The sequence below is a fragment of the Callospermophilus lateralis genome, unplaced genomic scaffold (genome assembly GCF_048772815.1).
Source record: "Callospermophilus lateralis isolate mCalLat2 unplaced genomic scaffold, mCalLat2.hap1 Scaffold_91, whole genome shotgun sequence".
Lineage (NCBI taxonomy): Eukaryota > Metazoa > Chordata > Mammalia > Rodentia > Sciuridae > Callospermophilus > Callospermophilus lateralis.
This window is the reverse complement of record NW_027517238.1, coordinates 1,337,592-1,481,770: the sequence shown is the minus strand read 5'-3', so window position 1 is coordinate 1,481,770 and position 144,179 is coordinate 1,337,592. Positions and strand designations below refer to the sequence as shown.

General features: G+C 34.9%; 1 protein-coding gene across 1 annotated transcript; it reads left to right on the top strand.

Moving 5' to 3' along the window:
* Positions 1–71,902: 71,902 nt before the first annotated feature.
* On the top strand, positions 71,903–128,343 carry LOC143386823 (uncharacterized). Its single transcript, XM_077108547.1, has 3 exons — positions 71,903–71,937; positions 126,860–128,046; positions 128,213–128,343. Exons 1-3 carry the CDS (start codon positions 71,903–71,905, stop codon positions 128,341–128,343), a joined length of 1,353 nt encoding a protein of 450 aa, XP_076964662.1.
* The last annotated feature ends 15,836 nt before the right edge of the window (positions 128,344–144,179 follow it).

Here is a 144,179-nt window from a genome sequence, read left to right as displayed (position 1 = left end):
AATTACAAAAAATATAGTTGATGCTTATCCTTTCTAACATTTGGAATTGCTACTCTATTTATTTATTTATTTGATACCAGGCATTGAGCTCAAAAGCACTCAACCACTGAACCACATACCCAGCCCTATTTTGTATTTTATTTAAAGACAGGATTTTACTGAGTTGCTTAATGTCTCACTGTTGCTGAAACTGGGATAGAACTTGCCATTCTCTTGTCTCAGCCTCCTCAGCTGCTGGGATCACAGGCATGTGCTATTGCTCCCAGCATATTTAATTTTAATAAGTTATATAAAATGGTCTTCTTATGGCTCTGATTCACATTTACTTCAGGCAAATATAATTATCTGAAGCTTAGTTCTTACCCAAGCAGAAGTTCAAAGATCATGGCCATGAGGAACAAGATTCAGATTCAGCATACCCTAAAGGTTGCAAACGAGAGGGGAAGGAAAGGAACCTTGTTAGTACTCAAATCATGAAGTTAAAAGCTTCTGGATGACATCACGAGATAAAATGCATACCAAGTGTCTACAACACAGTCTTTCCCTTTCTGTGATCAGCACTGTTACACACATCCATTCATATACCTTCCACATGTTCACACAGGATACACGTTATATGGCAGGCTTTAAATCTTTCCTCACATAAATCTGCAGTGACATAATCTATAAAGAAGGATCTAAAATATGAAAACTACTAGTAGTAAAAAGTGACTAAATATAAAAATTAAAAGAAATATGCTCTACTAAATATTCTATGGCATACTCACACCTGCAAAGCGAGACCTACAGGAGCTACTAAATCTACTTCATTTATTAAGCTAACATTGTCAGAATTATATGCAGTTCCCCTTCAAAAATGTAAATCCAGAGTCAATTAATAAACAAATGAACTACAATTAAGCTTGGAAAACTGCATGTACAGAATATGTTGAAAATAGTGAAGTGATAAACTATTTTCTTTAGAAGTTCATTATGATGTCTATACCTCATGATGTGCCTTACTAAATAAATTTTAAAATTAAATTTGATTTTCAAATTGTAAAATATTTTTCTAATGAAATTTTGATTTGTCTTAAAGAAAAAGCAAACATTCTACTCATCCATTTTTAAAAGTAGAAATGGGAAAGCCAGGCTCGGTGGCACATGCCTATAATCCCAGCAGCTTGGGAGGCTAAAACAGGAGGATCATGAGTTTAAAGCCAGCCTCAGCAAAGGTTAGGTACTAGGCAACTCAGTGAGACCCTGTCTCTAAATAAAATACAACATGGGGCTGGGGATGTGGCTCGGTGTTTGAATGCCCCTGAGTTCAATCCCTAGTACCAAAAAAAAAAAAAAAAGGGGGGGGGTGAGCAATATAATGGGTAATATGTCTCATTTTCATTATAGAAAAAAAACAAGGTGAACAAGTAATAACAAAAGTGAAAAATAAATAAGAAATGGAAATAAGAATAGGTGGGTCAGAAATGGGTAAGACACCTGGGGTTGTGGCTCGGTAGTAGAGCACTTGTCTAGAAAGTGTGAGGCAGTTGGTTCAATTCTAAGATAAATATAAACCTCCATCAACATCTGAAAAAATATTTTTAAAATGGATAAGATAGGGCTGGAGGTGGTGTATGTATTCCACACAAAGTCTGGAGCTCTAAGCCCAGCACTGAAAGAAAAAAAAAAAGATAAATATGTTCTCCTGTCCAGAGTTAGCTGGAGAAAAACAATGATGAATCAGACAGACCAAAATGATGGATGTTGTCATAGGTAAATCTGAGAACAGGAACAGAGGACACAGAGATTAGAAGCCAAAGAGCAGTTAAAAGCATCTTGGGAATTCATGTTAATATAATAAAGGAATCAGGGCTATCAGAAGATTCACAGAATGCCATTGGCTTTTGAAACACCACTTATCCCCCCCAATTTTCATTGTTTCTTGTACCTATTACAGAAAATCACTGTTTGCTGTCTTTCATTTTGTGAGTTAACATATGGGAAATGCTTGTATTTCATATTTCAGAGATTTATTTTGGAAACATGGATATATAGGTTAAATTTTATATGCATAAGTCCTCTGACATCTAGAATTCTGACTACCTTACTTATGTGATCCTAAAAGATTAAGATTCAAACATTTCATAAAGCACTTTGTCATTCTGAAATTTAAATAAATTAACAGTTTTTGATTTAGTTAAGTCCCAGTAGTGAGAAGACATAATGCAAATCCCTTAAATAATGGTAGAAGAAACATTCAGAGATAAGTAAGTCAGCACTCATCACATTTTCCAACTGCTCTTTGCCAACCTATTTTAAAGAGTAAGATCCATCAGTCTGCTTTAAAAGAAGTCTTGCTCCAAGTTAAAGCACTATAATCAACACAATCACATTTTATATAGTACTTGCCAGAGGCCTCAGAAATTTGATCAACAAATAGAGCTATTATTTTACTTGCCTGAAGTCTTGCAGAATTATGTATATGACTCACCCATATATAGAAGACATATCCATTACATCATCAATCATGACACAGCAAAGTTCATAAGACCACATATACATGGGGGGACTGTCTGTTGCAATGTATATATTGGTGACAACATCAAAGAGAAAAGCTTTTCCAATACCTGAATTCTTGGAAAAACAAAATTGGGGAAGTGTTCAGTATCTTTTAAGAATCAAAGTTAGCAAAAAATCAAAGACCATAAATTATTAAATAACATATAAGGCCGTACAATATAATACCAAAACAAAAATAGTACTTGTTTCAGAAAAACTTCTATTATCAAAGAATAAAAGTTGAATTATATCTCTACTTTATTTTACTGATATAATTGCATATGTTATATGTTTTGATTATTCCTCTTTGATTAAGTGAATCATTTTCTAAGAGATCACAAAAAAATTTATCCAAACTCAAGCTATACATAATTATAATCCATCTCTGATTTGAGTGATCATGCTACCAGAAAGTTCTTATGTGAGCAATCAGTAAAACACAATAGATTTACAGTTTGATGTCAACATCTAGCATAACACAAAAGCCCAAGAAGCCACTGAACACTGAATCCTTTCAAATTAATGTTTGGAAAATATAATAGATACATATTAAATTTACTGGGATGGGAGAAGTGATCCTTTTTTCTTAAACTGAATCTTCAAAATAAGAACACAAAAATATAAAGCTAAGGTCACATTTGGTGGCTGGGTGTGGTGGCATACACCTAAAACCCCCATGGATCAGGAGGCTAACACGGGAAGAGCAAGAGTTCAAAGCCAGCTCAGCAACTTATTGAGGTTCTAAGAAGTTCAGGTAGCTCCTCTCTCCAAATTAAATATGCAAAAAAGAGGTGCAGATGAGGCTCAGTGGTTAACTTCCCCATACCAAAAAAAAAAAAAAAAAACAGCAACAACAACAACAAAAACAGATTACAGTGGGAGAAGAAAGGTGTATACTTTTTAGAGGAAGATAGATTGAGTTTATTTTTTTAGTTGTAAATGGACAAAAACCTTTATTTTATTTATTTATATGTGGCTCTCAGGATGGAACCTAGTGCCTCATATGTGTGAGGCAAGAGCTTTACCACTGCTCCACAATATCAGCACTGAATATTATTTTTTAAGCACTAATTTCCTATAAATGATTTAAACATTTAATCCAGGCAAACTAGAAGTCAATGAGACTTTTTTGCATGGTTTTCTAGGGGAGTTACTAAAAGCTCTTGGACCCTGAAGCCCAGAGAACATTATTGAGCTTATAGGGAAGTCACCATAACAGACTCAGAGTAAGGTAATTACTACATTGTCACTCCTCTGCTTCCCCTGTAATCTGTTACTATCATTAAGAGAACATTTTCTTGGTATTTTTAAATGCTCATTTGTACCAATATCGCAAAAAATAAGACGGACAAAGTTATTTCTTATATACTTACAGAAAGAAAATTCAAAATCATTAATCTTAATTAGCAGGCGATCTTTAACAGTAGTTTCTTAATTAAATGATTATAAATAAACAATCCTTTCAACTATGTCATAGAAAAAAGGTGCAAACTTATAGAATAAATCCACCTAACACAAAGGATAGAGTTTCCTAAAAGTAAAGTGTTTTAAAAGCTAAGATACATTAGAATCAGTCCAGACTTGAAAGTGTACCACATTTATAAAAGACCCTTGCTACTAATAAAGATAGTATGGAAATTCAAGCTAGACTTTAACAACAAATATAACAAGAGATTCTTTGCCTGAGGCAACTGGAGGTTGGGGTTGGGGCAAAAGCACATGAATGTCACATGAATTCAATCATCAGGAAAATGTGAAAAGAAAGAAAAATAACTTCTCAATTTCACCATGCTTACATGATAGTTTGGAATTCAACAAAGAAGAGATTGGAATATTTCAGAACTAGGAATGGGCCTATCAGTAACAGAAAGCTATGGGGTTGTAATGACAGAGATGGGAATATATCTCCAGAGCTCTTATATTGAACACACATGTTGTTTTTTCAGGGAGGGATCTCATTTCAAATATACATATTCTTACATGACATGGATTTTTTTTTCTAGCCCAGCATCTGCAAGGCCATCACTGGCCCTCTGATGAATGTCCCTCTTTGTTTTTATTTTGTGAGAATCAGACAGACCATCAACTTTGGGAATAAAACCCTCAAAATTCATGTCTGGCTTAACTTTACAGGCTTTATTTAAAAAAATCATTTATTTTAGTTGTATACAGTACCTTTTTAAAAAATTCATTTATTTTTATGCAGTGCTGAGGATTGAACCCAGGACCTCACATGTGCTAGGTGAGCACTCTATCTCTGAGCCACAACCCCAGTCCCAACTTTGTAGACTTTAGAAACAGTAATGTGAAGAATTGTTCAAGTTTCCCTGTACTTATCCTGTAAGTCAGAAAAAAATTTATTTTATAAAAATAATCTTACAAAAGGCAAGGAATGAGTTAAGAAAGTGTCAAACTAAGTCTTTCCCCAACCACAGAAAATATATTACATTAATTATTCAGAAATATCCAAACATTCAAATATGCTAATAGTTAGTTCTTCCACTTCTTAAGATAAAAAATTAAAATCCCAAATTAATGCCTCAAATTTTAATACTGCTAATATAAAGAAAAGGGGAAATGAACAATTCTTCCCAATAGTTTTTTAAAGCAATACCAGCTCTGCCATTTATTAGATGTGTGACTTTAAACAAGTTGCTTCAACTCTGTGATTTCAGTTTACTCATCTATAAAACAGGAATTACAATATTAACTTCACAATGTTGTGAAGATTAAATTAGATCATGTATGTGAAAGTTCCCGATATATCATCTATTACTCAGAATGCATTCCTAAATAATATATAAGCTATGAAAAGTAAGATTCTTAGGAATAGGGACATGTACCATTCATCTGACTGCCTGGCACATAGTAGCCCTTTAATAAATGCTTGTTGGACTAAATTCAATTTGGACACTCAAGGAAACTAATCACTCTAGTATATATTGACTCAGTTCTTTCTCATAGTTCATCTTATATTATGGGCACTGACAGGATCTTTTTGATAAGTTGTAGTACTACTATAATAGCTAATAGTAATGTGTTGCAAAATTTACTGGAAAGCCAATGCTAAGTGCTCCTTAACTAGGGCTCAGGATGTAAACTAAACCTCCTAACCAACTGATTCTTTCAAATTGCAATAACATGCCTGTTCAAAAAGCATCTTTGCAATTGCACTGAATATTGTTATGGAATCTGCTGGCAGAGAGATGAGCTGCAAACAAATGACAATAAGATGAACAATTTTCCATTGTTTCTACATATTTTTGCCATCAGGGAAAAGAAGTAAACATAATTATTTCTAACTACCTGTGCATCAATAACATATATCAATGCTCTTGTTCCCCTGAATATAATCTTGCAGTCAAAGGTTGGGTCAAAAATGTCCATTGGCCCAGGAAAATCCCAAATCTGGAAATTCACAAAGTAGCTATTGGAAATGTCATCTTTATAAATCTTGTTGGTGCTCTCCAAATAGAATGGGTGACATTTTATAAAATACTACCTGCAAGGAGAAAAAAATGTTATGTCTCTTTAACTTCAGAATTTAAATTTAAAACTCCATCCTGGATTAACATTAGAAAACTTGATCTTTTGGCATACGTAAATAAACAACAAACAAACAAACTAAGGTAAAAACTGAATGTTTATAAATGCATTGGTACTATCTTTTTACTTATAGCTAAGGAAAACATTAAATCATTTTCCATTCAATCTATTTTAAAGCTGAAACGTTTTATGCTATTTTCTCTGCAACATACTCAGTACTAGGATTAGCACTCTATTGTACTCACATTGTTGTTTTTGGTTTTGGGGGGGTGTTTTTTCTGTTTTATTTGTTTGCTTTTATTGGGGATTTAAACTTGCCAAACTCTACTTTAATCATGAAACTTTTGTAGCAAAATTTCCAGAAGTTTTGTTCATTCAAAAATTACTCCAATGACTACCCCAGGCTCTGAGGAATAATAAACATGAAATCTTCCCTCACTAAGTTTGCAGTCTTGTGGAAAAAATAAACAAGGAATGTAATTATACAGAAAATGTCCAAAACATGAGGGGGACTTGTGGGAGCTGACAGGTTAGATAGGCAACACTCTTGAGAAAAGGATTGGTAAATGCAAATATTAATAATCACAATATTCACAATCCATACAATCATAACATAAAATTAATTTGCCTCACTGTAGAAAATAAAAATGATTTCCAAGGTTTTGTAACAAATGGGGGGAGCTAAAATCAGTCTGCTAAAAACCTCTCATAAGTACACCTAAGTCTTTGTAGAGGTGAGAAGCAAAGTAAATAAAACACAGTAATAAAGCAAATTCAAGAGGGTACTTTCTTAAAACATCACAACTATGAAATATCACACAGACTTTTTTTTGCATAGACTTTTTCAACAGAGTGGAAAGGGGAAAATACTAGGTGTGCACAATTATAATGTAGAAGTTTGTTTTCTGTGTAATGAGAATGAAAGAAGTCAACTTTGCCTTTCTTTTCCCCTTTACCAAACAGTATATAGTCCTCCATTCGTTTCTGACAGACCCAAAGTGAAAACAAACGGACTAATGTATCTGCAAAACATTTTCAACGTTTTCAAAGATGTTTCTAACTACACATCTACAAGGCGAATACCACCAGTAACTACACTCACCAGGTCACTAGGATTTAAGTAGGTGAAGTGACAGTACCCAATTCCCAAAAGTGTTGGAGCCAAGACTCCTCTGGAGTAGTAAAGTATTTAAATGCCTGGTGCCTTTCTCAAAACTCTTTTGGACACTGCTCCCTGGGGCTTGGCTGGGAATGCCTGCAAACTCAGGTCAGCTGAAGCGAGCCAGGGCAGGAGAAGGAATCCAACAAGTTCTCCTAGTGAGATCTGGAGAGTGGTTTCCCCTGTCAATGCCCCAGGGCCTGTATCCCCATGGGAGGTTTCGGTGTGTCTCCAGCCAGTGTTGCCAGAGTTCGGGTCCCCGTGCATTTGGCTCCATGCTCACTTGTGGGAGTGTGAGAGAAATTGTGCTGCAACCCAGGTGTAGGCCAGCATGACCATCACCCTCCTGGGGTCTCCAGGTAGGGCCACCTGGGACCCTGGAGGGGAGCCAAGGGAGGGCGAAGAACCCAACACCACCACTCACCCTCTGAATGAAGGACTTGGGCCGTGCAGCATCCCCAGGAGCAGAATCCTCAGCTGCGAGCTGTTAGCCTTAGCGGCCCCACCCTTCTCCTCTCCACCAGAGAAGAAGTCCTTTGGGAACCAATCCACCCAGTCGGAACTACAAGTCAGGGGCGTCTCCTCCGCCCCATACTGCAGGGGCACGGTGGCAGAAACCAGAACACCAGCCCACGCGCTGACAGGCCAGGACAGACCAGGCGGTGCCACCGTGCCCCACCTGCCCACACGCCTGCCGCCACCGCCACCGCCACTGACCCGCCTGCCGCTGCCTCCACCAGAATGCCGCCGCAGTCACCTCCGACCTGCTTGCCGCCACTGGCGCTGCTTCTGACCCTCCTGTCTTGGCCGGCGCCTATCCACCTGTCGCCACCGACGAAGAGATGAAGGGATGCAACGGGAGGGTTATCTGAATTAAACTTATCAATCAGACTATCATGAATCCTATAAAGAAAGAAACTTTCAAACCAGCCACAGAACTAAGATTCCGTCTACCACCAACAGATGGAGCTAGGGGCGGGGGCTTATGTCATGTCCTTTTGGCTTGGAAACAAATATTTCATAACACCTTTTCAGAACCTAACACATAAATTGAGACTGAAATAGAAGACAGGAACTTATTATACTTGATCATAACCTGTTGGCATATTGCTTAAGATCTATTGATTCCCTTCTTCTATAATTTCATAGTCATAAAGAAAATTAGAATCATTTTGTTAAAAGCTTGAATGCTAGGTAGTGCTTGCCCTGGAGAAAATGTACCAGTAGTCTGTGCCTCAAAAGAGTGGAGTGGAGTTACAGCTACAAACCTGTTTTCTCTAATAACCATTTCTAGTAAATTGTTTTCACACTATCTTAATTAATTGGTAAACTGAATTTCTGAGCATAATTGTACTGTGGTCTGATAAGCCAGAAAATACCCTCCTATTCACCCCTCACAAATACTCTGTTTAGCATTTTTACAAGGATTCTCCCCTCTTTAAAGTTAAGAATGATTGTTGTTTTTATTTTATCAATCTACATACTTTAAACAAGTTTTTTTCTGTCTTGTTTTATACCCGAAATTGAACCCAGTGGCATTTAAGCACTGAGCTATATCCCCAGCCCTTTTTCTATTTTATTTAGAAACAGGGTCTCACTAAATTGCCGAGGCTGGCTTTGAACTTACAATCAACTTACCTCAGCCTTCAGAGCTGCTGGGATTACAGGTGTGCACCACTGCACCCAGCTAAACATAACTTTTTAATTCCTCTTCTACACATGAGTGCATAAAGTCAATGTGACGTTAACTGACGTAACCTGCAGATTAGCCATGGAATGGTAAAAACAAACAAGATTGGTGTCTATTTAAGCAAATGGTTAGACAGGTCATCACTTTTCACAGTTTGTCCTTGATTAGCATATACTGTTTCAGCAAGAATCTTGCAGTTTCTGATGTAAGTTCTTGCCATGAAATTTTTATTGGGGGGGGGACAGGGATAGGAGCTGGGATTTTCACACTAAAGCCTGCTGTCTATTTTGTGGGTAATCCCCAGTTTTTTCTTTTGCATTTGACTGTGCAGATGACATAAAAACATTTTGTGAATTGGAAAGTATGATCACATTCCCCCTCAGGTTACATTGAGGCACAGATTCCTAGTGAATCTAGTTTATGCCTGCACTTTTTTGGGGAGGTGAGGTATTTTTGCTCTGAAGGATGCTGCAGCCACTTTTCAAGTGGGAAAAAAGTCATCTCTAATACATGTGAAATTTTTCACTTCCTAAGAGGAAGGAAGTTGGAAAACAGCCTTTTTCTTTTTCTTTCTTTTCTTTTTTTTTTTTTTTTTTTGTACCTGGGATTGAACTCAGTGGCACTCAACTACTGAGCCACATCCCAGCCCCGTCTCTTTTGTATTGTATTTAGAGAAAGGTTTTCCCTGACTTTCTTAGGGCCTTGCTAAGTTGTTAAGGATGGCTTTGAACTTGCTTACTTCCTGCCTCAGGCTCCTGAGCTGCTGGGATTACAGGCATGCCCAGCTAGGGAGCAGTTTTAAGTCACAGAGGCATTTGATCCGCATATTTGTCTGACTTAGGTTCTTACTAGAGACATTTGTAAAAATATTTTTTAAGTTGTAGATGAACTCAATATCATTATCTGGTTTATGTATTTTTATGTGGTATTGAGGATTGAACCCCAGTGCCTCACTTGTGCTAGGCTAGCACTCTACCACTGAGCCACAACTCCAGGCCACAAATTAATTTATTAAAGCTCAGCTTTTCCTCCTGTCAAGTGGAGTATTACCAACATACTTCACAGGGTTGCAAAGAGGAGTTAGAAAAAGTGCTTAGAAGAATATATTCTCTATAATCCTTAGACATTGTGATAATGTATCATGCACAATTTCAAGTAGCTTACATCATAAGACACAGCTAAAAAGGGTGAAATGAATATCCCCCAGTGGTAGAAAGTGGTAGAAAAAGCACTTTGACACATTCTGGAGTCCTGATACATTCTTACTCAGTTGAAGATCGTGAATGGGGTTCTGTGTGCCCCTCCTATGGTCCATGATGGCTTTGCTAGGTTTGTATCTAGTAGGAACACAGGTGGGGCAGCAGATGACACAGCCTCAGGGCCAGGCTGTATTTATCCACATTATCTGGGCAGAGACCTGCGGTTCCTGGGAGAGGAAACAAACACTAGCTGATAAAGTTTTGTGGTACTAAGAATGATTCCAGAGAAAGCAATGCTCCCCAGCTAGCTGGTGACAGATTCCTGCTTGCTCTTCCTTTAAGCTAAGAGATGAGCAGAGGTTGATGGGCAGGGAGTGGGGTGAGTTTGATTCTTCCTCGTGGCTTTATCTTTGTAAAATAGGTTAGGGAGATTATTATTTGGACCTTCATGATATTTCTGCACCCCATAATGAGCAAGTCTGTGCTAGATAGATTGATGGCACTCCATAAATAGAGATGGCCCCCACCTTATGATGAGTTGACTTAAAATATTTCAACTTTACAGTGATGTGAGAGCAGATATTAGCAACCACTCTGTTTTTTTTTTCACTTTGAGTTTAATATTCAGTGAATTCCATGAGCTTTATCACACTGTATTATAAATTGAGCTCTGTGCTGGGCACAGGGGCACAGGCCTGCACCTGCAATCCCAGCATCTTGGGAGGCTGAAGCAGGAAGATCACAAGTTCGAGTCCAGCTTTACCAACTTGGCGAGGCCCTAAGGAACTCAACACAACCCTGTCTCTAAATAAAATACAAAATAGGGATGGGATGTGGCTCAGTGGTTGAGCGCCCCTGAGTTCAATCCCCAGTACCCCCTCACGACAAAAAGAGGTATGGTGTCAGTGATTTTGCTCTGCAGTGGACTCACACCACTGGAGTTTGTTTAAGGCAAGATAGGCTGAGCTTTGATATTTGGTGGGTTAAGTGTATTGAATGCATTTTCAATACAACGTATTTAACTTCCTGTAGGCATCCTTTTATTGTAGGTTGAAGAGCACGAGTATTGGTTGGTGGGTTGAGGATTGGAGACAACCTCTAAATGTTTATGTCACCTATAGAAAAGCAAAGATTTGAAATAAACCAGTCTGTGCTTTAGTTACATATTTAAAATTCTTTATGTGCCATATGCTGGTAAACATATAACAAATTATTACCGTAATGACTGATAACACTCAGTTTGGACTTGGGGAGACATGTTAGCATATGACTCTTAGGAGCCAGTATAAACTTATAAACTCACACAACTAATTAATACCACTTGTGTTCTGGGTACTGTGCTAAGTGGTTTAGGTATATTTGTTCATTTAAACATCACTGCAACTTTTTTTTTTGGTACCAGGGATTGAACCCTGGGGAACTTAACCACAGAGCTATATCCCCAGCTCTTTTTTTTATAACCACAGAGCCACATCCCTAGCTCCTTTTTTATATTTTATTTAAAGATGGGGCCTTGCTCAGTAAGTTGCTTAAGGCCTCACTAAGTTGCTGAGCTGGCTTTGAACTTGCAATCTTCCTTCCTCAGCCTCCAGAGCTGCTAGGATTACTGGTGTGTGCCACCATTCCTGGCATAGAACCTCTTTTGAAAGGAAAAAACTGAAGTTCATAGAGTTCAAGAAGCTAGCCCAAGGTTACATGGGTTGTAAGTGACAGAATTTCCATAGGGACCCACACAGCCTGGCTTCAGGGTTCATGCTGTGGACTCAAAACTATACTGTCACCACTCAGCAAAATTTCAACATTGCTAATTTGAAGCTTCCTTAAGTTAGAAAAAGTCACACAAGAGCACAGTCTAAATCAGAGCTAAACTTGACTAAATCCTCTTGCTCTGTCCCATTTGCAAGCAGGTGCAGCTGTAGGTGGCGGAAATAGGTTCCTTCCTCCCTTTTAGAGTCCAGAATTACCCTTTTAAAGCCACACACTCCTCCTGGCTGTGTCTTCTCTCCCACAGGCATCCCTCTTTCCCCAGACTGTGCCAAGCATACATCAGTCTCTTAACACAGGAGTCTCCAAGAGCCTCCAAAAGCATAATTAAGTTTTACCTAATGGCTTATTTTCTCCCTGGAATCAGCCACTATGGAATCCTGAGGAACCAAACACTTGACTTTATCACATTGTTCACTCTAATAAGCCATTTAATTTTATTTTATCATGGTACCAGGGATTGAGCCCAATTGTGTTTAACCACTGAGTCACATCCCCAGCCCTTTTCTTGTATTTTATTTTGACATAGGGACTCCTGCGTTGCCTAAAGCCTCATTATATTGCTGAGACTGGCCTCGATGTTGCCATCCTCCTCCGTGAGCCCCCTGAGCTTCTGGAATTATAGGTATGCACCAACACCCCTAGCACATCCCCAGCCCCTTCCATCACTCAGACACTCATACTCCACCCCGACTGTACATTTTTGAGTTATTTCTCAAGCTATCCCCTAGGGCCCTCTTCTTCATAGTGGTCCTCCACTTGTCACCAAATAATGTAGATCAGTGCCTTGAAAATCAAAATGTCTTAATTTGAAGATTATTTTTCCCTTTTGTCATTCTAGGCAAAGAAATGACATTTCTTCTCACTGTGAACCATCAGGATGCTGCAATTTTTCTTGTAGGAAACATTCTTTGTTGATATTTTGTTCTCTCAGTGAGATCATTGTAGATATTTCCACCATGTCAGTCTGGGTTGTGTCATCCATCTGGGATCCACTACAGAGGATGGTCATGATCAGGAGGAAAAGGGCAGTGGTGTCCAGGGCTTACCTCTGCCTAATGTTGGACTGTCAGAGGGGCCTGAAGCAAAGGGTAGAGCTATTGCACCTCTGAAGTGTGCACAGCTGCCTACAGATTGACCTGTGACAGTTTCTTACCCTGAAGCATACAGGGTACATCAGGCACAGTGGTACATGCCTGTCATCCCAGCATTTCAGGAGGCTGAAGCAGGAGGATTGCAAGTTCAAAGCCAACCTCAGCAACTTAGTGAGGCGCCAAGCATCCCAGTGAGACCCTGTCTCTAAACAAAATACAAAATAGGGCTGAGGATGTGGCTCAGTGGTCAAGTGCCCCTGAGTTCAATCCCGGGTTACTCCCTGTCCCACCAAAAAAAAAAAAAAAATAGAGCTGCTGGAAAGGGTATTGGATCTTTCTCTCTCTGGGTAACGTGACTGTCATGTCAGTACTTTAGCCTCATATCAGTGATGTCCAGGCAGCTTTATCTATTAATGGTCATCTTGCATGCCCCCAATTGTAGCCTATCTTCTGTCTTTTGTATAGCTCACTCCTGCACCATCAATCAATGCTGCTTGATGTTGATAGTGACCATGAAATAATAAGAAGGTCAGGCATGATCTAGGTGGGTACATGCACACTTGGTGGCTAAAAGTTTTCATGGCTCTCTGAGTGTATTCATAAAGGACCATGAAGGTGTCAAGAGCATTGATTTTCAGGTTACAAATTAAATCTGGTGGGTAGGAAAATCTGAACACATAAAAACTATTAATAATGAGGATTGAATGTCTCTCTCCCTGTGCATGCAGCTGGAAAGAGGAACCACTTTTGTGATACAGTTAAAAGCCCCTCACCTACCAATTTATAACACTTTAGCTTTGGTTAAATCTCCAATTTCTCTTATCCTCAGTGTTTCTTATGTAAAATGGAACAATACCATAGGGATTTATGAGCATTAAATAATTTGATGACCTTAGAATGGTAGGTAGTTGATACATATGTGTGTCCCCTGAATAGACTGTATTATTTTGGTGGATGTGGGTGGTGGTGATGGTGACATTAACCTTGGAGACATTAAGCATCAATCTCAGAATCCTAATAATGAAAGGAATAATGATTCTGGGTATTCTGATTTTTTTCCACTCAGTACATGCTATAATAAATATTTGGAAGACTATTGTGAGCATTCTATAAAATATCCTGCTGGATAGATTTTGGTCATCTTTGAATCCCAATACAATCAGGAGCTGTTTCACAGTCATGGAACTGTATAGATGTCACTTATCATTTTACTTCTGATTATAAGTATCATGTAGGATATGTAATTTATTTTTCAGTATTGAGGGTGGAACCCAGGGCCTTGCATGTGCTAGACAAGTGTTCTAACACTGAGATGCATCTCCAGCCTATTCTGACTCCCCTTCTTCTTCTTCTTCTTCTTATTATTATTATTTTGAGACAGGGTCTTCCCAAATTGCTGAGGCTGGCCTGAAATGTGTCATCCTATTGCCTCAGCCTCCCAAGATGCTAAGATTATAGGTTATATGCCACTGTGACCAGCAAGAAACACAAGTTATTTATTTATTTTTTTGTACCAGGAATTGAACCCAGGGGGGGCATTTATCCACTGATACACATCTCCAGTCCTTTTATATATTTAATTTAGAGACAGGGAATTACTAAATTCCTTAGGGTCTCACTAAGTTGATGAGGCTGACTTCAAACTTTCAATCCTCCTCCCTCAGCCTCCCAAACTGCTGGGAATTCAGGTGTAAACCACTGGGCCTGACAGGATATAGAATTGTCCATGGATGTTATCTTTCCATGAGAATTTTAAAGTCCCCTACTACTTGACATGTTATAGTTCTTGTTACTAGTGATTATCAATATTTTGTCTTATACCAGTCATTCATGATAGAGTTGATTTATCTGTGGGGAGACACATGGCAATGTTTTGCTTGTCACAATTATGCAGAGATGCTACTAGCATCAAGTGGGTAGATGACAGGGACACTCCTAAACCTCCTGCAATGCACACGCCATGCCTCACAGCTGGGATAGCCCAGAATGTCAATAGTGCCAGGGCTGAAGAATGCTGCACTAACTGAAACCTCCTTGGAAGCAGCACTTGTCTATGTACATGTCTTGAATGTCATAGAAAAACATTATAAAGTTTTAAAAAAATTAGAATGTTAAAAACCTTCATTGCTTTTAAGCACAGAGTATTTACATCATTGCCCCCCCCAAAAAAAACATTTTCTTTTACATGCAACTTTGTTTTCCCCAGAAGAATGTTACTGTAATGTATTATAAAAACTATAATTTTACTTTGCCTGGCATAATGCAATATAATTTAAATACAGCTGGTGTAAGAGTCAATAAGCATGTGTGCATCAGAAAAATGTTCCTTTATATTGATAACTGCTTTTGTATTTTATAGATGTACTACAAATTGTTCATTTCAACATTCAAGAACATTTCAGTTATTTTTTATTTTGGATCATTAGGATGAATGGGGCCATCAATAATTTTAAACAAATAATTATTCCATTCAGCTTATTCATTCTTAGTATTTCAATGACACTACATTTTATTTTTACTGGTTGCTAAGAAAATTATAATTTCCATCTTATCATTTCAATTTAATTAGAGCCAATATTAGATGAGTTTACTAAATACAAAATAAAATCCTTACCACAGACTGTTTATTTTTTGTACCCTTTGTACAAGTACTATAAATGTTTCTGTACACATTATACATCCCAAAATACACTGCATAATTTTTGTACAAAATAACCATAGATTATTATAAAACAAAGAGAAACAAGTGTCAATCTTAAGGTTGCTAATATATGTTAGACATGGTGGTACACACCTATAATTCCAGTGACTTGGGAGGATGAGGCAGGATGATCACAATGTCAAATAGTTCCTCTGCTACTTAGCAAGGCTCTAAGTCATTCAGCAAAACACTGTCTCTAATAAAAATATAAAAAGGGCATGGGAGCACAGGATTTGTCTCAGTGCTTAAGTGTACTTAGATTCAATCAATAGTACCCCAAAAAAGAAGATTTCTAATATATTACAAAATTTCTGCAGTGTGGTAAAACTTTGACAATAATACAGCACATACAGAATTCAATAGATAATACTGAGAAATTATAAATGTTATTAGTGACATTTTGACTTCAATATTAATAGGTATTATTAATAGTTCTTGTTAAATTTTCTTTACTATGTGCACATATTTCTAAGTATAGATTTTAATATAGTTATTTATAGGTTGAGATACCATTTAAACAACAGAATATAGTGTTATTTTATACTGATTGTTTTATGTTTTACAAGACACTTTTTCTCAACTTTTTAAAGTTTCAGGAAAGTGAATTCATAAACGGTTTCAAAGTCACTGAACACTACACAATAAGGAGTATAGAGATCCTTTAATACCCCTGGTAAAAACTCTAAGACACATTAGAGATGAAAAAGAGTTCTATGTGACCATCCTGAATTTAAGTCTTCACTTTCAAATTTTTATGTACACAATGACAGCACACTTTAGATAACATTCAGCCAGAAATTCACCACATTAGTCAGAAGCCCAAGTGCATATATTTTGTTGACTTTTCCATGTTGTCTAATTTTTTTCTATTTTTGCACACCTCCTTTATGGTGACCTTGAAAATATCGACTTTTTAAGCTCTGTTATAACTCATTTGTGGAAAAAAACATAATTAAATAGCAAGAGACAGAAGTAAGCTACTTGGTATATACCTTACTTTTACCATATTAAAAACGTTGGTTTGAATCTCAAAGATCTACAATTCAGAAACAAACAAACAAACAAAAAAAAAAAACAAGACCACCAAAGAGACACAAATACATCCACTCAGTGAAAGAAGTAAAAGAAACATGACCAGTAAATTTTCTGTTCTCAATTAAGTAGTTGACAGAAGAAATAAAGAATTCCTCCAATTTTAGAAAATAAAAACATATTTTCAGGAAGTTTGTCAGAATCAGCCCTACCCTTTTGAAAACTGCAAAAATAAAATATATTAAAAAGTATTTTAGAACAAAATATTTTATAAAGAATGAGAAGTTATATAAAAGATAGAGTCACATCTGCAGTAAGCAGCAGGTAAGATATTAAATAAATGAATGAAATACTGAAGAATTTGCCTTACCAATCTCATTCTGTTTCTGAAAATATGTTAGGCAGCTTTCAATTAAACTTGCAAATATATATAAACAACCTGGAAAATCAGTATTTATATTTGATACCTACCACTTTAGGAGAATTTGGTATGGTTACATTGTCAATTAAAGTTGCAAAAAAGTACTGAGATTCCTATTGCTACTAAAAAAATAATCACAAATATAACAGCTTAAAACAATAAAAATTCATTCTTTTATAGTAATGGATGTTTTTATTATCAAGACAGAGGATTAATAACAAATTTTATCAAATACACACTCCTTCAGAAACTCTGGAAGAAAATCATTCCAGCTTTTAATGGCTATTCTATTTTTGTTGTGGTTACAAATGTTTCCCTTCTCCTAGTAGTGATACGGCCTTCAAAAAAATAGAGACTACACACACACACACACAGAGAGAGAGAGAGAGAGAGAGAGAGAGAGAAAGAGAGAGAGAGAGAGAGAGAGAGATAGAAAGAGAATGGTGCTGTCATAACAAGTTACAACATTCAAGCCTCATAGAATCTGAAAACTATAGCAACATAGATGTTAGATTTTCCATTGAGCTTATTTTTATTTTTTAAGAGAGTATTTGACAGAATCACAAAAAATAAAATTTCATGCACAGTGGATGAAGGAAGAAAGGTGACACTGATCCAGGAGAATGTAGCAAGACAGGTTAATTATGCACAAAACTGACTATGAAAGATTAAAATGTGACATCATACACTGTCTCCAGATGCAGAGCAGAGGACAGAGCTGTGTACAGAGTGGAAGTCTTATTTATTTTTTCTTGAAACCCTGTAAACCACTCAATTACATGGAGCTTTGGATTATTCCTACTAATACCCTATTTATACTTTCTGCCTGTCCTTGGTCATCCTCTTAAAATGAATGTGCATGGAACTTATTTGAATACTGGGAAAAGAGAAACTATATCAGTGATCTATATTACTCAATCTTTAAGATGCTTTCCTGTTTATTTTCATGGATTTATGTATGTGAAGGCCAATTTTTAATATTGTAGATAAGAAACAATCAGGTATCCAAGATAAAATATAAAGTGAGAGAAAATATTTGCAAAGTACATGTGTAGCAAAAAGTTGATATGACAGAATGAAAGTGGTTTATATTTGTAAGGAAAAGAAGGCATACCAAAAGATTAAGTTACAGTCAAAATATTTCTAAATTCACTTAATTAAAGAGGAAACATTAAACCATTATGTAAATTTACAAAAATGAGTATAAATCATGACTATAGAGACAAGTTTACAAAATAACAAATTCACTATTGCCTATCAATCAGGAAGGAGAACATGAAATAGAAAGGCAAAAAAAAATGAATTTACAAGCCTTGTGGAAAATTTATTTGGTACTGCCTACATAGGTATACATCAATGAGTCATCAGTTCTACTCTTGGACAACAAAATATTCTAAATTTTCCAACAGGTTACTGCCACTGCTGTTTTCATCATGAAAATACACTGCTTCTGCCACCATCTTTCACTGTCCAGGTTTTCTAAGTCAGGGCCCTGGTTACCAAGATTCCCATGAGCTCATGCCCAGTCCCACAACAATGTTAGAGTAAAGCATAAAAAATGAGGCATCCTTGAGAATCAAGGATCTGAATATGGACACAATGAAAGAAAAAGCAAATTGGAACAAGTAGAAGAAAAAATGGTGAATGACTAAAAGAATGGATCTAAGGAGGATGAATACAATGCTAACTGTGTATTATATAAGAAAAGAGGTTGATCCCATGGGAAAGAAGACAGGAAATATTGTGGCAGCAAGATACTTACCCTAGTTGCCTTATGTTTTGACATTCCTGAAAATCAGAATGCTGTAATCAAACAAGTATGCCACACACCTGGCTTCCTGCTCTTAGAGCTTTACCAGAAATGTCACTCTCCTTTTCTTTCAAGATTTCGAATTTATCCCCCTCCAGGCACTGCTCATCCAACTTAAAACTGCTGGTCCTCTACTTCTGAACCTGTTCCATCTGACCTCCCTCAGATTGTCTCCATTAACTCATACCTAAGCTTTTTTTTCTTTTTTCTTCAAACAATCCCACATTCCTTATACTCAAGTATACTCAGGTAACCCCTCATAACTGAACTGTTCATGCTCCATCCCTGATATTTTGAGCTACCCCTTTTTTTTTATGACTCCTGGATCACCCTCCTATTTGCTCCACCAAAAAAGCTTCAGGCATAATTGGTGTAAGATTTTGTTTCCTACACAATGAGATACATATTTTACTCAATTCTTGTACAATTAATAAAATAAATAAATTGTCCCAATTGTTTTTTGTTTGTTTGTTTGTTTGCTTGTTTAAAGAATAATACTTTAAAATAACTAGTTGAAACAAAAAAGTTGAAGTTACCACTAGGGTGACTGGAGTGTGTAGTGAAAGCAAGAGGACACGAAGCTGTTCTCTGTAGCATCATTAATGTTCTATTTCTTAATAGAAATAATAGTCACATAGTATGTTCCACTTGTAATAATTCATTGATTGGTAGACTGTGATGCTGATCAAGTATTTGCATTGTTAAATATAATCAAATTAATTACATAAAAGTTGGTGAGGAAGAGCATAAGGGAGACAAAAAAATTAGGGTACTAGAAATTACATGATTAAATGATAAATTCAATATAAAAGTAAGAATTCATTCACTAAATATCAGTCTCAATATTTTGAGAAAGGCAATTTTTATAGGTAGAGTGTATAGAGAAAATACTAACAAAGGAGTAATATTTGAACATATTAACAGTGAATATAGCATAAAAAGTATCAGTAATTCCAAATGTTGCATTGAGAACACAACTAAAATTAAAAGAACTCTGGTAAATTTTACAAGTAAGATATTTATATTATTTATATATTGTATACTTGTATAATGTATGGTATGTATAATGATGCCTCATTTAATTATATAGATACATTATAGAAAATACACCATAAGGTGATTCTGTTATTTTACTAATGATGCAGGTTACTTACTTAATTCTACATGGTATATACCATTACACACCTAGGTTATAATTTAGCCATTAGAGTACATAAAGTCCGTCATTAATGAAAACATTGTGCTACATATGACTATTGGATTTAACACTATAGCAATCAATATAGATATCATAATGAGGTGAGTTATTATCCCTGTGGAACTAAAGACAGAATACTGAAGAAGACTCTCACCATTTAGACAATGATATAACGCAGAAACAGAACTACAATAAAGGAGAAAAAAAAGATAAACTTTCCAAAAAAAATCTGTTTGAACATTGGAGTATCTGCATAATAAAAAAATGCCATTGTATCATTTCCTGGTATTATTTAATAAATCATTCACTGGTAAAATATACCTTAATATAAAAGAAAAATATAAGATATTCCAAAGTTTTTACAAGAAAGAAATTATTCAGTGTACATAATCATTGGTGATTGTAATATCAGCTACTTGGAAGAAAAAGAAATATTGCAAAATTAAGATCAGCTTAAGCATCTTAGTGAGATGCTTAATCAAAATAAACTTTATAAATGGCTGTGAATGTGTCTGAGTAGTATGACACACCTTTTTTTAATCATGAAGAATAATAAAATAATAATAACATTAAGAGACAGAAATGTGGTTTTTTATTTTCAAAGTGAAATGATACCTTTATTTTTTTTTTTGAGAGAGAGAGAGAGAGAGAGAATTTTTATTATTTATTTTTCAGTTTTCTGAGGACAAAACATCTTTATTTTATTTTTTTATGTGGTGCTGAGGATCAAACCAGGCACCCCACGGATGCCAGGTGAGCGTGTTATGGCTTGAGCCACATCCACAGCAACTAAATGATACCTTTATAACAAAACAGGAAAATACTTAAATGCAAATCATATTTATAATATGATACCATTAAAGGGTACAAACTGAAGTAACGAATTGGGAAAAAACTAATTGCCTCACATGTGACAAAATGTATGCCTCACCTAAGAAAAATGTGTAACAGAAGCTAGGGCAATAGGATTCCAAGCCTTAGCAACACATCCAAGCCCATAAGCAAATTAGAGACCCTGTCTTAAACTTAAAAAATAAAATAAAAATATTAGGGTATGTAGCACAGTAGTTAAGAATCTCTGATTTTAAAACTGGGCACCAAAATAGTAAATATAAATGGAAAGAATATCAAACACAGAGACTCCAAAATAGAGAAAGTAAGAGCTATGATTGGTGGCATATTTTTATACTCCCAGCAGCTCAGGATACACAGGAAAGAGAATTGTGAGTCCAAACCCAGTCTCAGAAGTTTTGTAAGGGCCTAAGCAATCAAGTGATACCATGTATCAAAAGAAAATATTTTAGAAAATCTAGGATGTTGTTCAGGGGTTAAGTGCCTCTGAATTCAATGCTCAATGCCAATAAAAGGAAGGGATGAGACTTCAATAGCCAACTTTGAAAATAAACATATCGTTCAATAAACATAAAATAGCTCGATAGCTTTAAAAATTTGAAAATGGTAATTAAAATCATATCTGTGGCACAAAAATAAAAGAGTATAAGTAAAAACATGGAGCAAGTAAATTGTCAGGAACTAAAGAGAGAGTAAAAATTATAATTTATTTAAGAAATGGCTATTGAAAATACATGTCTATTCTCCAGCAGAAGCATATGCTCATTAAAATTACAGCATATCTGAACCATGATAACATATAAGGATATGGCCGTATTGGTAAAAAAAAGCCAAAATCAGGACATGGAGAAAAGGCAATGCACATTGAGAAAGATATAACAAGAATAGGGTTAGAAAGGCAAAGGGAATACAGTGAGAAAATGATTTTCAAAACCCATTTTCATCAAAATACATCCAGTTTGACAAATATATGAGTCATCACATAATTTTATGTAGATGTCACATATATGTGTTATTTTACATTCATGCATGTATAAAAATATGTCGAGTTTGTGAAAATAAAAATATATAAAAGAACATAAAAGACTTTATCATACACATCATTGTGTACATGATAAAACCCATCATTACCAAGATGTAAAATTTCCCCTAAATCTACAATATCACTTCATTAAAATATTAGCATATTTTACTTTTAACGAGAGAAGTGACCAGAGAAAAAATTCTAAAATTCATCCAGAATGTTATATGTTATATATGAAACCAGCAACCCGAAAATTCTGAATTTAAAGAAGAACTTATTTTACAATAATAAAAAACAAAATCCACAGACGAATGTATATGTATGTAAAACTTTATATATACTTAATAGGAATTTAAAGGTCAACATAAATCGAAACACATCAAGAACAACATCACATGTGAATGGTTAACATGGTCAACCTGAAGAAAGATCAACGTGGGGGCAGAACTCACTGGTGTAGTTTGTGTACAATCTGCAAAACACAGGATTACAATAATAGCCCAATGATAAAACGCAAACATTAAGTGAGGGCACTGTTGGCAATACAAATAAGTAGTAGCTCCTGACTCACTTTCCATTAATGAATACATTAAAAGGAAATATTATATTTCAAGTTTCTCTTAGGCAAAGTGAAAAAAATGAGTTGAAAAATTTATAAAAACTGTATAACTTGGAAAATGTCTACACTTTGATGATCTTAAAAAGCTAGTGTAGGCTTGGATCTCAGTCCAGCCTTAGGCAATGTGCTACGTAATTGGAACAGAATTACCAACAGCTAGTGAAACCCCAAGAAGAGGAAGATTGGGACTATGTATTTAACACCCTACCTCTAAACTGTTTTCTGTGCTTTAGATCTTAATTTTGCTGGAGCTGAAGAAGGATCTGCACATTAATACCACTAAGAAGCCAGAAAAAAATAATAGTTATCTATGTTCTTCCAAGGGCTTCCATGGGCTTAAGACCCTGGGATTCGGAAAGAGAAGTTAAATCACAAATAACTTGGTTTATGCATTTAAGGGTATTCAGCACACAAGGAACTCCAGTCTTCAGCTTGCCCCTCTAAAAATTTCATGACAGCAAATTTTTCCCAGCAGAAAAATTTTTTCTTTATTGAGTGATTTAATATCTCAACATCTTCCATTCAATTGAAGAAACTCATTACCTCACATATAAGAAAACACTCTAGAGAAAGAAAAGTAGGAGGCGTAGGCAGAGGACCCCAAATAAAAAGCCATTCCATATGCTCAAGTTCTAGGAATGAAGCTTACTGATTATAGGCAAATCTCCCCTAGATAACAAAATATTTGGTTACTATTGATTTGCAAGCATCTAAATGGGTTTATAAAATCCCACGCAGTAGTTCAGATAAGGGGTTATAAAGCACATATATTTGTTAATTCCCAGAGAAGGTTTCCACACACTCTCTCTGTGAATACTTGACAAACTGGGCTCCACAATCTTCCCTGACATATTTGATAAGCAAGTCAAATAGTGGACAATTGTATACTGAACACAGGTGTTAGAGTAGCTTTTGTCACCAGTCACAGTTGCGCATACCTGTAATTCTGGCAGCTTGGAAAGTTGAGAAAGAAGGGCCTTGAGTTCAATGCCCAGACTGAGAAAAAGTGAGGCTTTAAGCAACTCAGTTAGATGCTGTCTCTAAATAAAATACAAAATAGGGCTGGGGATGTGCGTCTTAGTTAAATCCCAATTGCCTACCCCCCAAAAAAGAGAATAGTTTTGTCAATAATCTAATACCAAACAAAGAGTCAAGAAACTATGGATATGGAAAAAAGAAAACCCTTGAACTCTGTTGGTGAAAATGTAAGTATAAAAAAGTCACTTGTGAAAATAATGTAAACTCCTTGAACTATTTAAAACAGAAATAACATATAACATGGTTAAATTAATTCTGGATATAAATTCAAGGAGTTAAAATGAGTAAGTAAAAGAAATGACTGCATGCCCATTATCATGTAGCAGTATTGCCAATAGTCAAAGAAAAAAAAAGAATTAAGTGAAGGGTGTCTCAAGAGATTTATTTCAGGTGCAGGGCATCCAACTACTCTCCAGATAATCTCCACACAATATTTCAGAGTGCTTCTCCCTTTCCAGTGTACACATACGGTCTCAATACCCTGCACATTAACTATTGCCTGGCTTTCAGGGTGACTTGCATTTTCCCAATAGATTTTATTATGATCTAGGAGGAAGGAGAACCTCAGTCTCCTGAGCACTGTGAAGAAAGCCTAGAAATGAATCTGAAAGAATGACAAGCTCCAGATATTAAAAGTTGATCAGATAGTGTAAGTCATAGCTTTTGTACTTATCATATGTTGGATTAAACAATTATCATCCAAGAGCACCTGATTGGAAACTGCTTCTCTCCTACTCTGAATCCACTGAGCCTACTATCTAATAACAGTAGATGGCATCAACTCCAGGAATGAATGAGGCCAGAATGAGTCAAGATAGGCATGTTCGTGTGTGCATTTACTTCATTATTTAAAGGTGATTATAATTGAGTACAGACAGCAGCTTTTTTAAAAGGCAAGTTTATTTAAAAATTTATGGAGTCTATTATGGCAATAGGATATTTAAATTAAGCCTTTTATATAGCATAATATCAATGTATGAATTAAATGCATACATATTGTTAATTACTGAAAACTATAAAATGGGCAATATTTTATTTATTAAAGTCTCTTGATCTAATTTCTAAAAATACAGTTAGAGCTCTCAACTGGGAAGCACTCCCCTAATCTCCAACTACAAATAATATGTTAGGCACAGGTGTAGATATAACTATTTTAGTATATAAAATAAAAAAAGACATAGTTGAAATTTATTTTAATCACAAAACTGAATTTATCTACAGTATTCTTATTATGAGAAAAATATAAAATTACTAATAAAGAATATATATGTATTTAGAACTTGATCCTGACAACTCTCAATTTTAATGCTCTAGCACAACTTAATTCATAATGATCACATTCCATTTTGAGAATATGGCTTCCCTGTCTTTGGGGAATCAAAGTGCCTGGACCACTGAATTCCATACAGGAGATATGAGAATACACTTTCTAATAAATACTTTTCCACAAAATCAAAGAGCAGTAGTGGCACTGCCCTCAGAAAGAGAATGAAGAACAAAAGACAAGGTATAAAAGATAATGTTTTTTTTTTCTATGTGATGCTGGACACAGATTCATTCCCATTTCAGATGTCAGAGAGCATAACAGAGAGTTCCAAGAGTTGGCTGTCTCATTTTGGTATATCTTTTCTCAGCCTTGACTCTAAAACTTAAATATATTAAACACAAACATCTTATTTTTTAACTTAGCCTTTGACCTAATTCCTACCTAGGCTGTGGTATTGTTTCTTCAGTTTGTATGAGGTATTGTGACAGTTTTTGCATCAATCTGATGTATACATGTCTGCATAAGCTAATAGCACCTCAATAATGGTCAAGACTTAACTTAGGGAAAAAGGAAAAGAGTACCAATAAGGCAACTGCTGTTTTCCACACAATTTTCTCCAAGTATGTGACAGAATCTTGGTTTCCAATTATAAATATTGAATGATTCACTCTAAAGCTTATTAGATTATAATTGGGCTGCCTTATTATTTTAAGCTGGGCTTATCTGGGTTTTTCTGGTAGAAAAAGGTAGCTGATGGCTGGTGAACTTCAGATGGTTAGCTATCATCCACACAAGCAGCACAATGATTCTCTGCTTTGATAATTCCTCCACTAATGTAGGCTTGTTATTTTGGACACAACAGGATTTGAAAAGTAAAATCAAAAGAAATCAAGATCTTCTGAGTGTAGGTACTATACTATTCACTTTCATCTTTACTGGTTCCTATGAGCCACAATAAATTTTTTTAAACAAAAGCAAATAACAGTGGTGGGTGCCTGAACATAATACAAGTGTCTCAGGAGACTCTGTCAGGAGAATACATAAAAAAATTCTTTAAACTGAACCTCAGCAATGTTGAGAGACTAAGAAACTCAGTGAGACCCTGTCTATAATAAACTACAAAATAGGGCTGTGGATGTGGCTCAGTAGCCAAGTGCCACTGACATCAATTCCTGGTACTCCACACCCACTCCAATAAAAAAAAAGAAAGAAAAAAAAGGAAAAAAAATATTAGATAGACTTAGGAATAGATTCTGCATTTTAAGAGGTGAAGATGAAAAGCACAATATGTAGTTTATAAAGTCAGAAAATAAGAAAGAATTGCTGATATCAAGCACTCTATATCATTCAACCCTACTTTATACATGAAGCTTATATAATGGTTTGAAGGAAAGAATGTGTTTGTATATCCACAGCTATTAAGCAGAAAAAGTAGAATTCAGAATCAACTATGCATACTCCAAATCCCAAAGATTTCCACTAAACCACATACTACATGCAAATTTGCTTACTCTCTGAGGTTTTGGACAGAGACATACCAAAAAAAGCAGGATCTGTATTAATATGGTGTACATCACCAGTGGGGATAAGATACTCAAGAGTGTTCTTCTCAGCCTTCTAAAAAGAACTTGGAATAATTTTGAGTAATGGCTGATGTCTCAATTTAAAAAAAATCAGTAATCAACAATATATTCTTTATTTCTTACCATGTGAGAAATATGAAAATGCTACAATGCATCCTATAGGCATGGCATTAAAATATTCTATGGAAATTTTAGAAAAAAAATACATCATCTGTGTCCCAAAAGTGCTAAAAATGAAAATTTAAAAACCCATGAAAGAGTGTAGAAGAACACAGCACTTTTAAACAAGATACCACAGAATACACTAGAATTCCATGATAAGATTATTATCTGTGCCTTTCTATATAAGAACATAAAGCTACATGGAACTTGTGCCAACACAAAAGGATTTCAAATAGACATAATTGGGAAATGAATTCCATGATTATGATATATACGCATTGATAGAGCACTATTTTAAATTTTATTGCAAGAATTATTTTAACTATCATAAGAGAAATCCATATATGAGTTAGAGTAAAAAATAAATATAAATAAATAGAAAACAAATAATAATTTAAATAAAAATCAATTCTAAAATAAACCTGAGGTAGTAAACCCCCCCTCTGTCACAAGAGTAATCCCTGGTATACAGATAAAAATTCAGTTCTAGCTATTAACTAAAGAGGCCATATTTATCCTAAAATTTTCTGATTATTAACACTTCTGTTAATAAGTGAGAATGATTTTCAATAATGCAAGTAAACAATATTTCATCTTTATAAAATACAAAAACTAACAAAACATGGTGGCACATATCTAAAATCCCAGTGTCTCAAAAGGTAGAGTATATATTTGTATATATACAAATAAGATTGAACAACACAACAATGGAAGAAAACTAGAAGTCTATAAGTAAACTCCATACCTCTGGTCAATTTAATTTTGAAAATTGTGTCAGAAAAATTAAATGAAGAATAAGTAGTCTCTTCTTTAATGTAGATTGATATAAATCCATGTTTATGTTTTAAGTTCTGTTATTGGATTTTACGTGAGATTATATACAATGTTTAACATAAAATGTGTTTTACACTAGAATATAAGAACTAAAACTATAAAATATTAAGAAGAAAACAATTACATATTTATAGATCAGATTCAGCTGTGGAGTCTTCCTTATGCTTCCAAAGTAAAAATAAGAAATAAGAAATTGGACTTGAAAAAACTGCTGTACAAAAAATAACCTCACCATGAAAGTGAAGACATAATTATCAAGTTTTCCTTTTTGTTTTCAAAAACCTATCTTTTCCATGTTTTTAGCCTTGGCTGGAGGGCAGTCCATTCCTCCTTATTGAGAGGCTGATTGAGCCAAGAGCCCAAATAATCAACTTTTTAGATTCTCATACTCCAGTGCCAAAATGCACCCTTCATAATTACCCAACAATATGGGACTAAACCATTGAAAAAAATGTTATACATCCCAGAGACCGCAAATTTTTAAAGCTGTTAAGTCAATGATAATTACTAAAATCTAGATTACTTCATAGTACATAGTATACTGTAAAGATTACATAGAACTGCTACCACAGTTCTAATATATCTTTGTTATACATTTGAATGAACAACTATTTGTTTATTTTTGACATTATTCTTTTCTTCCTTTTACCCATCCAAAGCAACTGTTTTATATTATGTAAAAAAATTATAAATATTTGCAAAAATACCCTAAAATAAAACAATACAATAAAGAAAAAAATGTAAATATGCAGAATATTGAAAATTCCATGCCTCTCTGATACAAAAGTAAAATTACAATGATGGTTTCTTGGTAAAATAAAGAATTACTAGAAGAAAAATCATTTATTTCAGAAATATACCAAAAGTAACTAAAAATGTAATGAGACTGTCATTCATATAGGAATATTAATTACTGAACTATACATAAGAACCAATATATAAAATCAATGCAAGGTAAATAGATAAATGGAAACATGTAAATCCTCACAGTAGACTGTTACTAAGGAATATTATATTTGTGTTGCTAGAAATTGAACTCTGGGCCTCAAACAGGTTAGGAAAGCACTCTAACTCTGGGTGATGATCCCAGCCATATTGAGCAAGTAGGATTCATGAGAGCACTAAATGTTACAATGAATGTGTACAAGGAAACCTTTAGCTAATTGAAAGTAAGCAGAGAAACTGTAATGTGTTTTACAATTAATATTATATTTAATTTTGCACAAGTGAATTCATGAATCCAAAGCAAATATAATTCATTGCCTAGAGCTCTGTGAAAAATAAAAAAAGGAAAGACTGCTAGTTGACACTAATTTCTTTTAATCTAAAATACTTTCTGAAACTAAATGCTGGGGATGGTAAACATGTGAATATACTAAATGATAAAGAATTACACCCTGAAAATATTTATAAAGTTAATTTTAAGTTCACATGTGCTTTCTAGAAATGAAAAGATGAATAATAAATAATTTATGGAATTCATAAAGCAGCCAAAACTAAAGCCTGTAAAATAGGAAAATAAAAATGTAACTTATTACTGTTAAAAAAAACCCAGTGAGTTTTCATTATGAGATCCACTTACATTTATGTGAATATACTGTGACTTTTTTTAATTTTTATTTTTACTTTATAATTTGTAATAAGCATATAAGAAAACTAGGTCTATACATCAACCACTATTGTAAAGTAGTCAAGTTTCAATATTCTTATATGAATTAATATTCATTTTTTGTGAGTGTGTGTGTGCATGCACCAATGGAAATCAAACCTAAGATCTTGCACAAGCATGGCAGGTGTTTGACTGTTTTGCCACAACCCATTTAAAATGTATATTTTTAATCTTGGTTCTCTCTCTCTCTCTCTCTCTCTCTCTCTCTCTCTCTCTCTCCCTTTCTTTCTGTCTCTCTTTGTCTCTCTCTTAGACCCTCACTCTCTATCTTTCTCTCATTTTTTCCCTTTTGTATTTTTGGTCACAGAGGGCACTCTGGGGTCATTTACCACTGCACTACATCCCTAGTTCTTTTGATTTTTTTGGCAGAGAGTTTTTCTAAGTGTATTAGGCTGGCCTCTAATTTATAGTCCTGGGATTACAGGCATGTCTTGCAATATCTGTCTTTTTATCTCTTTTTCAAAAGGTATCTAATGCAAATTTTCAACTGTAATATATATATATTTCTTATTGTAAAAGTGAACATTTATTATGTTCTAATTAACATTCTGCTAATACTCTATTGATTGTTGTTGCTTTTTTATGAGTGAATAAAAATTTCACATGATTAACTAGTATCTTCTAATACTTCACATATATGCTTTCTTGTATTGCCTATTTATTTTATGTAGAATATAAACTTGCTCTCCCTGATGATTAGTGTGCTCAGTCGCACACAATCCTCAGTTCTCTGGGCTCCTGAGCCTCCTCACTCCTGCTTTTTCTCTAGTCAGCAATCTCTCTTACCTATGCTCTTGCATATGTCATGGGTCTTACTCTAACATAGCAGGGAAAAAGTCTGCATTAAAAAGCCAAAAATCGTGTATAACTCATAGCCATGTTTTCAGACAGAAGAAACTGTGCATAGGGACAGTTAGATTTATGAAAAAGAAGTCACAAGGCATTAACTAAAAGACCAAATGAAACGTGAGAAAAAAGATCCTGAGCATTAAGTTTCCTGACATGTTATTTACACAAAAGTTACATGAGTAATTCACAAAGACGCAAATTACACAATTTATCATACATTGGTAAAACTGGCAATTTTGGATTCTGAGGTCAGAGGATTACAAATACAAAGCAAACTAAGCAAGGTCATTCTATTTCCAATAATGCTCTCTTAAAATCTAATAACTTTAGGGGGCAGTGGAACACTACTGTAATCACCGAAATGTTGAAGGTTGAGTCAGGAGGATTACAAGTAGGAGTCCAACTTCAACAACTTAGTGAGGTCCTATGCAACATAGAGAGACATTGTCTTAAAATTGAAAATTCTCAGGCTGTGACTCACTGGTAAAGTGTCAATGGGGTCAATCACCACAGCCCTTAAAATGACTAACATCTGAAATTTACTAAAAATGAATCAATTATCTAATACTTATTTAAATTACAAAATTAGCACTTAGGTGAAACAAATATGGCCTACAAGTTTTTTACCCTCTATTTTAATTTCTATTTGAAGGAGATAACTAACAGTTGCAAATCAAAGGAAAAAGATATACATTGTAAATAACTGATGAACTGTAATCTCCTGAGACCAAAACATATACATTACTTCTAGTTCATTATCCAGTTTTATAAAGCCTAATTATAATAGTATGGATTTAATAACCAATTTTATTAACAAATATTAATTTAGTAATAAAATAAAAAAACAAATGTGAAGTATGTGTCTTGCTGTGGATGGACTTTTAATTTTTATTTATTTATGTATATGTGATCCTTAGAATTGAACCCAGTACCTCAAACTTGCTCAGCTAGCACCAGGCATGAAGGTGTACATCTATAATTTTTATTTATTTATGTATATGTTATGCTTAGAATTTAACCCAGTACCTCACACTTGCTCCGCAAGCACCAGGCATGATGGTGTACATTTATAATTTTAGTAAGTTGTGATGGTGAGGCCAACCAAATAAGTACAAGATTCATTGTTATGATGGTGAACTTCTGTAATACCATAGCTCAGAAGAAAAAAGCAGGTAATTCTCAATGTGAAAGGAACCTCAGAAATTTAACCAAGAAAAAAAAAGTTTTTCAAGTAACTCAGTGGTTAAGTTCCTCTGGGTTTAATTCCTGATACTAATGAAAGTACAAGACTAATTGGGAAACATAGGCAGAGATGATTTTGCTCAATTATAAAGCACTGCTAGATTTTATCCCCAGTACAAAGAAGAACAGAAATAAGAAGAATAAAATAAAGAGCCTCATATTTACTAAAGTCAATACCACAGTAAAATTAAAAATTAATTAATTAATTAATCAGGGCCTTTTGAGTACTGATTTCCATTGGTGAATAGCTAATTTGACACTAAGTACATGCTAGACTAGAAGATACACATCCTGAGACTTTTGGTTGCACTCTGAAAAAAAGTGCAAATTAGTAGAATTAAACAAGGATTTTTGTACCAAGCCAACTGTATGTGTGTGTGGGTGATGATAAAAAAATATTAAACACTTCAGTCTGAAGACACTGTCTATTTTTTTCATGTTTTTTTTTTATAAACCTCAAAACATGTGTGAAACAATATAAAGAAGAATGCTAAGAATGCTTACCACATAGTGAGAGGGGTTTTTTTGTTTGTTTTTGTTTTTGTTTTTATTTTTCAGGTTAAGCTTTTTGAGGAACTAGGGACATATATTCTAAATATGCAGTTTTATATGTTGCTTTCAATATCCATTAAGAAAGTAGAAAATGTGTATTTCTATTGCCTTTTATACTTTTGTTTATACCTTTACTTGTCTATTTTCTTGAGGTACTTTTCTGGACCAGCAATGGTAAATAGTTGGAATTTTTTTTCTGTTCACTAGTTCTGCTGGGCTAACCTTTCATGAATATTTTCATGCTGTCATGCTAAAGGCCTCTAAAAATATCACATTTTAATGAATGTACACTGAGTAAATTATGAACTGTTTCTAATGGACACATTGTGGTAAAATATTAATTACTAAAACAGCTCACAATTACCTATGAAGTAGTCACACTACTATTTTATTTAAAGGCTTATGAGATGTTATGATAACCTGAATAAATACAATTAAATATTTATATTTTGAAGAAAACTAAATTTTGTCATTGGCCTACTAATCATAAAACGACAAATTTGAGTACAAACAGTAAAAAGTGTGTCTGAAATTAGCTATATTGGGGGTCATATAAGATTCAAGAAATATGAGCTTATTCAGTTTTAAATACTACATAGCTACAAAAATAATAAATGTTGTAAAACACTGTCAATAACATGACATTAACAAGATATATTTTTAATTTAATAAGTACAACAGAAAAAATTATAGAGACACATTAGCCCCCCCAAAATTTCTACCACAATAATTGTTGCAAAATGAATCAAAATATATTTCTGTAAGTGCAACATACTTGTATTTGCAATTTAAAAAAAAACATCAAATTACAACATGCAAGATCTAGATGGGTAAGTTGGCTTAAGCCTAGAATCCTAGTAGCTCTGGAGACTGAGGATGGAGTATTTCAACTTCAAAGCTATCCTCAGCAACAAGGTACTAAGCAAACCTGTGAGGCCCTGCCACTGAATGAAATACAAAAAAGGTCTGGGTGTGAGGCTCAGTACTCCAGTAGCTCTGAGTTTAGTCCCTAGTTATTCCCACCACCAATCAGAAACATTGATGGGAAACTTTGAAGAAACCAATATCAATGAGTTAGAAAAGTAGAGAATGGAACCATAAAATTGATCAAACTACATTCACTTGATGAAACAAATGATAGGAAACTAGCCAACAAATTGACCAAGTTTAAATTGAGTAGGTTAAAAACCTGAAAATAAAACAGCCAATATCCAAAATATAAAACTAGAATTATAAGAATATATATATATATATATATATATATATATATATATATATATATATATATATATATATATATATAACAGTAGAAAACCTCCTTTTGTGAAAAGCAGATTTTTTTAGTTCCAAATAATAAAATGAATCCCTATTAGGTTCATAAGAAAATAATAGTTAAGGCAGAAGTTATCAAAAGTAACTAAAAGCAAAAAGAACATGTGAGTATCTAACATGAAGAGAATGGTTTAGCAAAGACCACCAATAAGTTACATCACAAAGGAACAGGTCTCTCTCTCTCTCTCTCTCTCTCTCTCTCTCTCTCTCTCTCTCTCTCTCTTTGAGTGTTTATGTGCTAGGGATTGAACTCAGGGCCTTATGCATGCAAGGAAAGCACTCTACCAACTGAGCTATATCCTCAGCCCTGGAAACTAGTACTGAAAAAATGAATCACAAATAAACTTACATATTATTCAGAAATTTGACATTGCTTTATTAACCTGATTCTTACACTCAGAAAAGGCAGGGAAGTTTCAATTATGTTTTAAAGCAACTTTGTTCAATGTTCTTTTAATTCCTACTTAATTCTGATTACATTATCATGATGGAAATTTGAATACATAGATTTAATTTTCAGTAATTTCTGATTTTTAATATAGCTAAAAAATTAACTCACTTATAGGAATGAAATAACCAGAAATTATTTCTTACAATTATGGATTATTTAAATACAAGACTTTCATAGTGTGAATGACTGTGAGTATATCAATTTTTATCAAGTTGATGAAATAGCCATACTGCCTATAAAAGTCTAAGAGAAAATTATTTCTTGCATTTTATCAAATCTTATAGCTTCTAGTGTTCTTTAGCTTGTGACCACAAATACTTCCCTTCTGAGTTGGTGGGATACAAAAGATAGATGAGCCTTCTCACAGGGAAGATGATAGTAAAACAGCAGGGAACTACCCTCAATTCCCACAGGATCTGAGAACCATATTATATGATATGGAAGACCCTCTTATAGACTGACTATTCCAAACATTTTTTGCAAAGATGTAAAAAAGTCAGTTTGTTGAACAAAATGAGTGAAGTGGGTTTGTGCCACTGCAGATGAGAATAAGTTTTTAAAAAGCAACAAAAGTGAGTTCAGGACTGGGCATTCCAAGACTTAGCTGACAAAATACCCACCTAAGCTTATTTGAGAGAATCAAATTCCGATGAACAGCAGAGGAAAGAGGCATACCCAAAGGGATATAACAGTATCTATTTTTATTAAATTTTTATTATTATTCCCCACAATTATAGAGTTCTGAATCACCTCAATTACTATTTTCTTGATTTTTTAAGTTCCATCATTACCCTGTACATACAACTCATGCTATTATCATTACCTTGTACATACAACTCATGTACACTGAATTTACCCTTGCATTTATGAGCTTATCATTTATCTTTTTCTCTGTATAACTGTATATATATATATATATATATATATATATATATATATATATGTGTGTGTGTGTGTGTGTGTGTGTGTGTGTGTGCGTGTGTGTGTGTATTTTTATCTAACAATTCCAGGGTTCTGCCATTAAAATTTCTTTGATACCACCTCCATGAAATGCATTTTTGTCACTTCAGTTTAGTACATCTAAATGTTCTATTCCATGTCATTGGAAAAGATGGGGCTATTGCAAGGTCTTTCTTAGTTTTCTAATTATCCACTAGAATTAAAGATCAACCTTGGTGCCTCCAGAGGATTTAATTCTCATTCACCTTTTTTATACACATAGTGTTTTATTTTTTATGGAAGCAGCAATAAGTGTATTTAAAAGGTGATTAAAAGATTCTGATATGGACATGGTGCTTTAGAGGTCCCCAAATCCCTAGGGTGGTGTTCTGACACCACCTTACCACTGAAGCATCTTGATTGCATTACACCTTGGACACTGGTATTATGCTTCCACTGAAACTGATTCATTAATTATGAATATTGTTCTTTTTCTGCTCTCAATACTCTTGGAAATGTTGGGATTCATGATAGGTTTAGAATCATAATTTTCAACACACTTATCATAGACCCATTTGATAACAAGAGACCACACATATCTGAGAAGAAAAAAGAAGATAAAGAAGATCATTTATCAATCCTAAAGAGGTAACAGAATAAACTCTGGGAATAAAATAATAGCCATCTAAAACATTTGTTCAAAAAAATATTTTAGATGGTCATATATTACTGCATTAGAAAAGAGTGATGTAAATGCAATTTCAATTATTAGAGTTGTGACTGATTATTTTAAAGAGAGTATCAAAAGCTGTGTGCAGTTGTGCATTCCTGTAATTCTAGAGTCTTCTGAGGTTGTGGGTGAAAGATCGCTAGTTCAAAGCCAGCCATCCTCAGCAACTTAGTGAGGCTCTAAGAAACCCCACAAAACCCTTTTTCTATATAAAACATTTTATAAAGGGCTGAGGATGTTTCTTAGCAGAAAAGCATTCTTGGGTTCAATCTGTAATATGAGACAGAAAAAGAGAGAGAGAGACAGAGAGAGAGAGACAGAGAGAGAGAGAAAGAGAGAGAGAGAGAGAGGTGAGGGGGTAATCAGTGAAACTTTCAGGGTCAAGGATATGAACAATTAAAAAACAATAGTGGGTTTGTTGATGAAAACTCATCTATATTTATTAAATGCTGCATTCAGAAATTAGTATGTTCTCAAACATATACAAGTGAGAGAGGAGTCCTACTGTAAGGTGTAAATAGGAAAAAAGAAAAGATTTCACACAGCTTTAAACTGACCCAGATGCTCACTTTACTTTGTGATTGGAATTATGTTCAGGAGATAGATCCTTCAGCTGTTTAAAAGAATGTGTTTTTTATCAAGTATTTATAAAACAAGATTAAGATATAATATAAATCAGACTTGGCAAGGGGAAAATTGTTCAAATAATAAGTAAATACACAAACACATAAACCAACATTGTAGAAGTTAATATTCAGGATATTTATACCATTATATAATCACTTGTAATGTAAACACAGTGACAAGAAAAAGTGGTAAATAAAAAAAAAAACAAATAAATAAGTGAATGAATGAATAAATAACTAAAAAGTACAAAGTTTTAATGTGACTGCAATTGTAAAAGAGAGCTTGTAGTCTTGAAAAAGTGTAAAGGTACTTCAATATGGTGTTCTACTACATACTGAGGCATACCTCATGAACTGTCAATTCCACTTATAGATGTGAAGAGTTAAAAACAGAACCCACTCAACTGACTCTCTCACTTTGGAATAGTGCAACAGTTACCTTTTTCTTTCTTCCCAAATATTATTTCTGCTTCCAAGAACACTACCCCTCAAACCTCATGATGCCATTGTAGACTCGTTGCATCTGAACCCTTCTGCTGCTCAAGTTGTTTTTTTTTTCATTTATCTTTTTCTCCCTACCCCCATATATTCCACAATTTTTAATGTGTTTATTTTCAGTTGTAGTTTAACACAATATCTTTATTTTATTTATTTATTTTTATGTGGTGGTGATGATCAAACACAGGGCCTCTTATGTGCTTATGTCCAGAAATCTGGAGCTGAGCCCAGCCCCTCCACCAATACTTTTAAAAAAATAATGTCACCTACATACTTAGCATCCACCAGTCTTACATTCTGATCCATCCATTTCCTGCTTTTTGCATGAATAATTTTGAGATTTTTTTTTCATTCAGACATCAATAGTCCAGAGTGCTCAGAATTGGAGGTAAATTTACAGAATATTAGAGGTCAATTACAGAACATTAAAAATTTATATAGTAAGATGCACCTAAAGCTCAGAATAAAAAGAAAATCTACAGACTTAACTAGTTAAAATAAAAGGTCAAAAATTCAGGAAAATGAATAATTTTGAAATGACAATTTCATAAAAAGGAGAGTAAAGGGCAGAATATACAAGCAAAAACAAAATTATCACACCACAAAAAGTGTACATCTGCATAGAGTGTCATGGATGGGTGCTTCCATAAGACAAATTAAATTGAAAGAGATATGATTAATTTGAGATGTAGCAATAAAATGTTAATTGTATATAATAGTAATATATATGTATCTGTACCAAATATGCCGCATTTAATAATAGGCATACATTGCAATAAATAAAATATAAACTTTTTAAACTTTTTTAAAAATTTATCGTACTTATTTTTTATATGTCATAGTGAACACTGACATCTAGAATTTTTTATTGCAAAATGTTCAGGCTACATATTATATTTACTTGAAGTACATCACTGAACAACAGATGGATTTTACCATCTGATTTTACCATCTATTTATTGTTGCACAATATGAACTTATAGAAATAATTACATACCTTATAATAACATGAATAAATAGATGTGTTTAGTAACACATAACCTTTATTAATAAAAAGAAAATGAAACAAAACAAAACAAAGAACAAGAAATTTGAAATTTAGAGAAAGTGTGAAGTGTTTTGCAGAAATAGAAATATGACATTCATTCCAATAAAATCATTGGGACAAGAAATTATTTTGGGGGAAAACTATATTATATGCTTTCTTAGTACCAGAAGAAACTCATTTTCAGAAGTATCATACATTTCAATATAAAAATAAAATACAGCTGTGGATGGTATTACACAAATAATCTCAATGACTTGGGAGGTAGAGGCTGAAGAACCAAAAGTTCAAAGAAAGCCTCGTCAACACAGGAAGGCCATGGCCACCATGAGGAAGTTTCTGCTTCAAAATAAAATATTGAATGGCCTGGGTATATGGCTGTGGCTTAAGGGTATACCACCCTTAGATTCAAAAACCCACATGTATCTGTCAAAAGTTACTATAACAAGGAATTTATGCTAGGTGTGTTGGCACATGCCTGCAATTCCAAAACGCTGAAGACTGAGGCAGGAGGATTGTGAATTCAATGCCAGCCACAATAAAAAAGAGTCACTTAAAAGCTCAGTGAGACCCTGTCACTACATAATATATAAAATAATCCTGGGAATGTGATTCATTTATCAGTTGCCCCTGCATTCAATGCCCAGCATGAATAAAAGGGATTTATATAGCAAATGTCATAGTACTTGCCTCTAATGCCATCTATTTGGAAGACTAAGGCATAAAGATTAAAATTTCAAGGATAGCTTGGCCACTTGCCAACAACCTGTCTCTATATAAGATTTTTTAAAAATGCCTGGCGATGTTCATGAGTGTAATGTCAACTTTGATTAAAATCTCAAGAACCACAAAACAGAGCAGTTGTTTATTTTCAGAAGGTCACATAAATATGTTAAAAAAACAATAAATTGGGCAACATTAAGGAAGGAAAAATTTTCATTAAGTGGTACAAAGATGGGCTAGAGTTCTGGGTCATTAGCAGATCACTCACCTGGCACATGTGAGGCCCTTGGCTCCATCATCAACACCAAATAATAATAAATAAACAACATAAGAGTATTATGTCAGCCACAACTTAATAATAACATAATTTTAAGTAAAGGTATTAAGAGAAATGGGAGAACTCATGAGCTCACATAAAAGTTAAGAATATTTAATAAAAAAGAAAATGACACTTATGGTAGGAGAAATGTTCGAAAATTAAAACCTCTTAATATCTTAACAAATTATAAAAATGCAAGCTAACATCTGATGCCAAAAAAAATCACACAGTATTGATGAGGACAAGAAACAATTTCTCTTAAATTAGAAAAACAATATAAATTGCTATTATTTTTTGTGTAAAGTATTTATTTAATATGTATGATACTCCTCAAACAGTAGCAAAGCCTATATAAAATACTGTGTTTCTGATCCTGGTAATAGGTAGTTATATGATAGCATAAGGCTACAGATATGTTTGTCCATGCTGTTGAAACCAGAAAAATAGGTGAAGAGAGGAGGTACATTCAAAATGAAATAAATGCTGTAGTTTGAAAAATTGCTTTGTTGGGATCAGACACATTTTTAGTTTCATTGAAGTGGCTCCTGTTTTCTCCACATTGTTTCAAAATAAAACATAAAAAAGACTGGGGATGTGGCTCTGTGGTTAACACTCCTGGGTTTATCTCCCAGGGCCAAACCAACTAAGGTGAACAGTTTCTGAAAGATTACAATTATGCCAGTGTACATATACATGTAAAAATATTAGTGAAAATTTAAAAATTAATAAATATATTTTTTGAAAAAGGTGTTAAGGTTTTTCGAAACCTCAAGATAAAAATGACATATAATCCACTAATAATAATTTTGGGTAGCAAAGCAAGGCTGCACATGCCTATGCTCAAGTGGCTCAGGAGTATAAGAAGAGAGAATCTCAAGTTCAAGACCAATCTCAGCAATTTGGTAAGGTTGTAACCAAATGAGTGAGTTGCTGTCTCAAAAAAGGGGTACAGGTTAGTGCATAGTACAGTGAAAAAGTGCCCATGGGTTAATCTATAGTGACTCAATAAATTAAAATAATAATAATAAATCTGGCTAAAAAGTGCCATACAATCCAGTAATAATATTTCTGGGCATACATCTAAATGAATTGGAAAACATTTCTCAAAAAAATAACTGCAATTCCATTTTTATTACAGCTTTGTTCACAGTATCTAATTTAAAAATTAGATGCCAGTCAGGCATGGTGGGAAATGCCTCTAATCCCAGGGGCTTGGGAGTTTTAGGCAGAGGATGGCGAGTTCAAAGCAGCCTCAGCAATGGTAAGGCACTAAGCAACTCTTTCCAAAAAAAAAAAAAGAAAAAAATAAGATAAAATAGAGCTGGGGATTAGCATAAGTCGTGGATTCCCTCTGACTTTAATTCCTGGTTTCCACCTCCCAAAAACATCCTTTTAGATGAAAAGAATATCAAAAGATTTCTTCCAGCTTCACAGCATCCAACTACTCCTCTTAGATGCTACACACTTATAGTTCAAACTGATCTCTAGAAGACATAACTCAGATAATGATATTTTCTAAATAGGCTAAGAGACATTGATAACTGTAGACACCTTATGTAAGACTGTTCTAAAACTAAGGACTGGGCAAATATGGGAGGTTGGAATGAGAACACAACACACAGTTAAGTTCTTCAAAGGGGAAATCTTAACTCAGACACTGTGATATCTGAAACCACAGTTATTAGATTCTTTCCTTCACTGATTTCTGGGTTATTAATTGAATCGAAACAGATATTGAAAAAGTGTTAAGGCTACTGGTTAAAGTATATATAAAACAGATTATTAAAAATGTATCAGATTAGGGCTGGAATAACAGAATGCTTGCCTACTAGCATGGGTGAGGCACTGGGTTGGATCCTCAGATCCACATATCAATAAGTAAAATAAAAGTCTATTGATTACTATTTTTTTAAAATGTACCAGATTTCTCACATGGCCTTTGATGTTCAGATTCACTATGTACTCTAGCCTTTGTGATTAAACTTCCTTATAGTTTAAATCAAGTTCAGTCCCATCTTTATTTTCCTCCACACTAGGACAAAGATGTTTCCTGGAAATGTTTGGAATGCTTCTACAGGTCATTTTAATAAAATGGTCTTACATATATGGAGGGAAAAACCTCAATTAAGGTCCCATTACATTTTTAAAAAGTCTTTAATTGGGACTGTGAGGATGGCCTTAGTCCTGAGCTTAAACAACTCCATTTTAAAAACTCCAGTTTGAAACATGAAGTGGCACCAGGCACACACACAGAGTCCTCCAGTATGGCCTAAAAAGAGTTACTTCCCCTTAACTTGATAAACAGAGGGAAATATCTGGCAGGCTATACTTGCCTGATAAGAGAGAGAGACAAGAAAATCAGAGTGGAGACTACTAGACCAGGTTTCTGACCCCAGGGTAAATGATGTCATGAAGAAATCCCATGAGAGCTAATAAGAATTGAAAGAGAGGTTAAAGGCTCCAAATTTAGCATAAATAATAGAGCTAATGAGCAGGGATTTAGCCAGCAGAAACTAGCATGCACTCAAGCTGAAGAGCCTGATGAGGACCTGACATCCCATCACTTGTCTTTGTTCTTCTGATCCTCTGCATGATTTTCTCATGTCTCAAACTCTACCACTTCATCTGAACTTTGGTGAAGCCACAACTTCTCCATAAGTTCTCTCCTCAACCTGTTGTCCACTCCAAACCAGGAGAAGCCTGCCTTGGTTCTGGACCTGGTCACCATGGTCTGAGTGAGTGTGCATCTGCTAGAGTAAAAGGCTAAGGCTTAAGAATTTTGTTCTGACATTTAAACTTAGTACACAGAGGGAATTTCTGTCACTAGCCTGTCATGATTAAGTTACTTTTGCAGTGTCTAAAATTAATCTAGACTTCTTAGCAGTAAATCAATCAACCTTTATTTTTTTTGCTATGAATGGATTATCTCTATTACAGTGCCTAGCATTCAGGATAGTTATTTTCTTGAGTAATAACCTATAGAGTAAAATTGCATTGAGCAATTTGAGTGAATAAAGCATTAAAAGGTGCAGAAGCATTTGGACATTTTTTATTTCTCTCTTTGACTGCATATGTTGCAATTTTGTCCCTGGCGACTGGGACACATTGATTATATTTTTTTATTAAGAAAAAAGTCATTATTCTTAATGTTATCTAATTTTTTCCTGCTTTTATCTTATGTGAAAGTCTCACAAGAATAAAGCAAAAGCTTTTAAAACTGCCATCCAGTTCTTGCAGAAAAAAATAGAAATAAAGCATGCCTTTAAAACAAAACATGAGAAAACATAATTATGTTGAAATTGAAGCTTTGAGATGAAACTAAATTTCTCATTTAACCACTTTTCTTTGTGACCTTGTCTCGCAATATTTGAAGAATAAAATCTATTGACACTCAGGGAGGGTAATAGTAAAAAGAATAGGATTTATTTTAACAAGAAAAAATACAACTTCCAAAATGTGGGAGAGGTCATGTTAGCAGAAGAACCCATTTTTTTGTGTGTCAGTTTCGAAGTTTAAATATGGTTTTTGGCAGAGCTTTGGTAAATATCTATTTAAAATGAGTATTGAAAAAGGCATTTTTATTACCAAATAGGCTCAAGTTTGTCCTTAATGTATTCTATCCTCCTTCCAGTGACTTCCAACTGGGTTCACCCCAGGGAAAATGAATTTGGTTGAAGGTATTCCCATAAGTGAGTCTCAAGTGTGTTTTTAATTTGAATAGGCCTTAATGGTGCTCATTAACATATCTATCCATTAAATTTCAGGTGTGTTTAAATAAGCTGTCCATGACACAGCTGACTGGTAATTTTACTATCTATTTTATTTTACTTTTTTTTCAATCAAGTTGAGCAAGATCCCTGCCTTTGAGAATGTGAAGGGAGCTGGAAATTTGGGATTTAATCTCAGACCTACAAATATCTAAACTATCAGATAACCATTCAGGATTTGAGATACTTCTTATTCTACATTTAGAAAGCTAAGGAGGGATGAGGATGTTGAGTTCAAAACCAGTTTGAGCAACTTATCGTGGTTCTAAGAAACTCAGTGAGAGTTTCTATAAATATATAAAAAAAGGTTGAGAATGTGGGTCAGTAGATAAACACCCATGGGAATAATTCATGGTCTAAAATAAACAAACATATAAACAACAAAAATAAAAACTTAGGAGGAACAAGAACATGGGTCCCTAAAAAAGCCACAGCTTCTCCTACACAGGAACACAACTAATGAGGTTGGGGTCGCTTTCTGATGATTATCCCAGTCTTCACCACACATTCTAGGGACATGCTGAGCTAATGGCACACAGATGCCCACATAGGAATTCAGGAAGGCCCTGAAAACCCCATACAATTATGGAACAAAAGTCTTGAGGTCTAAAATACTGATCTAAGCTCCACTATACTAGTCAGAGAAAACTAAAGCCTAAGCTGCCAAGGAGAGAACCTCCATCCACCAGACTCTGGAGACAATTATGAGGAGTTTCCAGCCAACATTGCCAATCCCAGAGGTTTCAAACAGCCTCCCTACCCAGTCTTAAAAAAGAACACACACTTACCATTTCTGGATTTCAGGATGCTTAGTGATCCCCTTATATTTTTTTCAGCTCCAGTGTAGCACAGAAAACTGGAAGCAGAGAAATGGATTCAATGAATGGCTGGCTCCAAAAACAAAAGGAATAGAAGACTATGGAAGTCTGTCCCCTCATCACTGGCTGTGTCTTGATTGGACAGTTCTCACCCAAAAGACAGATTGGAAAGGGCTTCAGGAACTTCCTGCAAAATTGAGCCTGGTAGTGACACCATTGGTTACTGGTGACAAGTCTTACTTTTCCACATGTTGAAGTTTGAACATTAGAGAAGCATGTTGAGGCAAGCATACAAAGCAGGGATTAATTAGAAAGGGGTAACATGGACTTCTCCCATAAGGGAGAAGGGGGGCATTTCTGGTTATAGGATATCCCAAGAAGCAAGGTGTTCTGCCCATTTTGTATGTCCTAGGTTTCCTTTGTTCTCCTGCCTTTCCCCCCATATCTTTCTCCTTCCTGAGGACAGGTCTAGGCCCAAAAATGCTTGGTGGAATGGCCTAAGGTTGCAAAATAGGTGAGTTTTAGGGGGAAGGGCAGGATGGAGTACAAGGTCACATTAACAATCTTAGCGCTCTCTGTAGAGAGGGGAAATTCCTGGGACAGCAACAGGTTGGAGCAGGGGCAGGTTCTTGATAATATCCCTCAGAGGACAGTCTCCAACTTCCCAGATTCACTCAAAATTGGCTTCCTAGATTTAACCTGACTCGATTTACCTATCTACACTGACTGCCTGTCTAATACAGGAGGCCTACTGTTTGAGTAATAGTAAATTTCATCCAAATCAGAATTTAATAAGGACACAAAGACAGGTTTTCATCTGCTCTGTTTTTGTTGCTCAAACACTGGGGATCTACCACAAGCAGGGGTGCATGCCTATAATCCAAGCAACTGGTGGGGCTGAGGCAGGAGGACAGTGAGTTCAAAGCCAGCCTCAGCAATGGCAAGGCACTAAGAACCTCACTGAGATGATGTGTTTAAATAAAATAGAAATAGGGCTGTGAATGTGGTCTCAGTGGTCATGTGCCCCTGAGTTCAATTGCCAGTAGAAAAAGAAATACTGGAGATCACAACCATGGGTATTATTCTTTACACAGTCCCAGGACCACAGATGAATGGATTGATGGATGGATAGAAACATAGACAGTGTCCTGGGGAAGGGTCTCAAATTCTCCTGTGATGGCTTTTCAAGTAACTGATGTTACAATATTACAGGAATTTTCTACAGCCTAGGAATATTTATTATGATTATGATTATGATTTTTATAATTGCTGTGAATTGCATTAAGTGCCTCAGGATAAAATTATTTCATGGTTTACTCCCAATATTTAGATCTAGCCAAGACAGAACTGCAATTATATAAAAATTAAATATCACAATTACTTTAAAATTATATTTAATATTTCTGTTCTCTAGCCTTATGAGAAAAGAGCTTGAGATTTCAGCTCATAAATTATTCCCTGGGGCAGGATTGTCCTTACTCCCTTACAAAAAAATGTGGCAAGAATAAAGTTTTAATGTTTCTAGTTTAATAAAATAAACAAGAGGTGAATGGTGCCAGGTCTCTAGATCTCTCAGTATTCCAGAACCTAGAGAACAAGGAATTAAAAAATAAATTACTTGCAATTTTTCCTTGAGCATAATAATAGAATTATGATGTCTGTTTTTTCTTTGGTATGGGGTTCTATGAGAATATTAGCACATATCACAGGCATTATGTCTATATATATTTTTTTCTATAATTCATCAACTGAGTCAACTTCAAATTTAAATGAAGAAAAATTTAATTATAATTTCCAGGGTCCAGCCCTAGCAGGAATCCAGGTGTCCTGAAGTATGAATGGCATTGGGTACTGAAGGATACATGGCCTCAGCAAAAGAAGAGGAGACAGAATGACAGGTTGCAAATTACAAGCAGCTTTCAGAAGAATCTGATGCCCATAGAGGGGCCTTTATTTTTATACCTTGTTTTAAAGGTATTTATTCATGAAGTTAAAATTACAGCAAAGCCAAAAACTTCTTTCATTTATATGATTTTCAAGAGTTGCAATCTTTTCTGACACATATTAAATTCATAAGATATTGAACACATTGTTTAAAATATGTTCCTGTAACCTTTGCCAATCATGATTAAGCTTTTACATTTTTCACTTCAATCACTAAGTACTAGACTATGCAACTTGACTATGTGTATCATGACCTATTAACTTTAAACTTTAAAGCACATGTATAATTACTGGTAGGCTTTTTTGTTTCTAAACTAAAGTCCTAATAATACACACTTAAGACAGTGAAAGCCTATTACTTAAAAGCCCACTCCTCTGAACTCACTCTAAAATATATCTATATAAAATTTTACATTGTTCTCTTTTTTCAAAGTAATTTTCTTTTTTCACATGACCTATTTAACTGCTTTTTAAAAGAGTTTCTTTGATCTTCATCAAATTATGAATTTTTGTGTCTTTATAATTTTTAATTAAAGAGCAGGCTCTGCACTTCAACTCATTTGCTATTAATATTAACTATGTGTTCCCTATTTTCATCATGAATTCCTGTGTAGTGAAAGAAGGCTCTGTTAGTAAAGGGAATGTATTTTGCACAGGTTGTGGCTTTAGAATGAGGGGCTTAGTGTAAATTGTTAAGCTTTTCTCAGGAATCTTGATTTGCAATCTTTTCCCTCTGAATTTCTTATGAAAAACACTATTGTTTGTATTGTCAAGGATACTAAAATACAACTCAGGACATAACTTATTTGTATTATTAATCTCATTCTGGGAATTTTCCTGCAATCTCAGGCAACATGTACTTTTATTATTGATTGTTGTATGCCCTATTATCTATCTCATGAGTATCATAAACAAAACACTTAACATTCTTCAAGGTACTGGGTTCCAGGTTGTGCAGCCCTGCCACAGAATCCCCCTCACTGTGACCCTGTAAGACAGGATGTGTAGGAACATCTTCACCACACTGTCTGTAAGATACTAGCTATTTTCCACATAGAAACCAGTTGGTATCTTGTGGATGAATAATGGCATCAAGTCAATAGTGAGTGGATTAATAATCTGACAATGGATAACAAGTCATTCTAAAATATATTCACTCACTGGACCCCTGTGCCAAATCCCCAGCCCTATTTTGCATTTTATTTAGAGAAAGATTCTCACTGAGTTGCTTAACACCTCATCTTTGCTGAAACTAAAATTTAACTCATGATCCTCCTGCTTCAGCCTTCCAAGATACTGGGATTACAGAAGTGCACCATTGCACTTGGCTCTGTTCACATATTTAATGCCAGCATTCCCTCTTTGTCTTGTCAACTGTTTTCTTTTCTCTATTTTACATTTCTAATTTTTTCCAAGAACTGGATGTCAGATTAAAGATTTTGGTTTCTCTTTGTGAGCATTTCACATGAGAGAAAAGCAGACAAATGTAAGTTGACAGTTTGAAAAATAAGAATAGTTTTCCTCTGCTCTCTGTGTTCCCATGTACAGACACCTTATCTCAATATCTGATTTGAAATTCTTCCTTTAAGACTTTCCTGTGTGATGTGTACTCATTCTAACCTCCTATATTGTCCTACTTGTGGGTTTCATAACTGCTTGACAAAAGGTTTGAAGAGCCACCGTGTCTAATTTCTTTTGGGGGGTGTCTAGTGAATATCATTCCCTGGGTCTCTCCACCATGTCTAAATTCTTGTGGAGTGTCTAGTGAATATCATTCCCTGGGTCTCTACATCTAGAGAGCAATATAAACTATGAAGTGAAGACACTCCAGGGAGTCTCTGATAGTCCTACAGCCTGCAAGGATCTTTTAGTGATACAGGGCTGGGACACTCTGAAAAATTGAGGTAGAATGAACACCAATCACTTCAAAAGCAAACTTTTTTTTCAATCAAGACATAACTTTCAAAACTTATCAATCAGATTGGCAGGCAATGAGTTAATTAGAAGTGATGTGGAGGAAGAACAGGGTGACACTCTGAGAGAAGAAACTGTGTTCTCTCTGAAAAGATAATAGCATGGCTCTCTAGAACTTCACTTTTTTTTTGAAGATCTATAAAAAGATCTCAAAGAGTCTTGGCCAGGTACAGTTCTTGACTATGGACTGAAAGCAGGATAACATCAACCTCTCAAGTATCCTCTGCCATGAAAACTTTAGGTTAATTAGGCTCATATTCACCATTTCTAATTGAATTCTGAAGCATAAACTCTCACAGATTTTATATTCGTAAGAATTATCTTTATTTCTCTGAGTTCCAGAATCTGGTCTATAGCAGGGTCACAAACACTTCACTTCAGGGTAACTGAAGTTGCTCTTATAAACATTATTTTTAAACTGCGTTTCTTCAACAGATAACAGTTTGTTATCGAATGTAACATATCCTGTCCAGTTAAGCCAGAATTTTCTTGGAAAATAAAGCTGGGGTCAACATGTTGGGCCTATTTATTTATATTACTACATGTTGAAAACAAAGCTAGTCTACCACTGAGCTACGTCATTGTCACCCTTGCCAGATATAAAGTTGCATGGGGATGCAAATTTCTCAATAAGGCAAAGGCAGTATCTAATTGACATCATATTCTGGAGCGAAAAATCATAAAAGAGGGTTCCTTTCAAATATTCTATGCCACCTTTGCATTAGATGTGGTTTAATTACAATTTTCAATAATTCCAGGAAACCACTTTGAAATCACAAATTTTATTTACCTTTCAGTCCTCAGAGAGTCATGTTATTCTCAGGTAGATCCTAAGCTCCACATAATAATAAATAAATTAAAGGTATTGTGTCAATCTAAAAAAAAAAAAAACTTACACAAGAAAACTGGGCACACAGGTGCAAGACTATAATCCCAGCTTCTCAGGAAACAGAGGCAGTAGAATCATAAGTTCAAGGTCAACTTCTGCAACTGAGACCCTGCCCCAAAATAAAAAGGGCTGGGGATGTAGTTCAGTGGCAGAGCATCCCTGAGTTCAATCCATGCCACTGCAAAAAAAGAAAAAGAAAGTGACAACAAAAGTAACACTTATGATTTGCTCTCAAAAATTTTTCCACAGATTTCAATAAAGTAAAATACCTCAGATATTAGTTTCTCCTAGTTCCTCATTTATTTAATCTTTATTTATTTACTTTTAACCTTTATTTTTTTATTTTTATGTAGTGGGAAAGATCAAACCTAGTGCCTCATATGTGTGAAGAAAGCACTCTACCACTGAGCTACAGCACACTTCTCTGTGCCTCAATATCGTTATGTCTCATGGAGGAAACAAATTAAATCATAATCTTCAAAGAACCATATTTTATGTATAAAAATTTAAAATATGGCAAAAGAAATAATTAAATCACATGTAGAGGGCAAATGGGGAAGAGAAGTAATGATGAAAGAGCAGAAAGATCAATAAATAAACAACAGAGAACAATAGAGAAAAATAAACTAATTAAATGCTGGTTCTTGGACTGAGGTATAACTCAATAGTACAGTGTGTGCTTACCATATGTAAGGTCCTGTCTTGATCCCAAGGCCCCCCCCTTCAAACAAACAACAACAACAAAAAAAGCAAATGAACAAAAAACAAAAACCAACTACTTACTCTTTGAGAAGACAGAAAAAAAGTGGAAACCTCCAGTTGGGCTAATGAGAAAAAAAAAGAGACAATATACATATTACTAAAATCAGAAAAGAAAAGATAAGTTTCTAGAGATAGGAAAAGGATATATGCCAAAAATCCATCAACCTAAATGAAGAGAACAAATTTTCTAGAAAGATACCACCAAACTCACCTACAATGAAAACCTGAATTGAATAGTCACAGGTTTATATTTAAGAAAATTTGTAGCTTGAAAATCTTATCTTAATTTATTTTTTTTCAGATTCAGATAGCTTCACTAGAAAATTCCTACAAACATGTAGGAAAAAAAAATAATATACAAATTCTATAAGAAAACTGAATAGGAGGAAATACTTCCTAACTTATTCTGAGGCCAGCATTAACCGGCAATCAAAGCCAGACAATGACATTACAAGAGGTTGGGATACCCCTCATGAACACAGGTGCAAAATCGTATACAAAATTGTGAGGGGGTGGGTGGTTGTAAAAAGGATAGAACCCAGGGCTTCACAAATGCTAAGCTAATGTTCTAATGTGGCTAGGCTAATGCCACATCCTAAGTCCTTTTTATTTTGATACAGGATCTCACTGAGTTACCCAGCCTAGGCTTGAACTTGTGACCCTCCTACCTCAGAGTAGCTGGGATGATAAGTGTATGCAACCACATCCAATTCCCAAGCAAAATTTGATGAATTAATTATAATAATATATAAATTGAATAAAACATCATGACTAAATGAGATTTATGCTAATATTGCAAAGCTGGTTTGCCATTCAAAACACAATGCACATCATTATATTAGCAAACAAATAATAACAATCCAATACCCATTCTTAGTTCAAAAACAACAACAATAAAAACCATAGGAATATAACAGTCTCATTCTGATAAAAGGAATAAAAAAAAACCTACAGATAACACGCATAATAAAAAATGATTGACCTGACCACCCGTTACAAGTTCTAGAAGCTGGTTTGGAACCACATAACTATGGTTACACTCAATGGGAACCAAGTGCATGATGCCACACTCCCAGGAATGGTACCCAGCAATCCCAGGAACCCTCGGTGGATTCAGACTCTTGGTTTGAATCAGATTCTTAATTCAAATGAAGTGTTAGAGCTAATCTTACTGGGATTTTCTTTGCTCAGATGATAGATGGCGTTTACTGGATATCCCAGGACCTGTGTTTTTAAGCAATGTTGTCTTTGTGATGGGTTAGGAATGGAACAGACTTTTGCACAGGGTGCTGGGTTTCAAATTTTGTCATTTTGGTATAAACGGGACTTAGAACCTGTTTTCTGAATGTAAAGCTATTTTTGTTTATTATTTCTATAAACCCAGACTTGATACTGTAAAGCTATTGAATATAGATATAATTGTATACATTTCAGAGTGTTTTATTTTAAGGTGAGAGTTTTGTTACAGTTTATAAGAGATATTTTCCTATTTAGATCTCAGGGCTATCTTGGGACCTTCACATAAATGTGACCCCCCTCCCCAGCAGTTTCAATTATTGATATTCAAAGGTTCATGATTTTTAAGTTAAATGTGATATTTTCAGCAGAAAGAATGTTTTTTCCTTTTTAACTTATGACAAATTCTATTGAATATTTTAAGTCTAGAAAAAAGATGTGGTAGTGTAAAAACATGGGGAAATTGTGGCAAAAGAATTAAAACCACTTGCAAAATAAACATATTCTCATGTTATATTTGAATAAACTTGTGTGTATGAATTACAAAACATATAAAAAAAATGATTGAATGTTTTTCTTTTAATATAAGGAACAAGACAAGGATGACCACTCCCATCATTTCATCCAACAATACACCAGAGATTCCGCTTAGATTAATAAGGCAAGAAAAAAATTGACATTCAAGTGATAAAGGAAAAATTCAAACTGTATTTTTTAAATGATGAGATTATCTATATAGAAAAATTCGATGAAATATGCCCCCAAAAAAGCTACTGGCAGAAGGTGAGTGTGGCAAAGCTGCATAATACAACAGCTAGATACAAAACTGAATTGTTGTTCTATGTTAGCAATGAAAAATTTTATATTGAATTTTTTAAACATACTATAATAACACCAAAAATGTCAAATATTTAAGACAAATTTGAAAGGGATATGCAAGACTTGTACTTTAAAAGATTGCTAAGAGAAATTAAAGGAAATCTAAACAAACAGGAAGAAATAACATGTTCATTTGTTGGAAGACTCAATGATGTTAAGAATTCAATTCTCTTCAAGTTGATTCATAGATTCAATATCTCAGAATCCAAGCAGGCTGTTTTGTATAAACAGTTAAGCTGATTATAAACTTCCAATGCATATACAAAGGACCCAGAGCAGTCCAAAAAATTTGCAAAAGAAAAAATCTGGAATAAAACACTATTACAAAGTAAAGTAATTCAGACAATGTGGTACTGATATAAACAAGTAGATCATGATACAAAATAGAGGCCAAAATAGACCCATGTACACAAAAAACTGATTTTTGGCATGGTACAAAGGTAATTCTGCAAAGAGACAATGTTCATTTTTAACAAATGGTGCTGGAACTAAATACCCATATACAAAAACTTATGAATTTTGACCCCTGCCTTGAACCACATACAGAAATTAACTCAAAATGGGTCATATACCTAAGTGTAAGACCAAAAACAATATACCTACTCAAGGAAACAGGAGCTAACTTCTTTGACTTAGGGTTAGGCAAAGAGTTCTTAGATATGATACCAAAAGTGCATTAAAGAACAATTTGTAAATTGAATTTCATCAAAATTAAGAATATCTGTTCTTTGAAAGACACTGCTAGTGGAATGTAAAACATGTCAGACTGGGACAAAATATCATAAATCTAATAAAGAATTTGTATCTAGAATACAAAAAGAACTCTCAAAACTTAATAAGAAAAACAAATACCTCAATTAAAAATAACATACAAGATTTGATACTTTACCAAGGAATGGCAAAGAAGCACATGAAAATATGCTCAACATCATAATCAGCCAATAAGAAAATGCAAATTAAAATCACAATGAGAGGCTGGGGTTGTGACTCAGTGGCATAGCACTTGCCTTGCACATATAAGTAACTGGGTTCAACCCTTAGAACTGCAATGACTTCTGGCTCTCCACCTTCTGGACACCTTCAGGAGTGCACTTCCAGGCCCCGTGACAAGTCCTGACCAAAGAATGTGCATGGAAGAAGTTTGTACCATTTCTGGGTGGGGCATTTAATGGTACTGAGAGGTTATCCTGAGATATGTCTCTCTGATAGGACAAACAATAATGCCCATGATGGTGTTTTCTCCATTGAGCAGAGACCTCAACCAAACTATCATGGCCGCATTATGTGAGCAAAACACAGTCCTTTTTGATTTTAAGCTATTGAAATTTGGGGGTTAATAACTATCATAGCATATTGTAGTCTATCTTGATCAATTCTGCTGGCCTCCTATATCCATAATTCAACCAGTTGAAGATCAAAAACTTTCTTTTAAAAAAAAAAACTACTTTGAGGGCTTGGGCTATAGCTCTGTGGCAGAGTGCTTACCTAGCATGTGTGAGACATAGGGTTTGACCCTTACACTGCATGAAAATAAACAAATAAAATAAAGGCATGCTGTTCATTGACAACTACAAAATAAAAATATATTTTTAAAAACTGCATCTATGGGATGGGGTGGTGGCTCAGTAGTAGAGCACTTGCCAAGTGTATGTGAGGCACTGGGTTTGTTCCTCAGTCCGACATTTAAAAAAATAGATAAAACACAAATAAAATAAAGGTATTGTGTCCATATGTAACCAAAAATATTTTAACAGCTGCATTTATACTGAACATGTATAGACATTTCTTCTTGTCATTAATTCCTAAACAATACAGTATAACAACTATTTTCATAGAATTTACATTGTACTATGTTTCTACATAATTTAGAGATGATTCAAAATGTATCAAAAATATTTATAGGTTATAAAAATATTATGCCACTTTGTATAAAGTGTTGAACATCCATGGGTTTGGGAATCCAGGAGAGGTCATGAAACCAGTCTCTCAAGGATACTGAGGGACAATTGTACGTACAGTATGATTATTTACTCATTGATTCAAACATTTTTCTGCCCAGCTGGTCAAGAACAAAAGCTCAAGTCACAGTCCCGAATATCCTAGTTTAATACATCTGGGCTGGGGAACAGACCTGTGAAGCTGTCTGGTTCTCCCAAGCAATTCTAATGGACTCCACAGTCTTTCTTTCATAATAGACTAGTCACTAAGTAGACACTAATCCAAAATTTTAGATCCTATGTGGATTAGTTCATGATCAGTATTACTGCCACTAACTAATAGTTCCAGTACTTACTCTATGAAGTAGACACTAGGTACTCTACTGAGGGCCACTTAACTAGGAACTTAGCCTGCATCTATTTCCTTATTTCTTACTAGAAGAAAAACTCACTTTTATTTAGGGTGGCACCAAAGAACACATATTCCTCCACAACTGGCACTTAAAGTTTGTCACTACCATCCAAACACACGTGTAAGTGGGACTCAGAGATGTTATTTCACCTCAGGAGTCAGTGAGGTGGGGGTTAATGTTATTCTCATTTTACAACCAAGTACACTGAGGTTTAGAGAGTTTAAATGAAATGTCAAAAGTCATACAGGTTTCTGTTGATGAAGGTCAAATGTGAATCCAATTAATCTGTTCTTTTGGTATTTTCCTGTTTGAATAGATAGCACATATTTGCACAATTCCACTTAGTCCTCTCAAGAACCTCAATGGGCAGGGTAACAGGTAAAATTTTCTGATACCTGCCACCAAATGTTCTCTGATCATCTGGAGTCTTCTTTTGGGTCACCTCTCTGCCAGTTCCAAAGGCTAGCCCCTCTCTAGTCCAGTGGAGCCTGGAGTGTGAAAGAAGGTGAGACAGGTGGAGAAATGGTCAGTTTTTAGATGTCCATCTAGGCAGAACTCCTAGCAAAAGATTGAAGATAGAGGGCATGGAAAAATCCAAAACAGAGAAGATTTGGCATCATTTCCTATATGAAATTTTGAGTAGGGACAATGTCAAAATAAAATCAAGATACAAATGGTGGGGCTGGGGATGTGGCTCAAGCGGTAGCGCACTCGCCTGGCATGTGTGCCGCCCGGGTTCGATTCTCAGCACCACCTACAAACAAAGATGTTGTGTCCGCCGATAACTAAAAAATAAATATTAAAAAATTCTCTCTCTCTCTCTCTCTCTCTCTCTCTCTCTCTCTCTCTCTCTCTCCCCTCTCACTCTATCTTTCAAAAAAAGATGCAAATGGTAAGGCAGAAGAAGGGTTTGGAGTTTGCATCCAGAAGCTTCTAGAAAGTTTCATGTTTCTCAAGAGGAATACAGAAAGGAACTGATTGTGGTAGTGAGACTAATGGGAGTTGCTGTGGGAGGGGTGAAGTGGCACTGGACTGAGAGCTACAGGTGACCAGAGATGACCAAGGGGAAATGGGCATGGCAACAAGTTTTCTAGCAGAAAATCAGCACCAAAAAAGTAGGGCTGGTTAACTGGAAGGTGCCTGAATTGGACTGAGTGGACCACCACTATTTAGGAGTCAAGCAGTTTTAGGCCCTCCAACTGTAGCCTTCTGAGCCAGTGACAGAGAGCAAGGAGGTCACTGTCCCAGAGGCTAATGAGGGCTTACAGAGCAGTAGTTTGAGGTCTTGGATTCCCTTCCACAACCCCATACCACCTTCATGAAACAGAGAGGAAGGAATTCTGAAACAATGAAGGTTTTTGGTGAACAACCTTTCAAACCAAGAGAACGTGGGTCATGGAGCAGCCATTTGCAGGCAAGTTCTAGTTTTTCACAAAAGAGGGTTGAGTCTGGGAGAAATACTGGGGAGTCACAGAAGCAGCTTAGCTCCAGAAACCCAAGCTGCAGGGAGAGCGTGCTTATGGTTGGTCCTGCTTTGGCAGATACTGCCTTCCTCCAGGTCTCTCAGACAAACAAAGTGGAAGGCACCATGGAAATACACACTGTCTCTGGGCCTCAGCATCTTTACTTTTCCAATGAGAAAAAAGGACACCTCCCCGTGTTAACAGAATGGATGAGGGGCAGAGCCATGAAGCAGGTTGGCAAACATCACAGTCTAGACAGGGAACCTCCATTCTCATCTTTCCTTCCATAATGCTGGCTTCCCATGAACACTTCCCATGACAGTTGTGCCTGGAGCCAGCTGGGACCAGGGTGTGGACTCAATGACTGGAAAGTTATTGACAAACCTCATTTTAATGCTAAAATTATATCATGTCACCAGGAGTTGTTTATGGATATTTAGTTGATTGAATGAATGAATGAATGAATGAATGAATGACTAAGTCAGGGTCTATGGGAGTCATGGATATCAATGTTGTCCAGCGAGGCTCTAATATGCTTTTGGTCGGATTGCCTAAGTAGCAAAGGCAGTCATTTTTCTGTCTTCTTTTGAATGTCACCTTCTGCGGAGGACTCTCCTGATACCCTCATTAGGTTTAAGTGCCCACTTTGTGCTCTTCTCTTCCCACCCCCATATACTAGATGGTTCATTGTGTTTTTCACTTGATCTTGAGTTCTTAGAGACAAAGTTACATCTCATATAATCTTCTTGCATCCATAGCACAAGGTCTGGAAAAAGGAAACAAAAAGAACAATTTTTTAATGTTTTCAGGTACCAGGCATTGTGCTAAGTGCTTTAGCTACCAATATGCTTGACTACCTGAATATCAGGTGCCAGGGTAACATTATCATGCCATTGTGCAGGTAAGAACACTGAGGCTCAGAGGAGGTAAGAAGCTCATGTTTCCTCCTTCTTTCTTCACTCTACCACTAAGCTACATCTCCAGCCCTTTTTTATATTGAGATATGGTCTCACTAAGTTTCATAGGCTAACTTTAAACTTGCCATCCTCCTAGCCCAGCCTTCCAAGTAGTTGGGAATACAGGCATGTGTCACATCATCTGCCCTGGGCTCTTTCTTAAAGCAGATGAATTTTCTCTTACCATTGTCTCTAGTAAGCTTCCCCAAAATATCCTGGGCTCTAATGGAATTTGGCTTATGAGAGGCCAGTGTTCTGGGGGAGGAATACTAGCTGCTTTAAGTAGAAAGGGTAGTGCACTAGAGGATGCTAGGCATCCCAATGAATCATTGGTAGGGCTGGAGAAAAGAACTTGAGGCTAAGCTTCAAAGGAAAATGCCCCAAACCGCATGCAGGCTTGACCAGATGAACTAAGGAAGGCTTCTCCCTTTCTTCCCTGGAGTGCCACGTGCCAGGAGCCTTCCCTTGCTTCAACTCCTGCTGCTGTCAGCCCAGTGCTGCTTATCCTAACGGATGCAGAATTATCAGACTAGATGAGTTAGTGAGTGGACAGCACTTGGAGTTTTGCTAGGCACCTTGTAGCTGCCCCTTTGATGTGATTTCACCTCCTTAACCACTCTTTCAGCTGGTGGATTGGGTTTTGTTGATATGTAGAAGGAGAATCATATGCTCTGGCTCATATAGCAGAATAATTTCCTGGAGAGTGAACTATCTTGGAGGGTGAGTGGACCTGCATTGTCTAACAGACATAACTATCATGTAAGCTGCTGTAGCCCAGGAAGACTCCAAAAAAGGGGTAAACTGAACCTTAAAGGCTCATGATTTTACAGAACCTGACCCAAAAGAAGTAGACTATGCTGTCTTGTGGAACAGGGTCAAACTCAGAGTTAGGTTCAAATTCTGACTAACTATGAACACGTATTCTAGTTTCTTCATCTCAAGGACTGGAAGAATATATACCTTCAATAAATTTTAGCTCCTCTTCTTTAGAAACAATTATTATGATTTCTCCTGGGAAGAAGTGCCATGTGTCTTCTCCCTAACATCATGTATATTTTATGTCCTCTATGCCATTCCATCATACTTTGTATCAGAAAAATGTTATCCAAGGAGACTACAGAATTCAATACAGTCTCATAATTTTCTGGGTCCTGCCCAAGAAATGTCGCAGGGAGGCCTTAGGAAATTCATGCAATGAAGCTGAAACATTTTATTGATAATAATTTTATCCAGACCAGGAATATTGTAGCAGATGTCCACCTAGGTGTGTCTCTGTTCACCTTGGTGAACATTGGGGCCAGGGATGAGGTTGGAAGTAGAGACTGGGGCTAAGAGGCAGTACCCATGGTGCAAGCAAGGACAGAGCCTGGAGGTTGTCATGGAAGGCACTGGTATGAACATCGGAGGAGCCCAGATTCCCATGTTGTCTCTTGCCACTTCCTAGTTTTGTGATTGGAGCCCATTGCATAATATTGCCACTCCAATTTTTCCACTGTGAAATAGGGAGGACAATAATACCTTCTTCAGGCATTTGTGAGGACCCTCAGGGTGTCGTTAAAGATCTCAGCTGCTATGCTTACTATTTTTACTACTTTTCCTGTGGTCCAAGCTGGGGCTGAAGCTCCCAGGTCCAGGACCCAGGCAGGCAAATGTGCACAAAAAACCTTGCGGCCAAGTGAGACTAAGGAGCTGCCTAGCACCTGGGTTTTAATCCTTTGGGGTCACGGGGTGGGCCGAGTGGATTCAGGGGTGGAGCTTGGATAGAAGGTCAGAATAACAGCTGTTCCTGACCAGTAGGCACGCTTGGCAGTGTAAAGGGGAGTGGCCAAGTTATTTCCAAGGACGGGTTCGCTCAGCAGTGAGGGCCGAGTAGTGAGGGGACAACCAAAGTCTCGAGATCTCACCGCATTGGCGGTAGCGGCAGCGGAGGAGGCAGCATAAGAGGTGAGCAGCGGGCTGTGGGTGGCGTGGAGGCCCTTGGAACCTGAGGAGGGTGAACGTGACAGAGACCAAGGCCCCTGGCAAGGGGAGCGGGGTGGGCATGAGGGTGGCCAGCGTCTTTTGAGGCAGTTCCCCATGCCCCGCTGCTGCAGTTGCACCGCCTGGTCTACACCATCCTAGACCTGCTCTGGGTGGGGTGACTAGGCCAGGGGCCAGTCCCCCTGCCCAGTCAGACCTTGCTCTTGGTGCAACCCCGGTCCCACCTCAGTCTCCCAGGGTGGCGGGGTTGACACTGCTGGCCATGGCAGCTCCACTTTGCTGTGTGCCAGGCACTTGTGCATTTCCATGCTCTGGCTGCACAGAGAGGGGCAGCGCCCTGCCCAAAGTTGCATTGCTGGGACGTGGTGGGATGGGGCTTCCAACACCCGTGCAGGCCTGTGCCCCTTCCTTGTATCTGGCTTTACTCCCAGCAGTGCTTGCAACTGGTTCCCTGGGGTCCTGGTGGGGCTTCAGAGGGTGTGTCTGGGACCCACTCTGAAATTGGATGCAGCATGGAATGTGAGTTTGTTGGGACAGGATTTTCCAAGCCTTTTTGTCTGATTCCCAGAAGGTCTTCCACCCTTAAACTATCTTTTTGCCCTTTGTGAGAGAGCAGAGGTGGGATTAGAGTGACTTTTGTGTGCTAGGGGTGGGGTCAGTAGCCCAATAAAAGTGGAATACTGGAGCCCAAGGCTTGCCTCAGGCAAAGAAAACTTTGATTCTTTTTGAAGCAAGTGATTCTAGTCTGGTACAGGTTGTTTTCAACCACAAAATCAAGGCTCCTGTCCTTGGTGTTGAAAGTTTAAGGAGCCTACTTTTCTACTGAACAGTGAGGTTCATAAATAACAGAACCTGCCTACACACATAAGTGAAAGTGGGTATGATACTTTCACTTACATGTAGAAGAAAAATAAAGGGAGAACAATGTATGATATGCAGTACTGTCTCACATAAAACCAGAACTTTCAGCTGTGGTGGATGACAGTATGAATTCAAGTGCTTGCAACTGCTGCTAATGAAGAAGTTTGAGTTGGTTTAAAATAAAAAAGTATTAAAATCTAGTTCAAACAAGAAAATCAAAGAGAGAGATGGAGATGGAAACTAGGGAGAAAACACTTAGCAATGGGATAACCTTATTTAAGGTAATAAAAAGCAGAGGCTAGATTGAAGTAGGGATGACATGCCAAGGTCAGTTACAGGCTGCCTCACTCTATCCACAGGTCATACTATTGCCCTTGCATGGATCCCATTCCCCACCATGTTTCAACACATCCTTTGTGTCTTGTGCTTTGAGGTACTGCTACTTGAAGGAACAGTAACGTATTCCTTCAGTTGCTAGTAATAACAGTAAAATATTAACAAGATTGAAATTTTTGGATTCATTAGAGTGCAATTTATGTGCCATCTCATACTGTTAGCATATATACTAGTTTATGTATACTCAAAATAGTTTTAAAACTTATGTTGAGTTAATGTGTAGTGTGAAGAAATGAGCAGTAATTTTCAATTTCCTTATTCTCCTGAAGCATCCCTTATTAGTTTGTCTTACATAATTTGAGGCAAGCTGTGGGTTTTCCTATGAAAACTTTTAAATATTATGTCTTAAAGAAATGCTCATTTAAAGTGGGCTTGATTAAACTATTTTTAAGATCAAAATTCTTGTGACCAGGATTAATCTTGATAATACATATCCATCCCACCCAAGCATTGTGTGAAGCCTAGATCCTGGCCCTCAAACACTAGATGCCCCAGGGTGTCCCCCAAACTCTTTGATAACTTTGTTCTGGAAAAATTATCATTTTTTCTGATGTGTCTGACATATAACAAAGACATGGTCTTGGTTAGTGACACTTTTGTCAATTATTCTAAAATCTTGGGAGGCAAGGTTTTTTCCTGTCATAAAATTTTGTCTGTGTTTGATGGGAATTCACATTAGTAATGTTGACAACTAACCACTAGAATCATTTTACCAGTTTGATGTAAGAAAAGAGTTGGGAAGTGACAGCAGTGTGTATGATAGCATGTCTGAGTTGAGTAGAATATACATTCGTGTCATCACTTAGGGGCTGGGTTACTTTTAGGGATTGGATTGAATCCATAGACAATCTACCTCTGAATTCCAGACCTTTCCCCCCTTCTTGAAATGGGATCTTCTGAAGCTGTTGAAGCAGTCTCAAACTTGGGATTTTTCTGCTTCAGCCTCCCAGATTTTTGGGATTACAAGCAAGCAGCAACATGTCCAGCTGTAATCACTTTTAAAATAACCCTTTCTACTTACTAGTGTTCATATTAGCAAATTTGGGAAATGTAGATAAATGTACATATGCCAGTCTTCATGGTATGACTCATTACAAATTATCTTTTCATTTGAAACACTGCTAGTTATGATAAAGAAAAAAATAATATAAAGTTTAGCTTAAACTAGCTAAAGTGTAACAAAAATTTCTTCAAGTTGTTTAACTCTAAAAAGGATATTTATTTTGATTTTTAAAAAATCTTGTAAGGTGTTTTTTGCTTATTACTATTGAAATGTGCTATGTAAACAAACATTTAAGTAAAGACTTCTTGGATGAGGATATATTTTCAATTGTCTAGAGATATATTGAATCTTTTTAACATGAGAAGTCAGCCAAGTTGAAAATATTTTATTTTTATTATTTTGAGCAAGTAAAATGTTCCAGAGCAAAAGAAGTGAGTACTGTTAAAAATACTGTTAAACATTATTCCTTTTTTTCATATTCACATGTTCCTAAGTAAACTAAATAAATAACTAATTACAATGATTTTGAAAATGTTTCAGTTTGTAAGCATAGAGGATGTGTTTTCAATGGATAAAACACGCATGCCTTTATGGTGTTATACATTTGAGAGACGTAAGAGTTAGCTAGGAGGAAAACAAATAATTTACCCTACAATTCTGTGGTTTATAATTAAGGCATTTCATTGATTTTTAAGATGCACATCTGAGATGGATGGAATCTTAAAATTTGCATGTTGTAACCACATGGCAGTTTTTCTTCCGAGTGGTACATAGAATGAGAATATTCTAGTGTCTTAAAGGTGATGGCATCTCAGAGGCAGTGAAATAGGAAATATATAAAAATGTCAATTTATTGGTTAATTTTTAGCACCAAAAACTATTCAATGGTGACTTGCAAAATGAAGATACACATTTATTTATCCTTCTTTTTTTGGGGGGGGGGGTGGGTGGTGAGTACCAGGGATTGAATCAGGGGCATAGAGCCACATCCCCCGCCCTATTTTATATTTTATTTAGAGATAGGGTCTCACTGAGTTGCTTAGTGCCTCACTGTTGCTGAGGCTGGGTTTGAATTTGAGATCCTCTTGTCTCAGTCTCCAGAGATGCTGGGATTATAGGCATGTGCCACTACATTTGACTTCTAAACGTCTAAACTAGAATTCTTAATTCAGAAGATACCTATAGAGATCTTTCTCCTCATGTAAAACAAATGGAAAACCATCGTTCATAAACATGAGTACCTTTTTTTTTGAAAAGTGTTTGAGGGAAACAAACTTCTTGGTGCTTTTTCATGGAGAGCACATGGTGGGCAGTTAATGCATTTGAGGTTAAGTTGTTCAGAAAACACAAGCAGAGTTTATGAAATATGTATTATTTTTGTTTCTTTCTCCTATTTCTGAAAGTTTGTAGGTCCACTTATACTTTTTTAAAGACATCCTTAAGTTGAATTTTGATGATTCATAGTTGTTATTGTTTTTATAAGAATGTATTCAAAAACATTTATTCTCTGTGTACATAGTTTATGTGGGAAAGTAGCTCCATGATATATATTGGCTAGAAAGACTGTAAAAGGACTTTTTTTATTTGATAGTGAGGACAAATTTCATAGGAAACTCAACCATATGAAGGTTACATACCTTTTTCCCTAGAAGGACTTCAGCTTTGCTTATCCAAGTGTGGTCCTAAGTCCTGGAGCTTGTTTGAAATGCAGACTAGTGCTGTTGTGAACCTGTGGGAAGCACCAGACAACATATGTGACTCTCAAGCTTGAGGGTATTACCAGCCTTGCTGGACTAGTACAAAGTTTCTGATTCACTAGTCTGGGTGTGAGCCTGAGAATTTTAATTTTAACAAGTTATCACATGATGCTGATGCTACTGGTACAGGAATGATATATGAAGAACTATTATACTAGAGTGCCCTCATTGTACATTTCTCTCCTCTTTTCTAATTTCTTACTCCATCAAATAGCTTTTTTAAAACAGACTACCATATCCTTTAACTTGATTGAAAGGGGAAAAAGCAATTTTTTTTTTGTGATGACCATACTAAGATTGCTTTTCAGCATCTAATTTCAGAACAAAAAATCTCTTTAAAGCTTGGTTTTAAGTCTTATTTATATGTGTCTCTTTCTCTTCTTTCTGTAAGTATTCTTTTTAATGTTTAAAAATTCTTTTAATATAGATAACAAATTGTTATGGTCCAAAAGTTAAAATGACACAGGCATGCTTGGGAAAATCTGATTTTCAACAGCTTCCCGCCCCCTTCACTCCTCTTTCTTTGATAATCTCTTTTAATTGATTTCTCATAGATGTCAATTGTTTTCTTTTATAGTAGGAGAAATGCCAGTATACTATATTATTTTTATATACAATGTAACATACTATGTTACTAATTCTGTTCCATGGCTTTTTCTTTATATGCTCTTGAGATATTTTTCTTTTAGTATTTATTTAGAAAGAATATAATATTTGTTTATAGGAAAAAACTTTTTTAACAACAGCTATGTTTATACAGCATCTATTAAGTACCTTGTTTATTTCACCAGCTTCCTTGGTGGGTATTTGGGTCATCTCTATGTTTATCACAGACCATACTGTGGTGATACAGCTTGTGTGCATATCATTTTATACATGTGCAGGTACATCTGTGGGATACATTACTAGAAGTGGGATCACTGCACCAGTGGGCATTGCATTTAAAATTTTGTTAAATACTTTCTTTCTTAAGTATTGCACCATTTTGAACTCCCACAAGTACATTTTCTCCTTTTATCCATGGAGGATTGGTTGTTTCTGGATACTGAAATTCAAGGATGCTTGAGTCTCTTTCATAAAAAGGCTTAGTATTTTCATGCAACTTTTGCACATACTCCACATACTTTTAAATTATCTATAGATTTCATAGAATACCTAATACAATGTAAATGCCATGCAAATAGTTGTTATTGTTTAGGGACTAATGACAAGGAAAAAAGTTGGTATGTGTTCAGAATGACAATTTAAAAAAAATGTTTTCATCTATGATTGTCGAATCCAGTCTGGATACCACAGATACAAGAGGGCAGATTGAAGTGTATGAGAGAGTTCCTATTTTCCTGGCACCTTTCCAATGTACTATGTTTACAATCCTTGAATTTGTTAACAGTTTGATAGATGAGAATTATCAATATAGAGTAGTTTTAATGTGCATTGCTATCATTATTTATGAGGCTGAGCATTAAAAACTAGTTGTATGTCTTTTTCTGTGAATTCTCTGTTCATGTGTTTGCACATTTTTGTTTTGGATTCCTTTTTTTCCCTTTTCAATTTCTAGAAATTTATAACTTGGAGAGATTAGTCTTGTGTGATATAAATTGTTGTTTTCCCCAGCTTTTCACTTATTTCATTTACCTTCACATATTTTAATATACAAAAGTCTTACATTTTTTTCTTTGAATTTCACAGTTTATATTACTTATTATGATATCTGGATTTTAAATCACTAAAACACTTCCAAGATTTTTAGAATTTGCCCATGGTTTCTTTTAGTACTTTTATGGCATCTTTTTTACATTTAAATGTTCAAACTAGGATTTATTCTGGTGTTCAGAATGATGTGTCTGCTTAACTTTATCTTTTTGTGTGTGCCTGTTATTTTCATCTGTTGGTTTTAGAGCCCTTCTTTGAGCACTCTTATTGTATTGTTAACTTTTGGATGTACTGGAGTGTCTCTGGGTTTGTATGCTATTAGTCTTTTTCTTCATGTACCAGTATCACATGATTGGTTTTATAAAAGTTTTAATATTTTTAAAACTAACTAATTTTCGCTTCTTGCTTTTCATATGTCTGGCAATTCTTGCTTGTTTATCTTTCCATAAGTACTATAGAACTGTTTTGTCTAGTTCCAGAAAAATAAAAACCTTAAAGAAATAAAAATCAGATAATTGTATACATTTAAAATCTATTTAGCTTCTCCAAACTTCAGCTTCCTAATCTGTGAGAAGAACAATACTGTCTTTATAAGAATATTGGGAAAATTAAAGGCAAAAATGTGTGGAACTCATCACTGTCTCTTCCACCACCACCATGTGCTGAGGAGTGATTTTTTCCTGATTGTACTTCTCTCACTTTTAAAGAGAGAAAGAAAAGCAAGACAATAAAAAGATATTGGAGTTGAAGTTAAAGCTAAAATCTTTCTCAGTTTTCAGTTTAAAGATAATCAGTGCATTTCAGAAAGGAAACAAACAGTCTTGTCTTCAAGGCCCTCCTGTTTGTTGCTCTCTTGTGTGCACGCTAATAACAGTGCTACTCAGCATTCCCCAAAGGCCCCATGTGTCCTATGATGTCATCCTTTCCACCCAGAATCTGTCACACCTAATTCTGCCACTTAAGATATGTTATACCCCCAGCCCAGTAAAAACCAGTGTCTGTCACTTCAAGCAGCTTTCCTGTGTTGTGGTGTGAGCCTTGGTAGACAGGACACACCTTGAGCGAAACTGTTGTCTGTTCTGTATAGGAGAGAATGCCAGAACCCAGCAAAATACCTGACAATGTTCACATTGAGATGTTTGTTAAACAAACAAATGAAGAATTCACTTTGGACTTTTGCCTTTTATATCTGGGAAGCTCCTCTCACCCATTACACATTAGTCTTGGTAGAATACAAAGACTATGCCTCTTTTCAATAAGAGTCATAAGAAATACACTAAATAATAGGGGTGGATTTGGTGAGTGGTAGATTTTTTAATTTCGTGAGAGGCTACAATGTTAAAACATTGAAAGTGTGTTCTAAGAACTATTTTAGAGCCTCTGATGTGGATTATCCCTCATATTTCTTAGAAATCTTCCTTATGGGCATTGTTATTATACATATAAGGAACAGACTCAAAGAGGGGGGCTGACATAACTTGACCTTGGTGACAGGCAAGTGGGCAAGGCAGGGTCCAGGTGCAGGAGATGAGCGTGCCATGGTGCCCCAGACATATGCACTGAATGCAATCATTTACATAGGTTAGATTTGTAATAGTGCCCAACTTTACTTCTCAATTGTCCTATTCTGTTAACTTCTGTTTTGTTCTGATTGATCTCAGATGTTCACATTCTTCAGGAGTCTTTCTCTAACTGCCTTTGATGCTGGCATGTGTTTGATAGAAAATAATCTTTACTTTTCTATTTTCAGGTTCCTAATGAAGGTGATAAGAAAGAATGTAAGGCAGGAAAACAATTAAATATTTTTACTGTGGTAAGTATTTTATGATTTTACATTTTAAAAAATTTTAATTATTATTTGTTTAGTCTGGTTCATTAATGTATAAAAGGGATATTGTTTTAGGAGTGTTTGAGTACATAGACCCTATGGGTGGTAAGGTGAATGCCAGGAATATGGGCTGTTTGAATAATGACGTTTGCCTTTCTCTATCTCTTTGACTCTAATATTTTAATTTCTATTATCTTGTCATTTTAAAGTGTGGTTTTGAAAAAGAGATCTTGTATTACATCTACTTGCAACATTCAATGAATTATTTTCTTTTTAATAGGAAGTTGAAAGTATTTGAACTAATTTTGGTGATATAGAGGCACTTCTTATTCTTAAAAGTTTGTTGTGATTTTTTATCATAATAATTAGAAAAATTTCTACCCATATAAGATAACATAATGACAAAATAAGTCCTCATGTCCTACACAAAGAAATGGCCACCATTAACACACTTTTGGAAACTTATTGATGTACATGAAAGTATATATATACTTTCATGTACATCAATATATATATATATATATATATGACTTTAAATAAATAAATATATATATATATATATATATATATATATATATATGACTTTAATTAAAAATCAGTCTCTCTATATGAAGCTATGTGGTCATTTTTAATGTGTTTTATATATCTCTATTTGTGAGTTGAAACTGATGTGCATAATCATCTGTGTTCATTTTACTGGCTGCCTAGATTTTTTTAATTTTTTTTTTTAGTTGTCAATGGATATTCATTTAAATATATGGTGCTGAGAATTAAACCCTTTGCTTCACACATGCCAGGAATGTGCCCTACCACTGAGCTACAACCCTATCTCTGGCTGTCTATCATTAAGAGCCATCATACTTTATGTATCTACCCCTTTGATAACCATTTAGATTGTTACTTGTTTTTTTTTCTTGTGAATAATGGTATGTTGATGATAGTATACATATTCATTTATCTTCTTAGAGGTATAACTTCCAGGTCAAACATTATACATTTTAAATATTAATAAATATGGCTGAGCCCTCAATGTTCATGAGAATACTATTTTCAAAACCCTTGCTCATACCAAGTTTTGTTAATCTTTTTTTATCTTTGCTAATCCAATAGGGAAAAAAAAAAACATTTTTGAGGTAACATGTTTTTTATTGGTACTGGTAATTAAACCTAGTGGCACTTCACCAGTAAATTAGATCCCCAGAATCTTTTGTTTTATTTTATTTTGACACAGGGCCTTGCTAAGTTGCTGAGGATGTCATTGAACTTTTGATCCTCCTGCCTCAGTCTCCTGAGTTGCTGGGGTTACAGGTGTTTCCATTCTATTGAAGAAAACATTGTGTTATTCAAAGACTTCTTTTATTCAATATTCTTAATAACATAAAGAATTCTCTTCCTTAAGAACATACTTGTGATTCTTATTTGTGAGATATTCTTAGGAATTAAATGTAATGAAAATATTTAAACATATTGAGTTGTTTTTAGGTCTTTTGCCATGATTTTAACTTATTTTTAATATTTGAAAACTTGATGGTTGGGGATGTGGCTCAAGTCATAGCACATATACCTGGCATGCATGAAGCACTGGGTTTGATCCTCAGCACCACATAAAAATAAAATAAAGGTATTGTGTCCACCTTAATGTTTTATTCTTTATTTCTTCTGTTAGCTGCATTTGTTAAAAATGTTTATACTATATTTAAATAGATATTAAGACATAATTGCATGGCTGGGATTATGGCTCAGTGCTTCGCATGTGTGAGGCACTGCATTAGATCCTCAGAACAACAATCAATCAATCAATGGATCAAAAAGCTATTATGTCCATCTACAACTACCAAAAAAAGACTTTATTACATATTAAATGGGTTGGATTTTGTGCATTTGAAACAGTTTCTTCCTATATTAAGCATAAAGCTTAATTTAGACTGGCATGGTAAGTGATCATTTAATTGGAAAGTTGGGTAGACAGAGAAGTTCAGTCTTCCTGTGCACAATTTAAGACTTTGTACCCTTTGAGATGGAACAGCTATGCAGTCAGGGTGGTAGCACTGAGGTGCAGTGGGAGGAGAGATGCCAAGTGCTGATGTACAGTGTAGATGAGAGCCGCTCAGGGTTTCTTTCTGTAAACTCTGCAACTGACCAGGTCTCCCCCAGGTGCACTGTTAACTCAAAGTCTTAGGGGTGGACTTTTAGAAAAGAGAGGGAAGAGCAGTAGCTTTTGGGCACATGGTTCATAATGAGCTCAGAGCTTAGTGAAACTCCTTAGGGATATTCCAAAGTTCTAAAAAATTCCCATCCCTCTTAGGAATTCCCTCTCTTCTAACACTAAAATTTTTTTCTAATGTGTGGCATGATGCAAATTTGTGTTGAGCTATGCAGAGTCTCTTACTACAGAGTCTAGATTGTGTCTTTAAATAGACATCCAGCATGGGAGTATGGCTGAAAACCACTATCTTCGTCCCCACACCTTATCTATAGCAGTGCAATTGAAATGTCACACAAGCTTTTCCTTTTTTGGTTTGTATAGAGAGGACACCTTGGTGAAGCTTGTGATTGTGTATGTTAATCCCCATGTGTTTTGTTTTAGATATATTTCAGTCTGATCTAATATAAGAAAGTTTTTCAGTCTGAACATTCTAGCAGCCATCACTCAAACATTAATTGCTGTCAATGGGAAAGGATATCTTCCCACATCTTCTCTTGGTGCTTGAAACTATGCCACTTCCTTTTTCTTTTACTTTAAGAATAGATAACAGACACTTGGGAATTATAATCAGATTGTATCTTTTTTTTTATGGAAAAGTTACCAATTATTGCACTGCAAAATAGTCATTTCTTTCTAATAGAGAGTGTTTCTCTCCATGTCTCTCTTTCTCTCTCTCAGTTCAGTCCTCTGAAAATACCTCTTAGGTGAATGAATGCTTTGTGTCATGCCCTGATGTATTATGTTTAAAAGAGACTTTATTGATAGCTTTTTCAAAAACCTATGTGGGAGGTAGATGAAGGAGAATGATTATTCATTCAATGTGAAATCTTCATAGATCTTTAGATGTCCACAAGGTAGAAGGATGGCCAATGTTAATCATCCCTACTCTGATTTAAGGTCTGAAATGAGTATTTGCTGTGAAGAGTTGTAAACAGTGAAGATTTCTGTGGTGGGCTGTGGATTGAGCATTGCACTGTGCTCTTTGTGTGCATTGCTTCATTTTGTTCTCAATACAGCAAGAACTCAGTAAAATTGTGAAGTTTGTCCTTGGGCATGTAGCAAGCATGTTTACAAAAACAAAAACAAACAAACAAAAAACTATCACTTGAATTCATTTCTCTCTATCTCTAAGGTGCAGTGCTTTCATATTCATACAGAAAAGGCTATTTGTAGAAGCTTAGAAAATTATATGTGATTTCAGAGGCTGCAACATGAAGATAGATAGTATAAGGCCAGATTCAGCAACTTAGTGAGACCCTGTATTAAAATAAAAAGGTCTGGGGATGTAGCCCAGAGGTAGTACATCTCTGTTTGTTTCAATCCTCAGTTCCACACCAAAAAAAAATAGAAGAAAAAAAGGAAAAAGTTGTTTGAATGTTTTCATGGTTGTAGTCTAGATAATGGAAGTGTTGAAAAGACTGACAATAACTTTTTTCTGTCATCACCACTGCCATTATTAATACTATCCTCTTTATTTTTAATGTTCTTCAGCATCAGCTAATGAAGTCTAGAAGCATGCCAGGGTGTCTGGCTCATAGGCTTGTATAATTTAGCATCACTCCAAAATGAAAAGTTCATGCTGCCAAGTAGAAACAAACGTTCTGTGCATTGTTAATTTGGTTATAGGAGAGAATGCTTGTTTTTTCCTTGCTATGTGCTAATGAATCCGGAAGATTTTCTTAGAAATGTAATGGATTTTGACTCATTTAAATCCATGTAATTGAAAAGAAATGGGCAGTCTAAATAAACAATTTTTCATTGTAGTGTTTGGTTAGTTTCATTCTGTAACCTGCCAGCTGATTGTGAATTGCATGCTCTTTTGTTCTTTGCTCTTTTTACTTTGGATCTGATTTTATGGTTGTTTTCAATGGGATTTTATTGGTAGGAATATAGATTATTTCCCCATTTGAACAGATTGTGTGTTTTTATGACAGAATATTCTGTCACAGGCAGAGTGATTCAACCTGACCCTTATGCAGAGTTGTTACTATATGACTTTGTGCAACCATTTTAAAAATAACAGTTTTATTGATATATAATTCACATTACTATAAAGATCACTCCTGAAAAGTGCAATTCACTGAGTTTTAGTATATTCACATAGGTGTGTGCCTATCTTGCTGTCTAATTCTGGAACACTTTTTCATCTCCAAAGAAGACCCATACCGTTTAGTCATCACTCTCCACTCACTCTTGCTTCATGTATCTATGAATCTCCTTTTTCTCTTTATGGATTTACTTGTTCTGGATATGTTATATAAATGTAATCATTCAATATATTGCCCTTTTTGTCTGGCTTCCTAGCCTATTTTTGAGGTAGCACATATCAGAATTTTATTCCTTTTTTATTGCTGAATAATGTTCTATTATATGGGTACACTACAGTTTGTTTATCCATTTTTCAGTTGATGGATATTTGTATGACTTGCACTTTGTGGTTCTTATGATCATGCTACTGTGAATATTTGTGTTTTAGAGTTGACTTATATTTTCTTTGGGTAGATATTTAGGAGTGAATTTCATGGACCATAAGTAACTCTGCCAGACTCCTTTATAAAGTGACTCTATCATTTTACATTCCCATCAGCAATGTTTGAAGATTTCATTTCTCCATATTCTTGCCAACAGTTTTCCATGGTATTTTTTTTTCATAATAGTCATCCTAACGGGTATGAAGTGGCATCTCATTGTGGTTTGGATTTGCATTTCCCTGATAACTAATGATATTGAATATCTTCATGTACTTTTTAGCCATTATTTATCTTTGTTAGACAAATGCCTATTTAGATTCTTTGCCCATTTTAAAATTGAGCTGTCCTTTTCTTGTTCATTTGTAATAGTTAATATGTATTCTGGATATACACAAATATTCTCTTATGAGATATGAGAAGTGTAAAAATTTTCTTATTCTATAGTATTTTCACTTCTTATGAAGCAAATAGATTTTTTGTTGGAGTCCAATTTATCAGTTTTTTGACTGCTTATGCAGTTTTTTCTGAAATTTTCTATAAGTTAAAAAAAAACAGACCTTATTTCTCAACATCTCCTGTTAAAATTTTTTCTACAGAAACATGATTATTTCTTTAACTACAAAATAGGTTACAGATATTAGAAAATATTTTCTTTTCAACTATTTTCTTCAAATTTATTGGGTGAAGACAAAGTTTTCAAACCTGATATTCAGTGTACTTTTATTTAAAATGAAAAAATGTCTTTGAGTGTTCTGCTTAGCTCAGAATGCACATATTATTCTGTAAACATTTATAAATGCCTAAAGTATTCTGATGAGTTGACTTGGCTTGGAAATCCAGGAATGCTTGTAACATGGATTTTCTCCTTAAAAAACAAGTGATCATGTGCCAGGCTGCAGATTTCTACAGCGTGTAGTGGCGCCAGTGGAGGAGGAGGGGCACTGTCTTGGTGAGAAAGCCTCACAGGGAGTCATTGCTGGTATTCTGTCTGCAGAGGTGTGTGGTTGATCAGAACCTTTAGTTATAGTATATGATTCTTTCTTTCAGACACTTGCTGTTGTGTGTGTTGTGTACCTTGGCACCAGTTATCTATAACAGCAATATTTAGGGATATTGATGTAATGAAATGTAAATATCAATGTGATGACTTTGATACTTAGAAGCAAGCCTAAAGAAAGCCACTTTTCTTTGACTTCTCCAGGTTTTCAAGAATGGGAACTTCCAACTTACTAATTAATTCAGTGTTGTGTGTGTGTGTATCTGAGTTCCAGCCGAAACCCAAGCAGTTCTGGGTAATCAGAGCTTAAATGTGAGTCAAGGAGGAACAGCTATTTGGCTGGAGAGAAGTTTGTGTATATAGATAGGGGTGAGTACTGTTAAGGAATTTAGATCTTTCCTTAATAATGGAGAGCCATTGATGGGTTTGGGTGTATGTGGTTAATATGGTTTCTCCTATTAACTGTACCACAGATGATGGTTGTGAGGACTAGAGATAGGAGACCTGTGGAGCTGTTGGGCTACTCCAGATGAGAGCCAATGAGGACCTGAGCTAAGGGAACAGATGATAGAGGTGGATACACAGACTGAAAATATTTAGAAGGTGCAAGTTTGGATGCTTGATTGCAATCAACAATCATAAATTGAAAGGAGGATTACTGAAGAAGGAAGATTTCTGAAGAAGGATTCAAAGGAATAAAATGCCACAGAAGCCAGCATGATTTTAGGCCCTTGGGGGTAAAAAGTGACAGAGCAGGGGGTCATTCTCAGGCTCTCCCATAACTCCCACAAGAGGGAGGAAAGAGAGTCTCCTCCCAGCTGTGCTTTTTAAAATCCCAAGAGCACTCTTTTTTAAAAAAATTATATTATTTTCTTTACTTGTTGATGAACTGTGTATATTTTTTTCTTTTATGTGATGCTAAGAATCAAACCCAGTGCCTTACACATGCTAGGCAAGTGCTTTAACACTTAGCCACAATCACAGCACTCAAGAGCACTCTTAGCCTTGGGTATTGTGCTCCCTGCTCAGGCAGAAGCTTTGCTGGGAGCTTCCTGCCATCATCACTAGCACTCCAAGAAGAGGGGAAGGATTGTGGAGCAGATCCATATATTTCTCTTTGGTAATTCATCCTGGCTTGGGCAATTGTTAAGATCTGAAGAGGAAAGTTGAGAATACTTCAGAAGTTTGTGGCCTGGATAGCCCGCGATGACAGCCTTTCTGTGCAAGAACAAGGTTCACAAGTGAGTAGACTAGAATGCAGAAAGTTCACCTTTAGACCAGCTTTGTTTGGGATGTGACTGTTCAGATGTTATGTTTTTGTGACTATTCCCCTCTAGAGACTGGTTATTTTCTTTGCTATGACTTTCCAGCATGGATTTTCAGAGGTACCCTTATCAGCTCCTAGAAAAAGTAATTAAAATTCATTTTATACAGTGCAGCTTATTGTGTTTTTTTCTGCCTTCTTTTTCTACTAGGAATTGAGCCCACAGTGGTCAGCCACTGAGCCACATCCCCAACTGTTTTTTTTTCTTTTTTCTTGAGACAGAGTTTTGTTAAGTTGCTTAGAGCCACACTAAATTGCTAAGGCTTGGTTTGAACTTGAATTCCTCCTGCTTCAGGTTTACAAGCCATTGGGATTACAGGTGTGTTCCACCAACCTGGTTGAGCAATCTTTCTTAATGGACAAAAAAACAGTAGATGCTGTTTAAGTGGTTCTTGCTCCTATGATAGTAAAGTGTGAATTTAAATTTCTTTATGCATCTCAAGGAGAACACAATATTGTACAGCAAGTCTAAAAGGGTGGAAGTTATGTGGTTTCTGTAAACTACTTTTCTTGATGTTATCCATGAAACATCAGTGTGTTTAGCAGTTAAATAGAAATTCTTGTCAGAGGACAGTGGAAGGCTGGACTGGCACTACACTGTTACACCAACAGCATCATTTAAAAACAATCATTCTTGGCTGGGGATGTGGCTTCCCTCACATGTTTGAGGCCTTGGGTTTAATACTCAGTTCCACAAACAAATCACTGTTCTACGTTTTCATTAATGAAATACATAGTCATTTTTGGAGGAATGAAGTATAAATTACTTATTTATATATGTCATTTGTTATAACATGACATGAATCATTTACTTATGTAAAAACACTGCTATACTTAAGTTCAGAATTGTCTTGAATATTTAATGTCAGTTTAAACATGGTCAGGATTAATAATAATACTGCTGGTAAGGCCTCTCTATAGATGTCATTTTACTAAGGATCTTGATCTTGCCTAACTTTCCAAGATATAACAATAAAGGCTAGCTGAAAGTCAAAACTTGGATGATAATTTGTTGCACACACCCAGCTCTGCCACTAAGTTGTTTCTCCTCTATGCCAAGGCAGATGGTCAGATTAAGGTGAATTAGAGAAAAATAACTGTACTGAGATTAAATGGGAGTTACTCATGATGGGATAAATCCAATTTCTCTGGCAGGTTTGGTCCTATATGGGGCCCTCTTGTTAAAAGGTTTAAGATATACTCTGTGTTGTCAGTAATGGGAAGTAGCTCAGTGACCTTGGACAATTTATTTAAGGTCAGTTAGGACTCTACCTTTCTAAGATATTCTCCATTGTAGCATTGTTTTGAGGATGAGCACAGCTGCTGCATATAAACTGGTAAGCACAGTGCCAAGCACATTACAAATTACAAGTAGATCTTACTCCATGAAACAGTGTTTTTCTTCATGGTAAAATGCAACAGGAGGGCAGTAATTGACATTGGACATATCATGAGGAACCACAAATTGGATCTTAGCTTCAATGGAACTCAAGCTGTAGCAGATATTATTTCACAATTTTAATTAAAATCAGTATCAGAGGTGAGAAGTAAATTTTCATAATTTTAATTAAAAGTGCTTAATTGTCTTTGCTTTTTTCACCAATTTACTTAAAGCAAACCATTTGCATTTGTAAAACTCCAAAAATCAATAAATAGAAGATACAATAACTGAATACTATGGTTTGTTTCATCTTTTGTTTAGTGGATATTTCTTCTCCATGAAGATGAGAATACTTGGGTATTGTGCTTTCAGAACTCGTGTTCTGCATTCCATGGTTACTGAACACTAAGGATTAGTAGTGTTTAAAGTAGTTATGAATTTGGGTATGATGTGTTTAGAACACATACAGAGGAAACATGTCAGTCAAAATTTACTAAAAGCTTATTGTTCAGCAAAACTCTATCTTTGAGAACACAAAACATGACAGTTCTGAAAAACCTGAAGAAATTAGTTATGATCAGTTATACATGACAGTAGAAAATTCTTAAATTCATTGCATACAAATGGAGCAGATGTTGGGTTCTTTTAGAGAAACAACTTAAAGGACAGTATCATTTCAAGGGAAAAAGATAATGGAAGGTTTACAAATAAATTCCCTTGCTAAGCTGTAAAATGTCTTTTACATTGCGGGAGAGCTATGAATGATTTTATTTGTGATGAATAATTAAGCTTGTATCTTCTATAATATATATTAATTTCCATTATTGGTCCAGTTAACTGAACTCAGTAATGAAGAATATGCTGCTACAGAGTATTATCTTTGATACCAGCTGTTAGAGAATTCACTTAAAACTTCCTATTTGTTATTGATATTAAAAAATTATTTGGGGTCTATCTTTTCACATCGTTTCATATTTCTAAGCCAGAATGACTTCTTAGAGCTGGCAGACTTCATACTCACTGTGTGATGAAGCAATTTGTAATCTTTGTTCTGAGTTCACTTAAGGTATGAGAAATACTTGTAATGTTGGAATTAAGCTGTTAAGATACAGTTCTTCAGTCATATTATCATTGAAATTTATTATTTTAACCTTTAATTAGGAGAGTCACTGTTCTTGGATGTCTGTGGCCTGTTTCCATTGCTATTCTTTCATCATGTGATTTAAGTGTTTCTAAATCTTACAAATTATTCCAAAAAAAAGACATGGAATAACTTTTTATTACGGTACTGTCCATTCTGCATGAAATCCAGCCATTTCAACAGTGGCATACTGAGAGCACATGTGCAGTAAACATTTATTTGAATTAATGAATTGTTTTAGGGCAGCTTGCAAAAGTAATGTTTTCAATATTCAGTGACTGAGCCCTTCAGTACTGGTAATTCAACTAAACATTCTGATTTCATTTGAAGCCAGTAAACAGACAACTGTGCAATCCAGGGAGACCAATTTGTTAACTTTTCTATCCCATAGTAATTTACTTTTTTTAAGAGAGAGAGGGGGGAGAGAAAGAGAGAGAGAGAGAGAGAGAGAGAGAGAGAGAGAGAGAGAGAGAGAGAGAGAGATTTAATATTTATTTTTTAGTTTTTGGTGGACACAATATCTTTATTTTATTTTTATGTGGTGCTGAGGATTGAACCCAGTTCCCCACACATAGCAGGCAAGCGTGTTACCACTTGAGCCACATTCCCAGCCAGTAATTTAGATTTACAATCCTGCTTATGTAGAGTAAATGTCAAAAGAAAAGGTGTATTTGAAGCAGTTAAATGAGTTAGTTTGCTACAGTGAAAGATTTTTAGTATGCTGATGGAAAAGGGACAATTTAAAATTGATATTATAAAATTCAGGTAGCTCTTTTAAAAGACAGATTTATTGAAGTCTAATTGACATCCAATAAACTTCATGTTTAAAGTGTATGATTTAATGAGTTCTGACACATGTGCACACCCAAGAAACCATCATCAAAATAAGGAGAATGAACAGATTCATCACCACCCAAAATTTCCTTGTTCTTCTATCCTCAAGTTGCTCTGTCCCTTTCTTCAGGCAACCACCAACCTACTGATCTGGTATCATGTAGGTTAATTTGCTTATTCTATGGTTTTATGTAAATGAAATCTCTCTCTCTCTCTCTCTCTCTCTCTCTCTCTCTCTCTCTTTTTCTCTCTCTCTCTCTCTCTCTTTGCTCTTTCACTCAGTGTAATTATTTTGAGATTTGTCTCTGTTTCTGATTATATCAGTAGTTTGTTCCTTTAAGTGATCAAAGTATTCCATTGTATGGATATGCCTGTTCACCACTGACAGTCATTTGGGTGTTTCCAGCATTTGGCTCTTAGAACTAAAACCCATCTGAACAACTGTATTACAGATCTTTGTGTGGACTTAGGCTGTCTTTTCTCTTTGGTAAATACACAGAAGTGAAATGAGTAGATCATGTGCTATGTATATTTTTAATTTTTTAAAATGCTAAGCTGTATTCCAAATTGTTGTTTCCTTTACATTCCTACCAGCAGTGAATGAGGAATCAGTTGCTCCAAGTCTCTATCTTAAATATTACTCTGGCAGTCTTTTTAAATTTTAGTCCTTTAAAAGATACATAGTATTATCTCAATGTGATTTTTAAAAAATGTTTTTAGTTGTATATATACACAATTCCTTTATTTTATTTATTTATTTTATGCAGTTCTAAAGACTGAACCCAGTTACTTATATGTGCAAGGCAAGTGCTATGCCACTGAGTCACAACCCCAGCTTCTCATTGTGATTTTAATTTGCATTTTCCTATTGGCTGATTATGATGTTGAGCATATTTTCATGTGTTTCTTTGCCATTCCTTGGTAAAGTATCAAATCTTGTATGTTATTTTTATTGAGGTATTTGTTTTTCTTATTAAGTTTTAAGAGTTCTTTTTGTATTCTAGATACAAATTCTTTATTAGATTTATGATATTTTGTCCCAGTCTGACATGTTTTACATTCCACTAGCAGTGTCTTTCAAAGAACAGATATTCTTAATTTTGATGAAATTCAATTTACAAATTGTTCTTTAATGCACTTTTGGTATCATATCTAAGAACTCTTTGCCTAACCCTAAGTCACAGAAGTTAGCTCCTGTTTCCTTAAGTAGTTATATTGTTTTTAGTTTTACACTTAGGTATATGACCCATTTTGAGTTAATTTCTGTATGTGGTTCAAGGCAAGGGTCAAAATTCATAAGTTTTTGTATATGGGTATTTAGTTCCAGCACCATTTGTTAAAAATGAACATTGTCTCTTTGCAGAATTGCCTTTGTACCATTGCCAAAAATCAGTTTTTTTGTGTACATGGGTCTATTTTGGCCTCTATTTTGTATCATGATCTACTTGTTTATATCAGTACCACATTGTCTGAATTACTTTACCTTTGTAATAGTGTTTCATTCCAGATTTTTTCTTTTGAAAACTTTTTTTTGGACTGCTCTGGGTCCTTTATATATGCATTGGAAGTTTATAATCAGCTTAACTGTTTATACAAAACAGCCTGCTAGGATTCTGAGATATTGAATTTATGAATCAATTGGAGAGAATTGACTTCTTAACATCATTAAGTCTTCCAACAAATGAACATGTTATTTCTTCCCGTTTGTTTAGATTTCCTTTAATTTCTCTCAGCAATCTTTTAAAGTACAAGTCTTGCATATCCCTTTCAAATTTGTCTTAAATATTTGACATTTTTGGTATTATTATAGTATGTTTAAAAAATTCAATATAAAATTTTTCATTGCTAACATAGAACAACAATTCAGTTTTGTATCTAGCTGTTGTATTATCCAGCTTTGCTACACTCACCTTCTAGCAGTAGCTTTTTGGGGGGCATATTTCATCGGATTTTTCTATATAGATAATCTCATCATTTAAAAAATATAGTTTGAATTATTCCTTTATCACTTGAATGTCATTTTTTTTAGTGCCTTATTAATCTAAGCGGAATCTTTGGTATATTGTTGGATGAAATGATGGGAGTTGTCATCCTTGTCTTGTTCCTTATATTAAAAGAAAAACATTCAATCTTGTTTTTATTATGCTTGTTAACTGTAGTTTTTTTATTCCTTTTATCAGAATGAGACTGTTATATTCCTAAGGTTTTTATTGTTGCTGTTTTTGAACTAAGAATGGGTATTGGATTGTTATTATTTGTTTGCAAATATGCTGATGTGCAATGTGTTTTGAATGGCAAACCAGCTTTGCAATATTTGCATAAATCTCATTTAGTCATGATGTATTATTCATTTTATATATTATTATAATTAATTCATTAAAATTTTGCTTGGGAATTGCATGTGGTTGCATACACTTATAATCCCAGCTACTCTGAGGTAGGAGGGTCACAAGTTCAAGCCTAGGCTGGGTAACTCAGTGAGATCCTGTATCAAATTAAAAAGGACTGAGGATGTGGCATTAGCCTAGCCACATTAGAACATTAGCTTAGCATTTGTGAAGCCCTGGGTTCTATCCTTTTTTACAACCACCCACCCCCTCACAATTTTGTATAGGATTTTGCACATATGTTCATGAAGGGTATCCCAACCTCTTGTAATGTCATTGTCTGGCTTTGATTGCAGGTTAATGCTGGCCTCAGAATAAGTTAGGAAGTATTTCCTCCTATTCAGTTTTCTTATAGAATTTGAATATTATTTTTTCCTACATGTTTGTAGGAATTTTCCAGTGAAGCTATCTGAATCTGAAAAAAAAAATTAAGATAAGATTTTCAAGCTACAAATTTTCTTAAATATAAACCTGTGAATATTCAATTCAGGTTTTCATTGTAGGTGAGTTGGTGGTATCTTTCTAGAGAATTTGTTCTCTTCATTTAGGTTGATGGATTTATTGGCATATATCCTTTTCATATCTCTACAAACTATGGTGATATCATCTTTTCTTTCCTGATTTTAGTAATATGTATATTGTCTCTTTTTTTTCTCATTACCCCAAATGGAGGTTTCTACTTTTTTTCTGTCTTCTTAAAGAATAAGTGGTTGGTTTTTGTTTGTTGTTCATTTTTTTTTTGACGGGGGTGGGGGCTTGGGATCAAGACAGGACCTTACACATGATAAGCACACACTGTACTATTGAGTTATACCCCAGCCCAACAACCAGCATTTAATTAGTTTATGTTTCTCTATTGTTTTCTGTTTTTTATTTATTGAAATTTCTGCTCTTTCATCATTACTTCTCTTCCTCATTTGCCCTCTACATGTGATTTAATTATTTCTTTTGCCATATTTTAAATTTTTATACATAAAATATGGTTCTTTGAAGATTATGATTTAAATTGTTTCTTTCATGAGACATAATGATATTGAGGCACAGAGAAGTGTGCTGTAGCTCAGTGGTAGAGTGCTTCCCTCACACATAAGAGGCACTAGGGTTGATCCTTGGCACCACATAAAAATAAATAAATAAAGGTTAAAAGTAAATAAATAAAGATTAAAAAAAGAAACTAGGAGAAACTAATGTCTGAGGTACCTTACTTTGTTGAAATCTGTGGAAAAATTTCTGAGAGCAAATCCTAAGTGTTACTTTTGTTGTCACTTTCTGTTGCTTTTTTTGCAGTGGCATAAATTCAACTCAGGGATGCTCTTCCACTGAACTACATCCCCAGCCCTTTTTATTTTGGGGCAGGTTCTCAGTTGCGGAAGTTGGCCTTGAACTTATGATTCTATTGCCTCTGTTTTCTGAGCAGCTGGCATTATAGGCTTGCACCTGTGTGCCCAGGTTTCTGGTTTTAGTTTGTTTATTTATTTCTTTATTTTTAGATGGACACAATACCTTTAATTTATTTATTTTTATGTGGTGTTTATGTCTACGTGAGAAGAACATGAGTCTCTGAGGACTGGAAGGTAAATAAAATTTGTGATTTCAAAGTGGTTTTCTGGAATTAGTGAAAATAGTAATTAAACCACATCTAATGTAAAGGTTGCATAGCACATTTGAAAGGAACCCTCTTTCATGATTTTTTCGCTCCAGAATATGATGTCAATTAGATACTGCCTTTGCCTTATTGAGAAATTTGCATCCCCATGCAACTTTATTTCTGGCAATGGTGACACTGATTTAGCTCAGTGGTAGACTAGCTTTGTTTTCAACATGTAGTAATATAAATAAATAGGCCCAACATGTTGACCCCAGCTTTATTTTCCAAGAAAATTCTGGCTTAACTGGACAGGATATGTTACATTCCTTAACAAACTGTTTTCTGTTGAAGAAATGCAGTTTAAAAATAATGTTTATAAGAGCAACTTAAGTTACCCTGAAGTGAAGAGTTTTGTGACCCTGCTATAGACCAGATTCTGGAACTCAGAGAAATAAAGATAATTCTTATGAACCATAAAATCTGTGAGAGTTTATGCTTAAGAATTCAATTAGAAATAGTGGACATGAGCCTAATTAACCTAAAGTTTTCATGGCAGAGGATACTTGAGAGTTTGATGTTATCCTGCTGTCAGTCCATAGTCAAGAACTGTACCTGCTCAGGACTCTTTTAGATCTTGTTATAGATCTTCAAAAAAAACTGAAGTTCTAGAGAGAAATGCTATTATCTTTTCAGAGAGAACACACTTTCTTCTCTCAGAGTGTTACCCTGTTCTTCCTTCACATCACTTCTAATAAACTCATTGCCTGCCACTCTGATTGATAAGTTTTGAAAGTTATGTCTTGATTGAAAAAAAAAGTCTGCATTTGAAGGGATTGGTCTTCATTCTACCTCAATTTTTTATACTGTCCCAGCCCTGTATCACTAAAAGATCCTTGCCAGCTAAAGGGCTATCAGAGACTCCCTGGAGTGTCTTAACTTCATTGTTTATACTGCTCTCTAGATGGAGAGACCCAGGGAATTATATTCACTAGACACTCCAAAAGAATTTAGACATGGTGGCTCTTCAAACCTTTTGTCAAGCAGTTATGAAACCCACAAGTAGGACAATATAGGAGGTTACAATGAGGACACATCACACAGGAAAATCTTAAAGGAGGAATTTCAAATTAGATATTGAGATAAGGTGTCTGTACATGGGAAGACAGAGAGCAGTGAAAAATTATTCTTATTTTTTAAACTGTCAAGATACACTTGTCTGCTTTTCTCTCATGTGAAATGCTCACAAAGAGAAACCAAAATCTTTAATCTGACATCCGGTTCTTGGAGAAAAAATAGAAATACTGCATTTATTTGAAATATAAAATAGAGAAAAGAAAACAGTTGACAAGACAAAGAGGGAATGCTGGCATTAAATATGTGAACAGAGCCAAGTGCAATGGTGCACTTGTGTAATCCCAGTATCTTGGAAGGCTGAAGCAGGAGGATCATGAGTTAAATTTTAGCTTCAGCAAAGATGAGGTGTTAAGCAACTCAGTGAGAATCTTTCTCTAAATAAAATGTAAAATAGGGCTTTGGATTTGGCACAGGGGTCCAGTGTGTGAATATATTTTAGAATGACTTGTTATTCAATGTCAGATTACTAATCCACTCACTTTTGACTGGATGCCATTATTCATCCACAAGATACCAACTGGTTTCTTTGTGGAAAATAGCTAGTATCTTACAGACAGTGTGGTGAAGATGTTCCTACACATCCTGTCTTACAAGGTCACAGTGAGGGGGATTCTGTGGCAGGGCTGCACAACCTGGAACCCAGTACCATGGGGAATGTTAAGTGTTTTTTTTTATGATACTCATGAGATAGATAATAGGGCATACAACAATCAATAATAAAAGTACATGTTGCCTGAGATTGCAGGAAAATTCCAAGAATGAGATTAATAATACAATAAGATATGTCCTGAGTTGTATTTTAGTATCTTTGACAATACAAACAATAGTGTTTTTCATAAGAAATTCACAGGGAAAAGATTGCAAATCAAGGTTCCTGAGAAAAGCTTAACAATTTACACTAAGCCCCTCTTTCTAAAGCCACAACCTGTGCAACATACATTCCCTTTACTAACAGAGCCTTTTTTCCCTACACAGGAATTCATGATGAAAATAGGAAACACAGAGTTAATACTAATAGCAAATGAGTTGAAGTGCAGAGCCTGCTCTTTAATTAAAAATTATAAAGACATAAGAATTCATCATTTGATGAAGGATCAAAGAAACTCTTTTAAAAAGCAGTTAAATAGGTCATGTGAAAAAAGAAAATTACTTTGGAAAAAGAGAATAATGTAAAATTTTATATAGATATATTTTAGAGTCAGTTCAGAGGAGTGGGCTTTTAAGTAATAGGCTTTCACTGTCTTAAGTGTGTATTATTAGGACTTTAGTTTAGAAGCAAAAAAGCTTACCAGTAATTATGCATGTGCTTTAAAGTTTAAAGTTAATAGGTCATGATACCCGTAGTCAAGTTGCATAGTCTAGTACTTAGTGATTGAAGTGAAAATGTAAAAGCTTAATCATGATTGGCAAAGGTTACAGGAACATATTTTAAACAATGTGTCAGAAAAGATTGCAACTCTTGAAAATTATATAAATGAAAGTTTTGTTATAATTTTAACTTCATGAATAAATACGTTTTAAAAAAGGTATAAAAATAAAGGCCCCTCTATGGGCATCAGATTCTTCTGAAGGCTACTTGTAATTTGCAACCTGTCATCCTGTCTCCTTTTCTTTTGCTGAGGCCATCAATCCATTTATCTGTAGTCCTGGGACTCTGTAGAGAATAATATCCAATGCCATTCATACTTCAGGACACCTGGATACCTGCTAGGGCTGGACCCTGGAAATAATAATTAAATTTTTCTTCATTTAAATTTGAAGTTGACTCTGTTGATGGGCTGTATTGAATTATAGAAAAAAAAATATATATATAGACATAATGCCTGTGATTTGTGCTAATATTCTCATAGTACCCCATACCAAAGGAAAAACAGACATCATAATTCTATTATTATGCTCAAGGAAAATTGCAAGTAATTTATTTTTTAATTCCTTATTCTCTAGGTTCTGGAATACTGAGAGATCTAGAGACCTGGCACCATTCACCTCTTGTTTATTTTATTAAACTAGAAACATTAAAACTTTATTTTTGCCCCATTTTTTTTTGTAAGGGAGTAAGGACAATCCTGCCCCAGGGAATAATTTATGAGCTGAAGTCTCAAGCTCTTTTCTCATAAGGCTAGAGAACAGAAATATTAAATTAAATTTTAAAGTAATTGTGATATTTAATTTTTATATAATTGCAGTTCTGTCTTGGCTAGATCTAAATATTGGGAGTAAACCATGAAAAAATTTTATCCTGAGGTACTTAATGCAATTCACAGCAATTATAAAAATCATAATCATAATCATAATAAATATTCCTAGGCTGTGGAAAATTCCTGTAATATTGTAACATCAGTTACTTGAAAAGCCATCACAGGAGAATTTGAGACCCTTCCCCAGGACACTGTCTATGTTTCTATCCATCCATCAATCCATTCATCTGTGGTCCTGGAACTCTGTAGAGAAAAATATCCATGGGTCTCCAGTATTTCTTTTTCTACTGGCAATTGAACTCAGGGGCACATGACCACTGAGACCACATTCACAGCCCTATTTCTATTTTATTTAAACACATCATCTCAGTGAGGTTCTTAGTGCCTTGCCATTGCTGAGGCTGGCTTTGAACTCACTGTCCTCCTGCCTCAGCCCCACCAGTTGCTTGGATTATAGGCATGCACCCCTGCTTGTGGTAGATCCCCAGTGTTTGAGCAACAAAAACAGAGCAGATGAAAACCTGTCTTTGTGTCCTTATTAAATTCTGATCTGGATGAAATTTACTATTACTCAAACAGTAGGCCTCCTGTATTAGACAGGCAGTCAGTGTAGATAGGTAAATCGAGTCAGGTTGAATCTAGGAAGCCAATTTTGAGTGAATCTGGGAAGTTGGAGACTGTCCTCTGAGGGATATTATCAAGAACCTGCCCCTGCTCCAACCTGTTGCTGTCCCAGGAATTTCCCCTCTCTACAGAGAGCGCTAAGATTGTTAATGTGTCCTTGTACTCCATCCTGCCCTTCCCCCTAAAACCCACCTATTTTGCAACCTTAGGCCATTCCACCAAGCATTTTTGGGCCTAGACCTGTCCTCAGGAAGGAGAAAGATATGGGGGGAAAGGCAGGAGAACAAAGGAAACCTAGGACATACAAAATGGGCAGAACACCTTGCTTCTTGGGATATCCTATAACCAGCAATGCCCCCCTTATCCCTTCTGGGAGAAGTCCATGTTACCCCTTTCTAATTAATCCCTGCTTTGTATGCTTGCCTCAACATGCTTCTCTAATGTTCAAACTTCAACATGTGGAAAAGTAAGACTTGTCACCAGTAACCAATGGTGTCACTACCAGGCTCAATTTTGCAGGAAGTTCCTGAAGCCCTTTCCAATCTGTCTTTTGGGTGAGAACTGTCCAATCAAGACACAGCCAGTGATGAGGGGACAGACTTCCATAGTCTTCTATTCCTTTTGTTTTTGGAGCCTGCCATTCATTGAATCCATTTCTCTGCTTCCAGTTTTCTGTGCTACACTGGAGCTGAAAAAAATATAAGGGGATCACTAAGCATCCTGAAATCCAGAAAATGGTAAGTGTGTGTTCTTTTTTAAGACTGGGTAGGGAGGCTGTTTGAAATCACTGGGATTGGCAATGTTGGCTGAAAACTCCTCATAATTGTCTCCAGAGTCTTGTGGATAGAGGTTCTCTGCTTGGCAGCTTAGCCTTTAGTTTTCTCTGACTAGTATAGTGGAGCTTAGATGAGTATTTTAGACCTCAAGTCTTTTGTTTCATAATTGTACGAGGTTTTCAGGGCCTTCCTGAATTCCTATGTGGGCATCTGTGTGCCATTAGCTCAGCATGTCCCCAGAATGTGTGGTGAAGACTGGGATAATCATCAGAAGAGGACCCCAACCTTATTAGTTGTGTTCCTGTGTAGGAGAAGCTGTGGCTTTTTTGGGGACCCCTGTTCTTGTTCCTCCTAAGTTTTTATTTTTGTTGTTTATATGTTTGTTTATTTTAGACCATGAATTATTCCCATGGGTGTTTATCTACTGACCCACATTCTCAAACTTTTTCTATATATTTATGTAGAGACAAAATCTCACTGAGTTTCTTAGAACCTCACTAAGTTTCTCAAACTGGTTTTGAACTCAATATCCTCATTCCTCCTGAGCTTTCTAAATGTAGACTCAGAAGTATCTCAAATCCAGAATGGTTATCTGATAGTTTAGCTATTTATTGGTCTGAGATTAAATCCCAAATTTCCAGCTCCCTTCACATTCTCAAAGGCAGGGTTCTTGCTCAACTTGATTGAGAAAAAATAAAATAAAATAGATAGTAAAATTACAAGGCAGCTGTATCATGGACATATTATTTAACCACACCTGAAGGTTAATGGATAGATATGTTAATGAGCACCATTTAAGCCTATTCAAATTATAAAAAAACACTTGAGACTCATTTATGGGAATACCTTCAACCAAATTCTTTTTCCTTGCTTGAACCCATTTGGAAGTCACTGGAAGGAGGATGGGATACATTAAGAACAAACTTGAGCCTATTTGGTAATAAAAATGCCTTTTTCAATACTCATTTTAAATAGATAGTAACCAAAGCACTGCCAAAAAACATATTTAAACTTCGAAACTGACACCCAAAAAAATGGGTTCTTCTGCTAACATGCCCTCTCCCGCATTTTGGGAGTTGTATTTTTTCTTGCTAAAATAAATTATATTCTTTTTAATATTACCTTCCCTGAGAGTTCAGAGATTTTATTCTTCAAAGCTTGTGAGACAACATTCCAGAGAAAATTGGTTAAATGGGAAATTTAGTTTCATCTCAAAACTTCAGTTTCAACATATTTATGTTTTCCCATGTTTTGTTTAAAGGCATGCTTTATTTGTATTTCTTTCTCCAAGAACTGGATGGCAGTTTTAAAAGATTTTGCTTTATCGTTGTGAGACTTTCACATAAGAAAAAAAGCAGGAAAAAAATTAGATGACATTAAAAATAATGACTCTTTTCTTAATAAAATAATATAGTCAATGTGTACCAGTCCCCAGGGACAAAATTGCGACATATGCAGTCAAGGAGAGAAATAAAAAATGTCTAAATGCTTCTGCCCCTTTTAATGCTTTATTCACTCAAATTGCTCAATGCAATTATACTCTATAGGTTCTTACTCAAGAAAATAACTATCCTGAATGCTAGCCACTGTAATAGTGATAATCCATTCATAGAAAAAAATAAAGGTTGATTACTTTAATGCTAAGAAGTCTAGATTAATTTTAGACACTGCAAAAGTAACTTAAACATGACAGGCTAGTGACAGACATTCCCTCTGTGTACTAAGTTTAAATGTCAGAACAAAATTCTTAAGCCTTAGCCTTTTACTCTAGCAGATGCACACTCACTCAGACCATGGTGACCAGGTCCAGAACCAAGGCAGGCTTCTCCTGGCTTGGAGTGGACAACAGGTTGTGGAGAGAACCTATGAAGAAGTTGTGGCTTTCGCCAAAGTTCAGATGAAGTGGTGGAGTTTGAGAGATGAGAAAATCATGCAGAGGATCAGAAGAACAATGACAAGTGATGGGATGTCAGTTCCTCATCAGGCTCTTCAGCTTGAGTGCATGCTAGTTTCTGCTGGCTAAATCCCTGCTCATTAGCTCTATAATTTATGCTAAATTTGGAGGCTTTAACCTCTCTTTCAATTCTTATTAGCTCTCATGGGATTTCTTCATGACATCATTCACTCTGGGGTCAGAAACCTGGTCTAGTAGTCTCCACTCTGATTTTCTTGTCTCTCTCTCTTATCAGGCAAATATAGCCTGCCAGATATTTCCCTCTGTTTATCAAGTTAAGGGGAAGTAACTTTTTTTAGGCCATACTGGAGGACTCTGTGTGTGTGCCTGGTGCCACTTCATGTTTCAAACTGGAGTTTTTAAAATGGAGTTGTTTAAGCTCAGGACTAAGGCCATCCTCACAGTCCCAATTAAAGACTTTTTAAAAATGTAATGGGACCTTAATTGAGGTTTTTCCCTCCATATGTGTAAGACCATTTTATTAAAATGACCTGTAGAAGCATTCCAAACATTTCCAGGAAACATCTTTGTCCTAGTGTGGAGGAAAATAAAGATGGGACTGAACTTGATTTAAACTATAAGGAAGTTTAATCACAAAGGCTAGAGTACATAGTGTATCTGAACATCAAAGGCCATGTGAGAAATCTGGTACATTTTAAAAAATTAGTTATCAATAGACTTTTATTTTATTATTGATAGGTGGATCTGAGGATCCAACCCAGTGCCTCACCCATGCTAGGCAAGCATTATGTTACTGAGCCGAAACTCTAGACATAATCTAATATATTTTTAATAACCTGTTATACATAGACATTAACCAGTAGCCTTAATACATTTTCAATATCTGTTTGGATTGAATTAGTAACCCAGAAATCAGTAAAGCAAAGAATCTAATTTTATCTCCAACTGTGGTTTCAGATATCACAGTGTTTGAGTTAAGATTCTCCTTTGAAGAACTTAACTGTGTGTTGTGTTCTCATTCCAACCTCCCATATTTGCCAGTAATTAGTTTTAGAACAGTCTGACAAAAGGGGTCCACAGATATCAATGTCTCTTAGCCTATTAGGAAAATATCATTATCTGAGTCTTCTCTTCTAGAGATCAGTTTGAACTATAAGTGTGTAGCATCTAAGGGGAGTAGTTGGATGCTGTGAAGCTGGAAGAAATCTTTTGATATTCCTTTTACCTAAAGGGTGTTTTTTGGGGGTGTGCATACCAGGAATTAAACTCAGAGGCACTCCACGACTTAGGCTAATCCCCAGCGCTATTTTACATTTTCTTTGGAAAGAGTTGCTTAGTGCCTTACCATTGCTGAACCTGCTTTGAACTCTCTATCCTCTGCATCAAACTCCCAAGCCCCTGGGTTTAGAGGCATTTCCCACCATGCCTGAGTGGCATTTAATTTTTTTATTAGATACTGTGAATAAAGCTACAATAAAAATGGAATTGCAGTTATTTCTTTGATAAAAGTTTTCCAATTCATTTAGATATATGCCCAGAAATATTATTACTGGATTGTATGGCACTTTTTAGCCAGATTTATTATTATTCTTTTATTTATTTATTTAGTCACTATAGATTAACCCATGGGCACTTTTTCACTGTGCTATACACCAACCTGTACCCCTTTTTTGAGACAGCATCTCACTCATTTCATTAAAACCTTGCCAAACCTTTATCTTGAACTTGAGATTTTCCCTTACTCCTGAGCCACTGGAGCATAGGCATGTGCAGCCTTGCTTTGCTACCCAAAATTATTATTAGTGGATTATATGTCATTTTTATGTTGAGCTTTGGAAGAACCTTAACACTTTTTTCAAAAAATATATTTCTTAATTTTTAAATTTTCAATAATATTTTCACTTGTATATGTACACTGGCATAATTGTAATCTTTCAGAAATTGTTCACCTTAGTTGGTTTGGCACTGGGAGATAAACCCAGGAGTGCTAACCACAGAGCCACATCCCCAGTCCTTTTTATGTTTTATTTTGAGACCATGTGGAGAAAACAGGAGCCACTTCAATGAAACTAAAAATGTGTCTGATCCCAACAAAGCAATTTTTTTAAACTATAGCATTTATTTTATTTTGAATGTACATACTCTTTTCACCTATTTTTCTGGTTTCACCAGCATGGATGAACATATCTGTAGCCTTATGCTATCATATAACTACATATTATCAGGATCAGAAACACAGTATTTTATATAGGCTTTGCTACTGTTTGAGGAGTATCATATATATTAAATAAACACTTTACACAAAAATAATAGCAATTTATATAGTTTCTCTAATTCAAGAGAAATTGTTTCTTGTCCTCATCAATTCTGTGTAATATTTTTTGGCATCAGATATTAGCTTGCATCTTTTTAATTTGTTAAGATGTTAAGAGGTTTTAATTTTTTAATATTTCTCCTACCATAAGTGTCATTTTTTATTAAATATTCTTAACTTTTATGTGAGCCCATGAGTCTCACACTTCTCTTTATACCTTTTCTTAAAATTATGTTACTATTTAGTTATGGCTGGACATAATACCTTTATGTTATTTATTTTTTGTTATGTGGTGTTGAGGACAGAACCAAGGACCTCACATTTGCCAGGTGAGTGATCTGCTCCTGATCCAGAAATCCAGCCCATCTTTGTACCAATTAATGAAAAAAAGTTTTTTTTCTTAATGTTGCCCAATTTATACTTTTTTAAACATATTTCTGTAACTTTCTGAAAATAAAAAACTGCTCTGTTTTGTGGTTCTTGAGATTTAAACCAAAGTTGCCATTACACTCATCAACATCCCCAGACACTTTTAAAAAATCTTATATAGAGACATGTTGTTGGCAAGTGGCCCAGCTAACCTTGAAATTTTAACCTTTCTGTCTTAGTCTTCCAAATAGATGGCATTAGAGGTAAGTACTGTGACATTTTCAATATAAATCCCTTTTATTCATGCTGGGCATTGAATGCAGGGGCAACTGATAAATGAATCACATTCCCAGGATCATTTTATATATTATGTAGTGACAGGGTCTCACTGAGATTTTTAGTGACTCTTTTTATTGTGACTGGCATTGAACTCACAATCCTCCTGCCTCAATCTTCAGAGTTTTGGAATTGTAGGCTTGTGCCACCACACCTAGGATAAGTTCCTTGTTATAGTAACTTTTGACAGATATATATGGGCTATTGAATCTAGGGGTGGCATACCCTTAAGCCACAGCCATTTACCCAGGCAATTCAATATTTTATTTTTAGGCAGAAACTTCGTCATGGTGTTCATGGCCTTCCTGTGTTGACAAGGCTTTCTTTGAACTTTTGGTTCTTCAGCCTCTACCTTTCAAGTCATTGAGCTTATTTGTATAATACCATCCACAGCTCTATTTTATTTTTATATTGAAGTATATAATACTTCTAAAAATGAGTTTTGTCTGGTTTTAAGAAAGCATATAATATAGTTTTCCCCCAAAATACTTTCTTGTCCCAATGATTTTTTTGGAAAGAATGTCATATTTCTATTTCTGCAAAACACTTCAAACTTTCTCCAAATTTTAAGTTTCTTGTTGTTTGTTTTGTTTTGTTTCATTTTCTTTTTCTTAATAAATGTTCTGTGTTTCTTACACACATCTATTTATTCATATTATTATAAGGTATGCAATTATTTCTATAAGTTCATGGGATTTCGCCATGACATTATTTACCCTGGTGTCAGAAACTTTGGGTCTTGTGGTCTCCACTCTGATTTTCTTGTCTCTCTCTCTTATCAGGAAAGTATAGCCTGCCAGATATTTCCCTCTGTTTATCAAGTTAAGGGGAAGTAACTATTATTTAGGCCATACTGTAGGACTATATTGGTGTGCCTGGTGCCACTGCATGTTTCAAACTGGAGTTTTAAAAATGGATTTTTTTAAGCTCAGGGCTAAGGCCATTCTCACAGTCCCAATTAAAGACTTTTAAAAATGTAATGGGACCTTAGTTGAGGTTTTCCCCTCCATAATTGTAAGACCACTTTATTAAAATGACCTGTAGAAGCATTCCAAACATATCCAGGAAACATGTTATTTTCCTAGTGGAGGAAAATAAAGATGGGACTGGACTTGATTTAAATTATAAGGAAGTTTAATCACAAAGACTAGAGTACATAGTGAATCTGAACATCAAAAGCCATGTGACAAACCTGGTACAATTACAAAAAAATTAGTTATCAATAGACTTTTATTTTACTTATTGATATGTGGATCTGAAGATCCAACCCAGTGCCTCACCCATTCGAGGCAAGCATTCTGTTACTCCAGCCCTAATGTGATACATTTTTAATAATCTGTTTTATACAGACATTAACCAGTAGCCTTAGTACTTTTTCAATATCTGTTTGGATTAAATTAATAACCCAGAAATCAGTGAAGGAAACAATCTAGTTTTATTTCCAACTGTGTTTTCAGATATCACAGTGTCTGAGTTAAGATATCCCCTTTGAAGAACTTAACTGTGTGTTGTGTTCTCATTCCAATCTCCCATATTTGCCCAGTCCTTTGTTTTACAACAGTCTGACATAAGGTGTCCACAGATATCAATGACTCTTATCCTATTTAGAAAATATCATTATCTGAGTCTTGTCTTCTAGAGATCAGTTTGAACTATAAGTGTGTGGCATCTAAGGGGAGTAGCTGGATACTGTGAAGCTGAAAGAAATCTTTTGATATTCCTTTCATCTAAAAAGATGTTTTTTGTGAGGTGCAAACCAGGAATTAAACTCAGAGGCACTCCACGACTTAGGCTCATCCCCTGCCCTATATTACCTTTTTTTATTTTTTTTGGAAAGAGTTGCTTAGTGCCTTACCATTGCTGAGGCTGCTTTGAACTCCCCATCCTCTGCCTCAAACTCCCAAGCCCCTGGGATTAGAGGCATTTCCCACCATGCCTGAGTGGCATTTAATTTTTTTATTAGATACTGTGAATAAAGCTGTAATAAAAATGGAATTGCAGTTATTTTTTTGAGAAATGTTTTCCAATTCATTTAGATGTATGCCCAGAAATATTATTACTGGATTGTATGGCACTTTTTAGTCAGATTAATTATTATAATTTTTATTTATTGAGTCGCTATAGATTAACCCATGGGCACCTTTTCACTGTGCTATACAAAAACCTTTACCCCTTTTTTGAGACAGCATTTCACTCATTTGGTTACAACCTTGCCAAATTGCTGAGACTGGTCTTGAACCTGAGATTTTCCCTTCTTATACTCCTGAGCCACTCGAACATAGGCATGTGCAGCCTTGCTTTACTACCCAAAATTATTATTAGTGGATTATATGTCATTTTTATGTTGAGCTTTGGAAGAACCTTAACACTTTTTTCAAAAAATATATTTCTTAATTTTTAAATTTTCACTAATATTTTTACTTGTATATGTACACTGGCATAATTGTAATCTTTCAGAAATTGTTCACCTTAGTTGGTTTGGCACTGGGAGATAAACCCAGGAGTGCTAACCACAGAGCCACATCCCCAGTCCTTTTTATGTTTTATTTTGAGACAATGTGAAGAAAACAGGAGCCACTTCAATGAAACTAAAAATGTGTCTGATCCCAACAAAGCAATTTTTTTTCAAACTATAGCATTTATTTCATTTTGAATGTACCTACTCTTTTCACCTATTTTTCTGGTTTCACCAGCATGGATGAAAATATCTGTAGCCTTATGCTATCATTTAACTACATATTATCAGGATCAGAAACACAGTATTTTATATAGGCTTTGCTACTGTTTGAGGAGTATCATATATATTAAATAAACACTTTCCACACAATAATAGCAATTTATATAGTTTCTCTAATTCAAGAGAAATTGTTTCTTGTCCTCATCAATACTGTGTAATTTTTTTTGGCATCAGATGTTAGCTTGCATCTTTTTAATTTGTTAAGATGTTATGAGGTTTTAATTTTTGAACATTTCTCCTACCATAAGTGTCATTTTTTTATTAAATATTCTTAACTTTGATGTGAGCTCATGAGTTCTCCCCCTTCTCTTTATACCTTTTCTTAAAATCATGTTATTATTAAGTTGTGGCTGGACATAATACCCTTATGTTGTTTATTTATTTGTTGTTGAGGATGGAGCCAAGGGCCTCACATGTGCCAGGTGAGTGATCTGCTCCTGATTCAGAACTCCAGCCCATCTTTGTACCACTTAATGAAAATTTTTTCTTCCTTAATGTTGCCCAGTTTATAGGTTTTTTTAAACATATTTATGTAACATTCTGAAAATAAATAACTGGTCTGTTTTGTGGTTCTTGAGATTTAAATCAAAGTTGCCATTACACTCATCAACATCCCCAGGCATTTAAAAAAAAAATCTTATATAGAAACAAGTTTTTGGCAAGTGGCCAAGCTAACCTTGAAATTTTAATCTTTATGCCTTAGTCTTCCAAATAGATGGCATTAGAGGCAAGTATTATGACATTAGGAATATAAAACCCTTTTTTTCATGCTGGGCATTGAATGTAGGGGCAACTGACAAATGAGTCACATTCCCAGGATTATTTTATATATTATGTAGTGACAGGGTCTCACTGAGCATTTTAGTGACTCTTTTAATTGTGGCTGGCATTGAACTCACAATCCTCCTGCCTCAGTCTTCAGAGTTTTGGAATTGCAGGCATGTGCCACCACACCTAGCATAAATTCCTTGTTATAGTAACTTTTGTCAGATACATATGGGTTATTGAATCTAAGGGTGGTATACCCTTAAGCCACAGCCATATACCCAGGCCATTCAATATTTTATTTTGAGGCAGAAACTTCGTCATGGTGTTCATGGCCTTCCTATGTTGACAAGGCTTTCTTTGAACTTTTGGTTCTTCAGCCTCTACCTCCCAAGTCATTGAGATAATTTGTGTAATACCATCCACAGCTGTATTTTATTTTTATATTGAAATGTATACTATTTCTGAAAATGAGTTTCTTCTGGTATTAAGAAAGCATATAATATATGGGGCTGGGGATGTGGCTCAAGTGGTAGCACGCTCGCCTTGCATGCGTGCAGCCCAGGTTCGATCCTCAGCACCACATACAAACAAAGATGTTGTGTCTGCCGAAAACTAAAAAATAAATATTAAAAAAATTCTCTCTCCCTCTCTCTCTCTCTCACTCTCTCTTAAAAAAAAAAGAAAGCATATAATATAGTTTTCCCCCAAAATAATTTCTTGTCCCAATGATTTTTTGGGAAAGAATGTCATATTTCTATTTCTGCAAAACACTTCACACTTTCTCTAAATTTCAAATTATTGTTGTTTGTTTTGTTTTGTTTCATTTCCTTTTTCTTAATAAAGGTTCTATGTTAGTTACTCACATCTATTTATTCATATTATTATACGGTATGTACTTATTTCCATAAGTTCATATTGTGCAACCATGTGTGGTAAAATTCATCTATTGTTCAGTGATATACTTCAAGTAAATATAATATGTAGCCTGAACATTTTGCAATACAAAATTCTAGATGTCAGTATTCACTATGACATATAAAAAATAAATAAGATAAATTTTTGAAAAAAGTTTAAAAAGTTTAGAGTTTATTTATTGTAATATATACCTATTATTAAATGAGGCATATTTGGTTCAGGTACATATATATTACTATTATATACAATTAATATTTTATTGCTACATCTCAAATTAATCATATCTCTTTCAATTTAATTTGTCTTATGGAAGCACCCATACATGACACTCTATGCAAATGGACATTTTTTTGTGATGTGGAAATTTTGTTTTTGCTTGTATATTCTGCCCTTTAGTCTCCTTTTTATGAAATTGTCATTTCAAAATTATTCATTTTCCTGAATTTTTGACCTTTTATTTTAACTAGTGAAGTCTGTAGATTGTCTTTTTATTCTCAGCTTTAGGTGCATCTTATTATATAAAGTTTTAATGTTCTGAAATTGACCTCTAATATTCTGTAAAATTTACTTCCAATTCTGAGCACTCTGGACAATTGATGTCTGAATGAAAAAAAATTTCAAAATTATTCATGCAAAAAGCAGGAAACGGATGGATCAGAATGTAAGACTGGTGGATGCTAAGTATGTAGGTGACATTATTTTTTTAAAAGTATTGGTGGAGGGGCTGGGCTCAGCTCCAGATTTCTGGACATAAGTGCATAAGAGGCCCTCTGCTTGATCATCAGCACCACATAAAAATAAATAAATAAAATAAAGTTATTGTGTCCAACTACAACTGAAAATAAACACATCAAAATTGTGAAATATATGGGGGTAGGGAGAAAAAGATCAATGAAAAAAAAACTAGAGCAGCAGAAGGGTTCAGATGCAACAAGTCTATAATTGCATCATGAGGTTAGAGGGGTAGTGTTCTTGGAAGCAGAAATAAAATTTGGGAAGAAAGAAAAAGGTAACTGATGCACTATTCCCAAGTGAGGGAGCCAGTTGAGTGGGTTCTGTTTTTAACTCTTCCCATCTATATGTGGAATTGATAGTTCATGAGGTATGCCTCAGTATGTAGTCGAACACCATATCGAAGTACCTTTACACTTTTTCAAGGCTACAAGCTCTCTTTTACAATTGCATTCACATTAAATCTTTGTACTTTTTAGTTACTCATTCATTTATTCACTTATTTATTTGTTTCTTTATTTACCACTTTTTCTTGTCATTGTGTTTACATTACTAGTGATTATATAATGGTATAAATATCCCGAATGTTAACTTCTTCAATGTTGGTTTATGTGTTTATGTATATACTTATTATTTGAACAATTTCCCCCTTGCCAAGCCTGATTTATATTATATCTTAATCTTGTTTTATAAATACTTGATAAAAACAAATTATTTTAAGCACCTGAAGGATCTATCTCCTGAACATAATTCCAATCACAAATTAAAGTGGGCATCTGGGTCAGTTTAAAGCTGTGTGAAATCTTTTCTTTGTTCCTATTTACACATTACAGTAGGACTCCTCTCTCACTTGTATATGTTTGAGAACATACTAATTTCTCAATGCAGCATTTAATAAATATAGATGAGTTTTCATCAACAAACCCACTATTGTTTTTTAATTGTTTATATCCTTGACCCTGAAAATTTCACTGATTACCCCCTCACCTCTCTCTCTCTCTCTCTGTCTCTCTCTCTCTCTCTCTCTCTCTCTCTCTCTCTCTTTCTCTCTCTCTCTCTCTCTCTCTCTCTCTCTCTCTCTCTTTCTGTCTCATATTACAGATTGAACCCAGGAATGCTTTTCTGCTAAGAAACATCCTTAGCCCTTTATAAAATGTTTTATATAGAAAAAGGGTTTTGTGGGGTTTCTTAGAGCCTCACTAAGTTGCTGAGGATGGCTGGCTTTGAACTAGCGATCTTTCACCCACAACCTCAGAAGACTCTAGAATTATAGGAATGCACAATGCACACAGCTTTTGATACTCTCTTTAAAATAATCAGTCACAACTCTAATAATTGAAATTGCATTTACATCACTCTTTTCTAATGCAGTAATATATGATCATCTAAAATATTTTTTTAAACAAATGTATTAGATGACTATTATTTTATTCCCAGAGTTTATTCTGTTACCTCTTTAGGATTGATAAATGGTCTTCTTTCTCTTCTCTTTTCTTCTCAGATATGTGTGGTCTCTTGTTATCAAATGGGTCTATGATAAGTGTGTTGAAAATTATGATTCTAAACCTATCATGAATCCCAACATTTCCAAGAGTATTGAGAGCAGAAAAAGAACAATATTCATAATTAATGAATCACTTTCAGTGGAAGCATAATACCAGTGTCCAAGGTGTAATGCAATCAAGATGCTTCAGTGGTAAGGTGGTGTCAGAACACCACCCTAGGGATTTGGGGACCTCTAAAGCACCATGTCCATATCAGAATCTTTTATTCACCTTTTAAATACAGTTATTGCTGCTTCCATATAAAATAAAACACTATGTGTATAAAAAAGGTGAATGAGAATTAAATCCTCTGGAGGCACCAAGGTTGATCTTTAATTCTAGTGGATAATTAGAAAACTAAGAAAGACCTTGCAATAGCCCCATCTTTTCCAATGACATGGAATAGAACATTTAGATGTACTAAACTGAAGTGACAAAAATGCATTTCATGGAGGTGGTATCAAAGAAATTTTAATGGCAGAACCCTGGAATTGTTAGATAAAAATACACACACACACACACACACACACACACACACACACACACATATATATATATATATATATATATATATATATATATATATATATATATATATATATATATACAGTTATACAGAGAAAAAGATAAATGATAAGCTCATAAATGCAAGGGTAAATTCAGTGTACATGAGTTGTATGTACAAGGTAATGATAATAGCATGAGTTGTATGTACAGGGTAATGATGGAACTTAAAAAATCAAGAAAATAGTAATTGAGGTGATTCAGAACTATAATTGTGGGGAATAATAATAAAAATTTAATAAAAATAGATACTGTTATATCCCTTTGGGTATGCCTCTTTCCTCTGCTGTTCATCGGAATTTGATTCTCTCAAATAAGCTTAGGTGGGTATTTTGTCAGCTAAGTCTTGGAATGCCCAGTCCTGAACTCACTTTTGTTGCTTTTTAAAAACTTATTCTCATCTGCAGTGGCACAAACCCACTTCACTCATTTTGTTCAACAAACTGACTTTTTTACATCTTTGCAAAAAATGTTTGCAATAGTCAGTCTATAGGAGGGTCTTCCATATCATATAATATGGTTCTCAGACCCTGTGGGAATTGAGGGTAGTTCCCTGCTGTTTTACTATCATCTTCCCTGTGAGAAGGCTTATCTATCTTTTGTATCCCACCAACTCAGAAGAGAAGTATTTGTGGTCACAAGCTAAAGAACACTAGAAGCTATAAGATTTGATAAAATGAAAGAAATAATTTTCTCTTAGACTTTTATAGGCAGTATGGCTATTTCATCAACTTGATAAAAATTGATATACTCATAGTCATTCACACTATGAAAGTCTTGTATTTAAATAATCCATAATTGTAAGAAATAATTTCTGGTTATTTCATTCCTATAAGTGAGTTAATTTTTTAGCTATATTAAAATCAGAAATTACTGAAAATTAAATCTATGTATTCAAATTTCCATCATGATAATGTGATCAGAATTAAATAGGAATTAAAAGAACATTGAACAAAGATGCTTTAAAACATGATTGAAACTTCCCTGCCTTTTCTGAGTGTAAGAATCAGGTTGATAAAGCAATGTCAAATTTCTGAATAGTATGTAAGTTTATTTGTGATTCATTTTTTCAGTACTAGTTTCCAGGGCTGAGGATATAGCTCAGTTGGTAGAGTGCTTTCCTTGCATGCATAAGGCCCTGAATTCAATCCCTAGCACATAAACACTCAAAGAGAGAGAGAGAGAGAGAGAGAGAGAGAGAGAGAGAGAGAGAGAGAGAGAGAGAGACCTGTTCCTTTGTGATGTAACTTATTGGTGGTCTTTGCTAAACCATTCTCTTCATGTTAGATACTCACATGTTCTCTTTGCTTTTAGTTCCTTTTGATAATTTCTGCCTTAACTATTATTTTCTTATGAACCTAATAGGGATACATTTTATTATTTGAAACTAAGAAAACTGCTTTTCAAAAAGGAGGTTTTCTACTGTTTTATATATATATATATATATATATATATATTCTGATCATTCTAGTTTTATATTTTGGAGATTGGCTGTTTTATTTTCAGGTTTTTAACCTACTCAATTTTAACTTGGTCAATTTGTTTGCTAGTTTCCTATCATTTGTTTCATCAAGTGAATGTAGTTTGATCAGTTTATTGTCCCATTCTCTATTTTTTTACATCATTGATATTGGTTTCTTCAAAGTTTCCCATCAATCTCTCTGATTGGTGGTGGGAATAACTTGAAACTAAACTCAGGGCTACTGGAGAACTGAGCCTCACACCCAGACCTTTTTTGTATTTGATTGTGTGGCAGGGCCTCACAGATTTGCTTAGTGCCTTGTTGCTGAGGATAGCTTTGACGTTGAAATACTCCATCCTCAGTCTCCAGAGCTACTAAGATTCTAGGCTTAGTCCACCTTACCCAGCTAGATCTTGCATGTTGTAATTTGATGTCATTTTAAACTTGCAAATACAAGTATGTTGCACTTACAGAAATATATTTCCATTCATTATGCAACTATTATTGTGGTAAGAATTTTTTTGGGGGGGTAATGTTTCTCTATAATTTTTTCTGTTGTACTTATTAAATTAAGAATATATCATGTTAATGTCATGTTAATGACAGTGTTTTACAACATTTAATATTTTTGTAGCTATGTAGTAACTAAAAATGAATAAGCTCATATTTTTTCAATTTTATATGACCCCAATGTAGCTAATTTCAGACACACTTTTTAATGTTTGTACTCAAATTTGTCATTTTATGATTAATAGGCCAAAGACAAAATTTAGTTTTCTTCAAAATATAAATATTTAATTGTATTTATTCAGATTATCATCACATCTGATAAACCTTTAAAGAAAATAGTAGTGTGACTACTTCATAGGTGATTGTGAGTTGTTTTAGTAATTAATATTTTACCACAATGTGTCCATTAGAAACATCTCATAATTTACTCAGTGTACATTCATTAAAATATGATATTTTGAGAGACCTTTAGCATCACAGAATAAAGACAGTTATGAAAGGTTAGCCCAGAAGAACTAGTGAACAGAAAACAAATTCCAACTATTTATAATTGCTGGTCCAGAAAAGTACCTCAAGAAAATAGACAAGTAAAGGTATAAACAAAAGTATAAAAGGCAATAGAAATACACATTTTATACTCTCTTAATGGATATTGAAAGCAAAATATAAAACTGCATATTTAGAATATATGTGCCTAGTTCCTCAAAAAGCCTAACCTGAAAAATAAAAACAAAAACAAAAACAAACAAAAAAACCCTCTCACTATGTGGTAAGCATTCTTAGTATTCTTCTTTATATTGTTTGACACATATTTTGAGATTTCTTAAGAAAAACATGTAAAAAATATAGAGTGTCTTCAGACTGAAGTGTTTAACATTTTTTTTTTCATCACCCACACACATACATTTGGCTTGGTACAAAAATCCTTGTTTAATTCTACTAATTCGCACTTTTTTTCAGAGTGCAACCAAAAGTTTCAGGATGTGTATCTTCTAGTCTAGCATATACTTAGTGCCAAATTAGTTATTCACCAATGGAAATCAGTACTCAAAAAGCCCTGATTAATTAATTAATTAATTTTTAATTTTACTGTAGTATTGACTTTAGTAAATGTGTGGCTCTTTTTTATTCTTCTTATTTTTGCTCTTCTTTGTACTGGGGATAAAATTTAGCAGTGCTTTATAATTGAGCAAAATCATCTCTGCCTAAGTTTCACAATTAGTCTTGTACTTTCATTAGTATCAGGAATTAAACCCAGAGGAACTTAACCACTGAGTTACTTGAAAAACTTTTTTTTTTGGTTAAATTTCTGAGGTTGCCTTTAACCTTAAGAATTACCTGCTTTTTCCTTCTGAGCTATGGTATTACAGAAGTTCACCACCATAATAATGAATCTTGTAATTATTTGTTTGGCCTCACCATCACAACTTACTAAAATTATAGATGTACACCATCATGCCTGGTGCTTGCTGAGCAAATTTGAGGTAGTGGGTTCAATTCTAAGGATCACATATACATAAATAAATAAAAATTAAAAGTCCATCCACAGCAACATTCATACTTCACATTTGTTTTTTATTTTATTACTAAATTAATATTTGTTAATAACATTGTTTATTAAACCCATACTATTATAATTAGACTTTATAAAACTGAATAATGAACTAGAAGTAATGTATATGTTTTGGTCTCAGGAGATTACAGTTCAACAGTTATTTACAATATATATGATGTTCCTTTGATTTGCAACTGTTAGTTGTCTCCTTCAAATAGAAATTAAAGTAGAGGCTAAAAAACTTTTAGGCCATATTTGTTTCACCTAAGTGCTAATTTTGTAATTTAAATAACTATTAGATAATTAATTCATTTTTAGTAAATTTCAGATGTTAGTCATTTTAATGGCTGTGGTGATTGACCCCATTGACACTTTACCAATAAGTCACAGCCTGAGAATTTTTAATTTTAAGCCATTTTCCAAATTGTACAGTTTTTATGAATTTTTCAACTCATTTTTTTTACTTTGCCTAAGAGGAACTTGAAATATAATATTTCCATTTAATGTATTCATTAATGGAAACTGAGTCAGGAGCTACTACTTATTTGTATTCCCAACAGTGCCCTCACTTAATGTATGCCTTTTATCATTGGGCTATTATTGTAATCCTGTGTTTTGCAGATTGTACACAAACTACGCCAGTGAATTCTGCCCCCACGTCGATCTTTCTTCAGGTTGACCATGATAACCATTCACATGTGATGTTGTTCTTGAGGTGTTTCGATTTATGTTGACCTTTAGATTCCTATTAAGTATACATAAAGTTTTACATACATATACATTCATCTATGGATTTTGTTTTTTATTATTGTAAAATAAGTTCTTCTTTAAATTCAGAATTTTTGGGTTGCTGGTTTCATATATAACATATAACATTCCGGATGAATTTTAGAATTTTTTCTCTGGTCACTTCTCTGGTTAAAAGTAAAATATGCTAATATTTTAATGAAGTGATATTGTAGATTTAGGGGAAATTTTACATCTTGGTAATGATGAGTTTTATCATGTACACAATGATGTGTATGATAAAATCTTTTTATTTTCACAAACTCTACATATTTTTATACATGCATGAATGCAAAATAACACATACATGTGACATCTACATAAAATTATGTGATGACTCACATATTTTTCAAACTGGATGTATTTTGATGAAAATGGGTTTTGAAAATCATTTTCTCACTGTATTCCCTTTGCCCTTCTAACACTATTATTGTTATATCTTTCGCAATGTACATTGCCTTTTCTCCATGTCCTGGATTTCAGCTGTTTGCACCAATACGGCCATATCCTTATATGTTATCATGGTTCAGATATGCTGTAATTTTAATGAGCATATGCTTCTGCTGGGGAATAGACATGTATTTTCAATAGCCATTTCTTAAAAGTAATTACAATTTTTACTCTTTCTTTAGTTCCTGACAATTTACTTGCTCCATGTTTTTACTTATACTATTTTATTTTTGTGCCACAGATATAATTTTAATTACCATTTTCAAATTTTTAAAGCTTTTGAACTATTTTATTATTTATTGAACAATATGTTTCCTTTTCAAAGGTGGCTATTGAAGTCTCTTCCCTTCCTTTTATTGGCACCGAGCATTGAATTCAGAGGCACTTAACCCCTGAACAACATCCTAGATTTTTAAAAATATTTTCTTTTGATACATGGTCTCACTTGATTGCTTAGGCCCTTACTAAACTTCTGAGACTGAGTTTGGACTCACAATTCTCTTTCCTGTGTATCCTGAGCTGCTGGGAGTATAAAAATATGCCACCAATCATAGGTCTTACTTTCTCTATTTTGGAGTCTCTGTGTTTGATATTCTTTCTATTTTTATTTACTATCTTGGTGCCCAGTTTTAAAATCAGGGATTCTTAACTACTGTGCAACATCCCCTAATATTTTTATTTTATTTTTTAAGTTTAAGACAGGGTCTCTAATTTGCTTATGGGCTTGGATGTGTTGCTAAGGCTTGGAATCCTCTTGCCCTAGTTTCTGTTACAACTTTTTCTTATGTGAGGCATACATTTTGTCATATGTGAGGCAATTAGTTTTTTCCCCAATTCGTTACTTCAGTTTGTACCCTTTAATGGTATCATATTATAAATGTGATTTGCATTTAAGTATTTTCCTGTTTTGTTATAAAGGTATCATTAAGTTTCTGGGGATGTGGCTGAAGCCATAGCACGCTCACCTGGCATCCGCGGGGTGCCTGGTTTGATCCTCAGCACCACATAAAAAATAAAACAAAGATGTTTTGTCCTCCAAAAACTGAAAATTAAAGACTAAAAAAATTCTCTCTCTCTCAAAAAAAATAAAGGTATCATTTCACTTTGAAAATAAATAACCATATTTCTGTCTCTTAATGTTATTATTATTTAATTATTCTTCATGATTAAAAAAGGTGTGTCATACTACTCAGACACATTCACAGCCATTTATAAAGTTTATTTTGAGTAAGCATCTCACTAAGATGCTTAAGCTGATCTTAATTTTGCAATATTTCTTTTTCTTCCAAGTAGCTGGTATTACAATCACCAACCATTATGTACACTGTATAAATTTCTTTCTTGTAAAAACTTTGGAATATCTTATATTTTTCTTTTATATTAAAGTATATTTTACCAGTGAATGAATTATTAAATAATACCAGGAAATCATACAATTGCATTTTTTTATTATGCAGATACTCCATTGTTTAAACAGATTTTTTTTTGGAAAGTTTATCTTTTTCTTCTCCTTTATGGTAGCTCTGTTTCTGTGTTATATCATTGTCTAAATGACCAGAGTCTTCTTAAGTATTCTGTCTTTAGTTCCACAGTGCTAATAACTCACCTCATCATGATATCTATATTGACTGCTATAGTGTTAAATCCAGTAGTCATATGTAGCACAATGTTTTCATTAATGACGGACTTTATGTACTCTAATGGCTAAATTATAACCTAGGTGTGTAATGGTATATACCATGTAGAATTAAGTAAGTAACCTGTATCATTAGTAAAATAACAGAATCACCTTATGGTGCATTTTCTATAATGTATCCACATAATCAAATGAGGCATCATTATACATACCATACATTATACAAGTATATAATATATAAATAATATAAAAATCTTACTTGTAAAATTTACCAGAGCTCTTTTAATTTTAGTTGTGTTCTCAATGCAACATTTGGAATTACTGATACTTTTTATGCTATATTCACTGTTAATATATTCAAATATTACTCCTTTGTTAGTATTTTTCCTATACACTCTACCTATAAAAATTGCCTTTCTCAAAATATTGAGACTTATATTTATTGAATTAATTCTTACTTTTATTTTGAATTAATCATTTAGTAGTGTAATTTCTAGTACCTTAATTTTTTTGTCTCCCTTATGCTCTTCCTCACCAACTTTTATGAAATTAATTGATTATATTTAACAAAGCAAATACTTGATCAGCATCACAGTCTACTGATCAATGAATTATTACAAGTGGAACATACTATGTGACTACTCTTTCTATTAAGAAATAGAACATTAATGATGCTACAGAGAACAGCTTCGTGTCCTCTTGCTTTCAGTATACACTCCAGTCACCCTAGTGGTAACTTCAACATTTTGTTTCAACTAGTTATTTTAAAGTATTATTCTTTAAACAAACAAATAAAAAAACAAACAAACAAAAAACAATTGTGAGCAATTATTTATTTAATTAATTCTACAAGAATTGAGTAAAATATGTATCTCATTGTGTAGGAAACAAAATCTTACACCAATTATACCTGAAGCTTTTCTGGTGGAGCAAATAGGAGGGTGATCCAGGAGTCATCAAAAAGAGGGGTAGCTCAAAATATCAGGGATGGAGCATGAAGAGTTCAGTTATGAGGGGTTACCTGAGTATAAGGATTGTGGGATTGTTTGAAGAAAAAAGAAAAAAAAGCTTAGGTATGAGTTAATGGAGACAATCTGAGGGAGGTCAGATGGAGCAGGTTCAGAAGTAGAGGACCAGCAGATTTAAGTTGGATGAGCAGTGCTTGGAGAAAGATAAATTTGAAGTCTTGAAAGAAAAGGAGAGTGACATTTCTGGTAAAGCTCTACGATCAGAAAGCCAGGTGTGTGGCATACTTGATTGATTACAGCATTCTGTTTTTCAGGAATGTCCAAATATGAGACGACTGGGGTAAGTATCCTGCTGACAGAATATTTCCTGTCTTCTTTCCCATGGGATCAACATCTTTTCTTATATAATACACAGTTAGCATTTTATTCATCCTCCTTAGATCCATTCTTTTAGTCATTCACCATTTTTTCTTCTACTTGTTCCAATTTGCTTTTTCTTTCATTGTGTCCACATTCAGATCCTTGATTCTCAAAGATGACACATTTTTTATGCTTTACTCTGACATTGTTGTGGGACTGGGCATGAGCTCATGGGAATCTTGGTAACCAGGGCCCTGACTTAGAAAACCTGGACAGTGAAAGATGGCAGCAGAAGCAGTGTATTTTCATTATGAAAACAGCAGTGGCAGTAACCTGTTGGAAAATTCAGAATATTTTGGTGTCCAAGAGTAGAACTGATGACCCATTGAGGTATACCTATGTAGGCATAACCAAATCAATTTTCCACAAGGCTTGTAATTTCAGTTATTTTTTTTTTACCTCTCTACTTCATGTTCTCCTCCCCGATTGATATGCAATAGTGAATTTGGTTTTTGTAAACTTGTGTCTATAGTCATGATTTATACTCATTTTTGTAAATTTACATAATGGTTTAATATTTCCTCTTTAATTAAGTGAATTTAGAAATATTTTGACTGTAACATACTCTTTTGGTATGCCTTCTTCTCCTCACAAATATAAACCACTTTCATTCTGTTATAACAACTTTTTGCTACACATGTACTTTGCAAGTATTTATTTTCACTTTATATTTTATCTTGGATACCTGAGTGTTCCTTATCAACAATATTAAAAATTGGCCTTCACATACATAAATCCATGAAAATAAACAGGAAAGCATCTTGAAGTTTGAGTAATATAGATCACTGATATAGTTTCTGTTTTACCAGTATTCAAATAAGTTCCATGCACATTCATTTTAAGAGGATGACCAAGGACAGGGAGAAAGAATAAATAGGGTATTGGTTGGAATAATCCAAAGCTCCATGTTATTGAGTGATTTACAGGGTTTCAAGAAAAAATAAATAAGACTTCCACTCTGTACACAGCTCTGTCCTCTGCTCTGCATCTGGAGACAATGTATGATGTCACGTTTTAATCTGTCATAGTCAGTTTTGTGCATAATTAACCAGTCTTGCTACATTTTCCTGGATCAGTGTCACCTCTCTTCCTTCATCCACTGTGCATAAAATTTTATTTTTTGTGATTCTGTCAAATACTCTCTGAAAAAATAAAAATAAGCTCAATGGAGGATCTAACATCTATGCTGCTATAGTTTTCAGAATGTTGTAACTTGTTATGACAGCACCATTCTCCCTCTCTCTCTCTCTCTCTCTCTCTCTCTCTCTCTCTGTGTGTGTGTGTGTGTGTGTGTGTGTGTGTGTGTGTGTGTGTATGTGGTCTCTCTTTATTCTTTTGAAAACTGTATCACTACTAGGAGAAGGGAAACATTTGTAACCACAGAAAAAAGTAGAATAGCCATTAAAAGCTGGAATGATTTTATTCCAGAGTTTCGGAAGGAGTGTATCTTTGCTAAAAATTGTTATTAATCCTCTGTCTTGATAACAAAAACATCCATTACTGTAAAAGAATGAGTTTTTATTATTTTAAGCTGTTATATTTGTGATTATTTTCTTTAGTAGCAATTGGAATCTAGGGATTTTTTTTTGCAAGTTTAATTGACAATGTAACCAAACTGAATCCTCCTAAAGTGGTAGGTATCAAATATAAATCCTGGTTGTCCAGCTTGTTTATATATATTTGCAAGTTTAATTGAAAGCTGCCTAGCATATTTTCAAAATCAGAATGAGCTTGGTTAGGAAAATTCCTCAGCCTTTCATTTATCTATCTATTTATCCATCTATCTATTTATTTATCTATTTATTTAACATCTTACCTGCTGCTTACTGTAGATTTGACTCTATCTTTTATATAACTTCTCATTCTTTATAAAATATTTTGTTCTAAAATACTTTTTAATATATTTTATTTTTGCATTTTTCAAAAGTGTAGGGCTGATTCTGACAAACTTCCTGAAAATATGTTTTTATTTTTAAAAATGGGAGGAATTCTTTATTGCTTCTGTCATCTACTTAATTGAGAACAGAAAATTTACTGGTTCATGTTTCTTTCACTTTTTTCACTGAGTGGATATATTTGTGTCTCTTTGGTGGTCTTGTTTTTTTTTTTTTTGTTTTTGTTTTGTTTTGTATCTGAATTGTAGATTTTTGAGATTCAAACCAATGTTTTTAATATGGTAAAATAAGATATATAACAAGTAGCTTACTTGTATCTCTTGCTATTTAATTTTGTTTTTTCAACAAATGGGTTATAACAGAGATAAAAAGTAGATATTTTCAAGGTTACCATAAAGGAAGTGTGTAAAAATAGAAAAAAAATAGATAAAATGGAAAAGTCAACAAAATATATGCACTTGGGCTTCTGACTAATGTGGTGAATTTCTGGCTGAATGTTACCTAAAGTGTGCTGTCATTCTGTACATAAAAATTTCAGAGTGAAGACTTAAATTCAGAATGGTCACATAGAACTGTTTTTCATCTCTAATGTGTCTTAGAGTTTTTACCAGGGGTATTAAGGGATCACTATACTCCTTATTGTGTAGTGTTCACTGACTTTGAAACTGTTTATGAATTCACTTTCCTGAAAACTTTAAAAAGCTGAGAAAAAGTGTCTTGTAAAACATAAAATAATCATACATAAGAATACTATATTCTGTTGTTTAAATGGTATCTCAACCTATAAATCGTGATATTAAAAATCTATACTTAGAAATATGTGCACATAGCAAAGAAAATTTACCAAAAACTGCATACCTATTAATATTCCAGCCAAAATGTCACTAATAACATTTTATAATTTCTCAGTATTATCTATTAAATTCTGTATGTGCTTTATTATTGTCAAAGTTTTACCACACTGCCTACATTTTGTAATATACTAGAAATCTTCTCTTTTTTTGGTACCATTGATTGAGCCTAGGTACACTTAAGCACTGAGACAAATCCTGTGCTCCCATGCCCTTTTTATATTTTTATTAGAGACAGTGTTTTGCTGAATGACTTAGAGCCTTGCTAAGTAGCAGAGGCACTATTTGACATTGTGATCATCCTGCCTCATCCTCCCAAGTCACTGGAAATTTAGGTGTGTACCACCATGTCTAACATATATTAGCAACCTTAAGATTGACACTTGTTTCTTTTTGTTTTATAATAACCTATGGTTATTTTGTACAAAAATTATGCAATATATTTTGGAATGTATAATGTGTACATAAACATTTATAGTATTTGCACAAAGTGTACAAGAAAATAAACAGTCTGTGGTAAGGTTTTAATTTTGTATTTAGTAAACTCATATAATATTGGCTATAATTAAATTGAGATGATTAGATGGAAATTATAATTTTCTTGGCAACCAGTAAAAATGAAATATAGTGTCATTGAAATACTAGGAAAGAATAAGCTAAGGGGAATAATTATTTGTCTAAAATTTTTGATGGCACCACTCATCCTAATGGTCCAAAATGAGAAATTACTCAAATGTTCTTGAATGTTGAAATGAACTATTTGTAGCGCATCCATGAAATACAAAATCAGTCATCAATATAAAGGAACACTTTACTGAAGCACACATGTTTTTTGACTCTTACAGCAGCTGAATTTAAAATTATATTGCATTATGCCAGGCAAAATAAAATTATAGTTTTTATAATACATTACAGTAACATCCTTCTGGGGAAAGCAAAGTTGCATGTAAAAGAAAAAAAATATTGAGGGGGGGGAGATGTAAATACTCTGTGCTTAAGACTAGTGAATATTTTTAACATTCTAATTTGTTAAAACTGTATAATGTATTTCCATGACATTCAAAATATGTACATAGGACATCACCAAAAAATAAATAGACAAGGAGGATGGCTGGCCTTTGTTGTGAAATGGGTAGAAGCATACAAAAAATAGAAATGGCGTATAATAGGCAGGTATTAAATCTGGGTAACTGGTAAAATATTTACTTTTTTAAGGTACATTTTACATTTATGTAATAAAAAATTCTAATGCTAGTTATTAAGAACCTTTTTGCTCTTTGGGATAGTAGATGAAAAAACTGATTTAGACTGTCCTGAGCAAGGCTGATTCAAAATGTGTTTACTTTTGAATAACTTCTGAATCTTTACATAAATGTTTTTTTTGTTGTTGTTGTTGTTTTACATGTGCATCATACTTTAATGAAAATTTTAAAAGATATGTTTCTGAAATAATTATATTTCTCAGAATACTAGTAACAATTTATGATTTGGTATAAATCTCAAATTGGTTATCTTTCTATTTTAATATTTTATCATTCTCAAGCATTTACCCATGTTCTAACACTTGGACATAACTTTATTTATTTATTTAATTCAGCAACCATTTGGTAAACATTATTGTTTTTATTCATTTTTTTCCCTCAGTACAGAGGATGGAAGGAAGTATCACCAAATACACACACACACACACACACACACACACACACACACACACACCAGTGGATATATATATATATATATATATATATATATATATATATATATATATATATATATACACACACATACACACATATACACACACACATTCACTGGTAAAATATTCACGATACTATGTTATGAATTCTGTCCCTGAACTTGCAATCCAAAAGCATAATGCAAAAAAAAAAAAGCATAATGCACATTTATTGCTAGGATTATTGGCATGCAGTACAACACATGGCTTAACACATTTTTTAAATAATTTTCTCCATTTAAATTATTTGATAAAATGATATGGTTCGTAATCCAGGCACTTATAACTGTGCCTGGTGTATTCCCAGTAAGTTTTTAACTGAGTTAAATTGGCAAAATGAATTTCAATGATCAGTGTATGCAAAGGATATCAATAATATAATACTGGAACTCTGGTTTGAATAATTGCTCAATAATAGTCTATATATTTAAGGTTTATTTTCTTTTTGTTTTTTAATTGATAGTAGTTTATTTTATTTTATTTTTTTAAATTAATTTTTATTGTTGGTTGTTCAAAACATTACACAGTTCTTGATATATCATATTTCACACTTTGATTCAAGTGGGTTATGAACTCCCATTTTTACCCCGTATACAGATTGCAGAATTACATCAGTTGCACATCCATTGATTTACAAATTGCCATACTAGTGTCTGTTGTATTTTGCTGCCTTTCCTATCCTCTATTATCCCCCCTCCCCCCTCCCCCTCCCCTCCCCTCTTCTCTCTCTACCCCCTCTACTGTAATTCATTTCTCCCCCTTATATTTTTGTCCCCTTTTTCCTCACTTCCTCTTGTATGTAATTTTGTATACCCCTAAGGGTCTCCTTCCATTTCCATGCAATTACCCTTCTCTCTCCCTTTCCCTCACACCTCTCATCCCTGTTTAATGTTAATCTTCTTCTCATGCTCTTCGTCCCTACTCTGTTCTTAGTTACTCTCCTTATATCAAAGAAGACATTTGGCATTTGTTTTTAAGGGATTGACTAGCTTCACTTAGCATAATCTGCTCTAATGCCTTCCATTTTCCTGCAAATTCTATGATTTTGTCATTTTTTAATGCAGAGTAATACTCCATTGTGTATATATGCCACATTTTTTTGTATCCATTCGTCTATTGAAGGACATCTAGGTTGGTTCCAAAGTCTTGCTATTGTGAATTGTGCTGCTATGAACATGGATGTAGCAGTGTTTTTATAATAACACAAAATTATTTTGTGTTATTATAAAAACAAGGTTACTATAAATTACAAAGTCCCAACAGGTATAATTCTACATACAAAGAGTGTCCCTATAGTGTGCTCTTTTTAGGTCTTTAGGGAATAGACCGAGTAGGGGAATAGCTGGGTCAAATGGTGGTTCCATCCCGAGCTTTCCAAGAAATCTCCATACTGCTTTCCAAATTGGCCGCACCAATTTGCAGTCCCACCAGCAATGTACAAATGAACACTTTTCCCCACATCCTCGCCAGCACTTGTTGTTGTTTGACTTCCTAATGGCTGCAAATCTTACTGTCCAATAGAGGACAGATTAAAACTAAAGTGTTTTATAAAATTATTATTGCTAAAGTGTATAACTAAAAGCATAATTTTGTCTAGGAAATTTGACTTTTGTCTCTCAGTATTTACAAGCATGAATAATTCCCAACTATTAAAAAATGGTCTAAAGATTCTTCAATGTCAGGCTAAAAGTTGTTGGCTGCTATCCAAGAAACCAGAAAAACCTGTTTAGAATGGGACCCCAAACTGGGGGACTCTCCCAAGGAGACCAATAAAGCTGCGTCTTTGGGAAGTTCCCCCAGGGAAAAATAAACCCCCTTCATTGGTCTATGTTACCTCAACTCTTTTCAGCTTTCATGAACAAGACCCCCTCAGGAAAAAGGTTAGAAAATATTTAAAATTCTATATTTGTTATATGCCTATGTTTATATGTTTTTCTGATTACCCTCTGCTTTATTCTGAGTCCAATTTTCAAGGGTTAACTCTCATTCTAATTGGTTTTAGAAAAATAAGCTACAAGGCTTTTTTTTGTCTGTTTGCTTTGTGTGGGTGCACCAGTGTACTGTCTGTCTATATGTGTATTGCCATGTCTACATATATTTGATACAAAAAAATATTTTCATATGAGCTCATAAATTAAAATTTTAAAAAATGGATCCAAATACTTTTGGTTAATATAATTTAAAAGATTCAATTTAAATTGGGAAAATAGATAAAAGTACAAATGTCTTCAAAGTTACTAATGCACAGTTTTGTTTCTAGATGTTTAAAGAGCTGTTAAAATGTTAATGTCTAAAAAGTGTCTGATATTCATTGTCTCTATGGTTTTTATTCAACAACAACAACAACAACAAAAGATTACTAATACTATTCAATGCACTTGTCTGATACATTGTTTTAAAAAAAAGATATGTAAATTTCATCTGAAAGTATATAAGATTAATCATGGATCTGTTTGTTAAAGACATCTAATTGGTACAAAGTTAAAATGCTAACTATTAAATATAATATCAAATACTCTTAATTCTTTAAATTCCATAAGGTAAAACATTTAAAGAATGTTGGTGTTTTCATAAATTGGTAAACATAAAGAAAGTTTAAAATTATTTTGTGTTATTATAAAAACAAGGTTACTATAAATTACAAAGTCCCAACAGGTATTATTCTACATACAAAGAGTCAAGATTCTTCAATTGTATTTCAATTAAAGTACTGTAAGTAACAAATATTTCATATTATTAAAAGGGGTTAATTTATCTAAATTCAAAAAATACAAGGGTTATTTCAAGGTACAAAAAAGGACCAATGGGTTAAAAGATTATTTAAAAAGTTCTAAATATAAAAATATATTTATTGAAAAATCTTTATGTGGTAAAGTAAAATTAGAATACATCTAAGTTAACAACAAAAGGGTCTAATTAAGTAATATAAAGCTCTATAATAAAAGACAAATATTAAACAGTTTATATGTAACTAAGTTGGTTATATATATGTAACACAAATATTTAAAACTATTCAAGGTTGTTCCCTAAGGACAAATAATAATGTACTGATATATTTATATGTTAAATTGACAAAAACATCTAAAAATATTAATTTTTATTAATTAATTACATTATGTCTGTTAAGTTTTATCCCCTAGAACAAGTAATCTTGGAAAAATTAAGGTTTGTACATCTGTGGTTAAACAGCAACTGTTATTTTAAAGTATTGTCTTACTTTACAAAGTGTAGATTTTCCTTTAAAAGCTAACCTTGGTTAATATAAAAACATCAATAAAAGTGTGGTACATTTTTCTTTTTTACAGATTAAGTGTCTTCATATCTCTCAGGTATACAAGTCTTTAAGGTGAAAGGTTTAAGGAAACATTTTATCAAGGTGGTATTCTCCAAACTAAAATTATCTGTATTGGTAATTTAAACTTATAGAGATAATAGATTTTATTGGAGATTTATTTATATCAACTGATATTGTGCAACCAAATCTTATGTTACCTTTTACCCTAAATTTAAAAAGTAATGAGAGCCTAATCTATTTAAAGGTTAAATATTATAAAACATTCTGCCACTTTTCCACATTAAAAAAATGTTAAGTGTTCTCAGCCTTTCCTTAATTAATGTTTTAGAAGTATGTCATATTGTGCTAGCTAACATTCATAAAGAGTCACAAAACAGTATGTGTAAACTTTATACAACTAGATCTAAAAAGAGAAACAAAGATCAGCTTTAGCACTAAAACACTAAGATTTGTAAAAAGCCCTGCCTTACCTGAGATAAGGCTCTGCCTCCCACCTTACAGCATGTCAAAATAACTTCAAAGTAGGCCAGATTTTAGTTAATTTAAAGTTATATTCAAAGATTAATTTTATTACAAAAATTACTGTGATCTCTAATAAAAATATAATGTGTAACTCAGCCACAGTTCAAAATTATATACAAGATAAATATGTTTTTACTATTGTTAATTTCACTTTGTATTCTCATTATAACTAAAAAATGTGACCACTACACTAAGAGCAACCAAGAGACCTTTACTGTGACAGTGTCTGATTAACACAAAGAGAGAGAGAGAGAGAGAGAGAGAGAGAGAGGGAACTGCAAAAGAGAGAAAAAAGGAGAATGAGAGAGAAAGTGAGAGAAAAAGGAGAGAGCAAGAGAGAATGACCTGGCAAGAGAGAGTTTTTATAGTCAAAATCTAATGGACTCTCTGTATCTGCAAGATGCCTTGTTGGTGTACAGTGATTACATCATACAGTAGATGCTAAGGTGTCATCTTCTGCCTTCAGGCAGATCTTCAGCATTATGTAAATTAATAAATAAAATAAGGATATTGTGTTATGTTAAAAATTAACTGAAAAGTTATAAAGATTAAAGTCAAAACCCAGCATTCTTACTTTAAATCTGATAAAACTGACTTGCTGGATGTTTAAGGCCAAACTTAAAAATTAAGGGTAAAATAAAAGAGCTGAAGAAACCAATATTCGGCTCTTGCCCTCTAAGTCAGCCTGAACCCAGGACAGGGGAAAAAGCTTTGCAAATTCGGGCAATATAACCTCCCAATAAGGGAGATTAATGAGACCAAGGGAGAACAGAAAGCCAATGAGTGTACATGCTTCAAAACATGAGGGTCATTTAAAAAGGAGATGTGCCTGATGCTTCCAAGGGAAGCCATATGGTCAGCAAGACCATCCTAATGCAGATGACAGTAACAGAGCTAAAATGCTGCCCACATGTTCCCCAAGAATGTCCACCAAGGAAACTCAGCTGACTCTTACCAATAGATAGGAACAAGGTCAGTTTGTCCAGCTTGGTCTTAAACACCTTGCAAAAACAGTTAAAACCAAAGCACAGCCATTCCTGGACATTTAAAAAGAAACAACAATTATTTTAATGTAACTTAAAATGTACACTAGTGTTAGCATCTCCCAAAATAAGAAAGACTGGAGGCAACACAGAAAAATTTTTAGGCAAAAATGCCTGATAACTACCAATAAAAAAAACTGCCAGAAGTTTTTAGTCAGTTCAAGGCCTACAGATCTTCCTAACTTCCTACCAGATAGATGTAATCAATATTTATTAATAAGATTATCTAGCCTTAATTTACAAAAGTATCTTTACTGAAAACAGTGTCATGTCAAAAAGGTATTTTTACAAAAATCAGATGACATTAACTAATTTAACTAAATGTTGTGTCTACATTCCTGATAATTCTGACAGTGTTAAAGATTTATGTTCCCTAAAAAAGTGCCTTATTAGTCTTTGGTAGGCCTTGTTATGGGGACATTTTCTCAGGTCTTCTGCCTCCTGATAAACAATTATTAATTTCTGTCATTTTCACGATATTCATGGACAGGTTCCAGATGCTACGACTGCTATTTTGTATTAATCTTACTTCAGCACTCATGTCTTTTTGTTTCTCTCATAGAAGTGCCCACCCATGGTGACTTTTCATCCTGTTCTTCCTGAACCAGATTTTAACCATGGACTCCTTGACCCACTCAGTTTCTAGAAAGGGACTCCAAACTGCTTGCCCACTGCACAACGCCCCCCTTTCAGCTATAAGTAGCAAGAACAGTCATCGCCCTTTTCCCTTACGGCAGTTGGAGGTCCCTAATATTAGAGGAAAAATTATGGTCAATATAGATGTTCACCAATGTGTCTAGCTCAGGAAGATGTACCTGGAAAACTGCTTCCAAGATCACCCTAGGTGATCTACCAAAAAGAGACACTTGCTTCTACAAAACAACTTATAAGTGGAAAAACTCCCTATTCACCAAAGATTGTGCTTCCTGGGTCCCACTTTGAACTCCTTGACTAAATCTCCAAACTGTCAATAACTCTGAACTATGTAACCTACTATTTTGATGGAGAAAAGGGAAAAGAACACCTGGACTTATTAAAAGGCCAGACCCCACTGATTTATCAACATAGACTGGCTGCCCCCATTTTAGTTCCCTTCCTAACTGTTTTGGGAATAGCTGGATCTACTGCTTTAGGAACTGCAGGTCTTGTCACAAGCTCTAAAAATTTTAAGTCCCTCAGCCATCAAATAAATATAGATTTAGAAAATTAGAAAGGTCAATCTCCAAACTAGAGGTTTCACTAGACTCTCTGACAGAAGTAATCTTACAAAACAGATGAGGTCTAGATGGTCTCTTTCTGAAACAAGGAGGACATTGTATGGCTCCAGGAGAAACTTGTTTCTATGCAAACCATTCTGGGATAATAAAGGACAGTTGGGCGCTTGTGAGAAACAGGTTAAAGAAAAGAGAGGAAGCACTAGAAGCTTCTGGCAATTGGATCCAAAACCTATTCTCATGGTCCCCTTGGTTGGCTATCATCATTTAAGCCAAAGTTAGGTCCCTAGTCCTTCTCCTGATTGGTATTATTGTAAGACCCTGCCTCTTACAAAAGAATGTAGATGAGGTAAGACTTATGGTCTTGTGAGCCCAGTATAGTCCTTTAGACACAGAAGGAAAAAAAATCTGAGGCCTATGATGTTCAAGATTGACATCAAACCTACTAAAACCAGTGGGGAATGTGATAGTAGGAACAAATGTGACTCCATTTTGTTTTATGACTTCATCCTGTAAAACAACCATGCCAAGTAGAAGAGTCATGACTGGAGCAAGATGTTCTTTTCTTTTTGCTATAGAAACCTTTAAGAACACGGAACTAACTAATGGGGTATTGTTTCTATAGCTAGGGTAACGGGGCTCTGTTTCTGTAACTGGGGTGACTGGGCTAACTGTGATTGGTTAGACTTCCCTCCACTTGATTGCAGTGTCCCGCTTCTGTAACCTGGCTTGCTTGCATTGGCTAGACCCCCTGAACTTCCCTTTTGCAGTTTTCAGGCTTATAAGGAGTGCCCTTGCAATTGTGTGGGCTGATCAGGGGAAAAGCTTTATGTTCTGGTCAGCCGCCACTGGTGTGCTTCAATAAAGGCTTGATTCGATTATATGTGAGTGGTCTGGAAGTCAGTTTATGAGACCCTGGGACGAAGCTTTAAATATAACAGAAGAAATAGCAAATAAATAAGGTGAAATGAAATGGACCAAAGGAAGTTAGAGCATTCATATCTTTCTGGACATATTGTGACATGCCAGAAATTACAACAACCTGGAGGTTGAGGAAGAAAGATCAAAACTGAAGCTTAGTGTAGCAACTTAGTGAGAGACTGTCTCAAAAAAATAAATAAAAGGTCTAGAATATATCTTAATTGTAGAATACCACTGTACCAAAAAAAAAAAAAATCAAAATTCCAAATGAAGTATACTTTACCCTGAAGCCAATGAATACTTAGGAGTTTTAAGAAAATTGTGTGTATGTTGGTTTGGGCCGCTATGAGATGGCTCAGTATTCTTAGAGTTTCATATAAAGAAAATTATCTAAAGAATACCAACCTGTTTTTTTAACAAATATCATGTTCTGACCCCTGAATGTAAAAGTGTTCATTTAATATTATTTTATGTAAAACAATGGGAATATTCAGAATAAGTATCTGAATCAGCATATTTAAAATAGTGAGGATCTTCTAAATCTTATTGAGAAAGAGGTTCTTCTATGGCAGAACATAAAAATTGGAGGTAATATCTTCAACCACTTATTTTCAAAAATGTCCTGTATTGTGTCCCATTTTCCTCTGACATTTTTTTAGATTCTATGCAAAGATTCAATTGTCAACTTCCAGATTTATATAATTTATAACAAGCTGGTATACAAGTGTGTTCTTTTTTATCAGAATAAGTAACTTGAGTGAGTAAATGTAGAGACCCCTAATTTATAGGAAATTAATTATAAATATGAATTGTTCTATTCTGGGGCTTGAAACTGGTACATAAGTTAGTAAAATTTGATAGTAGTGAACACCAAACTTGTGGGATCTGTACTAGATGGTATCAGAACCGAATTATTGGACTACTAGTTGTTGAAATATTGGTTGTTGTTCAAGTTTGCACATTTGGTATCAAAAGTGGTTGCACAGTCAGGAAACGTTGCACAAACTTGTAATCCTTGTGATGTGGAAAAATTAGGTAGGAAGAAAGTAAATATGATTCAAGACTCAGTAATTTAGTGACCCTAAGCAACATTGTAAGCCCATTTGTCACAATTAAAAAACATCAAATTTTTTTGAAATGCGTTTCAGGTGTAGAATGCCGCTGGATTAAATCTCTAATTATAAAAAATGCTGTTTCAGAAGAAAGACATCACAGATCTGAATGTTAAACTAACTTCATGTATGTGTTTGTTCACTAGTGATAACTGAGACCCTGGTAAAAGGAGTATTTCCAAGCTATCAGAGAGGCATTTAGGGTGCCAGAGCCTTTCAGAATTTTTTTCTTAATGGCTTAGTATTTTCTCACTTTCTACTTTGAACTGAGCCAAGTGAAGATTCAGTTTCACAGTGAGAGTGGTTTTATGAATCTGGGAATGTTAAACCTGATGTGTCAGTTTCCTTATGAACTGAGAGATTACCAGTCTATTCACTTAATTTGCGTTTTTTTTTTTTTTGTTATAACTTTGTGCCATGTGATTCAAGTTGATCCAAGTACCTAAGTGTTTTGTAATAATTTGCTAGTTAAAATTTCTATTCTTTTGTCTTAGAAGTGAGTTGTGATGTTGTAAAAGTAATTTTTTAAATACACTGTAGATTTATGTTATATTTAAATAATGAGAAGATAGACAACTTTGGAGATAAACATTCAAATAATTATGTGGACTGTTGAAAGTTTTGGTGTGTCTTTAGTGATATCTTATGTCTTCAACACACTAAGGTAACCACCATTATTTGATTATTGTTATTAATTATAATTTTGTTATGCATATCTCAAGTATCATTGCTTTGTTTGGTTGTGCTTTTTTGAAAATTCAATAACTAATTGCAACTATTACTTATCCTTTGGAATTATGTTGGATTTTTTTCCCACTTTTTGTGCTTCAGTGTTTTGCTTCACATGTGCTGCTCCCTGGGTTTCATTATAACAAAATTAGCCACCAATTTTACTTCTTATAATAAATTATTGGGGTTGGAGATATAGCTCAGTTGGTAGAATGCTTGCCTTTCATGCAAAAAGCCTTGGGTTTAGCACCACAAAAAAAAAAGTATCTTACTGAATGGTTGACATCACTACCATATATGAAAGCCACCTCTTCTAACTCTCATTAATATTTGTATGAAATTAAGTACTATGTCATTAATCATATGGTTTATGTAATATGTATTTCTTTATTTTTATTTCAGGAGCCATTGACATTAAAAGATGTGATCATTGAATTTTCGGAAGAGGAATGGAAATTCCTGGACCCCTCTCAGCAGACTTTGTATGGAGATGTGATGTTAGAGATCTGTAAAAACCTACTCTTTATTGGTGAGTCTAAATTTCATTCAGAATTTTTAATTGAAAACCAATATTTATTTTTTTAACTTTATAGAGTATCTTATGGTAGCTTCTATTCTGCATTAAAAAGTTTGTATCTTGTTTTTAGTACAAAGATTGGGCATTTGTTTATGTGGAAAAGAAAATTTTAATTTTTTTTTCTTTTTATGTTTAACCTATCTTTTCTAAGTAGTGCTCACAATGTAGAGAACGAAAATGATTTCAAAGTATTTTAGTGTCTTTGTCTAGACAAAAAAATATTTGAGAAAATAATTTTGTAGACTCTTATAGGATATTTACTCTTTCTTTTTTTACTAATGAGGGTAACACTAAAAAGACTTCTTTAGTTACCAAGAAAATAACAAAACATGACATATTCCATCAAAAGTGTATTGATGTCTCTATGTAATCTTTGGTCACCACGTGGTCTCCAATGAAATAACCTTGAGATTCGAAGAGAAGTGACAGTAGACATGTCAAGTTGGGTAGAAATCAATGAAGCAAAGAATACAAATAAGAGGTCCAAAATTAAAGAGAAATTCACATTTAAAATGTTAATTGATTAGCTAAAATCTGACAGAAAATATTTTTTTCAAGCCTAGCTTTGTTTCAGTTGTAATCATTAAAGATCATTTCATGGTCTCTATTTACCATGCATATCAGTTATTTAAGCTCCCTCTTGTTCTTCAGTGATCTCCCTACATTTAAATAAACAAAATATTGTAGGAAAATCAAAAGAAGAGGGGCTGGGGATGTGGCTCAAGTGGTAGCTCGGTTTCCTGGCAGGCATGCACCCTGGGTTCGATCTTCAGCACCACATACAAACAAAGATGTTGTTTCCACCAAAAAAAAAATAATAATTCATATTCTCTCTCTCTCTCTCTCTCTCTCTCTCTCTCTCTCTCTCTCTCTCTCTCTCTCTTTCTCTCCCACTTTCTCTTTTTTAAAAAAAGAAAATCAACAGAAGACACAGACAAGTGACAGAAAATTTGGCATAGTGACAGAGAGGCCAAACTGCCAAGCTTTATTTAAATCAATAGGTTAATTTAGGTCATTGGCATCACTAGTACATACTGTTTACTTTATTTCTAGCAGATTTCAAATTTAACAACATTATGCAGCTTATTTCTCAGTTATATACTAAGTTGCAATGTGCAGTGTTAGGAGTTTTGTGTAGCTCTCAAGAAAGTCCATTGTATAAAGTTACTATTTTATGGACAGGTTTAGACTCAGTGAACCAATGTGCTTGTCTAAAAAGAGAGTTTTTTTTTATTCCGAGGAGTTGTGTGCCAGAGATTATGTTTCAGGCTGAAAACACTTTTGTGCAGAGCCTTTTCAAGCAGGGCACTGCCATAGCAGCTTTACATTGCACATGTATTTAATTACTTGACTAGTTCCTAGGGAAAATTGCAGGGCATTCTAAGGCAGGGAAACAAAGAATTGTCACCCCTACAAATTATTCCACAATGACTGTGAGGATATGCATTACCTGGCATTTATTTGCATTTGGAGACTCCCTAGAAAATCTGCTTATTTCCAAATATCTCTAGGCAAACCATTGTAAGATATTAATATTACAGGAGAGTTTCTTTAATATAATTTAAATATTTATTCATTCAAATTTTTCTCATCAGAACTTTATATGAATGATTATATTGAATATTCTGTAAAGTTTTTTTTACCATATATTGAATAGCAGTATTTCACAATACCTGCTCCTAGTGATTATGTACATATAGCTGATCAATGTGGTTTAAAGAAGAATTTTCAGGGCTGGGTCTGTAGTTTAGTGGCAGAGGGCTTGCCTCACACATGTAGGGCATTGTGTTTTATCTTTAGCACTACATAAAAATAAATGGATGAAATAAATGCATTCTATCCATCTATAGCTACAAAAAATTAAAAGAAATATTTCTATTGTATTACAATTATTCATAATATTGTAGGTAAAATTTCTCTAATTCTTGTATCTTTTTTGACTCTCACACTTTAGAGAGCTTCAGTGTTGTTCATTATGTTTTCTCACATTAATGATACTGTTTTTGTTTTTATATCTATATGTAATAATTGAATAGAAATTATCATGACTTTTCACTTTGGACAACATTAGGTAAAATTAAACTGCATGTCACCCATATGCCAATTTTCAATCAAGTTTTCTATGCTTTTACTTACAAGTATAAATATTACCCCTGTTTTATATATGATTGTATATTGTCTTGATTATTTACTCTGTTTTTGTGCTTAATCATGTAATGTATCCAAATTTTGTTATATATATAAACACACACACACATACATACGTACACATACATACATACATACAAACACACATATACACATACACATACAGCAGATTGAACACAGAGGTTCTTGTAATACTGAGCTACGTCATCACCCCCTTTTGACTCTTAGTTTGAAATAGACTCTTGCTAAGTGGCAAAAGTTGGAATAGTATTTCCATGTTTCAGCCTTCCAAGTAGCTAGAATTAATGGCATATTCATCATCTCTACATATATAAATCTGTTCTTTTGTCTAGGAGTAAGACTTTAGCTTTTTAAAGGTACCATAAAGATGTTTACAATTCTTTTATCTTTTATATATTTGTCAAATATGTAATTGTGGTCAAAACTGTATATCTTTGCTGAACTTATTATCTTACATATTTTAAATATACTGGTCAGTTCTGTTCATTCAAAATTTTTTGTAACTTTTTTTTTTCTAGAGAATTTTTATCACATTTTTTCTTCAAACAAGTTCTCTTTTTCCTTACTTTTTCATCCCTAATACCATTCCTTTTGGTTTTCATATTTGGCTATTGTAGATATCTCTCAGAAGTAGAATTAACTGGTATTTCTTTTTTTGGGGGGTGTGTGAATTACTCTTTTACTTAACATATTCTCCTAAATGTTGATCATTGTAGATATTATATAATTTATTATCTTTGAAAAGATTTCTAACGTTTTCATTCAAAATTGCCTTCTTGTAGCCATTTGAAATGATATTTGATTGGCTTGCCATATTGATCTCTTTTGAATGTTGTTTAATGAGAATATGTCTGTAAATATATTTTGACTTGACCATCAAGTTGAGGGCTAATTGATATACTTTCAATTTTATTACTCCTGGCTTTCTCATTTAACCTCATTCCATTGAATATTGTAGCTTTTATTATTTTATATCAGGAAGCATTATTAATTTTTTTATGTGTAGTTATGGATGCACCAAGAATATTCTAAAGAATTGTTCAAATAACTTATTTTGTTTACACAAAAATAATATTGATTGTTTGGTGTTACATATACTTCTTAGATTTTGGGGGATGCTACTGGCACTTATTTTTTAGAACAGGTGCTTAACCACTGAGCAACATCAATAGCTCTTTTTGGGGAAGGGTACTGGGGATTGACCTCAGGGGCACTTGTCCACTGAGCTACATCTCAAGTACCATTTTTTATTTTACATAGAATCATGGTCTTCTTGATTTGCTTATCACCTTTCTGTTGATGAGGCTGGCTTTGAACTCACAATCCTGCTGTTTCAGACTCCCAAGCTGCTTGAATTACAGGTGTATATTACTGTGCCTAGCTGGTAGCTATTTTTATATTTTGTTTTGTGATAGTGACTAGGTAAGTTGCTTAGGGCCTTGCTTAATTGCTGAATTTGGCTTTAAACTCATATTCATAAATTTTGAATATCACTTTCACTTTTTCCTTCCAACTTATTATTTTATGTTACAAAGCAATTTCAATATTTTAATATCTTTAACTTTTTTGTATTTTTAACCTGATCTCTTTGGAAAAATATTCCATACACTATAAAGAAGATTGCCTCTGTAAACCTAATTAGTTTTTAATGTTTTCTGAGGTTTTTTCATTCTCTGGGTCCTAATGCAATCATATTTTTTTTATTTGCATCAACTGGGGATTGATGTATCCTACTATTATTGTGTTGTTTTTTATGCTGTTGAATTTTTTTCTCTGATTTCTTTCTAGAATTGTTTTTCTGTGATTTCTTTCTATAAAAATATTATTTGAGTTATAAATGTTTCTACTATGATTGTATTCCAGTGATTAGTCATATTTATCTTTGTATGATATTCTACTTTGTATCTCATTTATATAATTATTATCACCTTTGCAATTTTGAATGTAATATTATATCATTTTGTTTTTAGTCTTTTTGTTACCTTATATCTTAAGAGAACTTTATGTAGATTTGCATCTGACATAGTTAATATATTTTTATTTTATTTTAATATATTCTTTTAATCACATTGTTTTCTGATTACTTGTTTTCAAATTAGGTTATTTCTACATAAATTACTGATGAGAAAGAACTTATTTCTCTAGATTTCAAATTTTGTTGATATTAATAAATTTATCTACTATAAAAAACTGCCTTAATTTGTATTTCATAAATTTTATGATGATTTTTTTTATTTTGCGTGGGTTGAATATACTCTTTATTGTGTGAGCTATTATTTTCATTGGTATTTTTCTATTCAAAATTGGTTCAACTAGATCATTATAGTCATTTTGTAAAATATTTGGAATTTCAAAGTAAAGAAAAAAAGGTGATGTGCAATGATATATAAATATAATTCCATATAACTGGAAAGCTGAGACAGTGGAATGCCAGTTTAAAATAAATTTCAGCATCTTTTTGATAAACTATCATTAAAAAGTATTTAGATATAGATATAGAAATATAGAAATAGATATATAGAAATACAGAAATGCCTGTGGATCTAGTTTGGTGATAGAATACCCCTGTATTCTCTTATGAAATAATCCCCCCAACGACAAAAATATAAATAAACAAATAAGAGATACACATTTCCTGAATATTTGAGTCACAGGTGGAGTCTGAATATGTTGAAGTTAAGGGCTATGATTTGAAATTGTTGTAGTAATGTTAGTCAGTTTGCATTTTGTCCTCATCTGTGGTGGTATAATTTCTTATGGTAATTTTCAAAATTCTCAAATCTTTTGTCATCATGTTGTAATAAAATCTATATATTTTTTGAGTAATAATGGCCTTGAATCATACTTTTCTCTTGCTATTCCCCCCCACTTTGATAAAGTTCTATATAATTGCAGAGTTACTCACCATAGTAAGTGAAATAACTTCCTATTATTTTTTTTTAGGTATGACTTCTAATCAAAACCAAGAATTTTCAGGAGAGCAAGAAATAAAATATTTTTTGCAAAACTTGAAAAAGCAAAGGTATGGAAAGCAGGACAGTTAATACTTGGTTTTAAACAAGAAATTTAAATTGAAAGAGAGGGAAGTTCAGAAAATTTGTCTGAATGAGTGGGAAAAAAACATGAAAATTATTTATTCATAAAATTACAAGTTCATCAGTTTATATTATTACAAACATCTAAAAAAGACTGACTGCTCAACTAGTGCCATTCAGTTTTTATTTGGTTAAACTTTAAATTACATTCTTGTAATTCTAAAATATTTACTACTCAGTATTTTGTATAAAACCACTTGCAATACACAAAATTTTAAATTGCCAAAATATGTATCAAATTATATTTACACAATGTTTACAGGGCATTATGAAGCTGTATCTTAAAAATATCTTTAGAAAAATAAAGACTAAACCTGTTTGCTCAGCTTTTATATAGGATTAGAATAGAAATAGGCATTATAATGAAAAACTCAAAAAGTTATAAAATGCTTATTATCATTTACATTTTTAAAAGTTTTGATGATCTCTACATAAGTGCAGGTTAGAGAAAAGTGTACAGATCATTAATTTAAAGTTGCAGCATTCTAATCTGTCTTTTTTATAAAGTAATAAGAACGAGATTTTCTACACAGTATAGACAAATTGTCTTTTAATTTAAACACATGTGTAGTATTTCTACTTAAAGAAAAGAAAAACATGCAGATTAAGAAATGCTGCAACAAGCCTTACTAAGACATTTGTGCTGAAAAGAACAATTCAGTAATTAAATGTGTTTACAGTGAAAGTTTGGTAGGTATTGCTTTTTATTTATTTATTTATTTATTTAAAGAGTAAGAGAGAGTGAGAAAGAGGGAGAGAGAAAGAGAGAATTTTAATATTTATTTTTTAGTATTTGGCGGACACAACATCTTTGTCTGTATGTGGTGCTGAGGATCGAACCCGGGCCGCATGCATGCCAGGCGAGCGTGCAACCACTTGAGCCACATCCCCAGCCCCATGTATTGCTTTTTAAATGCAATAATAATTAAGCAAAAAAGGAGAGGAGAAGCAGTTGAATCTTTCTAAAACCCATCAAATAAGCAAAGAGCTAATCTGTCATGTATGACAATCGAAACACAGAAAAGTCTCAGAAACTTTTAGCACAGTCTCCCAGAAAACCCACAGCCCAAATGGCTTGCAGGAATGCAAAACACCCCAAAAGCAGACATGAGGGTCTTGTGAGAATTGTGAAAGTCTTCTGACACTTTTCTGGGATTGTGCTAAGAGGTATAAAACATGCCTGGAATAGAAGTAGTAGGGATGGTGTGGGCCAAATTAAGAACAATGAAGGGCTTAAGCTAATAATTGTATAACCCTCTGAGAAAAGTAAAGCAGCCACAGTGGTGATTTAAGACAACCTTTGAATGAGGAATGGCTTACAATTAAACTTCTCCTCTGTAAGAAATAGAAGATCTATAATGTCTTTGTCATTTCATGATTCTGTCTACCATTGCAGAAGCCCACTTCTGTACAACCTTCTCCCTGAAACCTGATAGTTTGAATCAAAGGTGCTTGTAAATATTTATTTATAATTTTAATTCAACTTGAAGCAGTCTTTGTGTAGTTACCAATGTATTTATGGCTCATAAGTTAGCATAATTAGGCCTGGGGATGTGGCTCAAGCGGTAGCATGCTTGCCTGGCATACGTGTAGCCTGGGTTCGATCCTCAGCACCACATACAAACAAAGATGGTGTGTCCGCCGAAAAACTAAAAAAAATAAATATTAAAACACTCTCTCTCTCTCTATCTCTCTCTCTCTCTCAAAAAAAAAAGTTAGCATAATTACTCCATGTCATGGGACATCAAGCATCCCACCTGAGTAATTTGTTTTTTGGATGGTGATGAGCCATCTGAAAAAAAAATAAGTATCTGAAATAATTAGTAAAGGAATATAAGACCTGGCAAGAACTTATGTTAAAAGAGGTAAAACATCTTATAGATTCTCTAGACCACATAAGTTCTGAAAAACAATTGCTAGATAATTTTTCAAGTTCTTTATTTAAGGGAGTGTGCATCAAAATAGGAATAAGATTTCAACAGAAAGAATCTTTCTTGAGACAGGTTGATTGGCATTCTGACATGTCTCACCCATCTCTGTGATGCTAAGTGGCTATATGGCTCCAATGGTTGATACCATCTCCAGTGCCATGCTGAATTTAGACAAAACTAGGTAGTATATAACATGTACTGGATAGTCTCAACCCAGCTGGATTTCATCTGTGAGTTCAGAGATACCAGACTTTTTTTCCCTAAAGACTTCCATGCTTTTTTAAAAATTTAATGCACAGTTTATAGATATCTTTCAGGAGCTCTATCTGACATGCACTGCTTCATCTTTCATATCAACAGGTATTTTGACCAGACTCCTAGTGAATATCCCAAAAGATCTATGCATTTTTGTGATTTGGGGTGGAAAGGGAAAAATTTTCCACGTGTGAGAAACAGAGACTTCCTGGATACTATACATGTCCCTAGTGAACTAAATCCTGTTGCTATTAGATTTTTCTGAGGCCCTAAGACTACTTATCTGTGCATCTAAAGGAATATGTTTTTGACAAATCAAAAGTATTCTCTAACTTATTTCAGTGAGCTTGTTACAAAGAAAGAATTTTTAAAACACCCTCAGTGATAGATATTTTGCTGGAAAGTTGAGCAGCCCAGCTCAGATGAAGTTTGTTTTTTGGCTTAATGAAGAATACTCTGACACATCAGGACAATGATTATGTCCCAGTGCCTGCAGGATTCCCCACAAATTAAAACTAGACAATAGTGTGTTGGAGGCAAGGTGGATCTGTAGGGACGTGGGACATTGACTAAGCTGGAGAGAGACAACAACACATATGGCAGTCACATTTGAGGACCTGTGGGTGCTTGTGAATGTATTTGAACAGCATTTGTAATTATACCATTCCTCTAAAAAATAAAAAATTTGCAATGGAGTCTATTTCATGCTATAGTTAGTCACTGGAATAATTTAAAATTCACCATTGAGTAAATATCCACAAAGAATTCTTTAGATAATTTAGTTTAAAAAGAAGGAGAAGGAGAAGGAGAAGAAGAAATTTCTGAGTTTTAGTAGTCTCCCTGATAATTACTTTACAAATATGATGAAATGAACAGTTTCTCCTTCTGGCAATGCATGGAATAATAATGAATGTGGGAGTAATTGTACTTTCCTAATATTTCTTTATTTAAAAGTAGAAAGAATTTTAAAAACACCCTCAGTGATACTCAAAGAGAACTATATTTATGATAAATCTTTTAGGACCTGTAGACTGCCTCTACCCTAGGTAATTCACAGCATAATAGATTTGGTGTAAAACAATGTAAATTCTGTGAAAGTCATTAAAATTGTCTTCTTTTTTAAATCCTAGAAATCACCCATGTGATCGTTTAAAAGAGCTTTACAATGAAAAAAGTAAAAAGTTTTTAATCCATACCCAAAATTTATTTATCCAACCTTTTATAATCAAGAGACAAATTACAGCTATAAGTCATGTGAAAGCATTTTTAATAAAACTACAAGAATTCCTGAACTCCAGAGAATTAATATTTGTGGGAAGCTCTACAAGTTAAAAAAATATGTAAAAGCATTTAAAAATAACTCAATTCTTTATCAGAGCAGTGATAAATCCTCCATAAGTAAAGAATGTGAAAAATATTTTACTCAAATTCTATGTTACTAAAAACAATAGTCTTTACAATGGAGATAAACCTTACAAATTGAAGAAATGTGAAAATGTCTTTAAGTGTTGCTCAAACCTCTTTAAACACTACAGTAATCATACTGGAGAGAAAATCTGGAAACGTAAAGAAAGTGTCAAAGCTTTTAATAAAAAATTACACCTTCCTGAACAGCAGAAAATTTATACTGGCCAAAAGCCATACAAATGTAAAGAATGTAAAAAAACTTTTGATCGAAAATCATGCCTTATTCAACATCAGAAGATTCATACTGGACAAAAGCCATACAAATGTGAAGAATGTAAAAAAGCTTTCAATCAAAAATCATGCCTTATTCGACATCAGAAGATTCATACTGGAGAAAAGCCATACAAATGTAAAGAATGTAAAAAAGCTTTTAATCAAAAATCATGCCTTATTCGACACCAGAAAATTCATTCAGGAGAAAAGCCATACAAATGTAAAGAATGTGAAAAGGCTTTTAATCGAAATTCACACCTGACTGAACACCAGAGACTTCATACTGGAGAAAAGCCTTACAAATGTAAAGAATGTGGCAATGCTTTTAATCGAAAATCACACCTTACTGAACACCAAAGACTTCATATTGGAGAAAAGCCATACAAATGTAAAGAATGTGGCAAAGCTTTTAATCAAAAATCTCGCCTTACTCAACACCAGAGAATTCATACTGGAGAAAAGCCATACAAATGTAAAGAATGTGGCAAAGCTTTTAATACAAAATCCTGTCTTACTCAACACCAGACAATCCATACAGGAGAAAAGCCATACAAATGTAAAGAATGTGGCAAAGCTTTTAATCAAAAATCACACCTTACTCGACACCAGAGACTTCATACTGGAGAAATGCCATACAAATGTAAAGAATGTTGCAAAGCTTTTACTCAAAAATCTTGCCTTACTCAACACCAGAGAATTCATACTGGAGAAAAGCCATACAAGTGTAAAGAATGTGGCAAAGCTTTTAATAAAAAATCATGCCTTACTCAACACCAGAGAATTCATACAGGAGAAAAGCCATACAAATGTAAAGAATGTGGCAAAGCTTTTAATCAAAAATCGCACCTTACTCAACACCAGAGACTTCATACTGGAGAAATGCCATACAAATGTAAAGAATGTTGCAAAGCTTTGAATCAAAAATCATGCCTTTCTCAACACCAGAGAATTGATACTGGGAGAAACCATACAAATATCTGTAACGTAGCAAATCTTCTAATTGAAGGTCACTCCTTAGTCAACACCAGAGGCTTCATATCAGAGAAAACCATAGAAATTTGGAGAATGTGGGAAAGCTTTTAATCAAATATCGTAACTTATTTGACACCAGAGAATTAATACTAGGAAAAAGTCATATAAGTTTAAAGAATATGGCAAAGCTCTTTATCAAAGATCACACATTTCTGAACACCAGAGAATTCATACTGGGGAGAAACCATACAAATGCAAAGAATATGGCAAAGCTATCTATTAGGAAAAGTATTGTTGTTCACCAAATATTCATACTGGATAAGAGCCATGTAAATGTTAAGAATGTGGCAAATTTTCAGTATGCTTCAAGTGTTAACAAGAAACAGATCATTCATACTTGCAACAATTCTCACAAATACATAGACTGTAAAAGTCATTTCCTGTAAGATGAAACCTCATTGGTCACCAGAAAGTTCATACTGGAAAGAAAAATTACCATTGCCCAGAGATAGCTCTGCAGCACTGACTCCATAAAATTCTGACCCTTGCCCTTCTGGCCATTACTCATTAGCCCATGGAAGTGGGCAGGAAGCATGACTGGATGATCTGGTTTCTTTCCTTCTGTGGACCTCTCTAGGTTCAATTGTCATTTCCTCAGTTTCTCTGTATTGATTGAATTCAAATCATCTTTTTTTTCAAAAGCTATATTTGGACTTAGAGGCCTACTTGTACCAAACCAACTCATTAATAAAATTATCTTATGCCTGAATTCTATGTTCACATCAATATTTTTTCCATAATCTCAGCTGGACACAATGGTCCTATGTCAATGTCTTATTTATTTATTTTATTTTATTTTCAGGGTATACCAAGGATTAAATTCAGGTGCACTCATCGACTAAGTCACATCCAAGCCCTATTTTGTATTTATTTAGAGACACAATTTCACTGAGTTGCTTAGGGTATCACTTTTACTACTAAGACTGAATTTGATCTTGTGGTTCTCCTGCCTCAGCCTCTTGCACTACTTGGATGCAAGGCATGCATCCCTCAACCCAGAAATGATTGTCTTTTGCTTTATAGTTAATTAAAAAATTTTACTCAGGGTTTCATGTCCATAAAAAGCATTCAAAAGATGGTTTTGTCACACTTCAGGCATCAGATTCTGGCTTTTAAAATGTCCTGCATGATACAACTTAGTTTTCTACATCAAATGCAGAGTTCAAAAGTTTGAAACCAGATGGTGGAGAAACAAAGATATTAAACAGCAAAATGCAACACATGGCGTGGTTAAATCCACACATGTAGTGGCTATAAATGCTCACACTATATAGACATCAAGAGGCCTGTCCATGACCTCTGAGAGTCCTGAGACTCCATTCAGACTTTGAGCCCCTGAGCCTTCAAAGGGTCTGCACAAATGAGAGTGAAGCATACTACCTTTTCCCACCCTTAAACATACTATTGCATTTACTAGACACACCAGAGGAAGAACTGTGTGTCTTTGTACCAAAGTGTGGCTCTACTTGCATATATATGACATCTGTTTTAGAGAACACTGATGTTCTTTAAAACAGATGTCATATATACCTAATGAAACATAGTTGCCCTTTTTTTCTCTTAATAGAAAACCACAGCCCTGTACATTTTTAAAACAATTTTGTTACAGTTGAAAAAAAAATAAGAATGGTTAAATAATTGTGTCAATGAAAAGCATTTGAACTGATGAGTCCATCCTTCCAGTAGAACTTACAAGGATACAGTTGTGTCACCCAGGAAAAGGCAGGTCTGTCCCAAGCCACAATGTGAAATCTCAGAGAGTTACATATTTTCCTGGACCCATCCTCAGTTCTTCAAGTTGCTTCAACCAAGTAATGATGTTTTTAACGGTTAATAAAGTATAAGCAAATCTCTTCTACTGCAGTACTTCAGGTTATTTCAGTATTCTGGAAGACTCAAACTTCAGCTGGGCACACTGGTACACACTTTTCATCCAAGCAGCAGGGGAGTTCAAGGAAGGAGAATCACAGTTCCAAAACCAGCCTCAGCAATTTCACATGAATCTAAACAACTTAGGAAGATCCTAACTATAAATAAAAAGATTTGGGAATGTGGCTTAGTGGTAGAGAGCACTTTGGTTTGATCCCTAGTACAAAAAAAAAAAAAGACAAAGAGGCTCAGGTTTTGTGGTCATCAGAGTCAGTTTATTCAGTACATAAGTCTGAACAATTGCATTATTTAATTTTTTTTTAAATTATATTAGCTATAGTTACTTAGTGATCACCAGAGTACTATAAAGCACAGATACCTCCACTAACTTTTACTGTCACAGAAATACCTCCATAAGAATCCCACAATATTAAGATGATGCCTCTGTTGATGCAGGGATTCATTTGGTAGCCTCTGTTCAATTATTCTCTCACAACAGGTGTGCACATAACCCCTGAAAGTTTCAGTAATTCAGACTCAAAAATCATGCCTTACTCAACGCCAGAGAATTCATACTGGAGAAAACCCATACAAATGTAAAAAAGGTGGCAAAGCTTTTAAGAAAAGTTTATGCCTTATTCAACATCAGAGAACTCATACTGGCAGTGGATACACCCAGTGGACACTGGGCATACTAGAGGCATTTTTATTTTCAAGTAGGGAATAGGATTACTAATCATCATCATGATGGTCAAGCCTCTTACCAAAAACAAGCCTTTGGTCTCTACCTTTTACCATGTTGAGGCTCAGGGTAGATCATACATGCTGAAAAAAAAACTTCTATTTTTCTAATTTATTTTTTCTCCCAGTGCTTTAAGCACAATGATTGTCTCCCAGTAATGAGGAAGGTAGGAAAGAAACAAGAGAAGGAGCAGAAGGAGACACACAGCATATTATCAGAAGAAACCTAAAGCCTGCAGACAGGAGAATTATTAATTTGGGCCTGATTGTGTTGCTACAAACTCTCTGTCAAAGAGTTCTACCATCCTTCCCAAACCTTACCAGTCTCATGTCAGTTGTCAGTATCAAGCCAGATGCCCCTACTTGAATAACAGACAAGATCCTTTTTTAGCAGAAACCCCATTGAGTAAGCAGTCATTCCACCTCTTCTTTTCCAATAATGAATAGTGAGTCATTGAGAACTTCACCTGCATTCTTGTGCACACAAACACACACATACACACACACACACACACACATACACACACACATACACACAAATTATTTTTCAGGCCTTCAGATTCTGCAACACAATGCTGGATCTGGTTATTTGGGACATTATCTTGATATCTACAAGAAAAACCTTTGACTTCTGCTCCTGCACATTCCAGAATTTTCTGTGCGGTGTTTCACTTTCCCCTTCCAAGATACTATTCGAGAGAAAAAAATCTAAAGTGAGATTCAAAGCCTTGCCACTGCCATCTTCTCTGTATCTGAGTAGTCTGCCTTTGTCCCATACATCCTGAGTTTTCCCCAGGCAGGTATCACCTGGTGACAAATTGAGGATCAAAGTCAGAGGAGAGACTGTTGACAGGCATCAGAATTCTCTGCTCTGCTGGCCAAGATTTAAGGCTCACTGTAAGACACTCTATTAAAACAAAGAGTTCTGCTGCTCCACAGTCACACACAAGGCTGGATAGAATCCATTTTAAAATTTTACCATGAGCCAGGATCTCACTAAATTATTCAGGCTGACCCTAAACTTACAATCCACCAGCATCGGTCCCCTGTATCACTTGATTTACAGGCATGGACCTCACCCAGGCATGGACTACTTCACCCAGTCATGACCTTCTGGAGAGAGCCAATTTTTAGAGATAGTCAGCCATGTTTCCATGTTGTTCATGTGAAAATTAACTAATATAATTTTCATACTACCAATATCCTTCCTATTATGCTCCCAGCATCCAAAGTCAGTTTTTGTCTGACCAAATCATGGCATGTCCAGTTACCAGAATAATAGAGATGGCTCATGCCCCCTAAAGTTCACTGAAATTATAATAACATAATAACCCTAAATCCACTTATGCTGTATCATCTTTTCTTCCTGCATGAATAGAAGAAAGTCTCTTTTACATGGTCTCTATCACCTCCCACACCCTCATCTCCTGACCAACCCTGGAGCTTCCCAAATGGCTTTTCACTACTGTTTATAGAAAACTCTAGCTCTCTGTGACAGTGCATGTGTTCATTTGCATCTCCTATATATGATTAAAACAAACCCTAAGCACTATTATGACAATGGGAAATCTATAAATCTCCTCAAAAGGGCCAGAGCAACTCCATCTGTAACCTGTGCCACTTGGACTTGGTCATGGGGAGGCACCGAAGCCCTTCCTTTCTGTTATGCCTTCCCCATCTTAGTGCTGGGGAACACAAAAGTCTTCCAGAGGTGGGAGGAAAGGAAGGGCTCTACACCTGGAATGTGGGAATTGTGCAGGCACTGTTCCTGTTGCATGCAGACTCTTCCACCATTGTTGTAAACATGGGTTGCAGAAGTGGTACATTACCAGATAAAGTCCACAATAGTCCAGAGTAGAGGTAGGCTTGGATTCAAATTCGAGATATCTTCCAATCTTCTCAGTTACCTTCCTTATAAACACTTTAAAGCATCAAAAAAAAAAGGCAGGCCATGTATTCTGGGTGTTCATTAAAACCAGAGTATACTTTTCAGGAGAAGAAAATATTGACTCTACTTTTCACTTCGAGATTGGTATTATTAAGGTCTATGACCATACCCCTGCCACTACCAGAACTTCAGGCTGTGGGCAAATAGTTAGCCTGTCCTGTATGAGGAAAAGGACCTGCACCATTTTCAATAAATTTCCTGCTACAGTACTATAGTAGTACTGTAGTCAAAGACCCTGGCTTCATATCACTTTCTGGAATCTGCAGTGAAACCTGCCTGAGCATAGGGTCACTTCAGGGACTCTGATGGGAGCAACCAAGAGAAGCCCCCAGCCACCTGCAGAGCGCCTCCACTGGCAAAAAAAAAAAAAAGAGAGAGAACAAAAATCACACTCGCCATCTAGCGGTCTTATCGGGCAACTGTGGGGATCTGCACATCATGATCCAGAATCTTTATTAAGAAAACCATGGTCCATCCAATCAGAGTTACAGTGAAGTAACATGGCCTTTATAGATTTTTAATTTTTTTAAATATTTTTTTTTAGTTTGAGGTGGATGTAATTTTTATAAAATTTTATTTTTATGTGGTGCTGAGGATCAAACCCATCCCTCATGCATGCTATGAGAACACTCTTCCACTGAGTCACAAATCCAGCCCCCTTTAGAGTTTTTAAACAAGAGATTAGGTTATTGCTTTAATCTCTGGAAAAGAAGTAAAGGTTAAAATGTTTACAGGGATTGACTCTTAGCTGTGGGTGCTGAGTTTGAAGGTCTTAATGAAGTCACTGCAACATGATTCCCTAAACATTTCAGCAGGAGAGATCCATGCACCCAGCCCCTTGGATCTCAGGGTCTGTCCACCAGGGCTGAAATTAGACAATTTTGGAAGCAGGTCATTAAGGTGTAAGTGAGTGAGGTCATAATAACTTTATTTTTGTAGAATGGTGAAAAAAATGCTCTTGGAAGAGAGACCAAATCAGGACACAGATTATTAGCCCTAACCATGGAATTGAATGGATCATACAAATTAAGATTTGTGAGCCACCCTGAGTCTCATATAATAAAGCTGAGCTGCAACCTGAGAATCCACATTTCTATCCAGTTTTCTGGTAAAACTTATGTGTGTCTGGGGGCGCAGTCTTTGGGACATTGGATCAACAACAGCATGGTTTAGGCTAAACTACTTCTTGCTAAATGATAGGGGACAGATGTGAGTGGTGAGAGCATGAGGTTCAGGGAATAATTCTATAAAGTGGGGGTCACTGTGCTGACCCCCACATGCTTTTCTCTTCATGAAGAAATTTACCTGTAACCCTGCCTGCCTTAAGTGGACAGGATATATCACATTTCTCAGTAAACTGTCTGTTATCTGCAGGAGAAAACCAGATATAAAATAAATGTCCATAAGAGGAAGCCATGTTAAACTTGAGAAAGGAACATTTGTGACTCTTTTCACATACCAGATTCTGAAACACATAGAAATAAAAATATTTTTCCTAGCTCTAAAATCTGCAAGAATTTATGGTTAAGAATCCAATTAGAATCAGTTGCATTGGCCAAGGTGACATAAAGTTATCATAGCAGTGGGGACTTGACACTTGGATGTCATCCAGCTGTCAGTTCAAAGTCAAGTAGTAGGCCTGTGAGGGACTCTTTGGAAACTTCTCTGGGATACCCAACAAAAGTAAATTGCATAAAAGAAACACTGTCTCTCTCCCCTCTCAGAGGACCCATTATCTACTATGAGAGTGTCCCCTTTCCTTGTTTATCTATTCAACAAACTCACGCCTGTTTTTCTGAGTGAAATGTCTTAAATCATTCTGACTTAGTTAAAAGAATTAGAGTTTAAAATGAGGCCTTCTTACTCTCTCAGTTTATTTGAAGTCACCAACCTTGTATCATTAAACATTTACAAAGTTCTCATGATATACATTAAGCTTGCTCCAACTACATTTTCAAGTTTTACAAAATTGTAGTCTCCAGCTCTTTCAGGCAAAGCCAAAAGATAGAGCTAAGATCAGCTAAGATAAAGCTAAATGGTGTGACTGTCTTTTTCCTCACACTCTTGTGGTTAGGACCACCAGGAGATAAGGTTGAGCCCAGTTCCTGTGCAGCAAAAACCTTTGTTCCCACTTCTGAATCCAAAATACCAATGAGGTTAGGATGGTCATCATCCACAGTATGTGAGTCCAGGTATGAAATGTTTTCACAAGATACATGCACATTTTCATCACTTTCAAATAAAGATTTGCATGTGAGGTGTTTTATGCTAGAAACTCACCCAAACAAAGGCAAGCATGTGCACTGAACAACTAGAAGAATTTCATCAGAGGATCAGTTCCATCCTGTATCTCCAGCATAAGGGGCTCTGGTAAATGCTTGGTTTAATAAACCACTCTTAGTTTAGAAATAAGCAATAATCTGATACCCACCCACAAATTCTGTTCAGCCTATTCAAACCACTAGTACATGTAGCTAATCAGAAGTTATCCCTGCTCAAGGGAACCTCAAGAAAGTGGAATCTATAATCTGGCTGTTCCTGTTCTACTCAATCAAGGAATGTATCTTAGTTGATATGGTTTTTAATATTCATTGCAGAACTAGTAATAAAAAATAATTTGCCTGAAGCTAGAAACAAATTATTGGTTATAAGTTTATGCCACTTATTATATATCAGTAAAATAAACAACAAAACAAAAATCCCAACAATTTCAGAGTTAGTTCATTCACTGAGAAACATCCAGCCCTATTTTGTATTTTATTTAGAGACAGAGTTGCTTAATACAATGTTATTGCTGAGGCTGGGTTTGAACTCAGGATGCTCCTTCCTCAACCTCCAGAGCCACTCATATTACAGGCATGTGTTGCTGCACCGGGCCCCAAATTTGTTTTCTTTTAAAAATAAAATATCTGTGGGTAGTTCTGACTGAGACACAGGTGACTTCAGGAATCGGTGTCTTTTTTTCTCTCACTTCCCATTTTATTTTCTGGCCTCCCCTGAAGCCATAGTTGGCAATAAGCTTTCCATGCTCACTTTCTAGTTATTTGTGGCCCTCTGAAAGACTATGTCCAGACCAGCTCAAACCAACTTTGCAGGTTAAGAGCCTCTTGGTCAGAGTGGTTCATGCTATCACTTCCTGGTCTGGGTAACCATTCTGACTCACCTCACATGGAGTGGAAAGCAGAAGGGGATTCCCTGGAAAAAAACACAACAACTTCTGGAAGAAGAGAAAACTGAAAGACACTGAAGACAAATAAGACATCACACTCCCTTCTGGTCTCCAGGGAAGCCATTGTCTACACTGTGGATCTGAGAATCTATGTTAGTTCATGACACTGTCCAAGTACTCATGCCTCAGAACATCTCCACTTTATAGATGAGGAGACTGGAGCTCACACGTAGTTTAAACTTCCTGTCAAAGGCCACTGGCCTTGAAGTGATAGACCTGAATATGAAGAAAAATCCAGACAGTTTTGAATCAGTCTTGACCTCCCCGCTCAAGGCTAGTCTCCTTCAAGTACAAAAAGATTATCATTGACATACAGAAGGAAGAGGGGAGGCAGGAAAGATAAAGATTCCCTGATAGAATTTCACATAGACCATGTACTGGTCAGTTGGTTCCTGATTTTGGGAGGTTTCCTCCCTACTAATGACTTCTAGTGTTTCATAAACATATATATTTCCATATTACTTTTCCAATTTTGGCATTCATATATTTTTTGTTCACTTTTTTTTCTTAATTCAACTTGCCTGCTATACTTACAGAAATATCCTTAAAATCTTAAGTGTTTGTGGCAGTTTTAAATCAAAGTGAGTAATGCTTGCCTCAAATAAATATTAGCTTTAAAATTCTATAAAAGAATTAAATGAAAGGCTAGCCATCTGTTCACCATTTAATATCATCCCACAACTGAGGTAAGGTCTTCAGAATCAATTAGAATAATTGGAGCTACCAGTTCACACCAGAACAGAAATGACCACTATGCTCCTCCTCCACATGAAATTTTCCATTCCTGTACTTTCCTCTGCACTCTAAGAGCAAGGCTAAGGAAGTCCTGGTCCTCTAAACCAGGATGTCAGGTTATCCTACCGCAAATGTGGCCAAGTCTCCACACTTTTTCTCAGAAACTAGATCCTGGCAACTGCACCCTCTAGTTTCTGAACCACATACTTTTTTAGGTGTGTAAATTTATTCAGGGACCTTGATTTCTTCCAGCACTATTTTCCTGAACAATGTATAATGTTATAACTCCCATTTTATCTTTAGTGGGATTATTTCTTTATGTGCCCTGAGAAGAAGTCACCAGGTTTGCAAGGTGTATCCAGGAAGCCAGGCAGTGCTAGGCCATGCACATCTTTTCCCACTTTTCTTCTGCCTAGCTGCTGCACAAACGTCTGTCTTAGACCAATTTTCAGGGGAAGACACAGAGGCAACCAACCCCAGAATAAAGAAGGGCCTTTGAGAGTAAAACCAAATACCAATCACTTTGAAGAGAAAAAAGTCAGTCCTCAGGGACCTGGTCTAACTATCTTGCACAAATAGCTGGGACAGAGCTGTACTTGATCAGTATCTTCTGATTTCTTGCACAAGGTTTTCTTTTATTCAGCTGAGATTATTTCTATCCCAAATGATATTGATCTCCTTTCTCTAAGAATAGAGTATGCAAAATTCTCATTCTAAAATTGTCTAGTCTCTGTGGAATAGCCAGGTAGTCATAATTACTTTCTCTCACCTAGGAGATGAACCACATGACCTCCTAGAGACTAATGATCCTATAGAAATAGAAATTAAAAAAAAAACTTGGAAAAACAAAAGGATCTAGAGAGCCCCACCACACCTTGCCTCATCCTGAAGACTCCAAGACATTTCATCCTGTGGATGGAGAAAGCTTCATGTGATTGCATAAACCAGAAGGGTGCACATAAAGGGCATTTCCTCTGTCTCAGAAAGCAATATGAAGTAGTTGTGGCTTGAAGTCTTTTCTCTCACAGTTGGCCACACAGCTCCCTTCTGCTCAGCCCTGTTTCACAACTGGGTTTCAGTCTGGCTCCTCTCTCAGTGCTGGTAAGGGTCATCCTTAGGAGGTCAATTCATCCCACCTGCTCAAAATCTGTGCAACTACACCAGAAAGATAGCTGAGTATGGGTGAGAGACACAAAGAGTCTAAGGAGTTGAGGTCCAAACAATTTAAGGACAGATATTCTCCCAAAAGTCTCAACATCCAAGAAAGTGTGGTTGTGTTGAAGAGGGATGGAAGAGAACAGAAATCATTCCTCAATAAAGAATATTTTCTCTAAAATCACTTCTTGTTTTATTATTTGGTGTAAGATGTTTATTATGATTATTTTTAGAATGGCTAAAAACCAATCACCTAAGATAGCAATATGGCTGGGTATCCACCCAAGATAGGAATATGGCTGGGTATTCATGGTGCAACTATTCTACAACTCTCATGCAGACCTAAGAATGATGGTTTAATAGTATGGATGGTTTAATTCAGATAATATTTATATGTAAAAAAATTGTTAATTGCATGTGTGATGAGATTACTACTGTGGTAGTTGATGCTGCATTTCTTGAGCAAAATGTTTCAACCCATATACAACTATAGTGGTCCTAGTGAACTTCTTGGCTAGTGCATACAAATACTAAAGAATCTCTGGGTGCAGTGTGGCAACCAGCCTAAATGGAGAGAGAGTGATGGAGGCCCATTGGCTAAAAAGATGAACACACAGATGTGGTCTGCTGGCTGTGTTCTCAATACACTGCAATCATCCACCATCCTTTGAGTTAAGAAGGAGTCAACAAAAACTTCATGACTCAGCTGGGGCTTCCTATGGTAGGGGGCATTAAGGCCACCCTTAATTTAGTCAACAGGTCCTGGACAAAAGGGTCAGCTATGGAGATTCCCGTCCCTTTCCCAGAGTTGGCAGGGGATAGACTGAGCTCATAGCACACCACCAGCCTTAGCAGTTACATCTGTTAGGAGCCAGAGGCGTTTTAGGACCAAATGCTTTGGTTTCAATCCCCTGCCTTCTACTCAGAAGCATATATTGCTGGGTCTTCCCCTGTGTTCACATGAGTTTGGGTATATGGCTAAAAAATTGAAGCAAAATATTGAGTTCTTCTTTAGAACTATGGCATTTTGAGTGCTGGTTTGTAGCACTTGCTTTATTGTATGTAGGAAGCCCTGAAAATGTCTTGCTCTTAGCTCTCTGTTTACTCATTCTTTGAAGCCCAGGAGATGATCTCACCTTGGGCCTTAGGAGTTCCATTCTCTGCTTCCACGGATGTTCTAGAGTCCTTCAGAGGATGTGGTTTTATTGAGGCATAATTCTGCAGGGCACCATAAGGGGAGGCACCAAATCTGCCTTTTTGGCTTTTGTAAACCAGGCGCCCAACACTGTGCTGAAGAATAGTTAGCATTTAACAAGTGTGTACAGGATAGATGGATGGATGGACAGGTGGATGGAGAAGGCTACAAAAGAAACAAACCCTGAGGGAAATAATGTGACTTTTTGTTTCCTGTTTTAAAATGCCAAAAATAATAGAACTATAGAAAATATAAGTCCCCTGATAAATTGTGCCTCCTTACAGATCATGCTTGGTACACACAAAATAGAATGTCATTTATCATCCAGTATCTTTAGCATGACCGTTTCCTAAATACTGCATACCATCCCATGTGCACTTTGATTCAAAGCATTTTTACCTTTGTGAAGATGTTCACAAATGTCCCCACCATCTGACATGTAGGAAATCCACTTATGGAGATGTTTCTTTGAGGCCACAACCATGTCGTCCTGCTTCACCTGCACCATGGACTGGAGCGGGCCGGTGATCATCTTCCTGTTACAGCGCCACCTCAAGGAAACGTAGGTGGCATCACATTCATATATACTTAGTGGCTGCTCTGGATTAGATAAATTCAGGCCCAGGCAACCACTGCCTCCTATGTTAAAGAGGTGGTGGTTTGAAACCCATTTCCACAGCATGTACTTGTTTGGCTGTTTGCAGTTCTCCAGGGTCAGTGCAGATTTACCTGCTTGAATGCATTTCTTAAGACTCTCACTTTGGATAATGAATATTCCTTTATCTGTAACAAAAAATAAAAGATGTGGTATTTGACTTTCTTATGTAATTAACTAGTGCCACAAGGATCCTGTGTGCATATCTAAGCTGTGCTAGGTTGTAGCTGCTAGCCATTCCAGATAGATCTGGAGCTGATGGGTAGGGTCTACTTGAAGGGCTTTCTTTGAATAAAACAGGAGTTTTTTGGGGGAAAATATAAAGGATTTATTGGAGATAATGGAGACCTCTGATCTAAGACTCCCTTGGCCATAGAAGAACAGAACTACCTGTCAATCATTTGGTGGTACTGATGAGAGAAAGCACTCACCACAACTGGACAGAAAGTGATATAATAATGAGAACAAGGGGGAGGGGCATTTGGTGTCCAGATATGTGGTGATACTTTAGGTTTTCTTCAAAGGAGTGCCTGGATGTTAGGAACATGACAACTGAGCTACTGAAATGAAAATTTCTACCACCAAGAGAATATAGGAAAGTGCTAGACAATTCTTCATGCTGGTGAAAAAACAATGCCTCTTAACATTTGCTTTCTGTGCTGGATCCATCAGGAGTAGAAAAGTGTCAACATTTTGCTTTGTCAGGAGTAACCTGGTTGCATGGAACTGTCAGCAGCAGGTAAACAGGACACTAGCTAATGCCCCATACCTAGATAAAAGACAGGTGCTAGAACATCACGACAGTGGTAGAAACCAGAGGCCACATTGCCATGTGGAGGAAGTAGACATTTTGTGACATAGTCCTGAACTCTTCCCTCTGGAGCCAGAAGAAGGGATCTGGGTGAGTTTCCTGTGCAAAAGCTAGTGGGACCCGGCCAGGGAATATGCTAGCTCCTGCCTGTTACCTGACTTAAGTTGCTGACTGGAAGTCACCGATTGCACAATCATTATGCCTGTGTTTTCTCACAGATTTTGTTGTTTTCATTTTTTGAAGATGACAATCATGTTCAAGCACAGAGTATCCTGAACACAATGTCAAAGTTCAGTAAGTGCTCAATATTGACTGAAATTGCCAGTAGCTGCTCTTGAGGCCCATGAATTCTGAAGCTCCCCTCTGCTCTGAAAGTCTGATTAGGGCTCTTTTGCTCTCCCCTCAGCTAAGCTCCTGTCTTAGACTTTACTTCCTGTCTCTCCTTCAGAGCTCCCAAAGCACATAGTCAGGTTCCTTTACAATGGCCAGGGTTTAGGGAGGGTTTTGTCATGCAGCAAGGGCAAGATACAGCTTTCAAGAGATTTGAAACAGTGCAGAATGAACCTCCTCATGTTTGGGTATAAGGGAGAAATGCTTCACTTTTGGTAAAGTTCTTTGGTTTCTCCAAAATTAATCTGGCCAAGGAGAACTGATTTATGGTAACAAAAATCACTTAAGACACCATTAAAAAATTGTCAATTTATTAATGAAAGCCATACCTCATTTAATAATTGATAACCCTTCTTATAGCCATGTGTTTGAGAAGTTAAATTAGTTGTCAGAAAATTGCTTTGATCACCATACATCAGAGCAAAAGAGAAGGGAGTGGCAGTGGCCATGGTTGGTTAGTGAGAGAATAAATGGTTTTAAGGAGATTTCATTTAGATCAGGAAATTTGTTTTCCTAATGAAGGCCACATCTGCATGGTTATTAGTAATAGTCATTCAAAATCTAATCCACCTTTCATCAACGTGATCTGGACTCTGATAATTAACCTTCCTTCCAGCCCTCCTTTTCACCTTTTCATGCCTGGGTAGAATGTTAACTTTAATTTCTGTTGTAATCTACTAATTACTTTCTATCTAGCTCAGAGTTCCATTAAGTTTTCATTAAAGGATAATTATTTTACAATGATGGCACCACAGCCATGTATATTTATACATTTAAATATCTCCAGATCTGGGCCTCACCCCTTAATATACCTAACATAGGTAGGTAGAATAGCTGGTCAGTGGCTAAGAGCTCTGGAGACTAGAACTGGGCAGATTCCTTGATCTCTGAAAGCAATGCCTTTCCAAAGCAGAAGATATGAGACAAACCCAGTCCATGCTTCCTAATATTGGGGTACCATTACAATTCCATGCCAGCTGCCTGCAGGATGCAGCTTTGGAAAAGTTCTTCAGAATGTTTCATAAACAAGCACCTGGGGATTGCCTATAAAAATAAACATGCTACCTCCAAATATGTTAAGCTGATAAATGACCTGAGCCTATTTCCCACGAAGTTTATAATAAAATCTGATCCTAAGCACTTCATAAAACCACTAAAGATAAGGGTGTTTCAAATAGACTGTGAGGAGACGCACTATAGGAATCAATATTCTGATTATTACTATATGCACATGAATTGTCTCTAACAAAACTATAATGTGGAAATGGGCCACTAATCCTTAGTGTGTATAGTTGCTGGGTTTCAAAAAGGATGAAAATCAAATGTGGGAGGAATCAACATTGATTATATATGTCAAGGACATCAGTTCTGCTTGAACACTGATTAAGTGATTAATGAAGTACTGCCAGAATTACTAAATCTCTTTGCAGGAAAATGTTATTATGCTTCCCTTCATAATTATAAGTTGATGAGGAGAAGAAGAAGGATTGATTTACTAGAAGTAATTTATAAGCTAATTTCCATCCTTTAAAAAAAAATCATGGGAATTAGGGCTCCTACTTTCTACTTCTGAGCTCCTTCTAGTGGGAGCCATAGATAACATACCATAAGATAACACATACTCTTCTGAGGAGTGGGCTAAGAACGTTTCTTTGGGCAACTGTTAAACTTAAGTTTAGGAAATTTCTTTTATGACATTATTTCAATAAAATATTTCCTTCATTAACTAATTCATTCCATAAGTATTCACTATATGTGGTGTTAGAGATAGAGAAATTATTTGCCTAAATATCTGTCCTTTGAAACTGTATCTATTTGTTCTGAAACCATGGAAATTTTCCTAGTTAATAAAAAGAAGGAAGTTCCATTTGTTCTAAAGCAAATAATATAATTACAACTCAAGATAAGCCCTTTAAAAACAAGTGATAAAAGTCTTGATCAAGAAAACAGACCAAAATTAAACACATCTTACTGGACCCTCTGCTGATGTCATGTAAGGGGTGGACAGGGCTCCTTTCTGCGTGGGAAGTGTCCGCACATTTTCCAGGGAGGACAAGAAAGAACAGTGCTAAGGAATATGGGTGTGGAGACTCACTTTACCCATAAACCCAGAACCATGAGCTTCAGAGCTGGATGGGACTATAAAGATTATTTAATTGAATCGTTCTTTTACTCTCACCAAATCCATTTTGTCCTAGAAGCTTTAGACCCATATACCCAGTGAGGACCATGTTCAGTCCAGACATAGCTGTATTGACATGAACTCATTTGTAAGCTAGAAAGAAGAAAATGAACTAGTATAGATTGTTGTTGAATATTTTGAAGTAGGAGACTTGAAATTTCAAACCACCAACATGTATTGGGTACCTAATACTGCATGTGCTGGACCCCGGCAGGTGGAGGGGGCTGTGTTGCAATGCATGCCCTCCAGCAACCCATGTTCTCCCCAGCAATCACTGAAATGTTTTGAAGAAATTATAACTCAGTGTCAAAAATGTATTTTGACTAAGAGATAAAAGCACAACGGGGTGGAAATAAAGGGTAAAAGGCAGTAGTTGAGTGTAGAACCGAGAATCCACCAACTGCCTCACATTTTCATCCCACAAACACTTACCAGGGACCTAATGTTTGTAACGACAGGGGTGCACTCATGAACAAGACAGGCAAAGATCCCTGTCCTTGTCACAGTGGTCAGGAGAGTGGGGGAGTGTCAATCTCTAGAAGGAGAGGCGAGAGATCATGCAGAGGAGACATTCCGGACAGAGAATGTCACCAAACGCGGAAAAATGATGCAAATAATCAGCTCCTGGGTGATGACAATCTGGGGAATGAAGGGAAGAGAAGCGGGATGGGAACAGGAGGGACAGAGGAATGAATTTAACATGACTTTTCTACATACATATATGAGTACACCACAATGAATCTCCACATCAGGTACAACCATAAGACTGGGATCCTAATTAGAGTAAGATATACTCCATGCTTGTATAAATATGTCAAAATATATACTGTCATGTATATCTAAAATAAATAACAAATAAAAATTTTAAAAGATATTGACCATAGTAAAATGTGAAGTTAGAAAGAGGTAGTTTGGGATCATTTTATAAAGAACTTGAATTTTGGTGTGGCGGGGGGCTACCAGGGAATGAACTCAGGGGCACTTGACCACTGAGCTACATCCCAGCCCTATTTTGTATTTTATTTAGAGACAGGATCTCACTGAGTTGCTTAGCCCCTCACTTTGGCTGAGGCTGTCTTTGAACTGGCAATCTCCTGTCTCAGCCTTCCAAGCCTCTGGGATTACAAGTGTGCACCACTGTGCCCAGCA

Coding starts and splice junctions, on each gene's coding strand:
- LOC143386823 (XM_077108547.1), top strand. CDS start 71,903: ATGACAGCCTTTCTGTGCAAGAACAAGGTTCACAA. Junction 71,938..126,859: donor TGCAAGAACAAGGTTCACAA/GTGAGTAGACTA, acceptor TAAAAACAATAG/TCTTTACAATGGAGATAAAC. Junction 128,047..128,212: donor ACACCAGAGAATTGATACTG/GGAGAAACCATA, acceptor GAATTAATACTA/GGAAAAAGTCATATAAGTTT.